At 43.8% G+C, this 121,896-nt stretch overlaps 1 protein-coding gene and 2 non-coding genes across 3 annotated transcripts; 1 reads left to right on the top strand and 2 right to left on the bottom strand.

Moving 5' to 3' along the window:
- The first annotated feature begins 7,831 nt into the window (after positions 1-7,831).
- EVA1A (eva-1 homolog A, regulator of programmed cell death) lies at positions 7,832-61,800 on the top strand. Its single transcript, XM_036436130.2, has 5 exons — positions 7,832-7,850; positions 9,398-9,667; positions 37,983-38,101; positions 44,976-45,147; positions 60,440-61,800. The coding sequence occupies exons 1-5, from the start codon at positions 7,832-7,834 to the stop codon at positions 60,814-60,816; spliced, it is 957 nt and encodes a 318-aa protein (XP_036292023.1). The 3' UTR covers positions 60,817-61,800.
- On the bottom strand, positions 58,647-58,836 carry LOC118717881. Its single transcript, XR_004987636.1, has one exon. It is a non-coding gene; the product is annotated as a U2 spliceosomal RNA (small nuclear RNA).
- Positions 61,801-64,141: 2,341 nt separating the features above from the next.
- On the bottom strand, positions 64,142-64,244 carry LOC118717891. Its single transcript, XR_004987639.1, has one exon. It is a non-coding gene; the product is annotated as a U6 spliceosomal RNA (small nuclear RNA).
- Between the last annotated feature and the right edge of the window lie 57,652 nt (positions 64,245-121,896).

Below are 121,896 nucleotides of genomic sequence, written 5' to 3'. Positions count from 1 at the left end.
TTGGTTGCAGGCACATCCCCAGTGGGGGGTGTGCAAGAGGTAGCTGGTCGATGTTTCTCTCTCTTTGACGTTTCTCTCTCTCCCTCTCCCTTCCTTTCTGTAAAAAAATCAATAAAATATATATATTTTTTAAAAAGTTATGTGAATGTTGTCTCTCTCAAAAGATCTAATTGCACTTACTAGTAGGGACCTTTTTATTGAAGGAAGTCCTTAAGGCTTCTCTTTTGCATATCTGAATTGCCAGCATCGCTGCTCTTGCACTTTGGGGCTATTGTTAAGTAAAATAAGGGTCACTTGAACCCAAGCTCTGTGATAGTGAGACAGTCAACTGGAAAACCTAGATGGCTACAGAGTGGCTAATGGGCAGGTAAGCATAAACAGCCTGGTTATTCCAGGCAAGCACATCCGGGGTGAGCAGCAGTGGGGCTGGGCGAGATTTCAGCGTGCTACTCAGTACAGCACACAGTTTAAAACTGATACAGTGTTTATTTCTGGGATTTTCCACTTTATATTTTAGAATGAGGTTGGCCATGGGTAAATAAAACCTTGAGGTGAAGCTGCAGATAAGGGGAGACTACTGCAAAGTAAACCCTCTGCTTCTGAGAAGTATAGTAAACGGTTAAAAACAAACCAAAAGCATCATATTATAAATATTTTAATAGCTAATTTAAAGGATTCCCAGTGTGGACTTATTGGTGAAGCAAATGAATCAGGCTTTCATTTATGACATCCTCTGATTAAGACCATAATCTTAGACTCCTTGTTCACATCCAGAGTATATGCCCCCTGTCCTTTCCCTCCTCCCCCTCACCTCTCCTCGTCAACCTCCCCCCCCCCCCCCCCCAAAGAAAGCAGCCTGGCTGGTGGCTCAGTTGGTTAGAACATCATCCCTCTCACCAAAAGGTTGTGTGTTCTATTCCTCATCAGGGCACATACCTAGGTTGTGGGTTTGATCCCTAGACAGGGGCATGTGCGGGAGGCAACTGATCCATGTTTCTCACATCAATGTTCTCTCTCTTTCTCTCTCAATCAATAAAAACATTATCTTCAGGTGAGTTTTAAACACACACACACACACACACACACACACACACGCACGCACACACAATCAACAAAGCAGATCCCAAGCTCCATTGCTGTGTCCAGACACAGAGGGCTGAGTGGTTGCTGGTGGCAAATGGTGGAAATCACTGCAATTCGGGCGCCGGGGTAATGAACAGAGGGCCGTGCCCTTGGCTTGATTAGGTCTAGCACACCTGTGCATAAGGACATGGTGTTCCAGAACGTGCTACCAGAAATGTATAAGTCTGAAAAGTGGGTGCTCTGTGGGGTTTTCAGAAGTCCCACCGCCTGCCACAACCATCTGTTCCCGTCAGTGCACACCCTACAAGGAAATGAATAGTCTGGTGTATTTTGTCTTTGTTCTGTGTTTGCCGTTTATCTTTTGGGACAAACCGCTCAATTGATTTCTCAAGCTCACACCTTCCACAGTTACAGGAAAGAAGTCTCTGAGGAATCTGGAAGGGCTGCAGGCAGCGTTGGGAGGGGGCTCGGTTATGCTGTTAAGTGGAGCGGTTTCCATTCAACGTTCATACTTAATCATGAACCCTAGAGTTCCTCATTCCTCTAAAAATGTGACTGTTAATAGTTTGCTACCTATGACGTATAGTTTTTAATGGGTCATGGGCGTCTCCATTTTATGAGAATCAATAGTACCCTGTTTCCCCGAAAATAAGACAGTGTCTTGTATTAATTTTTGCTCCCAAAGATGCGCTAGGTCTTATTTTCAGGGGATGTCTTATTTTTTTTTAAATAAATCTTTATTGTTCAGATTATTACAAATGTGATCCTCTTCCCCCCCTCAATTGCTCCCTTTCACCAGGTTCCCACCCCACCCTCTGTCCTTTCCCCATCCCCCATTGTCCTCATCCATAAGTGCACAGTTTTTGTTCAGTCTCTTCCCGCACCCCCACTCCCCTTTTCCCTGAGAATCGTCAGTCCACTCCCCTTCCATACCTCTGATTCTATTATATTCACCAGTTAATATTGTTCATCAGATTTTTAAATTCCCTTGGTTTTTAGATTCACTTGTTGATAGCTACGTATTTGTTGATCATAATTTTTATCTTTATCTTCTTCCTCTTCCTAAATAACCTCCTTCAGCAATTCATATAATTCTGGTTTGGTGGTGATGAACTCTTTTAGCTTTTTTTTATTTGGGAAGCTCTTTATCTGTCCTTTGATTCTGAGTGATAGCTTTGCTGGGTAGATTATTTTTGGCTGTAGGTTCTTGTTATTCATCACCTTGAATATTTCTTGCCATTCCCGTCTGGCCTGCATGGTTTCTGTTGAGAAATCAGCTGACAATCTTATGGGTGCTCCTTTATAGGTCACTACCTGCTTTTCTCTTGCTGCTTTTAATATTCTCTCTTTGTCTTTTGCTCTTGGAATTTTAATTATGATATGTCTTGGTGTGGTCCTCCTTGGATTCCTTTTGTTTGGGGTTCTGTGGGCTTCCTGGACTTGTAAGTCTATTTCTTTCCCCAGGTGGGGGAAGTTTTCTGTCACTATTTCTTCTAGTACTCTTTCGGTATCTTGCTCTCTCTCTTCTGGAATCCCCATAATTCTGATGTTGGTTCGCTTGAAATTGTCCCAGAGGTTTCTTACACTATCTTCAACTTTCTGGATTCTCTTATCTTCTCCCTTCTGCAGAGGAGTGTCCTCTGACTCTTTGTGTTCTAAATCTTTGTCTTGATTCTTGTGATCTTCCAGTCTGTTTTTAGGACTTTGTATAATATTTTTTATTTCAGACAATGTTTTCTTCATTTCTTGTTGATCCCTTATTATTTCTAGTTGCTCCCTTTTCATATCCTCATAGGTCTCATTTATTTTATCGGCCTTTTTTAGGATATTGTTGAATAACCTTATAACTGTAGTTTTGAACTCAATGTCCAATCTTTTCTTTTCCTCCATCTCCTTCCTTTGTGTCCTTCTTCTTGTCTGCATTTTAGTTGTTTCCCTGACTTGATGGAATAGCTTTGTGTGCTAGGTGTTCTGGTAGAGCCCAGTAGCACAGCCTTCCCAGTTACCTGCAGTGGACAGTCTTGGTGTAGCCCTTTGTGGGCTGTGTGTGCAGTCTTGTTGTTAAGCCTTGCTTATTGTTGGTATCACTGGGAAGCGTTGATCTCCAAGCCAATTGGCTGTGAGGATCAGCAGTGTCTCAGCTAGGAGGGTTTCCGTACTCTGCTTGAATAGGGCGGGGTCTCGGGGTGGCGCAGACAATCTTTGGTTCCCTGTCAGTCTCGCCTTAGAAAAGTCCTGTTCGTGGAGAGTTTTGGAAGATTGGTTGCAGGCACGCGCGCACCTCTTTGGTAAAGGCGCAGACAAGCTTTGGATTCCTGCAAGTCCCTCCTTAGAGAAAGCCAGCCTCTGGGAGAGCTTCTGTGCTCAGCCACAGGTAGGGCGGAGTCTCAGGTTGGTGCAGACAAACTTTGTTTTCCCTTCGGCTCCTCCCCAAGTTCCGCAGTAATGGCCTCTGGCTTCACACACCTCCAAGAGATCTCTGCCCACTGCCTGACAGTCTGGCCTCTCCCTGTCTGGGGCCGTTTATCAGAGCAATAGGGTGATTCTGTTTTCCTCTCGGACAAGAAAGCCAGCCGCGTTAGCTGTTCGCCCTCTCCGCGCCAGGAGTAAGCCAGTAGCGAACTCAGCCCAGCCCGCCCTCTCTGCGTGCAGGGAGTAAGCCAGCAGCAATCTCGGTCCAGCCCTTCCTCTCTGCACCGGGATTAAGCCAGCGCCTTTTCACGCACACAGTTCTCCGTACCTTCACAGTTCCTGAGGTTCAGCGTGCCTTCTCTCTCCTTCCCAGATGGCAGAGCCTCCTCTCAGCCAGCCATCTGGCGCTTCAGGGCAATGCCTCCCCTGTTTTTCAGTTCTAAATTCAAATTTGTTGTGGTAGGCTGCATTCGGGTGTCTACCCTACGCCGCCATCTTGGTTTCTTGGGATGTCTTATTTTTCCATGAAGAAGAATATGGTACACATTTATTGTTAAATGAAAATAAAGGAAATTTATTACCTGTATATGGTATGGTAGTACTGTAGTTGTCAATACAAACCAGACAAACTGTGGATCCTACAATATCAAGAATTTACTCATTTATTCAATGACAATCATGTCATCATCTTCTGAAACATCATCATAAAAATCCAATTCCGGAATTTCCTGGTGAATTTCTTGTGACTCCATTTCTTTCAGAATCAGTGGACCAAATCTTTCATGTTTAGCCTAGGGGGGGCCTTATTTTTGGAGGGATGCCTTATATTTCACTCAGAAGGAAACATGTAAGTAGGTCTTATTTTGGGAGGATGTCTTATTTTCGGGGAAACACGGTATTTTCAATATAAAAGGAGACACGTTTAACTAACAGACAGCGATTTAGGGTCATATGTGTGTTGGTAGGGATCTAATATGCTTTTTCTTAAAAATCAACTATTCGCCGTTTCACTGGGCATGTTTTATTGTTCCAGTGCCTCATTTATTTATTTATTTATTTATTTTTTATGATTGAAACCTCTCGTTTTTTACAGTGGCTTCCTGTTAGTTATAACGGAGTGTTTTGTGTGGATGATTTATTGAAGTGACGTTTCTGCTTATTTAACCTTGTTGGCCAAGATGAAAAAGTAGAGGAGGTGTCAGCCAGGGCATGGAAATCTCCCTATGGAACATGGAGGGGGGGGAAAGAAGCAAAATTTACACTCAGCTCTGTTTACAGTTTAACTGGGGAGTGTGTTTTGATTTAAAACCTGTCATTAATCAGAGGTAACGTTGTACTGGGCAGCAGCCACTGGCTAGGGAAATATTTTGATTTCTACTCTATTACCCCTGAGCAAGATAAAGTGGTTTAGCCAAGAGTAGTTAGGTCTCTGGTCTGCTGATGGGGGCCAGGAGGAAATAACCCCATGAAAGATAAGTTTCTACTTCCAAGTAGACTGAAGACGGGCTTAATGGATGCTTGTTCCTCGTTATCTCATCCCTTCTGGGCACATAACATTTTAAGACAGGTGGGGGAGGTGATTGGAACGCAGTGGGGACTCTGCTGTGCACTTATATTCTCTGGGATTTTTATTCCTATTAAAACGTCATTGGAACAACCGACATGGTGTTCCCAGCACCCCCTCATATACCTCAGTACAGGAAAGACGTCGCTCCCCGAAAGGGAACAGAAGGCCTGGTGAACATGGACTTTATAATTTAGTTGTCTACATCTTGAGACTAGAACTTCAAGAGGGCACGACCATCCGCATTGATTTATTTGGTGACTAAAGGCGTCCATTAGGCCTTGTAAAATGTTGGACTGTACATGGGCGGTGCTGTCTTCTTTGACCTTTGGTGTCTAGGAGGTGTTAGTGGCTAAGACTATCACATGACCAGTTCCATTTCAGCAGGCTGTTATGGAATGAATGAATTTAAATGCTGCCTGGTTAACGTCTATCCATGGACCTTAACAGAAATCCCATTACTTGGCCGAGGAATGAAATGGGAAAAGTGAAACAGTGGGTTAAAGTGAGAGGAAGGAAGGAAGGAAGGAAGGAAGGAAGGAAGGAAGGAAGGAAGGAAGGAAGGAGGAAAGGGAGAGAAAGAGGGAGAGAGGGAGGGAGGGAGGGAGGGAGGGAAGGAAGGAAAGAAGGAAGGGAGGAGGAAAGAGAGAGAGAGGGAGAGAGGGAAGGAGGGAAGGAAGGAGGGAGGAAGGGAAAGAAGGGAAAGAAGGAGGGATGGAAGAAAGGGAAGGAAGGAAGGGAAGAAAGGAAGGAAGGGAAGGAGAGAGAAATGGTCCTGCTTCTCTAATATTTTAAACAAGTACCCGTTTTCTTTTCAAGCTTACTTTTGCGAAGGTGAACAAATATGGAATGACCGTAGGGCAAAACATGTAAGTCCTGGCCTCCTGACTGACCTGAGTGACATAACTAACGGTGACATCTTGGTCTCTGTCTGCACATCCATTAGCCTCTAGCTGGGCCGTGCGGGACTTTCCTCGGTCTCTCATTACTCGGTTCACGTGGCTGCCTTGCTCCTGGAGATCACTGGCCACTTCTGGAGTTCATAAGCACTGAGTGTTGGAAGGCTTCTTGTAAACAGCAGTGCCATAGGAGAAGGGGCAAGGGTTCTGGTTTCAATCATTTGTACTTTCTGGAGATGGAACGAGAATTCCTACCTTTGGCCATGCGGGGATGACCTCACTCACTCAAGGTTGAGATAAGTCCAAGAAGTTTCCTCAGCCTGGCATTGTCTTAGGCTGCTTTGGGCCAGGGAGTGATTTTGAGGTTTTTCTTTTCCTGGTGACTTATGGAGATCACTACTGGAATGAGCTCCTTGGCTCTGCCTCTGCATTTCCTATAGAAGCAGTACTCAAACCTCACTGCATGTGATAATTACCTGCAGAGGGGAAAAAAATAAAATAAATAAATTTAAAAAGCCCCACCCCTGGAGATTCTGATTCAACGGGTCTGGTCTGGAGCCCAACATGTTATTTCAAAACACTCCTCCCCAGGTGAGGATTAAGTGTAATGTGCAGGTTGCCTATGGTGTCTCGGACACACAAAACTGGGGTTGCAACAACAAACAGATCTTCATCTCATGATGTCCCAGTTCATTTATAAAGTAAGAAAACCAGGGTGCCTAACCTGTCAGGATGCTGTGAGGATGAAAAGAAACATATCTGAAAAGGACTGAGGTTTGGCACCTAAGAGGCCCTGGCTAAAAGGCAGTATGTGCATGCTCATGTAGCCACACACACACACACACACACACACACACACACACGTGCACCCATGAAGTGGGTAGCTTTGAGGAGTCCCTTTCCAAGGCTTCGCTGTGACCCATGGGCTCCCAGGTAACTCTGGGAGCACCTGTTTCTGAAGGGCCCTGCAATAGTCATTCTACAACCCTTCCTTTGAGGATGCATGCTCCAGAGAATAGTGTAAGACACTCCAGTGGGGCTCTCTGGCCACCTGTCCAGCTGCACAAGAGGCAGAGGCTGCTCTAGATGGCAGTTCACATCCTCCATCTCTGTGGTTCTTAAACCAGCTGGAATGCAAGGATTCAATAATACCTTCATCATTATAATGGAACTAGAGGCCTGGTGCATGAAAGTCATGCCTGGGTGTGGCCCTGAGGCCTGGCCGGCAATTGAAATGTGAGTGTCTGGTGTGAAAGGGCAGGTCCCAGCTGACCTCTGGGCCCTGGGCAGCACCTGGGCCCCCAGACCCCCACCCACTCCCCTCTGCCTGAGTCATCGGCCCCCAACACCTGGGAGCCGGGTGGCAGTCCCGCTCCCCTTCTCCCTCCCCATCACAGCCACTGGGGCTGGAAGCACCTCCACTGCCTCCTGCTGCCAGCGTCACATGGCCAATACCTGCCTTGTTCCAGGCCACCCCATGGTGGTCAGCACACGTCATAGTGAGTGGTCAAACTCTTGGTAAGGAGGACAATTTGCATATTAGGCTTTTATTATATAGAATGAGTACATACAAATTAGTACATACAATGACTGGTATGTGCTAAGCATTCAACAAGTGTTAGCAGTTCATAATGCAGTAGTTTTAAATCCAAGGCTAGATTTGTGGGTCAAACTGCTTCCAAATATCCTTCCTCTGGCTTCGGAGGCAAATGCATAGGCTCTGGATTGGGGCCAGTTCACAGAAAGTCTATGCCACCTCCTGGCACTTGTGCCCTATTTATTTATTTATTCTTTTAGTACACATTTATTGAACACCAATTATGTGTGTGGCCCTGTGCTTGGCACACAATCCTTTGATCTCTGGTGTTCGTGCATGGCTGTGTACATGGCAGGTACACACAATACTACACCAGGAAAACCGTCCTCTCAACACCATCGTTTCCTTGGTTACTGATAAAGCTGGTGAGTCAGGGAAGCTCTGATGGCACCTTGCACCCCAGGTGGTAGAGTGCAAAGTTAGTCAGATGTGTATTTTACAGATAAGGAAACTGAGGCCTGATAAGGGAGTATTGATCCAAGTTCAGACAGTAATTTAGTGGCCATCTGAAGCTAGAATCTGGTTCCCTAAGCAGAGGCCCTTTCCAGGTGACCGTTGCTTCTGTATTAGGGCTACAACTTGTCATTGTAGTTTCACCCAAGTCCAGAACAGTGGTTCTCCACTCTGACTATATTAGGTCATCTGGAAAGCATTTAAAAAACACTGATGTTGCAGCCCCATCCCAGACCAATTACAGACGCATTTGTGGGGGTGGAGCAGAGGCCTCATATTGGTTTTTAAATCTCTCCAGGTGTTTCTAATATGCAGTCACTAATATACAGTCAGTGATTCCAAAATGCTAATGAGCTTTTGAATCCTTGGGGATTTGTTACAATGCAGTTTCTGACTCAGAAAACCCAATGGAGCTGGAGAGTCCCCATATCTAACACTCCCAGTTGATGGCAACATTACCAGTCCCAGGACCATACCTGAAGTAGCAGCTCCAGAGATGCTCTGGGCTTCTGGTCACCCACTGTCACCATGGGCCTCTAGGCTCTTGGTCACAAGGTCTTATCAATGCTACCCCACTGCTTCGTGCTGCTCTATGCTCTTTTGATGGACTGGTTCAACATCCTCTCCCCTCTTTGCCCACCATCCCTTCCCAGCTGGGTACTCTGCAGGACTGCCTCCCCATGGGGCTTTCTCGTGCCTTCTTGCCTCTGCCCAGGCTGTCTTTACTCCACAGAAAGCTCTTCCACTTCTCGGCCTAACTCTGTCTGCACTAATCACCTATGACGATTTTAGGAACAATATTCCCTTCTGGGTCCTTTCTGCCTATTAGGCTTTCAATACTCATTCAATACTCAAAACCCCACTCGAATGAGCAAGGCCAAAGACCTCAGCTGCTCTCCTTCCAAACAAAATGAACACTCCTTCGAGATTATACATCAGGTTTTACACTCCCCACCCGGGGTGAAAAAAAGTTGATCAGATTGAACAAAGTGAGTATTTATTTCCTGTCTGGGCAGAGTGGTTTAATACAGGCTCAGAGGAGGCGGCGGCACGGGAATGAGAGGAAGGATGCTGGCGGGCGCCGAGAGCTCTGCTTTTCAATCCGGGCTCATCCCAGCGGGAAAAGGCCAGGGCACCCAGGCAGGGGGCACTGCCGACCGACCGGGAACATTCGGGGCCCCGGGGACTGTCGGAAGCGCGGGGAGGCGGGCAGGAGGCCGGGAGTCTGAACCAACTCGGCGCGGAGGGAGGCGCCGCGCGCTGCCGCCGCTCAGGTTCCGCGTCTTCCCAGCGCCCACACGGCCGCCGGCGAGGGGAAGGGGGCGGGGGAGCGGGAGGGCAGGTCCGGAGCCGAGGGGGCGGAGGAGTGGGGAGACCGAAGGAAATGAGACAACCTTTTCCTCCCACTGACTCCGGCTCCTCCGGCGTCTGCGGGACGCGGCGCGATCGCCGGCGAGCGCCCAGGCCGGGACCCCGCTCTCCGCGCCGCGCCGCCCCCGGGGCTCCTCCGCTGGGGCTTCTCTCCCGGGCGCCCGCGCCGGCCCGAGCCCCAGCGCCGGGGAGCCCCGCTCCTCCCGGGGGACCCGCGGCAGGTCCCCGGCCCGGCCCCGCGCCCCCCGCCACAGCCCCCGGAAGTGCGTGCGGGCGGCCCCGGCGAAGGTAAGCGGCGCCCGAGAGCGCGCCCGGGGCGCGGGGCTCCCCGCATCCCCCCTAACCCCCGCCCCGCGGCTCCCCAGCGCCCCTCTGCGGAGGCGCCCCGAGTCCTTCTGCCTTGAAGCCGCAGCTTTGTCCCCATCCCTGCCCAGGTGTTGGAGGCTGGGTACCCCCCCTAGACCCCCCGACCCGCGAACTCTGCTTCCCAGCGCTTTCTTTTTGCCTCCTCTTCCTCCGACTTTCCTGTTGCTTCCCCCGCCCCCTGCTTTTTTTCTTTTTTTCTTTTTCTTTCTTTCGGACCCAGTAACTCTCAGCTCGCCGCCTGTGCAGCCTGGCCGCGGGGTAGGTGCTCTCCAGGTCTCGGCGCCCCGCTGCGCTGGGTCCCGGGGGCAGCGCCGGGGCGGCCGGGGGTGCGGACCTGCCCGAAGTGCCCGCGGCTCACGTGGAACTCAGTCATCCGGCTCCTATGGGAGGCACCCAGCTCTCCGCGCGCTTTCAACGACCTACTCCCCGAACCCCGCGTTCAGAGCAGATTGGGGAGCGAACAGGCTGCGAGTGCCGCCTAACGCCCTGGGGGGACGCTCTGCTGGTGGGGAACGGTGCAGTGATTGGGTTGGGGCGGCTGGGGGTGGGGTGGGGGTGAGATGGGGGTGTTAGGGGTGAGGTGGGGGTGAGGTGGGGGTGGGGGGTGGAGAGGAGTACTGGATACCAGCGTTCACCTTGCTCACCGGGCCGTGGAGGTAATGAGCATGGTCCCCTAAGGCGATGGGGGTGGGGGGTAACCACATCGTGCGAAGCTTGGCATTTTGCTTTTAAGTCCCTGAGTTCTCACATGGAGTCCAAGAGTAGGAACTTGCATTCCTGTTTTGCAAAGGGCAAAGCGAGACGCTGGGAGGTTAACGAAGGAGCCCAGGGCCAGGGCCACACAGCTGGGAAGGGGCCCAGCCAGGATTTGGGGACCAGCTGGTTTGTAGAACAGATTCACTCACACTCAGTCTTACAGAGCAGGAACCCGCCACCACCTCTTGCTGGCTTACATCAGGAAGGGGTCGAGGGATAGGGGGACACGACCAAGATTTTTCTTTTTTAAGCCAGTACATCTTGATTCTATTCAAATCTTAAAAACGTATCAGTACCTACTATTCTCCCAGCTCAGTGGCCAGCAAGCACTGAGGTTTCACCTTTGAACCTCACGCTTCCACCCTCTTCTCCTCAGCTAGTCTGCCACCACATCTGTAATTCCGCGTCAGAAGGCTGCCTTGGTTTCTCTCTGCCTGACAGGCAGTCAGGCTCGGTGGCTGAGAGTGCGGGCCCTGGAGCCAGACCACCAGCGTTTAAGTCCTGGCTGCGGCCTTGCTGTGGCTGAGTTGCCTCATCTGTAACATAGGAATGGGAGGGCTTAAAGCAGTGGTTCCCAACGGGGGTTTTGCTTTCGCATCCCCAGTGACATCTGGCAGTGTCTGGAGACATTTTTGGCCGTCTGCGTGTGAGTGGGGGAGGATGGTCTTCATCTGGTGGGCAGAGGCCAGGGATGCTGCTGAAGTTCCTGGGATGCTCGGAACCGCCTCTGCCCCCCTCCCGCCCCCACACCCCCCGCGCACAGAGAGTGATCAGTCCCAAATGTTAATAGTGCTGAGGCTGAGAAACCCTGATATCATGTAGCCGTTCATGAAGAGCGCTATTATTTCCAGCTCTCATCCTCTTATCTGCTCCAGTTTGGACAACTATACGAGCTTCTGTCCCCAGTCTCCCTTCATTCCTGGGCGAGAATTCTGTTGTTAAAACCCCAGCGGGCCTTGCTACTACAGTCCCGTAAGACCCTCCCCGTCGGGAGCTAACAGCAGGGGTGGGAATCTACACCAGTTTTATGAAGGTAGATCCTGTCCCTAATAAAGTTGACGAATCACTGTCTCACAGATAAAATCTAACCTCTGATGTTGGCACACATGGCTGTTCATGACTGGCCTCCACTTACCTTCCCAGCCTAACGGTATGCCGTGTGTACCCGTCCTACCATACCACCCAACTCACTATTCTTTAAAAAATATATATATATTTTTTAATTGATTTCAGAGAGGAAGGGAGAGGGAGAGAGAGAGAGAGAAACATCAACGATGAGAGAGAATCATTGATTGACTGCCTCCTGCAAGCCCCCTCCTGGGGATTGAGCCCACAACCCAGGCATGTGTCCTTGGCCGGAATCGAACCTAGGACCCTTCAGTCCGTAGGCTGACAAGCTATTCACTGAGCCAAACCAGCCGGGGCCCAACTCACTATTCTTCTGCTATTCTAGGCCCTGTGTTTTTGGAATTCCCTTCCTCGTTGGCTGGCAAATTTCTCATCGTTCTTGGGGCTAGAACTCAAGTCCCCTTGTGGGTGGAGCATTCTTCAGGTCCTGCAGACTGTTGCTCCGCGTTACTGGAGCCCCAGTCCTCCTGCTCCCCCCCGCCCTTTTTTTTTCAATCTCTCGTGTAGTGTGGACTGCACTGCAAAGGGGTCCCTAGTTCATCTCCCACGGCTCCTTATGTCCCTAGAACCTAGCACAGTGCCACGCTCACAGTGGTGCTTAAGATTGTGGGCTTTGGAGTCAGGCTGCCAGGGTTCAGGCCCCAGCTCTGCCACTTATTAACTCTGCGGCCTTGAGCAAGTTGACTCAGTCTCTCAAAGCCTTATTGGTAAAACGAGCAGAAACAGCCCTGCCTTCTCTGCAAAGCAGTGTGACTACCGAAAGGGCTAATAATTGTTCACTTTAGTGCTGAGTGCTTATTCTGTGCCAGGACATGGTTCAGGTTTAGCAGTTGATGCTTTTTACTCATTGCGTCTTCAGAACAACGCTCTAAAGTTAGTACTGTTATTTACTCTGTTTTGCAGACAAAGAAACAGAGGCACAGAGACTATACAGTTTAGCCAAAGTCACATAGTGAAGGAGGGGGAGGGCCGGGATTCACACAGTGCAGGTAAAGGGCATAACCTAATGCTCTGCCTACAGTAAGTGCTCAGTGAATGTAAGCTGAGCTTTATGCGCCTGACTAAGCTGAAACCCACTGGGCTTTCCACCTAGGTACACCGAACTTGGGACCTAACACTGTGGCATTATTTTTTTACAATCCCTAGTCCTCTCCTCTCCTCCTTACCCTGCCTTCAGCCACAGAGGAGCAGGACATTGCGGTCAGTCCCCTGTCACAGTGCCAGGTCAGCACCAATGACCTTGGTGCTAAATGGAGCCTTAAGTTTGCCTGGTGGGGCCAGAAGAGCATTAACCCTTTGGAGCTGGGGTGTCGAGCCAGCATAGCTGTGTGGAGGAGAGAGAGGTGCAGGGTTGGGCAGGAACCACCTGACTCCTTCCCAAGCAGGTACCTCCTGCAGTGTGCACCCAGCACATAAATATTGGTGACATCAATCAGTGAATGTGGAGCAGCTGGGCCTCCTGACTTATACTCGATCAGGTGCAGAGTACGCCTTCTCTCCAAGTATTATGAGGAACTATGTATATTTTAAAGGGAAACCTTGTTACCAAGATTTAATGACCCATAAGGGGTTTGAACCAGTCCCTGACCCGCTGTGTGACACCGAATACTAGGTTATGGCCGATCACTTCATCACTTTGGAATCTTTTCTTTCACTGACGGCGGCCCTGGGCCTGCAGAGAGGAGTGCCTGGTTGCTGGTGCCGTGGCCACTTGCTCGGGAGGCCAGTCGGCCTTGCCAAACTACCTGCACCTCTGAGCACTCTGGCTTCCTGTGCAGCTGCTCTGCACAGCTGTGATCCCCCGAATTTGCTTTTTTTTGGGCAGATTATCCCCCAAACTTCAGTGGGAGGAAGGTCCATGGTGGATGCATGGCCTCGTGGTTTTGTTTGAGGTTGCAGAAACACTCTAGCAAGGCTGCTTGCGAGGGTGGACAGAGTCAGACTTCCCTGCCCATCCGCACGTCAGAAAACTTTCAGACCCTCCCTCTCCCCCCTCCCCCCTCCCCTTCCCATGCCTTTTCCCTTCAGATGGAGATCAGATGGAGACTCACTGCCTGCTGGCATTATCATGGTCTTCGTAGTTGTCAGCTGCCGGGGTGCTAATTGCATTTTCAGGGAGGCTTTTATAGCCTGGTCCCGAAGGTAAACTAGCCCAGCAGGGCACGTGGGGCCTGGTGCCAGGCTGCCAGGCCTCTGACGTCACACTCTGTTGGCTGCCGTCTTGGGAAGCACCACTTCTCGGACCAGGCTCTCAGTAAAGCTGGTTTCTGCTTGTGTTTCTGGTTCCAGGGGAGATACTGCACCCGGTTCGGTCTTGGGCTATTCCCTGTGAAACGGACCTTCATGGTTTGACTCTGTGTGAAATCCTGTTTGGTGCGGTAAGGGGCGTTTGGTCTAGGCCAGGTTAGACCAGTGTGGTGATGGGATCTGGAGGTGTTCGGGTGTGTTTGGGGGATGGGCAGCTCTGTGTTGGACGCCAGAGACACAAACATGAGGAGGGCCTGGTCCTTATCATCATGGTCACGGTCCATGGCATGTGATGGACACACAAACAGGTCAGCAGGGTGTGTTAAGCAGAACAGGAGAGACCTGGGAGCTCAAAGGAACCAGCCATAGTCTCCGCTGGAGGAGTCAGCAAAGGCATTAGAGCAGAGGTTGACAGACTTTCGGACCTCACGGACCACCGGTTGGCTGCTTTAGAGGGAAGAGGGTGTTTGAGCTGGGTCATGCTGTAGGAGCTTGTTGGGTTTGGTGGGACTGGCAATCCTGGCTGTTCCAGATAGGAATCTGCATGTACAATCCCAGAGCCAAGGAAGGGCCTGGCAGACGTGGAGGTGATGGTGGGACTGGGGCGCTGGAGCTGGGCCTGAGGAGGTGGCTTTGACTTTTCAGCGGCCCAGGCGTCTGTTCCTGCCATTGGGAAACAGGGAGTGACATTTAAAGCTCAGGGGTGCTGAGCTCTTTGAATGGTGGCCCTGCCTCCTGTCTCCGCTGGCCTGCTTCCCCCTAGGGCAGTGGGACCGGAGCCCAGGGGCCAGGGGAGGGACACTGTCTCCTGTAAGCAAAGAAGCCACGGTCACAGACAAAGCTGTGCTCCACGGCTGTTTTGTTTTCTTTTCAGAGCCCTGACTGATGAACTGTGATGGCCTCTTCCCAGTGTGGACTTGTGAACATTACTTTGGGAGCATCCAAAAGTCTGGGTGAATTGCTAAGTAGTTGAAAAGTTTTTCAGGACTTAGAGGGAAGGAGGGAGAGAGGGAGTAATGGAAGGAGGAAGAGAGAGAGAGAGAGAGAGAGAGAGAGAGAGAGAGAGAGAGAGAGAGAGAGAGAGAGAGAGAGGGAGTCAGATTAGGGAGAGAGGCACGTACACACACAGAGAGAGATAGAGATCAAATCTGTCTTAAATAAACTCAGCATGTGACTCAGCAGATAACTGTCAGGATGGACACATTTCCTGGGGGTCAAGTTTGCACTTGCAGTTCTTCTCTTTGAACACAAAGCCTTTGCTTATGTTTCACCACAGGGGACAGGTACATATGCTTGGTATTTATTTATTTATTTATTGTTAATTCTCACCTGAAGATATTTTTTCCATTGATTTTTAGGGAAGGAGGAAGAGAGGGAAAGACTCTAGAGACAAACATTGATGTGAGAGAAACACATTAATTGGCTGCCTTCTGCATGAGCTCTGACCAGGGCCCGGGCCAGGGAGGAGCTTGCAACCAAGGCACACACACCCTTGTCCAGAATCGAACCCAGGACCCTTTGGTCTGCAGGCCGACACTCTCATCACTGGACCAAACCGGCTAGGACTACATATGCTTGTTGGTTGGATGCTCTGTATAGGTGTTTCTATAGGCTGTCCCCAGACTTCATTCATTTACTCACCACTTAGTGACCTGCTAGTACATAGTGAGTGACAAATGAGCAAGTGAATGTTCTGGCATGAAAGTCACATTCTCACTCAAGGTGCTCGTGGCCTGAATGGGGAGACAGACAAGAAAACAGACCAGCCCAGTGGAGTGGACCACTGCCAGGTCAGAGGGAGACCCAATGCAGCCAGGAGGAGGCACAGACGCCGAGGGAAAGGTGGTCTCTTCTGAGCATCCTCCCTCCAGGGAATGTGGTCCCGTGGGTGGTTCCTAGTGTTGGTCTATAGTAGGGGTGTCGAACTCAATCAGAGAAGGGGCCAAAATCTAAAATCCAGCCTAAATCGCGGGCCGAATGGTTTACTGAACAGTCATAAACTGTCATTGTGATGGAAACGCAGCGGAGTGCAGTGATGACAGCGCGGTGCGGGCCACATTGCAAGGCCTGGCGGGACGGATTTGGCCCGCGGGCCTTGTGTTTGACACATGTGGTCTATAGTAGTGACAGCTGGGGTAGGTGCCAGGCCCCGTGCTGAGGGCTTTAAGTTTTGCAGAGATCCCCACAGTCACCCTCTGAGGTCGGTATCAGAGGAGAAAAACGGGTCCCACCCATAGCCCCGAGGTGGACCTGGGAGCATATTCAGGCCACTGGACTCCCAGCCCTTCACCATTGGCGAGAGACCCGTGGTTGGCAAACTGCGGCTCAAGAGCCACATGCGGCTCTTTGGTCCCTTGACTGTGGCTCTTCCACAAAATACCACGACGGCCTGGGCGCGTCTATTTTTGAAGAAGTGGCGTTAGACAACTTATCATCAGAGATGCTTTTAGAAAAATCTAGTGTTCAGCAAGGAAAGTCCAGGTGTGTGGGCTGCTGAGGCCAGAGAAGAAGCAGCCATTTCCTCCCACGTTCCCTCCTTCCCCTCGCCCCTGCCTGATGTCTGAGGATGTCTGAGGCCCGCCTGGGGCAGTTGGGAACTCTCTGCTCTGGGGTTCAGCACCTCTCCTTTCCTCCTCCCGCCCCCTCTTTGATCACCTGGGCTGCTTGCACTTTGCCCTCCCCCCCCCCCCCCCAGGAGGCGGGAATGCCACTCAGCAGAGAAGTCCCCATAAACTTGGGAGGAAAAGCAGGCTTTTACCGAGCACCTGCTGTAATTTAAGCCTCTCCACTTTGCCCTGTGCCCTCCCGCCTGTGTCCCTCAGACGGCGGCCCCGGCAGGGAACAGCTTCCAGGGGATCCTGTTTCTGCACAGGGACCCCGATCAAAAGGGCTGCTCGTGGCCGTCTTGCCCCGGGCACGCACACAGACACAGCCGGCTTGTCCTTTCACTCGCTCATCTTGTTAGGACAAGACAGGCCCCAGCTGCCCGTGGGATGGGGCGGGGAGGGCTCTCCCTGGCAGACACATGCGCTTGCCCTGACAGCAGCTCCCTTGGCTGCAGTGAGATGGACAGGGAGCCTGTGGGGGGGGGTCAGCACCGCCACTTTCCTGCCGAGGGGCTTGGGTAAGGTGACCAGACGTCCCGCGATTGGCGGGACAGTCCCGATTTCCTAACCATTTGTCCCGAGTCCTTCGGCCTTTTAAAAAAGTCCCGATTTCTCCAAAAATCGGGACTTTTTAAAAATGCCTCGGGACAAATGGTTAGAAAATCGGACTTTTTTTTAAAAGGCCACAGGACGCGGGACAAATGGTTAGAAATCGGGACTGTCCTGCCAAAAGCGGGCTGTCTGGTCACCTTAGGCTTGGGGCCTTCTTCTCTCAGGAGGTCCGTTCCAGGGGGCAGGGGTGGCTGGCCTGGACGTTCTCCAATGTCAAAGGCTGCTGCATGTCAGAGCAGCAGGGTGCGCTGGGAGGGCCTCGTGAGAATGCAGACAAGGACTTGGACGTGTAGAGTCTGGAAAAGGGCACGTGGAAGAGGCGTGTTACTTTCTGTGGGTGGGCTTGTGTGCTCACAGACGGTTTGGTAGCCTCGCGTGTCTGCTCAGCTCCAGCTGTCCGTGTTTGCTGACACCCTTGGATGTCCAGCGCAGTTCTAGGCCCTGGGGACACAAGGATGAACCGATGCTCTTCCTACTCAAGAGCCTTAGCAGTCCAGCGTGGAGATGGGAATCAGAGGAAGCACCGCAGCCTCGCACTGTCCCTCTCTCTCATGAAAGTGAGTTCCCGTATCGCTGGAGACTAACGGGAACTCTGGCACAAAGGCGGTGCTTGGTCAGTGACTATTGCACCACTTTAAAAGGCTGTGCGCCCGGCTGAGGGATGCCTAGATGAGCTCAGTTTGGACAGCAGGTGGTTCCAAGAAGACGTGCATCTAGGACAGTGGTCACAAACTCGTTAGTCAACAGAACGGCAAACGGTGGCTCAAGAGACGCTGTTTGCTGACCAGTGATCTAGGAGGCTGAACTGGAGGCATCTGGTCTGATGGGAGAAAGGCATCCGTGCGGAGGGACTGGCAAGGAGCATAGGATGGCTGGTTGAGCTCCAGAAAAGGACGGGAGGCAGGCATGGTTGGAGAGCAGGGAGACAGATCCGTCAATGGACGGAGTGACCACATCTGGAACAGCCTTGCTGAGGAATTTGCATTATTCTGCAGGCACTGGGGAGCTACTGCAGGATTTCACACAGAAGAGCGACAGGATCAGAGTGTCCTTGTGAAAATATACCTCTCTGGCAGTAGAGTCGACATCGGAGAGGAATGAGACTGGTGGCAGGAAGACAAGTTAGGACAGTGGTCTGCAAACTGCGGCTCGTGAGCCACAGGCGGCTCTTTGGCCCCTTGAGTGTTTAGCAAAGGCCAGCTTAGGAGGACCCTAATTAAGTTAATAACAACGTACCGATCTGTATAGTTCACGTTTAAAAAATTTGGCTCTCAAAAGAAATTTCAATCGTCGTACTGTTGACTAATGAGTTTGCTGATCACTGAGTAAGGACTCCAGTGAGGTTTGTATAGTGGGGAAAGCTGAGGTGCAGCCGGCCATACATCTCCCAACCCTACCATGTCTCTGTGTCTCTGTGTAACTTAGGCTGTTAATTAAACGTCTCTGAGCCTCTGTGTTCTCATCTGAAAACAGGGACTCTAATTCCTCCCACATGGATGGTATGGACAGTGGACAGGATTGTGTATAATGAAGTATGTGAACTATCTATTACACTGATCAACCCATAATTGGCACATGATAATAGTGGCCAATATTATTTTTAATATTATGGTTACTTACACTAAGTGGCCAGATTATTATGATCTCTAAACACACACACACACACACACACACACACACACACACACATATATATAATTAAAGACCTGGTGCATGAATTCGTTCATGGGTGGGGTCCAGCCAGCCTGGCCAGAGGGAGGGGACATGGGCAGTTGGCCGGCCTGCCTGCTGGTCGAACTCCTAGTCGAGGGGACAATTTGCATATGAGCCTTTTATTATACAGGATATACACTGAGTGGCCAGATTATTATGCATTCAGGGATCATAATAATCTGGCACTCAGTGTATTATCATCCAGGTGAGAAATAATGAGCTTCTATCTAAGACACTGGTAATAGGGGTGGGGAATTGGGAACAGACTCAAGAAATACTTTGGCAATAAAGTCCACATGATTTGGTGACTGATCTAGCGGGGGCGTAGAGTGGGGCAGGAGCCTGTGATGACTTGGGGATGTTGGCCTGGGCAACCAAGAGGCAGGATCGTGTGGCCATTCATTACAAGAGATAACGGAGGAGGAGGAGGAGGAAGGAGCAGCATTGGCAGAAAATGCTGTAGTTTCTGACACATGGAATCAGAAGTACCTCAGGGATGGCCTGAGGGACACATCTCGTGGGCACATGGTTCTGTAGGTTTGACGTTCAGGAGCAAGGTCTTAAAGCAGGTCCGTATGCAAACTTCCAGCAAGAGTAACGAAGTCACAATGTGTCTCAGTTGCTCAAGGAGTGTGTAGGGGAGAGGAATTATAATGGCTAATGCTAATTGAGTGTGTGCTGTGTTAGTGCTTTATGTGTATTAATTATCTCAGTCACCATTGACTATACTTATACCCATTTTTAAATGAGTCAACTGAGGATCAAGGATACTAAGTAACTGCCTAAGGTCATACAGGTAGATAGAGGGATGGACCTGGGACTTTAGCCCAGGCAGTCAGGACCCAGGGCCTGTGCCATCAATGTCTGTGCCATATTGCCTCTGGGGGTTGGGGGCTTGGTCACAACACTGACCTCGAGGGACAGGGAGGAGAGGACCTGGTGGAGGCAGTGGGGAGGGGCTGAGCAGAGAGGTCGGGGGGAAATGGGAGACTGAAATGTGGGAATCAGTAATCTCAAGGGAGGTGGAAATCACCTAGAAAAGAAATGAAATCTCTTTGGATTTGGGAATTAGGGAGCTTTTGGTGATTTAGTGCGTTTGAAAGATGAGATGGGTTGAGGAGCAAATGTAGGGAGATACCAAGCATAGACAGTTCTTTCCAGAAGTTTGGCTCTGAAAGTATCGGAGAGAAGGTGATCGGCAGAGGGAATATTGGAGAGATGGAAAAGGCTTGTTAGATATAAATGGGGAAAGGCAGAGCAGAGAGGTCCCACAAAGGGGCCACAAATGCGCTGTGCACACTGGGAGAAGTATCTCTATGTTGATTTTCTTCTTCCACGCACATCTGAAATGTTTCTCCCCTGTTCTGGACAGCTTCCACAGAGATGGCTAGAAATCACTAAAAAGTCCCTGAGGTGTTCTGGATTGTCAGTTTTATTTGGTGGAACAGAGAGAAGTTCTTGCACGATACCCCACTGTGAACCATTACATGTTAAATCCAGACCATATCAACATCTCTGAATTGTCTTTCAGTCATGCACAGGGGATTGGTGTCTGCTCTGTGGACCTCAGGGTGGTATGGTCATGGGTGGCACAAAGCCTTGAGGAGAGAAAGGGACACAGCACAGTGTGGTGGAGCAGTGGTCGGCAAACTGCAGCTCTTTGGCCCCTTGAGTTTGTAGCAAAGGCCAGCTTAGGAGTACCCTAATTAAGTTAATAACAACGTACCTACCTATATAGTTTAAGTTTAAAAAATTCGACTCTCAAAAGAAATTTTAATCATTGTATTGTTGATATTTGGCTCTGTTGACTAATGAGTTTGCGGACCACTGGGGGGTAGGGGGTGGGTTTGAGGTGGGGAGGGGAAGGGGACACTGGCTTTGAACTGGGCATGAGACACCAGATCCTCTGAGCAGAAGGAAAGGTGATTGGTAGACGGTAAGTCTATAGAAGGAGACAGTTGCTTGGATCTTATAGGAATTGGGAGACACATTATAAGGAGATTTGCGGGGTGACAACCCTATGCTTGGAGTAACCCTCAGTGATTCGGCTGCTGCCACTTAAGTTCTCAATAGTGGAAAATACTGACCTTTCCTTATGAATGCTTTGCTACCAGGCTTAAAGGACACAGTTCAACAGGCTTTGAGAAGATGTTTTTATCTGGAGCCAAAGACAGTCCCTGTGTTTTAATACATAAGATTCTTTTGTTGACCACAGGTAGGGGCCACAGAGGGTTAATGTTCAACTTAAACAGGAAACTCAGGTTTGCCTTAGTTCATGGCGCTGACATCTCTGAGGCCCAGGGCTAGAACTAGGGTTTGGCTGCCAACTTCATGAAGTTGCCTTGGTTGAAAAAGCATCTTTGGTCTTCTTGGGAACTTCTCATGCAATGCACACATCTTTGCAGAGGGCCTTTACGGATGTGCCTCTACCAAAGAGACACTGTCCAGAATCAGAAAGGCCACACCAGAAATGGCCTTGGGAGATGTGTGTGTGTGTATACTATATATAAATATATACACATATATATACACACATATACACATATATACACATATATACACATATATACAGGTTGTCCCAAGAATGTATACACCCTTTGAATAATTATAAAGTCAGTGTTTGTTAAAATACATTTCATTAAAAAATGGAATATATACATTGTGTGCATATATTTTTTGGGACACCATTTTCCATAGGAAGCAAAAACTTAGCTGAATTCCTTGTTTGATCTTGAGCTTTGGGTATCAAGAAAACTGAATAGTACATCTCTCAAGGGTCACATTTCAAGCGTGAAGTTTCCCTGGGTACCAGACACTGTGCGAGGCAAGGGAGGATCATTCCTGCTTCACCCTCTCTCACCCCATCTTGCCAAGGTCTCTCCCCTGGATGTGAGCGTGGAGCGGAGTGCCTTTGGCTGGGTGTGGGTGTGGTGGACAGACAGGACACTCTCCTACAGGACACTCTCCTTAGGGACAGAGGGATGAAGCTGCAGGGATGACCACCTTTCTTCAGTTAATAAGGAATGATGTCCTTTTCCCAGAAGGCATGGCCGGGATATTACATGGTTCCGTGCAAACATGTATGCAGTGATATCATCATACATGGGGCTTTATTCCAGTTCCATGGGGTCTGAATTTGCTCTCCTGGGAAAGGGCTATGTGAACATTTCACACCGATTTCAAGAGTGAGTGACTGAGGCTGTATACATGCTCCAGAGTTATCTGTGGTGCTTATTCCCATCCAACCTTCTGTTGCCAGAGGGTCTCAGAGGCAGAATTAGGCATGCTCAGAAAATAACAGCTTTGATACCTTAGCTTCTTTCATTTGTATTTGATTCATTCATAACTTTTTTTTCATTCATCCACTTGTTTATTGAACACATAAAGCAACGACTGTGTGGCTGGCTCCAGACAGGTGAAAATAATGTGTTGATAAATACAGCAGTCTTAGTGCCTGCCTTCCTGGAGTTCTCTTTGTTAGAGAAAGACATTAAAGAAATAAATACACAAGGAAATGCATGACTATGAACTGTTGTAGGTAGTATGCTGGGAAAGAACAGGGGAGGGAACGGGAGAGAACAGTTAGAGAGAGGAGTCTAGTGAGGAAGACTGTTATGTAGACCCGTTTATTGGTGGGATATTGCCTTCTAATGAGTTAGTGCCTGACCCTTGGATAGGACTGAGGGGACAATTCGGGAAGGCTTAAAAAAGGAAGGGATATTTAAGAAGGATCTTGAAGAATAGGTAGAAATCTTCTATGTGGGAAGGGGTGGCAGTGCCCAAGGTGAAGGGAACCTGGTGTGTTTGGAGGACTCACATTCAAGGAGGATGGAGGTTAAGCTGCAGGGGGAGAGTGGTGAGAGATGAGCCAGGAAAGCGAGGTGAGCGCCCATGAACACGGCTCAGACTTCCTCTTAGGGACAAGTCATTGGAGGGAGGGATGAGCTAGCAAAGCACGTAGTCCAGCAAACTTTTTCTGCCAAGGACCAGATGGTAAACATTTTAAGCTTTGCTGGCTGTGTCGCAACTACTCAGTTCTACCACTACAGGGCAAAAGCAGCCAAGGACAGTATGTAAACGAATGAGCATGGTTCTGTTCCAATAAAACTATGTACAAAAAACAGGCATGGGCTGGATTCAGCTGTGAGCTGTAGTTTACCAGGCCCTGCTCGGGAACAATAATTCTGGTGGCTCAGCGGGGGTTGGATTGCAGGATGGAGAGACAATGGAGGGAGGGGGGACAGTCAGGAGATGCTGCTTTCATTCAGGGAAACTAAGGGAGAGACCATGGGAGAAGTGACCTGTGACATGCTTCAACATTACAGTGACAGGGCTGCCTCTGGCCGGTGTGGCACAGTTGGTTGAGAGACAGCCTTTATACCAAAAGGTCACCAGTTCGATTCCTAGTCAGGACATGTGCTCAGATTGCAGGTTCGGGGAATACAGGAGGCAACAGATCACTGTTTCTCTCTCCCTCCCTCCCTCCCTCCCTCCCTCCCTCCCTCCCTCCCTCCCTCCCTCCCTCCCTCCTTCCCTCCCTCCCTCTCCTTCTCCTTCTCCTTCTCCATCTCCCTCTCCCTCTTCTGTTCTTTCTCTAAAATCAATAAAAATATATTTCAAAAAAAAGATAGGACTATATGACCAGTTTGAAAGGAACATGTCTAGTTGTTTCTTTCTTTCTTTTTTTTTTTTATTAAATATATTTTATTGATTTTTTACAGAGAGGAAGAGAGAGGGATAGAGAGCTAGAAAGATCAATCAGCTGCCTCTTGCACAACCCCACTGGGGATGTGCCCGCAACCAAGGTACATGCCCTTGACCGGAATCGAACCTGGGATCTTTCAGTCCGCAGGCCAACACTCTATCCACTGAGCCAAACCGGTTTCGGCTAGTTGTTTCTTTAATGCTTCGTGGACTGATTCCTCCAGTGAAGAAAAAAGTTGTGGTTCTGGATGTGTGACTCAGAACCAACCATGTGCACATCCTGGGAGATTACCTGCTGGTCACAAGACCGGACACTGGGTGCATCACATGGATGACCTCGTTATCAAGCAGAATTTTTTTTTTTTTTTAATATATTTTATTGATTTTGTACAGAGAGGAAGGGAGAGAGATAGTTAGAAACATCGATGAGAGAGAGTCATCGATCAGCTGCCTCTTGCACACCCCCTACTGGGGATGTGCCTGCAACCATGGTACATGCCCTTGACCGGAATCGAACCCGGACCCTTCAGTCCCCAAGCCGACGCTCTATCCATTGAGCCAAACCGGTCCCAGCTCAAGCAGAATTCTTAAGGCTATTAAGTTGTATTTGCTATTTTCCAAACTGAAGTTTAGAAGTGGTAAGTCGTTTGCCCAAAGTCACATAGCTGGAAAATGGTGGAACTGAGACCAAATCCCGGTCTAGTGTCAACATTCTTAAAACATAGTCTTCTCCCCTCTTTGCTTTGCAGCTCCTTCCTCTCCCTTCTCTGTCCCTATTCAGACCCATCTAGCTTTTCAGGGTTCTTAATAGGTCTCTGACATAGCAAGAAGTGAAGCTGAACCCTGGCTAGTGTGTTCAGTGGTTAGAGTGTCAGTCTGTGGACTGAAGAGTCTCAGGTTCGCTTTCTGGTCAAGGGCACTTCAGTTCCAGGCTTGATCCCTGGCCCCCAGGTCCAGGCGTGTGCGGGAGACAACCAATCATTATGTCTCTCTCACACCAATCAATGTTTCTCTCCCCCTCTCCCTCCCACTCTATAAATCAATGGGAAAAATATCCTCAGGTGAGGATTAACAACAAAACAAATAAAAAAATTCTGAACCTCTGTTTTAGATACAAAAACTGTTAGGTGTGAATTATTGTGTGTTTGATGAAGGACATACCTGGACTTGTAGTTCTAACCTGACCATTTTCCTCATGTTACAATCCGGAGAAAATAGTGTGGTATTAGGTTATGGATCAGAGAATCCCTGAATTTAAGGGCCTACATTAGAACATTGTCCTATTCACTGAGTAATACAGAAGCACAGAAGATATTTGTCAAGTTGAGGCAATAATATCAGAAATGGGAACATTTGTAGGTTTAAACCCTGGAGGTCAGGATTAGCATCTGAAAGGACAAATCTCACAAGTTTCAAGGAAGTCAGTCCATTGTCCATCGGGTTGTCCAGTTACCCCACTGATTATTAGTTTAGTGTCTGTCCAGGTTCAAATAGTGCTGAGCGTTTTTTTTTTTGTTGTTTTTTTGTTTTTTTTTTTGTTAAAATATGTTTTATTGATTTTTCACAGACAGGAAGGGAGAGGGATAGAGAGCTAGAAACATCGATGAGAGAGAAACATCGACCAGCTGCCTCCTGCACACCCCCCACTGGGATGTGCCTGCAACCAATTTACATGCCCTTGACCGGAATCGAACCTGGGACCTTTCAGTCCGCAGACAGACGCTCTATCCACTGAGCCAAACTGGTTTTGGCTATGCTGAACGTTTTAAACGGGACTTTAGAGACACAGAAATATTCAAGAACAACCTAATTATAGCATGGACAGAGGTCCTCCTAGTGAGACCTGTTGGCCAGGATTGGGGCCCATGGAAAACCAATGGCAAGGAGACCCCGTGAGTAATGTGAATCAATTGTGAGACCCACCCCTTGGGCCAGGCAGGATGGACACACTACGGAAGTGGGGCTCGCCCAGCACCGAGTGGGGGGATGCCTGTTGGGGGGATGAATGTCAGTGTCTGCCATGGTTGTTGGTCTGTTTTGACTACCGGCCTGGAGTCATTCCCTATGCCTAAGCACTATTCCAAAGCACTAATGGCTTAGAATAACGGAAATGTGTTGTCTCACAGCCCTGAGGCCAGAAAAGGTATCCGTGGGGCCGTGCTCCCTCTGAAGACACTGGGAAAGGATCTGTCCCCCTGCTCCTCTGGCTTCTGATAGCCTTAGGCATTTTGTCTTCCCCAGGTGGCTCTTAGCATCATCTCCCCTCCGGGTGTGTGTGTCTGTCCCCTTTTACTAAGGACCCCAGTCATACTGGACAAGGGCCCATTCTAATGACCTCATCGTAACTGAGTTAAATCAGAAAAGACCCTATTTCCAAATAAGGCCTCATTCTGAGATCCTGGGATTAGGACTTCCGCGTGTCTTTTTCTGAGGGACATAATTCAACCCACAGCACAGTCCTTTGCCATGAGGAATTCAGACGGCCCCCTCAGACGGGGGTGACTAAGTGGACTCAGTCCGGATCTTACTTCAAAGTGCGTCCGTCTGTAGTCATTTTCTGCCCGCCTCCCCCACATGGTGCTGGGGAGATGGGGGCTCTGTCTCTGTCTCCTCATAATTGATCCTGTTTCAGATGGTCTCCTGTCCTTACTGCAGCCTTGACACTGGCCGGCGTTCTCCAGGTCTCACTGCGTTTGTGCCCCCAGCCTCTCCTTCCCCTGCTTTCCACTTGGCTCACTCGCTTCCTGGTTCACATAACAGTACGTGTTGAGTTCCTTCTGCATTCCAAGCGTGCACTCAGCTCTGAGGATATCAAGGTGGAAAAGACAGTTCAGGCTCTCAGGGAGTTCTTGTGGGAGGCCACACAAGCAAACGGTGTGACACAATGGAAAGCAAAAGATTTCTACTGTGCTGTTCTCAGCATAGCATCTCCCTTGGCTCCCTAGTGCTGACAGAAGAGAGTTCAAGCTAGCGGAATCCATGAGGCTCTGTCAGCAGCTTCATCTCTTGCGATTCCTCCCCCTTCACTTTATGTCATACCCAATGCTAATCCTCTCCCTCATTCCCAATTATACAGTTTTCTATCTCCAATCCTATCCACACGAATGCTCTTTCTGTTGGAATGCGTTCCCTCCTCACTATCCACTATCCTCAGCTATTATCTATGCAATGAACTCCTATTTCTTCTAGAGACTCATCTCTGGGGCTGCCTCTTCCAACACGCTGACGATGCCCCAAACCCCCACACCACAACCTCTCTTAGTTCCTCGATGCTCCCCTCCCCCAAAGAGACACTGAACCAGGGCTTGTTTATCTTCGTAACTCCAGGTACTAACATCAGGCTGTATTGATGGTGCTTAATCAATAAAAAAGGGAATGAATGATTCCCAGCCTGTGCTCTGCTTCTGCCCTCCTGGCTGTACTTTTCCCTTGGCGTCTTCCCCTCAAAATCATGTGCGTGGTTACCGCTTTTTTCTCTGCCACAAATCCAGAGGCCTCACCGCTCATGACATTCTTTCTGTTTTGCTGACACCTCAGCTATGCTGGCTCTAATGGTCAGCGGCCGCATGCGGTTTTCCCCTGCCATCATCGCTTTGGTCCGCCCTGCTTCACACAGAGAAAGGCCTGCGGACCTACTTGTGGGGAAGCAGAACTTCCTCTGCGGCCTTCCCCGTTTCTCCATTTCCCAAAGCCCCCACCCCAACAACAACTCCTTCTCCTCCTCCTCCTCCTTCTCCTCCTCTTTTTCCTTCTCCTTCTCCTTCTCCTTCTCCTCCTTCTCCTTCTCCTTCCCCCCAAGTTTGCATCTGGGGCTAAGTGTGGAGCACACTAACTCACATCTGGTTTCTTCCTTGCTAACCAAAAGATCCAGTTCTTTTATCTTCTCTTGCCTAACATATTGGGTTTCTCTTGTGTATTGAAAAACAAAGTGATTTTCAATTTTTTAAAAATGTATTTTTATTGATTTCAAAGAGGAAGGGAGAGGGAGAGACAGAAACATCAATGCTGAGAGAGAGTCATTGATCTGTTTGCCTCCTACCCTCCTCCTACTGGGGATCAAGCCTGAAACCTGGTCACTTTTGACCAGAATCAAACCTGGAATCCTTCAGTCCGCAGGCCAACGCTCTATCAACTGAGCGAAACTGGCTAGAGCTGATTTTCAACTCTTTAGGCTTAAAACTCTTCAAATGAAATCTTAACATGGATTATCAATGAGGAAAGCAGAAGAAACAAATATTTTTGTATACATTATCATTTTATGTGATAGTTCTAATTGGTAACATACAGTTAACAAGTGAAAACAATGAGATTGTTATGATGAGCTAGGAAATTTGAAATTGAGGGTTTGGGATGATAGTCACAGCCCTGTAGCCTTCTCACTCTTAATGCATCCCTGTATTTTGTGTGCTGGGTGGACAGCCTGCAGAGAATTGTGACAGCTAGATATTGGGAGTGATGATGCTTTTAAGCAGAGTCGGGTTATTCTGATTAAAGTGACCCAAAAACTTGAAAGAGGAATACAGCAAAATTTGGTTTTAAAATGGACTCACTAACACTACGTGACTGTTCGCATGTCTTAATGATAAAGCATCTAAATGAAATAGAGGAACAGGTTCTTCAACCAAGTTAGATCTTTGTTTGACAGAAATGCTTCCCCAAAATATACTTGCCATTACGAGTTGGGTATGATGTTATGTAAATTATTTTCAGAAGCTTCAGTGCCTGCTTCTCTATAGTAATCACTTAAAACCTTTTAACACAATAAAAAAAAAAAGTTAATTTGACATGTTGAGTCAGAACTCACCAGGACATTGGGGTGAGGAGGGATGGTCATGACATGGCCCTGCATTTCCGAGTTGGTCTTGTTTGGATTTTTAAAAAATATATATTTTATTGATTTTTTACAGAAAGGAAGGGAGAGAGATAGAGAGCTAGAAACGTCGAAGAGAGAGAAACATCGGCCAGCTGCCTCTTGCACACCCCCTACCGGGGATGTGCCCGCAACCAATGTACATGCCTCTGATCGGAATCGAACCTGGGACCCTTCAGTCCGCAGACCGACGCTCTACCGCTGAGCCAAACCGGCCTCGGCTTGTTTGGAATTTTAAAAGCCCGCCAAGCACTCTTAAGGATCAAGTAAGCATGAAAGCTACGGACAATACTTAACCACTGTGCCGCATATCACTTATACTATCCAGTGTATTATTACATCTTTACATGAGCCTAGGGACCCCGGGCCTTGACTGCATTTAGCTGAGTGTGAGCCCAGGAGGTGGAAACATGCTTGATCGGACAGTTTCACAGCACGAGGTGACTTATGGGTACGAACTGTTAGAAGACATGTTTGGATCTATAGCTTTCCTAATCCATGCCTTGTTCACATGTGTTCAGACATATTCACGGCATTGGCAAGAGAGCCTGCATTTGGAGGTGGGCATGGCTATACTAACCTGTAGTTCGTGGGGTCTGTGATGGTTCACATTTGGCATGTCACACACTTGAGTGTGTCTGTTTGCAGTTTTAAAAATGACTTTTAAAGTGGTACTTAAATCAAGCCTTTGTAGGACCCTAGAAACAAGTCTGTGGAGCTCCATTGTGGGGGGAGGTGTAAGACCGTTGTGGTTTCAGGGGAGCTGCCGAGCTGGCTTGATGGGGCCTCCCTGTGGGACTCAGAAAGGTGTCTGCCCAGCTCCGGGCTGTCACATCCCAGGTGCTCAGCACCTTGTCTGCATTGAATTGAGTTGGCGCAGAGCCGGGCCTGCGTGGCTGTGGGACTAGCTCCCCCTGGTGAGGAGCCAGCAGGAGTCTCAGGTGGAAGGATCCACTCAGTTCCTGCAGGAAGGCTGGTATCCGCTACCTAGGATTTCCTTCTTCTCCTGCTCTGTGAGAGGTTGCTGGGCTTCCAGACTCTCTATAGTCAGGGTTTTTTTAATTTTTTTTTATTTTATTGATTTTGGAGAAGGAGGGAGAGGGAGAGGGAGAGAGAGAGAAACATCAATGATAAGATAACATTAATGATTGGCTGCCTCCTGTATACCCCTCCACTTTGGACCAAGCCCACAACTCAGGCATGTTCTCTGATCGGGAATTGTACTGTGACTTCCTGGTTCATAGGTCAACACTTAACCACTGAGCCATGTCAGCTGGGCATATAGTCAGGGCTTTTGATCCATCTCTCTGACTTCATCAGGGTCCCTGTGCTTATGCTCTGGTTTTTATAATTGTAATACGCTTAGAAGTCAGCTTGGGACTAGAAGGCCAAAACAGAAAAGCATCAGAGCCCGGAATGCTCCTTGTTCCCCTTTGCAGGGTCCTGGTGGGCATTATTTCTCCATCCACATTTTCAGAGACCTCTGATATGCTGGACTTGGGAGACCTCCCTGCTGGGAGACTGAATGAAGCCTTTGCTTAAATACTGGTTAGGAATCAAATGGCAAGTGAGTCGCCTCTTTAATGGCCTGGGATAAGGATCCACAAGCCTGCCCACATGTCCTGCCCTACGTGCAAGGCTAGAGAGAAAGCCACACGGGATTGGTCATAATTATTGAAGCACATGTGGTGGGGCTGACCCATGGGGCTGAAATTCTTTTCATGCCCAGTGTGGCCTGAAGGCTGTGATTCTGTCTGACCACTTCCTGCCCGTCTCCAAGGCGCGTTCTTCCTTCTCCGGGGTTCAGTCCTGGCCTTTGTCAGGGTTACCTCATCTATTTTCATGCTTCAGATAATGGCTTTGAAATGGCTTTAGTGACCACTCCAGGATCTCAGGATGACTCCAAGCTTCCTTTCCAAAGCTTTCCCCCAAAACTTCTTTATCTTTCTTACAAGCTGGCCAAACTTGGTGTTCCTGGATCTGCTTGTGCCTCCTCCATGAAGTAGACTCTGATATAAGGCCCCTTTTCTCAAGTAGTGTGTAGCCTAATGCAAATAGATAAAAAGCATGGACTCTTACTGCCTGCAAAAGATTGGCACACAGGATTATGAGAGTCCAAAGTTGGGAGCAAGTATATATGTAGGGGAGGATCAGAAAAATGCTCTTGCAGGAGGGGACGTGACATGGATCTTGAAGGATGGGAAGGATCCAGAAATGCAATCATGTAGAGAAGTACATGTGGCAGAGCACAAACTAGAGGTGGAACCAGGTGGGAAGTGTACGGAGAAGAGAATGACTCCGTTGGCCTCTGCACTGGGCTGTGTTGGAAGGGCCGGGAAGAAGCCAGGAAGAGCCTTGGGCTCCCATTTGAATTTTACTCCGCAGGTGACAATCTTAGAACAGAACAGTGGCATTATTAGACCACCTGTTTCAGAAGGTAGAGCTCTGACACCAGTCTATGATATTGGGGTAAGGAGAGAAGAAAGGGAAGGAATTCCCGAGTTGGGTGAGTGGTAGTGAGGATGGAGAGTTAGAATGGACATGAGATAGAATTTTCAGGCCAAGAGAGCAGAAAACCCCCAAGTTTGAGCCTGAGTGATTGGGAAGCTCAGGATATTATGAACACTGTAGAGAGCAGAGAAAGTGGGTTGGTGGGGGCAATGAATTTAGGACACTTTGGGCTGGAAAGATCTCTGGGAAATCCAGGTCGAGTTTTCCATTTTCCCCTTGTCCAACCTCAACATTCTGGACTTCCCTTTCAGGTCAGGATGGTATGGCTCCCTGCCCTCCTCCTCCCAGCTCGAACCAGACCATCTTCTTACCTGAGTTTATCTGACTTGAAACAGTAAACCTTTGAGACCTGACCCTCTGGGCGTAGGTATCAGGGCATCGGAGCCGGCGGGCCAACCCAAAGCTCTAAGGCTAGTCCTGAGAACCTTCCTGCCCACCTCCAGCCACGTGCTTGCCTCCCAGGACCAGCTTTCGCTGTCTCTTTTCCAAACTCATGTCCATTTCTAATTTCTCCTTCATAGAGGCTTCCTGACACCTATGGACAGAACCTAGAGGCCAAAAGCTAGTTTATAACTTCCTGGTTTTTTTGTCTGTTCCGACAACCTAGAGGACACCTCATGGCTTCTACTCATTGATCGGTTGTTTGTTTGTTTTTTAAATATATTTTATTGATTTTTTTTACAGAGAGGAAGAGAGAGGGATAGAGAGTTAGAAACATCGATGAGAGAGAATCATCAATCAGTTGCCTCTTGCACACACCCTACTGGGTATAGGCCTGCAACTAAGGTACATGCCCTTGACCAGAATCGAGCCTGGGACCTTTCAGTCCGCAGGCCGACGCTCTATCCATTGAGCCAAACTGGTTTCAGCTCATTGATCAGTTTTAAGACCCGTAGTGTTAGCTCAACTCTTACCTTCAAGGACCTGTCTCCGGTGCCTACATCACCCTCAGGGATGGGCCCTGGCCTTTTCCTTACTCCCAGGTGCTACTTCAGCCCAGAAACTCCAAGGAAATGGTAGGCATTCTGCGGATGCACAGCAAACACTGACCTCTGATGAAACCATCTTGCATCCTGCCTCCCAGGTTTTGAAAATTCCTCTGGAGTCTCACCCCTCCTTCTGTCCCTACCTTGGAGGTTCTTCCACCCTGGGCACCTGACCTCCACACTGCACGGGAGGTCTTTGGACTGCTGACGCTGATGTTTTCCGTCTGGGTTGTTTTTCTGCTGGTTCTGACAGAGCCATCCTCCAGCTCCACGGGGGCTTCCTTTGTGTTTAAGGTTTGGGGGCTGCAGAAATACACCAAGCTGGGGGGAGAGCTGGGAGCACCCAGAGCCTTTGTGACGTAGTCAAACATCTTCAACACTTTGTTCTCATTCCGAAGGCTCCACATAATTAAAACCGTTCCTGGCCAGCGCTAAATACATTTTGCACATGCTGCTTGAATTACTGTGTAGTCTTCCCCTAGTGTGGCTTTCTCAGAGATTAATATTTCACTGAAACGATTCCTCTGGGTAGACTGCAGCCAGCAGCTGTGAAAACTCAACATTTGCTTTATACAATGAAACTTTAGGACAGGCCTGCTTTTCACGTTTCTCAGATATGCTGCTCATTTGGGGGGGTGGTTGGGGAGAAGCATTCTTGGCAGAGTGCTTGTGGCATGAGCCAAATATCCCTGCTTGGGCTTCTATGCATTCAGATACAAAGTAATGCGAAAATGTGGTTCAAAATGCCCATTATAAAAATCTGGCCCATACACATTATAATTACCATTTATTTATTGAGCACCTACTATGTGCTAGGCATCTTAGTACATATTCTGCGTCCTCACAAACCTCCTGTGATTGTGCCAGCCCTGGGTCTGTTTGCCTCTGACCCCTGCTCTGCCCTGGAGAGCAGGGGCTGGCCTGGAGGCTGCCCCTCTCAGGCTCAGGGATGCTCTGGCTTCCTGTTGGGTTTGGCCATGGAGGCCCCAGTAGCAGGTTGGTTTAGAGCACATGTGTCAAACACAAGGCCCGCGGGCCAAATCTGTCCCACCAGGCCTTGCAATGTGGCCCGCACTGCGCTGTCATCACTGCACTCCGCTGCGTTTCCATCACAATGACAGTTTATGACTGTTCAGTAAACCATTCGGCCCGCGATTTAGGCTGGATTTTAGATTTTGGCCCCTTCTCTAATTGAGTTCGACACCCCTAGTTTAGAGGGAGGGAGGAAGGTAGAGCACATCCTCCCTCTTTCTCTTCATGGAGCATCTCCTCCCATTATCGACTGCCTCTCCATGGCTCCAGCTCCCACTGTTTGAGTCTCCATCTTACCTGATGACCCCGGCTCCTGGGTAACACCACCCCCTCCCTTTGTTCCTTCAGCCGCCTGCTGCTTGTTATTGCTAATCTGTGGATTACCTCAAGGTCCTATCCTGTGCAACCTTACTCCAACGAATCTGTCTTTTTAAAGCCATCCCAGTTGGAGATCTTTAAACTCTTGGTTTTGCCATCGTCGCAGAAATCTGCAAATCTCAGCTTCTCTATCACCTTCCACATGTACTTCTATCTTTATCACTGCAATCAGTTCCCCGCACCACATTCCTTCTTTTGCAACTACTTGGCACAGTTTCTGTTTCCCTGCTTTAGCCGCTGATTGATGGATTGAGATAGAAATCACAAGCCTGGTGTTCTGACAAGAAAACAGAGGGCCAGTGTTAACTGGCTTGCCCAGGCTTAACATAGGAAATAGCGGCACTTGGGGTTAAGCTCAGGCCTGATCACTCCTGAAGCGTGTGCCCTTTCCCCTACATCAGCCTCTCCGTCTCCCGGTGCCGCACAAACCAAGCGGACCCCCTCCTGTTTAATCCCGGCAGGTGCTGGAAAAGGAAAACTTTCATCATCTCCAAGATTTCCCAAGATGAAATGTTCTCTTCCCTTCAACTGCTCCTCCTGAACATGAATTTTGAGTTTCCCCTGACATCCTGGTTGAGTATTCTAGATGAATGCTTTTTAAAAAAAAAAAATATATATATATATATATATTATTGATTTTTTACAGAGAGGAAGAGAGAAGGATAGAGAGTTAGAAACATCGATGAGAGAATCATCAATCAGCTGCCTCTTGCATACCCCTACTGGGGATGTGCCTGCAACCAAGGTACATGCCCTTGAATGGAATCGAACACAGGACCTTTCAGTCCACAGCCTGATGCTCTATCCACTGAGCCAAACCGGTTTCGGCTAGATGAATGCTTTTTAAACTTTAATGCGAAGGTAATGATTCTGAATGACTCTGGAGATCAAGCACACGTGTTTTTAATTAGACTTTTTTTGGTGGGGGAGATAATTTCAGAGATACATGCATTTACAAGAGTCAATATAAAGATCCTATGTTCCATTTAACCAGTTTCCCTAATAGTAACAACTTGAAAAATTATAGTACAATATTACAACTGTAATTTGACCTTGATAGAGTCAACAGTTCCTTCATCACAAAGATCTCTCTGTTGCCTTTTTATAGCTACCCTACCTCCCCTTCTAATCCCACTCTTTCCTTAACTCCTCATTTGTTACCACGTTAGAAACCACTCATTTGTTCCCATTTCTATAATTTTGACATTTCAAGACTGTTGTATAAACGAACTCATACAATATGCGACCTTCCGGGATTAAATCTTTTCACTCAGCATAATTTTTTTAGAGATTCATTCATGCTGTTGCATGTGTGAAATGTATGTTCCCTTTTTTCTTGCTGAGTAGTGTACCATGGTGTGGATATACCACAGTTTATTTGAATATTCACCCATTGAAGGAACTTTGAGTTGTTTCCAGTTTGGGGCTATTCCAAATAAAACTGCTATAAATATCTGTGGGTTTTATGCAGACAAATCTTCATTTCTCTGGGACAAATCCCCAAAACGCAATTGCTAGGTTGCATGATAATCTCATGTCTAATTTTTTGTTTTTTGTTTTTTTTAAATGCCAGACTTTTCCAGAATAGCTGTGTTTTTTTTTGTGTGTTTTTTTTGTTTGTTTGTTTTTTACATTCCCACCAGCGATGTATGGATGATACGGTTTCTCCACATCCTTGTCAATATTTCGAGGTGTTAGTTTCTAGTTTAGCCATTTTGATAGGTATGTAGTAGTATCTCAGTATGGTTATAATTTGCATTTTCCTAGTGACTAATGATGTTGCATATATTGTCATGTGCTTATTTGCTACATGTATATCTTCTGTGAACTGTTTATTCACGACTTTGTCCCTATTCTAAATGGGTTGTTTACTCTTTTCATGTTGAGTTTCGAAGGCTCTTTATATATTTTGGATACTTTTCCCTTTAGTAGGTATGATTTGCAAGTAGAAGTGGGCAAAAGTGGACAGTCATTCGTATGGAAAAAGACATGCAGGTTATGATGCTCAGAATAGTTTTATTAACTCTGTCTTTCGTGTACTCACAATTATAAACCTACATTTGCCCACCCCTGTATTTCCCCCCACTCTATAGCTTGTCTTTTTCATCCTCTTAACACAGGTGAAATGTTTTTAATTTTTATGAAGTCCAAATTATCAATTTTTCCTGTTTTGGATTGTGATTTTGGTGTCAAGTCTATGAATTCTTTGTCCAGCTCTAGGTCCCAAACGTTTTCTCCTATTCCCCGCCCCCCCCACAAAGTTACATAGTTTTACATTACACATTTTGGTCCATTCTGAGTTAATTTTATATAAGGTGTGAGACTTAGATTGAGGCTTACTTTTTTTTGCCTATGGATGCTCCAGCACCATTTGTGGAAAGGGCTGTCTTTCCTCTATTGAATTGCTTTTGCACCTTTGTCCAATATCAGTTGGGCATAGTTTTGTGGGCCTGTGTCTGGGTTCTCTGCTCTGTTCCATTAGTTCCTAGTAACACAAGGCCCTCACTGAGGATATAAGCCAAACGTTTGCAATGATGCTAGTAAGAATGATCTTTTTTTTTTTTTTTTTTCAGAAATACTCAGCCTGTGGGCAGTAAAGTGGGCAATGAGGGCTGGAGGGGTCCTGTGCTTAGGCTGGGGGGTCGGGGGAAGGCAGCAGAAAGGTCCGGGTAAGAGTGAGTGTGGTGTAGTTACAGTAGGCAGGCTGTGCAGAGAAAAGTGATTGTAGAATGAGACTTTATCCTGGGTGAGCTGGAGAGTATAAGGAGCCCGAGATCTCAGACAGGTTGGGAGTGTGTTTACTTTGATTCCAGGAGTGAAAAGCAGAAGGATGGGAGGTTCTGGTTGGAGAATGGGATTTCTAAGCGTAAGTCATTCATTCATCAACAGTCACTCAACACCAGCTCTGGGCACTTACTGTGGGGGAATCTGAGAACACAGAGATGAACAAAAACACAGTCTCTGTCCCGAAGGAGTTCACAACCCCAACTCCAGAGTCAGCACTTTGCAGGTGACGACATGGTCCAGGATATGCCCCTGGAAATGGTTTGCTGCAATGGGCTGGGGGGGGGGGGGTGGAGGTTGGCCGAGCCAAGGGAGCTGAGCAGCTGGCGGGCCAGCACGTTGGATGTGTCATCCACAGGTGTTTGTCAGACCCGTGGAGAAAATCGGGTTTCCCTCTGCTCAGTTGGGGGCCACGTGCATCCTCTTTCCATCCTGTGCTGTGGGAGCCATTTTCCACGGAAGCCCTTGCATCTCAGACTCCGTGTGGCCACGCTGGGGTCAGTCCTTAGGGCGGTTTTTCTTCGGGTGGAGTGGAGGGTGAGCACGGCTCGGAGAGCTGCTGCCACACGTTTGGTGCACACGTCTCCAAAGAATGACCAGGGCTGTGCTGCCAGTTTCCTTCATTTTTTTTTTTATTAATTTTTATTATTATTTTTTAAAATTTCTTTATTGATTAAGGTATCACATATTTGTCCTCACCCCCCATTCCAATCCCCCCCTCCCCCTCATGCCCCCACCCCCCTATAGTCCTTGACCACTGGTTAGGCTCACACGTATGCACATAAGTCCTTTGGTTGATCTCTCCCTTTTATCCCCACCCTGCCTTTGAGGTCCAACAGTCTGACCCATGCCTCCTTGTCTCTGGGTCTGTTCTTGTTCATCAGTCTATGTTGTTCACCATTTCCCCTAGATGAGTGAGATCATGTCCTACTGGCAATATACTTATAAGAGTCAAAAATGAGACAAGCAATAATCGTTACGCTGAAAGGCATATGCATCAGTCTGTAGTGAGCTTCTTTCTGGGCCACCAGTTCTTTTGAGACCCAATTTCAGTGTCAAACAGTTCCTTATGTGTACATGTCAGCAATGATATTTCAGTTCTGGACGGTGGGCAAATGGTGGGAATGCAGGTCCAACTCTCTCTGGTTGCTGGTGTCGTGGTATCATGCAAGATTCCCTTCCTTCATTTCTTCACCGGTGCCATGGAGATAGGAAGGTGCCACAGGTCCTTGTGAGGCAGAGGCAGCGGGGTTAAATACCTACAAAGACGCAAACAAGCCATCAGCGGTCGGATGCTGAGGGAGTCAGCAGGAAGCAGTGATGACAAATGAACGAGTGTGTCTGGGTGGGACCCAGGCCTCCCACAGGCCCCTCTGGCTTCCCTTGCTGGGTGAGCAGAGGCCTTGAGACTTCTGGATGAGAGGCACAGGCTGCGGGAATCCACACGTCGGCGTTTCCAGGTTTCTCCTGCCCACACAGACTTCATGAGACTTCGTTTCACGGCCCATCTGGGCATTGCTCTCTGGGAACTGAGTGCCCTCCCTTCCTGTTTCAGAGAGGCCGGCCTCAGGCTTCACTGACGAGGGCCCATGTGGACGCATCCCACGCTAGCGGTTTTGTGGGTTTTGGCTGACAGGAGGGAAAAGGAAGCATGTGTCTTTGATCTTCTACCCTGTTGCTTTCCTCTCTGCGATGGCCTTGGGAGGTCGGTTTCTCTGGCTGTCTGGTTCAGATTTCAGATTTAATTGGCAGTGGGCTTTGCCCTCTCATTCCATCTCTAGAGGGATCCAGACAAACATCACCAAGGCACTCTGCTCAGTGGTTCACAATGACACCAGGTCTGACACGTGCTGTGACCTCCTGGGCGTGTGATGTCCTCTGATGGTTGTGCCTTTTCTGTTTCCTTTCAGAGCCTGAGAAACCAACTGGGGCCAACCACGTTTCGGAACCTGTACTGCTGGATACTAATGTCACCAGAGATGAACTGTTCTTACCACAGATTCTTCTGTTCCTGACAGCACACCTCTCCCCAGGGAACTAGGGGGTAATGAGATTTTTTACCAGCCTCTATACACCATGATGTCATAAGATAGCCCCCTGCATGGGGGCTTACATACCAGGGGTGCTCACTGTTAATACCGCAACTTAAGATGAACTGTTTCATTACGAGGTACATTTCATTTTATACATTCAGTGATTACACTCGATGTAAATGGGATGCAGAGAAGATGGATTTGCAGCACTGGAAATGAGGTTATCTTTAACAGGAAAGCCAGTGAGAGATAGCATAAAATGCATGCAATTAGCCATTCAGTCTAGAAGGCAGCACCCATAGGATGGGTTGTTATTTTCATCAAGGAGACCAGCATGTGTTCAGGAAGGCAAAATTCTGAGATGTGAGTCATGGACAGCAGCCATCTTTTTTCAATCATGTTGCAGTTTGTTATTATAATTGGGTGAAGGAGCTTTGGGTCACAGATGAAAGGAATCTGTCAGAAGAGAAGATTTATAAGAATTGGTAGGTTCTGTCCAATGAGAGCTTGCTTCGATGCTGTTTGACTCTCCCTAGAGTTTTCTCTAGACCTGATTTTCCCCTAGAATAGTGTAAGATTAACCAAGGGGCCGTCACGAGAAGAAGAAAGCCCCAGCTTTGGAAATCTACAGCTCCTTAGTCCTAATTTTGCCCTCACCAAGATAATCCCCAGGGTCACATTGCGTGCAGAAGGACCTGATCTAAATCTTGAGGCAGGTGGCTCTCCAGTTACCCTATAGAATAAAAGGCTGAAGTGCAAATTGTCCCCTCGGACCGGGAGTTCAACCAGCGGGCTTGGCTGGCCAGCCAACCTCCCAAAGCTCCTCCCCCAGCTGGCCCCGCCCCAACTGGCTCCAATTGGGACAGGCTGGCCGGACCCTACCTGTGCGCAAATTCATGCATTGGGCCTCTAGTGAATGAATAAGCTGGTACTGGTTGATGTTCTGTTCTCTTGAGGGCTTGGTTAATGTTGGTTGTTTTCCCAGAGCCTGTTCATTCTGGTCACTGGGAACATTGAATTGCTGGCCCAGGGCTTGGATTTGTGATGCCCTGATCAAGGCTGCTGGGAGCTGCCATGCAGCCCGTCTCTCTGACACATTTCTGATTATATTGGTGTTGTGCATGAGGCTCGCAAACACTCCAAGGCACTTAGACTGGTCGGTGACGTAATGATGTTTGTTCTAGAACAGGGTTTCTTAACCTCAGTATACTAATATCTTGGGCCAGACAGTTCTTTGTTGGGAGTGGGGGAGCTATCATGCATTGTAGGATGTTTAGAAGTCTCCTTGCTCCCTACCCACTAGATGCCACATCAACCATCACTGCAATTGCGGCAACCAAAAATGTCTCCAGACATTGTCAGATGTCCCCTGGGGGGAAAAATGCCCAAAGTTGTGAATCGCTGTTTTAGGAGCTATAGCCAGTGACAAGGAGCTTCCTTGAGGAATAGAACACTAAACTGCACTTTGGGGTGGAGCAGTGCTCCATGTCCCTTACCTTTATATTGGCAGATGTATTGATTAGGGTTCTCCAGAGAAACAGAACCAATGGGATGGAGATTTTGTATATGTATATTTTATAGTGATTTTTTTAATCCTCACTCGAAGATATTTTTCCATTGATTTTTTGAGAGAATGGGAGAGAGGGAAAGACAGAGAGAAACATCAAAGTGAGAGAGATATTATACATCGACTGATTGCCTCCTGCATGTGCCCTTGATAAGAATTGAAGCCGGGACCTTTTGGCCTGCAGGCTGACGCTCTATCCACTGAGCCAAACTGGCTAGGGCTATCTGTAGATTTATTATGAGGAAGTGGCTCATGTAATCACAGAGGCTGACAAGTCCAAGTCCACAGGCCTGGGAGCCAGGGGAGCTGATGGCCTGAAGCCTAATCTGAGGGCCAGAGAAGATGAGATGAGATGGGATGTCTCAGCCCAAATAGTGAGGCAGGAAACAAGGAGCAAATCCCCTCTTCCTCCACCTTTGGATCTATGCCGGCTCTTAGCAGATTGGATGATGCCCACCACGCTGGCGAGGGTCATCTACTTTCGTGAGTTCATCGATTCAAATCCTAATCTCATCTGGAAACACCCTCACAGACACACCCAGAAATAATGTTCGATCTGGACGCCCTATGGCCAGTCAAGTTAACTCATAAAATTAACCATCACAGTAGGAGATGTGATAATGTTTTGTTGTTGTTGTTCGTTTGTTTTTTAAGAAATATTCTATTGATTTTAGAGAGGAATGGAGAAGGAGATAGAGAGAGAAACATCAAAGATGAGAGAGAATCATTGATTGGCTGCCTCCTGCACGTCCCCCACTGGAAATCCAGCCCAGAACCCAGGCATGTGCCCTTGGCTAGAATCGAACCTGGGACCCTTCAGTCCGCAGGCCAAGGCTCTATCCATTGAGCCAAACAGGCCAGGGCTTAAATAGAGGGAAAACCGCCAGAGCTACCTGGAGCTGTCCAACCACTCCTAAGGGAGGTCTCAGGGAGAAGGGCTGAGGCACAGAGTTTGGGGTTCTTCACTTCTCTGACTCCACAGACCTGTCTCATTGGCAGCTCTCCCAAACAGGATCTCCTCTCTCCAGACCTGCCCTGGGTCTTGATGTCTTCACTAAGGTGCTCAGAGCCACTTGGAGAACGGACTGTATGGCAGGGCCAGCAAGGAGTGCTCTCCTGCCCTCGATCAGATTTATTACGGAGGCACTCAGCGAAACTCCTGCTGGGCCTGTGCTGTTGCAGCATTTTAGTGCTCAGGCTGAAGTGGATCACAGACCCACTGGGCAAGCTCTGCTGGGCATCTTGTAAAATGAGACTTTGACTCCGAGGGTCTTGGGTGGTGTCTAGGATTGTGCAGATCTAACAAGCTCTCCTGTGGCGTCAATGCTGCTGATCCTTGAACCGTATTTGAGGAGTAAGAACTAGGCCGGAGGTCTGGAAACTATGATCCGTGGACCAAATTGGGTCCACTTCTTTTCAAACATAAGTTTTTATTAGAACACAGCAGTACTTTTTCATTTACATATTGTCTACGGTGGCTTTTTTTTTTTTTTACCACAATGACAAGGTGGAGTAGCTGAGACAGATTCCATGGCCCTCAAAGCTTGAAATACTCTCTGGCCCTACAGTAACAGTGTTCTGACCCCTCTCTTGACTGACTTGTGCCAACCGTGTCCTGATTGTCTTTAGGGTGGAACTCCTAGAGGTTGTTTTTCTTCAGCCTCAGCCTGCTTTCTTTTCCCTCTTCCTCTTGCCTCTGGCTCTTGCAGGCCTCTCAGTTAGCACCTGGGGCATAAGGAGAGGCAGGAAGAATTTCTGTGACACTTAAAGCTTCCGTCTTGCACCCCGCTCAGAGCCAGTGGGTATCCTTTTAGAGTTCAAGGCGGCCCACCCTCAGACCTGCTCAGAAATATGCTCTGAGACCTAAGCATACACAGCTCGGGCCTAATTTTTCTTTCTGTTTTTCAGCCAGCACGTCAGCCAGAATTTACTTAGAACCTCCTTTCATAGCACTGAGTTGGTGCGTGGGTAACAAGGATTTATATGATGCTTCTTCAGTCGTGGGGACAGACATATACACTGATCATTCTAATTAGTATGCCATAGGTGCAGTATTAGAAGAGTATTTGAATACTTTGATAGGAAAAAAAAAAAAAGAGTCACGAGGATTTGGAACTTCACTGCAATAGACTTTTTTTTTTAATTATGAAAATTTATTACATTTTATACAAACACATTTTTAAATTTATTGATTCAATTTGTTTTTTATCTATTAATCTATAAATGTGATAGATTTTAATTGCTTACTATCCAATTTTTGATATATGAGATATCTTTTTCTAAAAATTAAGCTATATTCATAGTCTGATATAAATTAGAATGTTATTGTCTTCAACTGTCATATCATTACAAAATAATTCCGCTACCATTCCTATTAACACCAAAATTTGATGTCAGGATTCATTATATGAATTAACGTTCAAAATTTCCTGTTGTGCATCATCAACACTTTTTTAAATTTTATTAATTTTAACATTTGTGGAAAATACATGTAACATAAAATTACCATCTTAACCATTTTTAAGTGTATAGTTCAGTGACATTAAGTACGTTTATATTGTTGTGCAACCACCATCCATCTCCAGAAGACTTTCCTTCTTACAAAACTGAAACTTTGTACTCTGTACCCATTAAACAATAATCCCCATCCCCTCTGACCCTAACCACAGACAACCACCATTTTACTTCTGTCTCTATGAATCTGATTATTCTAGTTACTATTTCATATAAGTGGAATCATACAGTACTTATTCCTTATGATTGGTTTATTTCACTTAGCACAATGTCCCCAGGGTTCATCCATGGTGTAGCCTGTGTCAGAATTTCCTTCCCTTTTAAGGCTATGAGTAATATTTCATTGTCTGTATATACAACATTTGGTTTATTCATTCATCTGTGGCTGGACCCTTTGATTGATTCTACCTTTAGGCTACTTTGAATAATGCTTCATAATAATTGGTACGCAAATATCTGATATCCTGTTTTCTGTTCTTTTGGATATATGCCCTGAAGTGGAATTTTCTGGATCACGTGGTGATTCTACTTTTTTTGTTTGAGAAATTGCCATACTGTTTTCTATAGCACCTCCACAACTTACTCTTTCCCCAACTAATACAAGGGGTCCCATTTCTTCACATCCTCTCCAGCACTTGTTATTTTCTGTTTCTTTGTGTGTGTTTTTGTTGTTGTTGTTGTTTGTTTGATGGTAGCCATTCTAATGGGTGTGAGATGGTTTTGATTTGGATTTTTATAGTGATTAGTGATGTTAAGCATCTTTTCATGTGCTTAGTGATCATTTGTATATCTCCTTTGAAGAAATGTCTATTCAAGTTCTTTGCCCATTTTTAAATTAGGTTGTCTTCATTGTTATTGAGTTGTAATTCTTTACATAATCTGGATGATAACTCCTTATCAGATATAGGGTGTGCAAATATTTTCTCTCATTCGACGGGCAGCCTTTGCACTCTGTAAATTGTGTCCTTTGAGGTACAGAAATTTTGTTCTGACATAGTCCAATTTATCTACTTTTACTTTTGTTGCCTTGCATATCTTAAGATATTTTTACCAAATTCAGTGTCATGTAGTTTTTCCCCGATGGTTTTTGTTTTTGTTTTAATTTTATTGATTTCAGAGAGGAAGGGTAAGGTTAGAGAGATAGAAATATCAATGATAAGAAAGAATCCTCGGTTAGCTGTCTCCTGCACACCCCAAACTGGGGATCGAGCCTGCAAACGAGGGCATGAGTCCTGACTGGAAATTGAACTGTGACCTCTTGGTTCATACGCTGATGCTCAACCACTGAGCCACGCTGGCTGGGCTATTTTCTTCTAAGAGTTTTATAGTTTTAGTTCTTACGTTTAGGTTCTTGATACATTTTTAGTTAATTTTTAAGTAAGGTAAGATTCAACTTTATTCTTTTGCATGTGGATACCCAATTTTCTCAACACCGTTTGTTGAAAATACTTTTTTCTTTATTGAATGGTCTTGGCACATTGTTGAAAGTCCCTTGACCACATATGTAAGGGTTTATTTCGGGGCTTTTTATTCTATTCCATTGAACCATATGTCTGTCTATACCAGTACTACACTGTTTTGATTACTATAGCTTTGAAGTAAGTTTTGATCAGGAAGTGTGAGACTTATATAACTTAGTTCTTTTTCAATATCATTTTTCTATTTGGGATTCCTTGAGACTCCATGTGAATTTTAGTATAGACTTTTCTATTTCTGCAAAAGAAGTCATTGGTATTTGGGGACTGCCACAGAACTTTTGAATTCTCTCTTAAAGGAAACATTTGCCAGACAGGGGAGGTGGGCATTTTAGGCCAAAGGAAGAGCACAATCAAATGCTTAAAAAAAATAAGAGGGCTTGATGTATTTGGGGCACTAAAAAACATGATATTTTTGAAGCATTAGGCATGCTTGTGTCTCTGAATATATGTGTGTAGCTGTAGACTCTGGTTAGGAGATGAATTGGGAGCTGAGGTAAGGATCAGATTTTGTGTGGAAGTGGGTGTGTGCTGTATTAAGTGTAACGGGGATTCCTTAAAGGGTTGGGCTATGGAGCGAAGTGGTCAGATTTACACAGTATCAAGAATGACCCTGTTGGTGAGAGTGGGTGCTAGTTTGAGTAGGAAGTAGGTGTTGGCCAAAGGGAGGAGATGGGTGCACAACTCTCAGAAATGAAATGATGAGATTTGTTCTACGGAGAATGAATGAGGAGGGAAAGGATCTGAAATAGCCTCGTCCCACTACAGGTGGAATCATGAACACGTGGGCGGGCCCTAGCTCCCAACTTCTTGGTGCATTTTAGAACGGGAACCACTTCAGCAGGCCTGGAGCAGCCAGCTCAGACTCAGTGCCAAGGACACTCACTTGGTGATCTGTGGGATGAGGCAAGCGGGTCAAAGTACACAGGTGCCGGGGGTGCGGGGAAGCAGAGTCAGGCGGAGGGCCAGCTGGGCATAGGGTGACAGGGCAGTGATTAAAGTGACCGTGGGCAAAGGCAAACAGGGAGAATACAGTAAAAAGTACCCGAAAGGGTGAGGGAGGAGTGCGGACATGTAACGTTGGGAAGATACAGGGAAGAGAAAGGAGAGAGGCCAGGAAAAACAGAGGTGGAAGGAGGCGTTCCTTCCTGGAAAACGAAGAAGCTCTCCAGAGCAAAGAGGACAGGGCCTAGATGCCTGGTGGGAGGCTGGCTGGCATTGAGGAGGCTAGCTCTTTGTGTGGGGCCCAGGCTACCTGGAGCACAGCCTCAAGAAAGCGGAGCGTGCTCTCACCACTCACTTTGTGTTCCCAAACAGAAGAGAAGAGAGGGAGGGACCACACTGATCCAGCCGAAGCCTCCCTGGGAGGCGCCTCTGGATGCCACGTGGAGGCCGCCCGTCCTCCGCAGCACGGAGCCTCTGACCGCCCAGCGCATGGACATGGCTCTGCTCAGCAGCATCCTGGCCACCTTCTCCTTCGTCTCAGGTAGCTCTCCGGGCTCAGCGGGGCTGGAGCTGAGGCCTGGGGCTGGGGCCAGGGCGCGTGCAGGAGAGAAAGGCTGTGCCATGGGAGCAGAGGGCCTCTACTGCACTGAGTTTTGAGATGCAAGGTCTTCCGGTTTGAGAATGAAGTGTGGCGTTCTCTAATTGGGCAGCTGGGGAGGTGGAGAAGAGCTTCTCTTGCTGTAAATGTTTGGTTTCCTTTTGGGCTTAAAAGAGTGAATGAAGGTGCTTGGGGCTATTGTGTGCATCCTTTGCATTTAACTCTGATGGGAAAGACCCGGATGAAGTATCCTCAGCCTGGCCATTTCTGTGCAGTGGTTCTCAACCCCACCCAGTGTGCATGTGCATGTGCATATGCATGTGCATGTGCGTATGTGTGTGTGTGTGTGTGTGTGTGCACATGTGTCCTGCATTCCAGGGCTGTGGGAGGTGTTTCGTAACCTGGGAGACACGGAGACAGAAGGTGTGTGGATCTGGGAGAGCCTGCCATCTGTCCCATCTCCAGGTCAAAGTTGTGCTCTTTTCGGAGGATGGCTGACTTTCTCCTCAAGACCATTTCTTGGGAACAGATGCTCTTCATCTGGAGTCATTTAAAAATACGGTGAAATATACCCAAATCAAGCTGAAATTTAGGAAAAAAAAATACATGAAAATGCTTACTGGTTTGAATGATCAAACGGATTTTCTACTGCTTGAGTACGTTTTTTTAATTGTTTGCTGGTTTGTTTTTACTTCGTTTTGCTTCACCTGCAGTCTCTGGATGTTGTACAGAAGGAAAGGGACTGGACTCCTATAACTGGTATCCTCCAGGCAAGGACCGGTTTTGCTTTCTAGTTCTCTAACCAAGGTTGATATGTGGGGACTTCAGAGTTCAGACACAAAGCCTGACATTTCTACTTACAATGGAAACTGGGAGCAGGGTTGAGGATAAGGGAAGCTTGTGGTTTCTCTTTGTGAGATGATCTTGGATGACGTGCAACCTGGTTTTAGAAAGGAGGGCTTCTCGGGGCTTACCGGGCTGGCCCCTTTCTGTTTCACAAGATGCAACAAGTAGCCTGCATGTGCCTCGAGTTTAGGCTTCTCCCTAAAGATCAGCAAAGACCTGGGCCCTCAATCAGCTCCTTGCTTCCCTCGGGAAGGAAGCTCAGTGCCTGGGGCCTCCCTTCCCTGGCACCCACCACAAGAGGAATCCCAGCTTTGCTCTTGCTTCCAGGTTATTTTGGGAAAGAGGACACTGGGGCTGGAAAAGCGATGTTTGAAACTCTGGTATGATGTTTTAACAAACACTTGCATATGGTTCCTCAACTCTATAGTGAAGACTCCCCCGAAATGAAGTGTTTGTCAGAGAGGGTCTGGAGTTTTCAAAGCCTCAAAGGACACTTGCAAATCAGAAAATACCTCCGGTGAGAGCAAGCAGGGTGCTGGACTTTGGAACTCCTCTCGGCACAGGAGGTTCCTGGCAGCCTTCCATGTTGGCCAGCATGACCCTGAGCTGTGACCACCGAGCGTGGTAACTCATTGAATGGCTTGGTGTTTACCGGGTGTCTTGTGATCTTATTAAGGCTGAAAGGATGCTCAGCCCTGTTTTGCTCTCTTTCAACTTTTCTCCTTCCCACCCTATATTCTGGAATTAAATATTGCTTGCGAGGCAGGAAGACAATGCTTCTATTAAGTAAGTATGGGCTAAGATAAAAAGAGGATGCAGGGCCATGGAACATTGATTGACTGAAATAAAATGTGCTCAGTCCAATCAATAGATGCGATGGGTGAACATCGATTCTGATTTTGATGGGGAACACTGCCTGACTGTGAAGGAAATGAATAAAGAAACTGTAAAATGTGATGGTAAATGTGATGGATACAAATACATGGTTGTTTTAAAAGAAGAAAGAGAATAAATGGAGCAGAAGCAATAGGAAAAGTTTGCTGGAAAGAAATTGTAGAACATTTCCTACCTTGTAGCTTTCTCAGGATCTCATTCTGCTGTGTCTGGCTTTCAACTACAGGGCAGCCCTGACCCTTCCCAGCACTTCTGTTATCTCTTATCTTGCCCCATGTGATCCATTATTTCAGCAACAAACTTGCTCATACGCATAATTCCCTCATTCCTTAGTGCAGGGTCTGATTAAATCAAGCAAATACAAACTTTGCGTGAATCTTACTTTCTCCCTCTGCACTCAGATAACCAAACGCTGGTCCAGCTTTGCAGACTGACCTCATTAAAAATGCATGATGTCCAACCTCAGCTGAGCCTTTCAAATCGGCTTCAGTCTCTCTGTTGCTTTTGGATACATCCTGTTCCCATTCTTCACAATAGCCAATTCAAAACCATGAACATTCCAATACTTTCAAGTATCTGCTGATGAAAACAAACCCTCAAATTAAATGCAAATGCAAACTAAGAAAGGTAGCATTGACAAAGGGTTAAAGTTTCTAGCATATAAAGAGCTCTTACAAATCAATAAGAGGTAAATATACCAAAAGGAAAGGGGACAAAGGACAAGAAACAGCAGTCTACCAAAGAAAAAATACAAATGGCCAATAAAACACCAACAGCTCAAATTCTAGCACTTAAACAAATGCAGAAGGAAAACATCAATCAGATTAACATTTTATTTTACAAATTTTTCAAAGATTTGAGTGATTAAGTATTTAACTTCTTTTTTGGGGAAAAGTGTGGGGAGATGAGTACTCGTATGTAGTGCTGATGGGATTGTAAATTGCTATAACCTGTCTAGAGAATGGCTTAGGAGAATCTGTCAAAAGAAAGCCTTAAAAACACGTATACCATAGAGCAAGCAATTCCACATCTCAGAACTTATCCTGAGGAAATAATTAGGAATATGGGTAAAAATTTTATCATGAGGACAGTTGATCTCAGAACTGTTTATAGTATTAAAAACATCAGAAAATTGAGTGAATATTAACGGAAGTAGAAAGATGTTTATGATACGTTGTTAACTGAATAAAGCCTGTTATTCAGCATTTGAGGTATAATACCATTTATGTGTGTGTGTTTACATGTATATGTAACCACATTTTACTGTAAATTATACCTGGATGCTGGGTTTGTGTGAGTATCTGTCTGTGTATTTTTCATTTTCTTTTCTGAGCTATATTTTAAGTATCCTATACTTCATTGATACTACTTAAGTCCTAAGTGATATTACTTTATTGGCACTTAAATTTTTGAGTTCTATCATACACATATTTTTAAAATTACTGCTATCTTTCTCTTTCCTGACTTTCAAATTGTGTATCTAAATGCCATTTACATTACCAGTTGGATGTGCCATAAGCGTTTGAAATTCAAACTAGCTAGAATGGAATATTGTTCTTCTCTTTAAACATGTTCCTTCTTTTGTGTACCATCTAGGGCATTACCTAACAACAAATATAATTTTTAGCCTTTGATACGTCTTCTTCACTGCCTATCTATGTCCAATTGCTTAGGGTTGGTCTATTTTGCCGCTTAATGTTTCTGGAATGTATCCTCTCCACTTTATTCTCACCACTGCTGAGATGGTTCAGTCCCCATCGTGTTTTTGTCTGCCTGGCCAGAATGGCATTTCCTAGGTCACCTGCCTCCAATCTTGCTTCATAATTGTATTTTGTAGCGAAATGATCTTTTCAAGATGTAGGTGTGATGACCCAATTCTTTCTATTATTTAGAAACCTTTAGTGGATCCTCACTATATCTGCGATAAAACCCAAAAACTTTTGTGTGATTTCACAATTATAGAATTGTTTTCAGCTGCATATAATAGAAAACCTTAACTTGGGGGCCTAAACGCACAGGCGTTATCTTACCCACAAAACAAGAAGTCTGGAGGTAGGTGCTTGCTAGCATTCGTCCACGGACTCAACTATGTAGGGATGAACTTCAGTGTGATTTTCACGGTCTTTCTTTTATGTGTGTCATCTCGTGGCTGCAAAGTGGCTGCTGCTGCTGCTGCTGTTGTCTTCATTCAAGAGCAAAAGAAGGCAGTAAAAGCAAGTATGTTCCAGTCGATCTGCTCTCATATTTCATTGGCAGGAACTGTGTCACATGGCCATCTCTAGCTGCAAGAGAGGCAGGAAAAATGAGAACTTTCACTTTTTTAACCTCTGAACCCGTGGTTCACAACCAGGGGTGATTTTGCCCTCTGGTGGGATTCTAGGTTGTCACAACTGGAGCGGGGAGGGATGGCTGCCACTGATATCTAGCAGGTATCGAAACACTTAACAACCCCCTACACCAAAGCATTAACTGGTTAAAGGTATCAATAGTGCTGGAGCTGAAAGAACATGCTCTCGAGTGGAGGCAAGCCGGGGAGAAAAGGCTTGGGGGTGGCCTGAGGCACTCCCATCTGAGCGGTTTGTTTTGTGCCTTCCCAGAGCTTTTCGTTTCTGACCTTGACATTTCCATGCCCTTATTTAGTTATAGCCCTCCCTGACCAAGGCTTCACTCTAGTCTCTTTAAACCATTTGCCAGAGCCTTCCTCGCCTCTTTGCTTTGCACAATCATTTTCTTTTCCAAGAATTCTTCCCGGCAGGCTAACTGGCTCCCAGTCTTCAGAACTCTCTCAGAGTCATGTTCTCCCTTCACTCCCCACTTTGGCGCAGGGCCCATCGGTGTTCTCCGTACACAACTTCTTGTTTCCTTCTATCTTAGCACATGGATTGGAGGAGTCAGCATTTCTTGTTTCAACAATTTGCAAGCTACCCCTTGGGATCGTACTATAATAACTTCTAATGAAAGTGCTCATTTCGTTAATAATAATAATAACCGCGATAACTTCTAATAAGGTTGTTGGAAAATTTAAATGGAATGACTGCTTTTTAAAATTTAATTTAAATTAAAAAAAAGCAATGGAAAAAATATACTCCAGTGAAGATGAACTAGAATAAATAAAAGTTTTAAAAAGATAAATATTACCAAATTGCCATTTAAAGAGTTTTATCAGTTTACTCTTTATAAGAAGTATGAGAAGGTCCTGCAATCGTAGTTTCAGACTGATGAATTTTCAACAGTCTGATGGAAGAAAAATAACATTCAAATGTCATTTAATTTCTCTTTTTCTAGGTCACGGGTCAGCAAGCTTTTTCTGTAAAGGAGTCAGATCGTAAAGACTTTCGGCTTTGCAGGCTGTAGGGTCCTTGTTCTAACTGTTCAGCTCCGCAGTGTAGCTAAGGCAGGCCCAGAGAAAACATCAGTGAATGCCCATGGCTCAGTGCCAGTAACGCCACTGGCTGGCCAGGCTTGGTTTGCCAGCTGTAGTGTGCCATCCCCTGCTGTAGTGAGCGCCTTTTCATATGTTTAAGGACCATTTGTATTTATTATTCTGTGAACTATTCGTGTCTTCTGTCCATTTTCTTTATTGGTTGTTGGTCTTCTTGATGCTCTCCCTAAGTGCTCTTATATATCAGTTCTTTGCCTCTGTTACATATTTCAAATATTTTTCCTATTTGGCACTTATCTTTTGACTTTTCTTATGGTAATTTTTTTCAATTCAGAAGTTTTGGGGGATAATTTTTTAAATTTAATTTAACCAAAATTCTTTGCTAGTGCAGCAGTGCGGGCATGTAGCAGTTAGCCAGAAAATAAATCACTTTTCATATGAGCCTGTCATGAAGAAGGCGGTCTCCTCTCAGCAGGGGACCCTAACTCACCACAACTCAATCAATGGTCTCAAACGTGGGGATTTCAGAAAGTACTGTAGTTTCTGGTTTACATTATTTCCCTTTATACTGGGAATCTTGTGAGGGCTGAAAATCTTTATGGCTCTTGCCCCACAGGCATTACAGACCCACAGTAAATTTTTGTGGGATAAATAAAGGAACCATTTATTGACCTATAAAGTCTTGGGGGTAAATTTTAGCAGTGGGCTATCCCCTTCTGGAGAGGGTTTGGTGGAAGGGGTACTTTCATACACAACTAATGGTAAGACAAATGAATGTATCGCCTATGAAAAGCTACTTGGCAATGTGTGTCAAAAAGCATAAAAGTATGTATCCCGTTTGATACAGAGATTCCTTTTCAAGAATCCACTACAAGGCGGTAACTAAAAGAAACGAGCAAAATTAGAAGTGTGTGAAGCACAAAAATATTTCTTCCATCGTTACTTTTAGTTTTAAAAAAGTAGCCACCCTAGATAACCAAAGATAAAAAAATGCCTTTAGTAACTCGGGGTGGGTTCATGGGGTAGAATGCTGTGTAGCCATTGTTATGCCTCTTGAGGGGAAGGTGATGGGCCAGTAAAGAAAGTTGGACACTGCGGGAGATGTATATCCTGGAGGGAGGGAGGAATAGGTGGACCCGGGAGATTTTTAGGGCAGTGAACACACTCTAGTGACGTGAAAACATGCCACCATATTAGTACATTTGTCCAAACCCATAGATTGTACACCAGCCAGAGGAAACCTTAGTGTAAGCTCTGAGCTTTGGGTGATAATGATGTATCATATAGGTTCATCAATTGCAACAAATATACCACTCTGGCAGGGGAATACTGATAATGGGAGAGGCTAGACATGCGTGGGGCTGGGATTATATGGGAAATCTCTGTACTATAATCAAGGAGATATAAATAAATATCTACAAATTTATACGAGGGGAAATAGAAGAGAAGGAAATTCAATTTACTACCTACCCGGTTTGTGAGATTATAGTGAGTTTATAAATGTTTTCCATCCTCTACTCTTCTCATGTTACACTATTATATATACTATATACATGCACGTGCATAAAAACACTTACATACGTCTATATACATATTTACCCACATTTAATAACACTATTCACTGGACTTTTAGAACTCGTGTATTATTCATGTTTTAATTCAGTAATTAAAGAGATATAGGCCCTAAGCAAGGCACTGTGCTGGATGCTCTGGAAATCCAATGTGACTCGTGGATTTTGCCTTCAAATGTCTCACTGTTTATGTGGGGAAAATAGTGGTTACGTAACTAATTGTCATACAGCTACATGAAGTGCCGCCTCGTTTGGAGGGGCTAATTAGTCACAATCTTCCTCCCTTTCAGACTCAAAGGAGCAGGAAAAGCATCAGACGGAATACAGTATCCCTGTCAGCAGCGGGTAGGCCAGATCAGAGAGTGAATGGGTCAGGGCTTCTGTCCAGTTCCCCTGAGTCTGAGGGCTGCAGGGCTGCCCCACTGCAGGGGAAGAAAAGTGAGTGGTGCCGAAACTGGTTTGGCTCAGTGGATAGAGCATCGGTCTGCGGATTGAAAGGTCCCGGGTTTGATTCCGGTCAAACGAGGCGGCACTTCATGTAGCTGTATGACAATTAGTTACGTAACCACTATTTTCCCCACATAAACAGTGAGACATTTGAAGGCAAAATCCACGAGTCACATTGGATTTCCAGAGCATCCAGCACAGTGCCCTGCTCGTGGCCTATATCTCTTTAATTACTGAATTAAAACATGTGTATAATACCTTGGTTGTGGGCACATCCCCAGTAGGAGGTGTGCAAGAGGCAACTGACCTATGATTCTCTCATCGATGTTTCTAACTCTCTATCTCTCTCCCTTCCTCTCTGTAAAAAAAACAATAAAATATATATTTTTTAAAAAAGAAAAGAAAAGAAAAGTGAGTGGTTGGGTCAGGAGGGTGGCCGGGCAGTGGACAGGCCTTTTCTAGGGTGCTTTTTGCTGGAGTATGATGGGTGGAGAAAGAGGGAAGGGGGTGGGGGAGTGAAAGAGGTGGAAGCAAAGGAGCATACACCAAGCTCGCCTATGGGGACAGTGACTCCCCAGCACGCCTTCTTCCTGGGAAACAGCAGGCCAGGGATGGGAGGAGAAGGAAGAAGCTTCTCCAGCAATCCGGGAGGGCAGCAGGGTGAGTGGGAGTCTTCACTCTTCAATGCGGAGGGGCAGAACCCCAGTAAGAGACATCCTGTAATGCCTTACAAGTTCAGAGAGGGGATTATGCTGAATACTCCCTGATTCCACACAGGCTCCCATTATGATCGTGAAGGCCTATTTTTAACACTTTTTTTTTCTTTCCACGGAAGGGATTACAAGCCTTGGGGCCATACAAGAAAGTTCAGGGAGGGAAATACATGTTCCACCTGCAGGGCCACCCGCAGACCCGGCCCGGGCCTGGTGCTGATTTCCGGCCCCGAGAGTCTGCAGGGCATGGTCTGGTCTGACCCTGGGGGTGCAAATGATATTAGCCCCAGGACCTCCACCGAGAGCCTCTTCCTGCCCAGGAAAACAATGACCCTGCAGGAAGCAAGATATAGCAATACATTTATTTTTATTTATGGAGGGAAGACAACGACAATAGCCCTCCCCACACAGCTTCCTGGGCCATTAACAGCTGTCTGGATCCGCTCAAGACCAGGGTAGGTCACTGCCAAGAGGAAGTGACCTGGAGCGGAGAAGGGAAAAACACCACACGACAGAGCTACAGTTTTGATGTTGGCAGAAGAATGACGAAGGAAGACAAAACAGTTTATATTAGCTCTGAACCTGAGCCCTGAGTCACCTCGCAGACCCGGGGAGGCCCGTAGACTCCCTGGTCCTCTGAGGTTGCTTTTCTCGGGCTTCTCTGGGAGTCCACGTCTGAGATTGCTGGAGGCAAAAGAGGATGTTTTCTGATCCCCTAGCACACGTGTCAAACACAAGGCCCTCGGGCCAAATCCGTCCCGCCAGGCCTTGCAATGTGGCCCGCACCGCGCTGTCATCACTGCACTCCGCTGCGTTTCCATCACAATGACAGTTTACGACTGTTCAGTAAACCATTCGGCCTGCGATTTAGGCTGGATTTTAGATTTTGGCCCCTTCTCTGATTGAGTTCGACACTCCTACCCTAGCAGGATAGGATGGACTAGTTAAGCTAGAGGGAGGACAGTGGCTTCCAAGGTTCAGTTTAGGATATGAAAGAAGACAGAGACAGACACCCAGGGATGAGAGGGTGGGATGAGAAAAGGAAGGAAGGAAAGTAGAGAGGGAAAGAGGGAGGAAAACAGGTAGATTAGATAGATGGGTGGATGGGAGAGAGGAAGATAGAGATGATAGGTAGATGGAAGATAGATAGATAGATAGATAGATAGATAGATAGATAGATAGATAGATATAGGATGGAAGGAAGGGAGGGAGGGAGGGAGAGAGGAAGGGAGGAAGGGAGGGAGGGAGGAAAGAAAGAAAGCAGCCCTAGCTGGTTTGGCTCAGTAGATAGAGAATCAGCCTGCAGACTGAAGGATCCCAGGTTCAATTCCCAGTCAGGGCACATGCCTGTATTTGTGGGCTCCATCCCCAGTCGGAGGAGTGCAGGAGGCAGCTGATCATTAATTCTCTCTCATCATTGATGCTTCTATCTCTTCTTCTCCCTCTCTGAAATAAATAAAAAAATATTTTTAAAAAAGAAAGAAAACAGTGAGTTTTTTACTTAATGCCTCTCTTTGCCAGGATCTCGAATAATCCCTTTATGCTGGTCACCGGTTGTACCTTTAACCTTTACCACAATTCAGCAGGCTAGGCAGGTAGTGTTATTTTTGTTTGAAAGATGAGGCTGAGCTGAGGCTTCAAATGCAGGTCTGCCTGGTGGGTTTCCACTCTGGTAAAAGCATCGGTTTGCAAATCTTTTCTAGAAAGCCCTCTCAGATCTCCATATCTTAGTTTCATTTTTTTAAAATATATATATTTTTATTGATTTTTTACAGAGAGGAAGGGAGAGGGATAGAAAGTCAGAGATATCGATGAGAGAGAAACATCGATCAGCCGCCTCTTGCACACCCCCTACCAGGGATGTGCCCGCAACCAAGGTACATGCCCTTGACCAGAATGAAACCCAGGACCCTTGAGTCCACAGCTCTATCCACTGAGCCAAACCGGTTTTGGCTCAACTTTACTTTTTTACTCACTTTTGTGTTTTCAGAGATCCTTTGGTACTGGCACCAACGGGTCAGCTTCCCTGCTGGAATGTTAAGCTCCTCGAGGCAAGAGCTTTCTCAATCTTCCCAGTGCTTGCTGAATATCAACTGGGCAGAGCCAGTTTCAGCCTCCTTCATTGCATTCATTAATTTATTTTTATTGAAGTAGAATTGATATATAATATCGTGTAGATCAACAGTCACAAGGTGTTGATTTGATACATTTATACATTGCAATACGAGTCCCATCATCACATTAGCTAACACCTCTAGCCTGTCACACAGTTATTATCACTGTTTAATGCTAGAACAATTAAGGTCTGCTCTTAGGCAACTTTAAAGTCTGTAATACAGTGTTGTTAGTTATAATCACTACACTATGCATTAGATCTCCATAACTTATTTCCTAATTGCAGATTTGTACCCTTAAATAACATCTTCCAATTCCGCTGCGCCACGGCCCCTGGAAATCAGCATTCTACCCTGTTTTTATGAGTTTAACGTTTAATCCACATATCAGTGATATGATACAGTGTTTGATTTGCTAATTTATCTCAATTTTAGCATAATGCTCCCCAAATCCATTCATGTTGTTGCAAATGGCAGAATTTTTTCCTTTTTATGGCTGAATTTTCTTTATTTATTCTTCTGCTGACCGACACTTAGGCTGTTTCTATTGTTGGTTGTTGTGAATGCTGCTGCCGTGAATATGGGAATGCAGGTGTCTCTATGAGATAGTGATTTCCTCTCCTTCTTTGTCCTTGATCATCTTAATAGACGTAGAAAAATCATTTCACAAACTACCGCATCTTTTGATGGTAAAATCCTTAACAAATAAGGTATAAAAGGAACACACCACAATATAATCCTATATAATAAAGAGCTAATATGCTAATTAGATGGAACAGCAGGACAGACAATCTTCTAGACGAAGTCAGGACTGCAAGGGGCTGCCAGGGCTGAGCCCCTTGCATGAATTTCATTCATGGGACCTTTAGTAAAATCATAAATGCCAAGCCCTCAGCTAACATCATCTGCATTGGTAAAAGCTTTGAATTGCATTCAAAAGTTCTACCCTTTTACTTCCCTCTTTATACTTTTGCTGTCACAATTTACCTCTTTTTTTATATTGTATATTTATTAACAGATGATAGTAATTGAGTTATTTTTATTACTCTTTTCCTTTAACTTTTATCTTACAGTTAAGTGGCTAACACACTGAACTAGAATTTTCTAAGTCTCACTCTATATTTACCTTTACCTGTGTGTTATATACTTTCATATGTTTTTATGTCACTAATTAGCATTTTAAAATTTCAGCTTGAAGAACTTTCAGCATTTCTTGTGATGAAGTCCCTCAGCTTTTGTTTCTCGGGAAAAAGTATTTCTCTTTCAGGTCTGGATAGTTTTTCCAGATAGAGTATTCTTGGCTGACAACTATTTCCTTTTAACACTCTGAATATATCATTCTACTTTCTTAGCTTGTAGGGTTTCTGCTGAGAAATCTGTGGAAAGTCTAATGGGGGTTCCTTTGGAGGTTACAATATTTTCTCAGCTGCTTTCAGGATCCTTTCTTTTTCTTTGATTTTTGACAGTTTCATTATAATGTATCTTGGAGATCTTTTTGTGTTGAGGTAGAAGGTGATCTATTAGTTTTGGGAACTTGGATGTCTGAGGCTCTCCCCAGGTTTGGGAAGTTCTCAGCTACTACTTCTTTAAATAAACTTCTTGACTGCTTCATCCTCTTTTTTCTTTCTGGAACATAAATCATGTTAATATTTATAAGATTGAATCCCATAGGCTTTCTTTACTGTTTTGCATCCTCCCCCTCCCCATCCCGCATTCACCTCTAATTTGGTTATTTCAAGGTTTCTATCATCTAGGTTGCTTATTCTGTCTTCCATTTGATTTACTCTGCTGCAGATTCCCTGTATTGATTTTTTTCCAATCATTGAATTTTTCAGCTCCAGAATTTCTGTTTGGTTCTTTTCTATAGTTTCTATTTCTTTGATAAACTTTCCATTTTGTTTATGTATTTTCTTTTCCTGATTTTGTTTAATTGTCTTTTGTGTTTGACTCTTGCTGTTTCATCAAAACAGCTATTAAATTTTTTTTTTATCCACTAGACTGCAAGATTCTGTTTTGAGCTCAGTTATTTGGAAGATTATTATCTTTTGGTGATGATGTGTTTTATTTATTTTTCATGTTCCTTAGTTTTGCATTGCTGATTTTGCCTTTGATGTAGTGGACACCTCCTCAAATCTTTACAAGTTGTCTTCACATGGGGTACACTGTTGATTCTGTTATATCCGGGATACTCTCTGACCTTGTATTTATATACCTGTTCTGCACTTCTTGCTTCTTGTAACAAAATTCTTTTTTAATCTCTTATATATATATAATTGATTTTTTACAGAGAGGAAGGGAGAGAGATAGTCAGAAACATTGATGAGAGAGTCATCGATCAGCTGCCTCTTGCACGCCCCCTACTGGGGATGTGCCCACAACCAAGGTACATGCCCTTGACTGGAATTGAACCCTGGGACCCTTCAGTCCGCAGGCTGACGCTCTATCCACTGAGCCAAACCGGTTTCGGCTTGTAACAAAATTCTTAAGTTTTTATGTCATTTCTGCTTTTTACAACTCACCTGGCTGGTTTCTGGAAACCTTTCTTTTATTTTCCAGAAGGTGGTGCTATAGATCAAGTTTCTCTATTGACTATGTTTTCTACGTTATTATCTACTCTTCTCTTTGATTTTTATTTATTCTATTTACATTCCTATCATTTGGTGGGGATTTCAGAGAGAAGGGATAATAAACACGTATGTTTAATATGCTGTGTTTAGATTGATAGAATCTTTTTGGGTACAGTTTAAAAAGCATAAAACTTTGAAATGCTTATGTGCTTTGATGCAACTATTTCTAGATAACTAACCTGTAGAATAATAATTCTTGAACATAAGGAAATGTATACAAAGATGCTGACTCTAGCATTGATCATAACAGTGAAAAATCTGAAACAATAAGAAAATGATTGCATAAACAACATTATTGCAACAAGGAAAAAGAATGCTGCCTTGGTGGGGTAGCACAGTTGGTTTGAGAGTTGTCCCATACACCAAAGGTTCGATCCCTGGCAGGGCATGTACTGGAGGCAACCCATTGATATTTCTTTCTCACATTGATTTCTCTCTTCCATCCTCTCCCTCTAAAATCAATACACATATCCTCGGGCGAGGATGAAAAATAAAGTTTAAAAAAATGTTGTTTATTTGTCTGGGAATCTCTATAAGAAACATTCTTAAATTTAGAAAACAATGTATATTTTAACTCATAATTACCAGTGAATATAGATTATGGAAAACTTATTTACTGGTGTCAGTTGTAGGTTTTGTCAGATTGACCAAGGCCTCTGACTCGAGGCCAGGCATGTCCCATGTTCTCATACTTACTTACAAAGGGAAAGCTGTTCACCCAAAGGCTCTCATTAGGTTGAGCACATCATATAGGGATCATCACTGGACACACTAAGCCTATTGCTTATCTATAGGATGATTATTTATTTATTTATTTATTTATTTATTTATTTTTAATTTATCCCCGAAGGGGGTGCATCATCCCGGAGGTACTGCAATACCCGGTCGAGGCATGGAGTGGACAGAGCAAACTCCTATTCCATCTCCCAGCTTCAAAAATCCATTTAATATATTGTCCTTGGATAGAGGATGTATCGGATATTAAACTGATAAGAACAGATACTACACTTGATCTTAGCCAAAAGGCCGAGAAGCGATATAGGATGATTATTTTCTTCTCTCACCAAGGAAGGACTCAAATTCCTCCTCTGCAAATTAACCTGTTGAGGTCATTCCAAAGTGACTACACTGGCTTTCAATACATGATTATATAAATGATCTATTACTGCATGGAAAATGACCTCAAAACTTAATGACTTAAAGCAACATACATTTACTATCTCTCAGTGTCTGTGGGTCAGGGATCTGGGTTTGGTTTAGCGGATTCTCTGGTTCAAGGTCTCCCACCAGGTTGCTTTCAAGGCCAAGGCTGCGGCCACCTCAAGACTCCATCAGGGGATTCATTTCTAAGCTCACTGACATGGCTGTTGACATGATTCGGTTCATCACAGACTGTTGGCCAGGGTCTAAGCTTAGTTCCTTGCTTTGTGGGCTTTTGTGGGGCAGCTTGCAACATGGCAATTGGCTTCATCAGAGTGACCAACTAAGAAAAGCCAGAGAAAGAGAGAAAGAGCACAAGCAAATTGGAAGTTAGTCTATGTCACCTAATCTTAGACTCATCCATCATGTTTGCTATGTTCTATTTATTAGAAGTAAGACCCTGGGTCTAGCCCACTAGGTCCAGCCCTCAAAGGGAGGTACTTGCATAAGAGTGTAAGACCAACAGGTAGGGGGTGTCTTGGAAGCTGCCTACACTTGTTGACAAAGCCTGTGATACTATATTTAGAATAAACAAGATAGTTTGGCCTTGCCTTTATTTATAAACTAGAGGCCTGGCGCACAAAATTTGTGCGAGGGGTGTGTGTGTGTGTGTGTGTGTGTCCCTCAGCCCAGCCTGCACCTTCTCCAATGTGGAACCCCTCTGGGGATGTCTGACTGCCGGTGGGATTGGGCCTAAACCAGCAGTCAGATATCCCTCTCACAATCCAGGACTACTGGCTCCTAACCTCTTCACTGCCTGCCTGCCTGATTGCCCCTAACCACTTCTACCTGCCAACCTTATTGCCCACTAACTGCTCCCCTGCCAGCCTGACTGACACCTAACTGTTCCCCTGCTGGCCAGTTCGCCCCCAACTGCCCTCCCCTGCCAGCCATCTTGTGGCAGCCATCTTGTGACACAGTGGGGTGGCAATCTTGTGATGACATGAGGGCCACCTAGGCTTTTATTAGTATAGATTTGTCATCATAAAGGAGGAGGAGGAGGGGGTGGGGGGAGGAAGAGTGGAAGGATGAAGGAGGGGGAGAAGAAAGAAGAAAGAAGCCCCCAAAATGTGATTAATAGGTTATTCAGGAAGTTGTAGGAGTAAATTCAAAGGCAAACATTTTTCTAGTATAGGCCAAAATAAACTTTAAAGTAGTACAGCTCTTCATGAAATGATATCTTGGTGTTCAATATTTTTATTTCCTTCAACCTTTTGAAATAATTTCAACTTTAAAGTTGCAGGAACAGGAAAAGAATCTCATACACTCTTTACCCAGATTCATCCTTGGGGGGATAATTATATTTTGAATGCGTTGTGCATTTGGTCACGTGGGAAGGCAAGCTTTGTACCTCTACAGGCTTTGGCACCTGGTGAGAGGTGTCCAAGGCGGGCTGGAGCTGCCATTGCTCCAATGCGCTCTCTCCTCTCTCCTCCCGCAGAAAACCCTGAGCGAGCGGCCCTGTACTTCGTGTCGGGCGTGTGCATCGGGCTGGTCCTCACCCTGGCTGCCCTGGTGGTGAGGCTGTCCTGCCGCGCGGACTGCCAGCGGCGGCCCCGTGCCCGGAAGAAGTTCCTGCCGGACCAAGAGAGCAGCAGTGACAGCAGCGACAGCAGCGACAGCGAGGCCGGCAGCTCGGACATCTCGGTGCGGAGGCACCGCCGCTTCGAGAGGACTTTGAACAAGAACGTCTTCACGTCGGCGGAGGAGCTGGAGCGCGCCCAGCGGCTGGAGGAGCGGGAGCGCATCATCAGGGAGATCTGGATGAACGGGCAGCCCGAGGTGCCGGGGACCCGCAGCCTGAACCGCTACTACTAGGGTCCGTGCAGGCCCCGCACCGCTGGGAGCAGGACCCCGCACCGCAGGGAGGAGGGGAGCGGGGCTGCAGGGAGGGTGGGCGCAGCGCTGAACGCGGTTGTGCTAAGGGTCCCGCGGACCCCGGAGACAAGCAGGGCACCCCCACTTTCGAGCCAGGAGGACCGCTTCCTCTTTTTGACTAAAATGTATGGCGAAGTAGAAAACCCAAGTCGATCCCTCCAGGTCTCCGGATCTTGGAATGGTGCTGAAAATCCCTCCCCAACAACGTGGACGGAGGTTAGAGAACCAGGACTGTGGTTTCTTCTTGATGCCGGAGGATCCCACAAGTTCCTGCAGACTTCATTGCCGCGTGTTCTTCCTTCACGAAAGGAAAGCTGTGCCTAGCGCCAGGGCTAGGGGCTGCAGGGTGACGGTGGCCCGGCCAGTAGACGCATTTTTTTCTAAGTGACTCCAGGCCGTGGAGGGATTCTGATGCCCATAGCATGAGCCATGCTCGTTATTTAAGGCTGATTTTTAAAAAAAAAATCCTGTGTTGCAATTGCAACCTCGTCCATTTTAACTGGCACCTCAGGGATTAAAATCCTATATTTTAGTATAGTTTCCACTTCATTCATGAAAATGAATAGAATTAATGTATTATGTGGGGGATGTGTCAGTGAACTAGACAAATGTCAGTAACCTCAAAGGATGAAGGGTTCTATTTTACATAGTTTATTAAAAATATATATTAACATGGGTATTTTGAAAATGCTGCATAAGAATAAAAGCTGTCCTCCCCCCCCCCCCCTTTTTGGAGAGCGGAAAATTTTGTTACCGACTTTAGATAATCATGATTTTAAACATGTTGTTATAAAAAACAAAACAAACAAACAAAAACAAAACACCCCACAAGTTTGGATTTCCAAGAAAAGAATTGAAATGGCAGGTGAGGAATAAAGCCAAAATTAGGATGGGAGAAAAAAAATAAATGTTACATAAAATCTTCTTTGGTTTCATGCCTGTCTCTGTGGTTACCTTCACTGGCATCCCTTTTGTCAGATAACTGGAGGATTGCTGGAAATGGAGAAACTGGAACATGGAGCAATGGCCCCTGGGTGACTAGGGGCTTTTCATTTTTGTTGGTTATGTGTTAAAGTTACAGTCCCGTTGACTCATTGTGAGGCAGACAGAGAACTAGGAGAATTACCTAATGGTGATCCCATATGGAGAGAAGTTGTCAGGGAAGGAAGAGAAAGCACCTCCACCAGACTGATAGAATCGTGCATTCTGTCCCCTGCTCCCTTCTCTTGAAGCATCCAGACAGACAGTGGGTCCCACAGTCTGGATGCTTCAGAGCCTTCCTACTCTCCGTTGGCTTCATCACCATGCCTGAGAGGATGGACTGGAGACTTCCTCTGCTGAGAGAAATGGAGAAACTGGAAAATGGAGCAATGGCCCTTGCTGAACGAGGTGTCTCTGAGGTCTCTACTACTTTAGCAACTGCTCTCTAAGACGGGCTTGAAGGCTTGGAGGGCTGTCTTGGAAATGAACAATCACAGTTCTCTATTTGACAAGGGGGCTATACAGTGTGCTTGAAGTCCTCAGTGGCTGGCCCAATTATTTCATTGGGGGAAGGGGGCTCCATTGGCTAGTAACAATTACCAAAATTAGCATCTCTGAATCTGGGCCCCAACCTTGTGGTTTCAGTCCCTGGACAGCAGCGCAGGAATCACACCACTCCCCTAGGCTTCAGGTGAACAGATCGATCTTCGCCTCTGGCTCTTAGGAAAATGGAACAATGGGGAGCTGCTGCCATCCCCTGGATGTACCCAAAGCTGGTAATGGCTTGGGATACGGCCCTTGTAAAGCAGCGGCTACTGGGATGGCCGTGGTGGAGGTGTATGGGGAGACTCTGGGGCACCTGGCCTCCCCAGTTCTCCAATATCCCGATGCCTTTCTACCAAGGTCATAAGGTTTCCGTTTTTAGGGTGTTGGGGGCTTTGACTGGGAGAAATGCACTATGTAGCAGTTCCACTGCTTTACTTCTAGATGCCAGGATTCCAGCTTTTCAGCCAAAGACAAGGAAACCTCCACTGTTACCTTCCCTGTCTTGACAGAAGCAGTTTTATAATGTAGATCTGTCATTCACCCCTGGTTTCAGTTTCTATATTAGGACACTTTAATTTGCAAAAAAAAAAAGGATACCTAACAGCATTTGTTGATTTACATAACCAGGAAGGGATCTGGCTTCAGGGATGATTTGGTCTTAAGGCTCAAATGCTATCAAAAAGGTTAGTCTTTCTCAGCTCTCAGCTCTGCTTCTCTCGGTTGCTGGTCTCATTTTCTTCCACTTCAGGTGAAACTATAACGTGTGTACCAGTATACTGTGTTGGATTGTTTGCTACGGAGCAAGCTCCACACAGCTCACATAGTGTGTGTGTGTGTGTGTGTGTGTGTGTGTGTGTGTGAGAGAGAGAGAGAGAGAGAGAGAGAGAGAGAGAGAGGAGAGATTCACCATTTACTTAGTTGAGAAGTCAGCACGAAAGGGATGTTTTCAGTGCAGCTTCCCTGATTGTCTTCCATGATTCCACAGAGAAGCACTAGCTGACAGTTGAGCATCTGAGAAGACATGAGGAATTATAGGTGCCTTAGAAAGCTCCCACCAGCTTCCCTTAAGAGCCTCTTCTTGTGCTGTAAGGCGCAAGTGGTAATTATCAGCTCATGGCACGTGGAAACCCACCCAGCTGAACCTTCGCCATTGGCAGGGAGCATACCATAGGCACTTGTGGGTTTATTAACATCATTCCAATACAAGGAAATAAAAGAAAGAAACATCGTGCTTCAAGATTCAAAGTTAAAATCACAGGGAAGGACTACTTGGCCTATCTTTTGTAGTGTGGCCATCCGTGGACCAACCACTGTGGCCCAGCAAATGCGTCTGTCTAAGGAGAGAGTAGAGATAAGGTGTTGGGCAGACATTAGCAATAGCCATTGCACCACCCTTTCCTTTCTTTCTTGGCTCTCCTACTATCTCTCTTGATTTTTAAAAAATCTTTCTTTTAATGCTTTATTCTTTGAAGTATTACACATAGTATTACATAAGTCTCCTCCCCCCCCCCCCCCCCGCCCCCGCCAGTGACCTCTCTTCGGCCACCCCTTCTCCTGCACATGCCCTCCCCCAGTGTCTGTGTCCATTGGTTATGTTTATATGCATGCATACAAGTCTTTTTACCACTACCACTACCACTCCCTCCTCCCCCCCCCCCCCCCCCCCCCCCCCCGGCTTTCCCTCTGAGGTTTGACAGTCTGTTTCATGCTTCTTGTCTCTGGATCTATTTATATTCACAAAAAGATGGAACACTTCTCGAATTTGTGTGTCATCCTTTCGCAGGGGCCATGCTAATCTTCTCTGTATTGTTCCAATTTTAGTATATGTACTGCTAAAGTGATCATTTTTTAAAATCTTTCTTACTGTTATCCCTTTTTCTTACCCTCTTCAATATGGGTCTGTACTTCTAGCCTTGACCCTCTAATTTTCTCATTCCAAATATCCCAAGACATCTCATAGATTGCAGTGGCTCTCACAACCTCCTACATGCTGATGATTTGCAAAGTCCTTCCCCAGTCCTGGCTAAGTTTCAGGCACATATAGCCCACTGGTCCTCAAATGGCTATAATAGGAGATAGTTGTCCTTCAAATATTGGCAATGCCAGATATTTTGGTTGTTACAAGTGCGTTGGTGGGTTGGATGCACTTGTTATCTTGTAGGTAGAGGGCAAGGATGCTGCTAACCATCCTATAATGCTGAACTCAGCCTTCCAACCATTCCATCAAAGCCCCAGCCTGTGAGCGAAAAAATCTCCTTATGATTCCAGCCATATGTTTCTTCTAAACTAAAGCCCCAGATGTGGTAGAGTAGACATAAAGCATTTCTGCTGAGCCCCATCCAATATCTTGGCCTGCAGAATACATGAGCATAATAAGTCGGTGGTGGTTTTATGCCACTAAGTTTCGAAGTAGTTTGCCATGCAATATATGACTGGACAATTCTCCAAACTGCACTCACCTTCTCCAAAACCTACTGCTCTGTCTATATTTTTATAGGTTTATGTTTCTATCATATGTCAGTTATGACAAGACAAGTTGTAGAGTTACCCAAGTCAGAAGTCTGGGACTGATTCCAGTCTCTTCTATTTTAACCTTCACATATAACCAATTAGCAAATTTCCCCAATTTTAAGTTATTTGTATTTCTTGCATCAATTATTTCTTTACAGTCTAATTCAACCCCTTATTATTTCCTGCCTGGACACTTGTAAAAACTTCTAAACTGTTCTCTGAGTCTTGCCTCCTTCCATATCACCCTGAATATAGATACCAAAGTGATCTCTATTAAATGTGTCGCTGCCCATGTGCCCATCCCTTCCCCACCCAACTTTCTTCCTGTTGTTTATTGAAACTCTTCAAATGCCTCTAAATAGCATGCCAGGTCCCCATGTTTCATCTCCTGCTCCTCCTTCCTGCCCATTCTTTTCACTTTAATCATATTGAATTGCTTATTCCTGTCCATTTCTTTCACTCTAATAATACTGAATTGCTTATAGCAACTCCAATAATATTGAATTGCTTCTTCCACACAGAATGATCTACTCTGATCATTGTTTTGCCTAAAACATCTTCCCCCAATCTATTTCTCCCACTCTTCTACCCATCCTCAAGATTCAGCATGAGTCTCATCTAACAGGGAGACACATCCACGCCTTCTCCAAGCAGAGCTAGTCTCATCCTCTAAGTTTCCATGTATTGTGCTTGTTATGATCATTGCTCTTACCACCTTATTGTGAAATTATCCCTCTGTGCTTCAAAGGCAGGGACTCTGTCTTATTCTTTTGGGTCCCAGTAGGATACACAGAGCCTGCCACATCATATGCTTTCAGCAATTACTTATTGAACTGTAGTAAAGCCTTGATGTATTCGCCAAACACTATTTCCTCTGCCTCCTGGCCACATCGATGGGCTGCATTTCCCAGTCTCTTTTGTAGTTAGCTGTGCCCATGTGACCAGTTCTGCCCAATGGATTACAGCAATCTTCCCTAAGTGACATTTACTGCTTTCTCTATAGTTAATCATTCATTCCCTTGTGTCTTTCAACTTTAGATTCTCCCATCAATTCTTCTACATCAATTCGTATGTGACCAGGTGGTATGTCTATCATTGTACTTTTCAAGTTCAGTTCAGCATTGAGAGCTGTACAAAGTTCTTACAGGTTCATAAGGGTTGGATGTTCCTTCTTGAAGTTACAAAGGCTGTTCTTAACCTTATTGATGATCAATTTTCTAGTTCCTCTGGCTTGAAGTAAAGGGAATGTTTTAAAGCTTAACCATTGGGAGTGTGCCTCTTGTTCTTCCAAAGTAGTCACATCATTTATCCTTTTTATTCCTACTTTCAAGATCGTCTTACTTTCACTTGATCTGAGGCACTTGACCCTCAGATGCATTTAAAATCTCCTTTGTACTGGAAAAAAAACATCATTCAATCAGTGCAAGAGGGACCTGCCAGATGCAAATCTCTTTTCCTGGCCATCTTTCCTTCTTGTTTTCTTTCCTTCAGCAGTAGGAAGAGAACTGGGACTAACAGTGACAAAAATAAAATAAAAAGTGACTTGCACTTCCAACTCCCATTTAAGAAACACAAGGAACGGAGAGGCACTAAGAAGAAAGATTTATCTGGGCCTAAAGCCAGGCCCCCTACTGGGAAGTCCATTCATACTCAGAATTGCACAACCAGCTCCACATAGTCAAAAAGATGTGGTGATGAGCTAAAGATTTTCCTTTGTATTCCTGTTAATGTACATTTTTTTTCATAGTTTCTGGTCTTTTTATGCAGAGTATCTGATATCTTATACCATGTTATGACACCAAGCCTTATGTATGTCTTTGGAATGGAAAAACTGTTTCCACTCCATGCAATAGCTGTATATTTGTGAGTGAATTCCTTGAATGGGAAGAATGCATTTCTGAATGAGGAACTTTGGATAAAAAGGAGAGATGCATGAACAGAAATTTATTTTCTCTTTATGATGCTACAGTTACTTTGCAGAATTAGATTTTTGCATATTCAGGACTCAAGAGGCAGTTCCTGTTGTTTGAGATATTTCTCCAAGTGAGTAATTCATCAATATGTATGGCCATCTCCAGCAGTTTAAAGTAAAGGAGATTTGAATGACATGGGCTTCTAAGAAAATATTTTATAAGAGACTAGAATTTGGCAAACTATTCTATGGGCCAAATCCAGCCCACTACCTGTTTAGATGCCACGTGCAAGCTAAGAATTGTTTTTATATCTTAGAATAATTACATTTCAAAGGGTTATACAAGTACCTACATAATAGCTTCGATTTTGCCTCAGGGCCCACAAAGCCTAAAATTTTTACTGTCTGTCCCTTTAGGGGAAAACTTTATTGATACCTGTTATAGAGTAATGGCCTGGAAATATCAACAGAGAACAGGATTAGTGCAGAATTCTATCCTCCCCCTGCCCCCCAACTGTGGTTGGCTGAATGATGACCATAAAAATTGAAACCTGTGAACAGAGTACCTTACATGGCAAAAGAAACTTTACAGATGTGATTAAATTAAGGAGATATATATATATATATATATATATATATATATATATATATTTGAAAATATGTTTTTATTGATTTCAGAAAAAGAGAGTTAGAAACTCAATGATGAGAGTGAATCATCCATGGGCTATCTCCTTTATGCCTCTACTGGGGATCAAGCCTGCAACCTGGGCATGTGCCCCAACCTCCTGGTTTAATGCTCAACCACTGAGCCACACTGGATGAGATAAATTAAGAATCCTGAGATGTGAGGTTATTTTGGATTATCTGGGTGAGCCCAATGTAAACACAAGGGTCCTTAGAAGAGGGAAGCAGAAGGGTCAGAATCAAACAGGATATATGATGACAGAAGAAGAGGTTTCAGTGATGCAGCCATAAGGCAAGGAAGTCTAGTAGCCTCTAGAAGTTGGAAGAAGCAAGGAAACAAAGTGTCCCCTGGAATCTCCAGAGGGAAGCAGCTCTGTCGACACCTTGCTGTTAGTCGCATAAAATTCATTTTGGACTTCTGAACTCCAGAACTATAAGATAGTAAATCTGTGTTGTTTTAAGCCACTAAGTGTGTATTAATTTGTTATAGCAGCCATAGGAAACCTATACATTTATCAGCCCTGCGCTCCTTGGCTTGTAGAAGAATCAGACTTCACCTTAAAGTATCCCAAAATATAGTGAGTTCCTATAGGCAAGCTGGGTAAGAGGAAGAGGTCAAGTTGTGAGAGAAAGTTTAGAGTGTAGGATATTAGGACATGTAGCCAAGCTAACTGAGACGGATGTGTTAGAAAGCATTTGGAAAAGGCACCCAAGGACTAGTTGTAATCCCTTAGGGAAGGAAGAACTGCCCCAGGAATGTGGCTGAAAGTCAACAGGGGGAGGGGTGAGGAGGGAAGAGGAAGGGCTAGATGACTGAGGAGTTGGAGGATGAGACATAGTTGCAGTAACTAGAGTTAGGTTTCAAATGGACTCCACCCAGGTGTCTATCTGAACTTAGTGATATCTCCAGTGGAAAAAGAAGAGAGGAAGAAAGCCTTTATAGTAGTTATAAGGGTGTGCTTTTGCCAGCCATATAAAACCAGTGAATTCTCTTCCAATCAGAATATTTATTTCCACCTGCCTCTTACATTCAGATGAATTTTCATCCCTCCTACTAAGAATCCATCTGTTCATTGTATTTTTTGTCATTTGCATACTGTGGTATCCTTGGCAACCATTTGTTTGTTGTAGATACAACCCTTAGAGTTCAAATTTATGACCTTATTCCAGAAACTATTCACCAAACAGAACAATATCTCTTAAGAACATTTCTCAGATTATGTCCTGCAGATCCCTAATTACCATTCCCTGTGATCAGGCCTCCACAGAACACAGTTGGGGAAGTACCTTCTTAAATCATTAAATCATGCAAAACACAGATTGAAACTGAAATTTGGAGTGAGTTCCTGCTTGTGTTCCAGACCTTGAAATTCCTGAAGCTTTTTCAGAAATTGTGGTCTGCAACAGATCCTGCAATTCAAATTATTTATGAACATGTGAATTTAAAAGCATGAAAATACCAAGATACTTTTGAAGGTTCTCTCTAAATATCTGAGTCAGTTTCAAACTTTCTGAACCAACTCGCATGTGGGTACAAGGATCCACAATGTCCCTTTTCCCAAGATGCCTGCAGGCCACAACCACCAGTTCCTTTTAGGTGGTGGGACCATAGGCAAGACTTCTCTAGGGACCAGGAAGGCAGCAGGTGCTGCAACATTGCCCCTTTGTCTAACTCTGAAAGTGTGAAGGATTGTAAGAATGCCAGTGTTTCCTGATTGGATATGAAATAGAATCCCATGAATCAACCTTGACACTCAAGTAGAAAGATAGGCAATTTGTCAATTGAGTTTAACTGCTTTCTGTCCCTGGTACATAAGGGGTATTTGACAGGTAATTTCTTATTTAACTGTCTGCCTCCTCCAGTAGATTATAAATTCTATGATGTCAATAAATTAGCAAAGTCCTTTATAGATATATAAGATGTTCTCAGATATGAGAGACTCTGGCTTAAAAGGGTAGGGTTTAGGCAGAAGATTTTTGCTATAGTTTTGTTACAGAATCTAGAAGATCTGACAACTGATTAAATTTTGATGGATGGGAGACAATGGAAAGAAAGAGGAAGTCAAAGAGAAATGAAGTTGTTGAAGTCTAAATTATTTAAACTTGTGATATCATTAAAATATTAGCAAGATTAATAACATTTGAGGATAGTTTCATTTACATAATGTTTTTACATACATGATGTTGTTTAACAGACACTAGTAAATCACTGGGGAAAATTTATTTGGGGGGGTTGTAATTAATATCTGTTGCTTTTGTCTATTCAATATATTTTCTCAATTTTTCTATATTGGACTAAAGATTATGTGATTGAAGCTAATCCGTAGCTTCAAAGGTTCAATAATTAGCCAATTTTGATTCCAGTAGTTGTGATGCTAAAGGTGGTCACTGAGATTAAGAAGGTTTTTGGGTCCAGCCAACATAGCTCAGTGGTTGAGCATTGAGCTATGAACCAGGTCACCGTTTGATTCTGGTCATGGCAAATGCCAGGGTATGGGGCCTACAGGAGGTAGCCAATCAATGATTCTCTCTCATCATTTATTTCTCTATCTTCCTCTCCTTACCCTTCCACTCTGAAATCAATAAAAATATTTTTAAAAATATTTTTCAAAGCCCTCAGAAACTACTGATTGGTAATAATACACTTTTTGATTTATTAAAAAACATTTAGCATTTCCACACTTTAGTTATGTGATTGGGTACAGGATGGCCAGTCCCAAGTTAGCCCAATGAAATTCAACTATAAGTTTACTAAGGTAGTGAAAGTAGAGCCTGACTTAGAAAAAAGAAGTCAACATGCACACACACACACACACACACACACACACACACACAAACAAGGTAGAGGATGTGGGTGAAAAGGGTTGAGGAGAGAGAAAAGAAGGAGAAGAGTGGGAGGTAAAGAAGAGATTCAATTTTATACAACACCATTTGAGTTTCTAGATTGAGCTCAGGGCTCTTGTGGTTACAGAGGCAAATATTCCTCATTGCCCACTTAAGCTACTTTAAGTTAGATTTTTCACTTGCAATACAAAAGATTAGGTAAATACAGTGGTGGTGTGTTTGACTTTAAACATATAGAATCTCAGTTTCCAGAATGATATTTTGGTAAACTGTAACTAAGGAGAGAAGTTATAACCAAGGATAAATATTTGAGATCCATTTGCATGAAAATGGTATTAAATCTCTGTTAGAGACTGAGGTCCACAAGAGGAAGGATGTGGAGAATAAAGAGCAGGATAATGCTTAGTCATAGGAACTGGCAGAGGCCACTGGAGAGAAGAAAAAAATGGTCCTCGGGGTTAAGTAGATGTCAAATAGAATGAAGATTGACACTGGGTGGCAACTGGAAGTCACTGGCTGTCACGGAGGCAGTGATTTGTAGTCATGGTCTTAAGATTATTATTATAAAAGAATAAGATTTGAATCTCTCCTTCTATAGCACTTAATTGTCCATTGGCATTTGTATAAGACTTAAATAAGACATTATATTCTTATCAATCTTTAAAGCTTTATATCTGACATCCAGTAGGTCTTCCATAAATGAATTAATAAAATGTAGCTGTATGCACAGAATGTTTTACTTGTGAAAATGGATTTTGTCAGGGAAAACATGCTACTTACAATGTGCTTCGGGTTGAGATCTGAGAATATGCCTCTGGCATAACAACATCTATGAGTTAAGACCAGTAGTCAGGATTAATCAGCCAAGGTAACTGGTGTGAACAGGTCAAAAAACACTTGAGAGTTGAATTATAAACTCAGAGATACAAAATAAGCATTGTGAAGGAATGGGTATATTTTGTATTTATGACAAAAGAAGGGAGAAGACAATCAGTCCTGCATCTTTAAGCTCTGAACAAGGATGAGTAACTGTAAAAGCTGGTACCTAAATCATTCTCTAGTTTACACTTTTCTCCTTGCTTTACAAAGGAAGGCATTTTTGGAACAGGATGGAAAATAGTTTTAATTCTACATCTTGACACCAGCCAAATGGCAGTGTTGACCTGGAGTGCTGTGAGAATTGTATGAATCCATGGAAAAGAATTGATGGCTGTGATTGATTATTGATGTCTGCCATGAAGAAGGATTCCTAATTTCATTCAGATCTTTGCTCAAATAACACCTTCTTAGAGGGGTCTTTCTTGATTATTTTCTTTAAAATTATTTTATTTTTCTTTAGAACACTCAGTGTGAGCTAATATTATCTCGTGCCTGCGTGTTTTATTGTCTGTCTTCTCTTCAATGGAATATAAGATCCACAAAGAATTCGCAGGTATATTCCCAGGTCATAAAACAGAGCCTCTTCAACAAACACTTGTTGAATGAATGAGTGATTTTCATGCTCTGTGTTAGCCAAATTGGGCCAAGACAAAATCTACCTTTGCAACAAGAGAACTCACAGTCAGTATAGTAGATGGACAATTGCACCCTTTAAAAATTTTTAAAATTATTCTTTAGTGAAAGGGAAAGAGAGTACAATCCCTATAACTCATGTGGACAAGTAGGGACACCCACTGAAAATTAAGTTTCAGGAAAGGATAAACAAGCATAACTCCCTCCCCATCTCAGAGGCTGTGTTTGGAGCACAAGGCTGGACCACCCACAGAGCCCCAGGGGTGGGGGTGGGGGTGGGGGAGGTTCGCTGACACATATTGTGTGTGTTGTGTGCTGGCCTTCCACCTTAATGGAAGAGCTGCTTAAAAACAACCACCAGAATCTTGAGAGAGTGAGAGCAATGAATCACACCATTGTAGTGACACTAATTTAAGATTCAAAGAGTTTGGGAGGCACAACTGTCAAACAGCAGGATGAGCGATGCTGGGCTTGAAAGCCTCCATTATAAATGAGTGAGCACACATTTACCAAGCAGCAGGACAGACATACACAGAGGGAGGCCTCCGTTGAGTTATTTCATTGCTTGGGGTTGGGAGCCAGGGGGTAAGAATCCCAGAACTAAGTCCCACTTAGGTCTCCCCTGACTAAATGCTTGGTTTCCCTGGAGGAATCCTTTGTGGACAGAAAGGTGACTCTGATCCCATTCAAGTGGGACAGGTGTTGTGGTGGCCATGATCTGGGAGGCAGAGCGAGGCATCAGAGCCAGGCAGAATGCTGAAGACTAAACTTAGGGGCCAGGGCTGAGGTGGGAGCCATAGTAAAGCCAGCGAGTGGGAAGCAAGGAGAAAATGAAGGGAATGAGAGGTTCCAAGAGCTTGTTGGTGCCTACAGTGAAGAGTGACAAAGGGTTATTATGGAGACTGGGGGAAGGCCCAAGGAAGAGGCAGTGTTTACATGGCAGTGTGACTGCAGTCGCAGGAGAGTTAAGGCGTTGGCAGTTGGGAGAAAAATGGAAGCATGTGTTCTATTTATTCATAATTTATATCTGCATAAAACTTCCAAAAATGTAAGGCTGCCTTCAAGAATAGAAACAGTTGCAGTACAGCTGTTAAAATAGACATTTTTAAAAAATGTTTTAAAACAAGAAGAAGAAACAGGAAACAAAATACGTAGGAAAATCTGATTATTTTAACTGGACATTGACCTTAGCTATTGATTTCAAGGAAAGGGGAGCATGGGAGAGGACAATTTTCATAGCTGGCAGTCAAAGGAAAGGGAGCAAAAGGCTTACATACCAGGCGTTGTTGTTTTTTAATTAAAAATTCAGAGAGGGGCCAAAACCAATTTGGCTCATTGGTAGAGCGTTGGTCTGCTGACTGAGAAATCCCAGGTTTGATTTCGGTCAAGGGCATGTACATTGGTTGCAGGCACATCCCTGGTAAGGGGTGTGCAAAAGGCAGCTGGTCGATGTTTCTCTCTCATCGAAATTTCTAGCTCTCTATCTCTCTCCCTTCCTCCTCTCTGTAAAATATCAATAAAATATATTTTTAAAAAATTCAGAGAAGGGAACCTGCCTTCAGGAAGAGGTGGAGTACCAAGAGGAACAGCAAAGGGAAACTGAGGGATGAAGTGGACAGGACCACACCACATAGATGTGTCTTTCTCCCTGTGACACTGGCTCCACACTCATGCTCACTCCTGGCCATAAACGTTCTAGCTGCTGGCTGCACCATGGGAACGCCGACTTCTTACGACCCCCTTTCTGCTGTGCTCCCAGCAAGCCCACCTCGGTGTTGACTTTCTGGCTTTTATTGCCTGTTACTCTGAGTGAGGCTCTGAATGCCACAGAGACTGGGAAAGTGGCCCTCCTCCAGCTGACCTTGACATGGAAATGGTCCTGGACTTTCGTCCTCATCTCCTCATGCTGTGGATGGCGTGCAGCTCTCTATACCCTTTGTATCGCTCTGTTATTCTCATGGTGGGGAGGGGGGCGGTCCAGTCTGCCTCCCACCTCCCTGTCCTGAGTCTTCTTCAGTCTGACAGTGTGTGAGTGCCCATGTATCTGTACCAGTGCAAGGTGGGGGGAGATCTGCACCTGAATGATAAATATGGGAGAGTCAATCGGTAACACAATTTCCATGCACAATATTGGCAAGAGCCCAGTAGCCTTCAGATTCACAACCACAAACCTTAGTATTATTCTCACCACCCTTTTTCATCATACTCTTTACGCTTTATACTAATTGCTGGTTTAGTCTGCCAAGTCTGTTGTCCCCTACTAAGCTCCCTCAAATACCCAAGGCCACGAACCCATTGGGCCAGCCTGGTTTGTGGGGTATCCCCAGCGCTTAGGCCAGTGGCTGGCACAAAGTAAGCATTCAAAAAGCATTTTATTTAACCGGTATTTATTGTCCTAGCCAGCATGACTCAGTGGATAGAATGTTGGCTCAAGAACTGAAGGATCTCAGGTTAGATTCTGATCAAGGGCGTGTACCTTGGTTTCAGGCTCCATCCCCCATCCCAGGTCAGGATGTGTGTGAGAGGCAACCAATCCATGTGTCTCTCTCACATTGAAGTTTCTCTCTCTGTCTCCCTGCTTCCCTCCCATTCTCTCTAAAAAACAATGGGAAAATATCCTCCGGCAAGGATTAACAACAACAACAAAAAAACTTACAAAACAAAATCCAAAAATCAAATATTTATTAAGCAATTACTATGTGAGTACTCTTCTAAGAATCTGGATCTATCAGTGAGTAAAACAGACATATCTGCTTTTTTTTTTTTTTTTTTTTTGTAGATCCTCCATTCTCATGGCTCCTATAAGTGAATGACTGAAGGTCATGGAGGAAATAAGGAGCACCTATTAAGGAGAAAGGACAGCACGAGGGCATTCCAACAGCGTGCTGTCTAACAGTGCAGAGAGCACAGGGGGGCTTGATAAACATTCCAGCCGCGAGGCTGGGAGCAGGGGCTCTCTCTCGTGGGTGGTCCTAGGACCACACTTGGAGGAATCTTGGCTGGTGGGGGAAGCTGGAGAGAAGGCTATTGATGAATGGGGTCAGGCTTCCCTTTCGGGCTAAAATTGATGTTCTTAACAGCATACTGAGCTGTAAGATGGCTTAAAAACTATGATGAAATCAGGTGAGGCTGCCTTTGGTCACAAGTGAAAGGACTCTGGCTGGCTTCTGCCCTGAATCACATCTGGATCTCGGCACAGAGCGCTAAGCCACATCCTGGCCACTGGGCTCTGGGAGGATATGGACAAAGGCTGCACCGTACTTTATGGAGAGGCCCAGGCTCCTACCAGCTTCTGGCTCAACACTCCTGCTTTCTGCTCTCATGTACCTGACAGTGGGTAGAGAGCAGATCATTTTTTCGATGTCCACTTTCTTAAGAACTTGAGGCACGTGGGTGAACCACCCAGAGGCACCATTCCTCCCTCCACACACACCCCTTCCCCCTATGCTTTCTCTGTCCTAAACAACTTTCCTGTCTCACCATCAGTCCTTTCTGTGATTCACACACACATTGGAAATGAGAGGATAGTCCCTCCATTCCCCTTCTCCCTCCCCACTTCCCCCTTCCCACTGAGCCTTAGTCAGCCCAGACCTCAGCAACTGAGGACCAGATGCCAGCACTCTGGAAACCCAGCCTAAACTGGCCAGGACTCACTCTGGGGGATCTGTAGGGCAGGTACCTCCCCCTCTCCCACCAAATGCCTCCAATGCCTGTAATGAAGCCCTCAGATCCCATACAGTCCTTGCTGGCTTTCTTCTCTCCTTTCCAAACCTTTCTCCCATGCCCGATGGAAGCCCCATTATGAGGTAAAAACAATTTACCCCAGATCATCAACCTCTTTCTCGAGGGTTTCCTGCACATATTGTTGGACAGGACATCTAATTTCTCTCTCTGGAGCGCCTCTTCTCGCTGCTGCCCTGGGTGGGGGCTGCCTAGCTTCCTAGGTACAGAAAGCACAGGATCCAGGTCCGGAGATGTGGGCCTTCTCAAGCTCCTCCTGCTGCTTTAAAACCATCCCCTGTTCGTGTGTTCAAAGCTCCATCTCCTCACTGACTTCAGTAGATATTACTCAATTTCCCTCTAAAATGACTGCTTTCACTCCTAGCATTTGCATTGAATAGTTCCCTATTTTTCCCCGCCCTTGACAACACAAGATATTATCAGCTCTATTCGTGTCACCACTGTGGTGTATGAAATGCTGCCTTAGTGTTTTAAATTGCTAGTGATTTTGAACATCTTTTCACATATTTATTAGCCATCTAGAGCTCCTGTGCTGTGAATCACCCATTCATATTCTTTGCCCTTTTCCCCTTCTGGGTTATTTTGCTCTTTTTGATTTGTGGTAGTTCTTTACAAATTCTGGACGCAACCCTTTGTCGGTTGTATGCTTTGTAAATCTCTTCGTCTGTGGCTTGAATTTAAATTTGTTTGTGTGTTCCTGTTGAATATACATTTTTATTTTAATGGGCTCGGATTTATCAGTCTTTTTCTTACAGTCCATACTTTTTTGTGTCTTGTTTAAGAAATCTTTCCCTACCTTAAGACCAAAATAATATTCTCTTATACTGTCTTCTAAAAGTTTAAAAATGCTATTCTTCATACCTTACTTATCTTAGAGTGAATTTCATTGCTAAAGCAAAGAAGAAATCTAACTTCATTTTTTCCCCTAGAGATAACCAGCTGTCTTAGTTTATCGTTTATTGACTATTCTATCCTTTCTCCCAGGATTCTGCAGGGCAACCACACTGGCAGGGATTACCCCTTTTTCTTCCTCCTCCTCCTCCTCCTCCTCCTCCTCCTCCTCCTCCTCCTCCTCCTCTTCTTCCTCCTCCTCCTCCTCCTCCTCCTCCTCCTTCTTCTTCTCCTTCTTCTTCTTCTTCTTCTTCTTCTTCTTCTTCTTCTTCTTCTTCTTCTTCTTCTTCTTCTTCTTCTTCTTCTTCTTCTTCTTCAGAATTGTCTCATTGGTTCTTGGTCCTGCCTCTTCTTAATGCAAGGAGAGTAAACCAAGGAGCCAGGTCTTCCTCTGTCCATGTCTTCATGTTGTAGAATTTCCACTTTTTTCTCAGGAAACTTCATGCATTGCTTGTGACGCATGACCACTGATGCACAGACCAAGTGAGGGAGCCATCATCATGTGATAAGTACTTATAAAGCTTACACGTCTTCTTTCTTTTCTAAATAAAAATAATATAGAAAGCAGTTAGACTATTTCCTCCCCGCAGCTTAGTGGATATTTACACCTCCAAAGAGTGCAAACCTCATTTGAAAACCTCGTGTCAAGATTAATGTGGCCTCTTCGACTTTAGCAGAGATAGCTAAATTTCTCTCTAAAATGTCTAGGCCAGGTTATATTCTCAACATCTGCAAAGAAAAATTTCCCTTTCTCCTCACCCTTGCCAACACATGGTATTATCAGCTACATTAATGTTATCACTCTGGCATATGAAATTGTGCCTTGTTATTTTAAGATGCATTTTCCCAATTACTAGGGATTTTGAATATCTTATCACATATTTATTAGCTGTCTAGGTCTCTCTACTGTGAATTGTCCACTCATATTCTTTTAAAATAATAGATTTCCAATCCCATCATCTGACTAAATCAGAATTTCTGGAGATGAAGCCTGGCTGGTTTGGTTCAGTGGATAGAGCACTCGCCTGCAGACTGAGGGTCCTAGGTTTGATTCTTGTGGGGGGGCACATGCCCAGGTTGCAGGCTAGATCCCCAGTAAGGGGTGTGCAGGAGGCAGCTGATCAGTAATTCTCCCTCATCATTGATGTTTCTATCTCTCTCGTCCTCTCCCTTTCTCTCTAAAGTCAATAAAATATATATTTAAAGATAAAACAAAAACAAAGAACAGTGTCCTGTATAACTAATTCTGTTGTACTTCCAGGTTTGAGAATCACAGAACTAACTCAGCTTGAGCAAAATGCATCATTGTTCTATGAGTGACATTAGATTTTCTGGGCTCTAGGTGGCGCTCAAGCCCTCACCATCTACCACTTCACCGCTCAGATTTCCAAGTAGGACTTGCAACACTCCATACCCCAGGGCCAGCTCCTACTGTCCTGCCTTTATGGATTGAGAACAGCTAATGGCTTTTAAATGAACTTTAGATGGTTGAAACAAATCAAAAGAAGAAAATATTTTGTAACACATGAAAATTATAAGAAATTCAAATTTCGGTGTCCTTATTGGAACACAGCCATGCCCATTATCTGTGTATCATTATCTGTGTATGTATTATTATCTGTGGTAGCAGTTGCACTACAATGGCAGAGCTGAGTGGAGTAATGCCCCTTATCCACGATTTTGCTTTCTGCAATTTCAGGTCAATCATGATTCAAAACTGTGAATGCTACCCGCCTGTGAGTCTCTTAGTACCGCCTCAGTTATCATGTCCACTGTCACAGTATTGCAGTGCTTGTGTTAAAGCAACCCTTATTTTACTTTAAAAAGCCCCCAAAGTGATACTGGCAATCTGGATATGACAAAGAAAAGCAATAAATACTCTCTTTAAATGAAAAGGTGAAACTTCCCAACTTAATAAAAAAAGAAAAAAAAAGATTATATGCTAAGGGAAAATGAATCTTCCATCTGATTCAGTACTACCTGTGGCTTAGGCATTCACTCGAGGTCTCAGAAGGTACCCCCTCATGTACCCCCCCCCACACACACACACAGAGATAGGGTGATTAGTGTACTTGCAACAGAACCTATATGGCCCACAAAGCTTAATATTTACTATCTGGCCCTTTGCTGAAATAGTTTGCCACCCTTAATCTAGGGCAGTGGTCAGCAAACTCATTAGTCCACAGAGCCAAATATCAATAGTACAATGATTGAAATTTCTTTTGAGAGCCAAATTTTTAAAACTTTAACTTCTTCTAATGCCACTTCTTCAAAATAGATTCGCCCAGGCCGTGGTAGATATTTTGTGGAAGAGCCACACTCAAGGGGCCAAAGAGCCACCTGTGGCTTGTGAGCAGCAGTTTGCTGACCACGGGTCTAGGGTGATTGCCAAGGCTGTTATTGGGCCACGGGAAGGATGGCACCTTCACGGAGGTCCTCCGAGTCTGAGCAGTGACTCCCCCCTGTGACTTTGTGCCTCTTTCTTCTCAAGGTCTCTAATAAGCACCCGGGGCTTTAAAAGCCTCCGGCTAGAACCATTTTAAAACCTTTGCAGTCCCAGTCCCTCCTACTCTACCACATCAGACTTTACTAAAATGTAGTTTATATGTGACTTCAGAGTTGCATGGGAGTGCAGTTTTTCCTAAGTGACAGAACACAAATCACATTCTGTAGACATTTTAATTAAAAATACACTATTTAGCCAAAACCGGTTTGGCTCAGTGGATAGAGTGTCAGCCTGCGGACTGAAAGGTCCCAGGTTCAATTCCGGTCAAGGGCATGTACCTTGGTTGTGGGCACATCCCCAGTGGAGGGTGTACAAGAGGCACCTGATTGATGATTCTCTCTCATCAATGTTTCTAACTATCTCTCTCTCCCTTCCTCTCTGTAAAAAAAAAAAAAAAAAAAAAAAAAAAAAAAAAAAAATCAATAAAATATCTTAAATAAAAAACTAAAAATACACTATTTAGAGGAGTGTTCTGGCTTACATACAGAGTCCAGGACTCAGAAACCAGAAGTTTGCATTCAAATCTGGCCCTACCACTTTATTGGCAGAGTGACCGACCACGATGTGCCTCAGTTCCCCCACCTGTGGCATGGAGATAGAAGTAACAGGACGAGAGGGATGCTGAGGAGCAAATGAGTTAGCCAGAGAGAAGCTCTCAGAACAGAGCCTGGGGCATAGCAAGTACATAGAGAGTTGTTTGCCAACATTTCAATTTCATTTTGTAGTTTTCTCTTCATATTTCAGAGCCTTAGAATTTTCAAGTTCGTTCTCACACACTTTTTTAATTTAAAAAATATATATCTTATTGATTTTTTTACAGAGAGGAAGGGCCTCCCTTGAGATAGAGAGTTAGAAACATCAATGAGAGAGAAACATTGTACACCTCCTACTGGGGAGGTGCCTGCAACCAAGGTATATGTCCTTGACCAGAATCGAACCTGGGACCCTTCGGTCCGCAGACCAACGCTCTATTCACTGAGCCAAACCAATTAGGGCTTGCACACTTTTTATAATAGGCCCTTGAAGAGTCCATTGGACCACATGTGCTGTGTCTGTAGCATCGAATGGTTTAGCTGTGCCCATCTTCAGGGAGCAGTGATCTCCCTGTTATTCTGGGTGTGTGCTTTCCTTGGGTTTCCTTCTTGTTTGGTTCACCTTTATTCACCATCAGAGAAACAAGACTGAAATTATGGTTATGCTCTTTGGAGAAAAGGTCCAGGAAAGACACTAGACCTGTGTTTGTCCTAAGCCTTGGCTTAGGACTCCATGAAGTCAGATTACTTCGCCAGGAGTCAGTGTTGAAGCAGTCAGATGATTAGGATGTGCTGTCCTATAGGGTGTGTAGGTTTAAAGGCCTGGGTGCTGGTCAAGACATTAATATTCAAAATGTTTCTTCACAGAATATATTCTATAGTGAAATAATGCTTTTGACCACCTTCATCTCTGACTGTGGGAATCTTCTAGATTTAATTAGCTTGTACTTCTTAGGCTGGAGACCTAGCACTCCGATGGGGCAAGATGCTACAATCTTTCTGCAGCCGAGGCACTCTCTCTGCACGAAAGAGAACTTTGCAAGGACCTCCGGGAGCTTCATTGCTATGGTGCTCCGTTTCCCTTTTCTGTCTGTTATATTTAGGTAGACTTCAGGCCAACAATAACCCTAGTTGACATAATTTTATACTAAACCATTTTTCAAGTGCTTCTTCTCCCCCTCGTAAATCTGAGGGTTACTGTGTAATGAATAGTATCTTTGCAAGCAAGTGAGAGATCTCCCTCTACTGGGCAAATATGCAACTGCTGCCCATATTTAGAATGAGGAATACCGGTACTTGTTTTTATGTTCTATATTGAAAAGGAAAGTAATTTACGTCTCTGGAAAAAAACACAAAGCTTAACAAGACAGTTGGTCTTGCTCTAGGATGAATTGTCACCAGGTCCCTGCTCCTCCGCTTTCCTTTTTTCTTTGCCCAAAGCACTGCATGAATTTTTGCACTGGCCACTATGGTAGTAACCAAACAACACCAGGCTGTTGTCAGCTTTCTCGGTGCAATGATATGAAGAACTGATGCAGACTGAGCAGGCAGGGACAAAGTGCCCTTAACTTGGTCATAAGGAAGGAATTTATTCTACAGCCGATTTGATTGTCAGGCTGTGCACTGGTTCAGATGGGTGCTGAGTTCCCTGGATTCCTAATGCAGGCAGTGTTTGTAATGCCGTGTCCAGGGAGAAATTCTGTAGTTTTCTTTACAGCTGGTTCTTGTGACTTCCCTCTCCTCCCACAACTCTTTTTCCTCATTTGTAGCAAACAGATATTGGCTGGTAGATAGAACAGCATATTCATGGTTGAGAGGTAGGAACAAGTTGGGTATATTGTGGCCGTCCTCCCTGAGCTCAGACTAACTAGAATACTGGATGCAGAAGAGAGTGCTGGCTAGATGAGCTGGGTACAGGCTGAGCATGGCTTTTAGGTTGACTTTACACTTCATCCTGTGACAAAGGTCACAGCCTTAAAAGCCCACATGAAACAGGTAGATTTGAAAGTGACCCAAACAGCTGAGTGGAGGTGGAAGAGAAATGGACCCATTCAAAGGTCACAACAATAATATTATCAGCCAATGCAAGTAATTTTTTCAAACAAATCTTTATGTATTTATTTAATTTAAGCAATGAATAAAATACCTCACAGTTTAGGCTACCTTGTAAGAAAAGTCAGTAAACTATCGGGACAGACAGTGACAAGGTCTAGATTAGGGTTTGGTCAGTGAAAACGAACCCATTTCTGTTGTTTTGTTCCTAGAGTCACCACTACCTGGTTAGTTCCTTTTATGGCATATTTTTGAGAATGGCAAGGGTTGAGTTCCTAGCCTGGCAGAAACTGCTCAGCTTCTCGTTAGTATGCCTTGTCTAACCAATGCCAGAAGCCAGATCCAGCATGTCAGCAGAGCTGAATCATCTGGGAATGGCTAAAGGGATTTCCCCAAACCTGAAAAGGATACATGGATTGATTGTTGCTACCAGACAGATCAGGAATCTTAATCTACATGTTATTGCCTCCTCCTAACCAAACATCTGAACATCTAGAGGAAACTCTTCCAATCTAACAATGAATTCTGTACCTTACCTTACCCTTTGAAGTGTATATCTCCACCTTGCCTTAGGACAAATTGTGTTAATAAAAAGCAAGGGGTGCTGAGACAAGGAGAACTTAGTTCCTTTAGCTAAGTCTTCTCTGACTCCCTATAATGCCTTCTAAAATTATGTTTCATCTCTGGACTCTTGATTAATTTATGCACAGTCCCTTCTCCAGATTGCTGAACCTTTCTACATGCTAGATCAAAGAACACTGGTATTAAATCATAGAAGTAAGTCTAGTGTTATGACAAATATCTTTTTGTCTGACTGTGGACCAGGGACTATGCACACAGTGGGTGCTCAGTTCACACTGAATACATAGATTAATGCAAGAATGCTTCACTTTTTCTGATGGAAAATACAATCCTTTGGATTATTCCTGTGCCTTCCAATATTACGACATTGCTATAAAATAAAAATTTGTATTTCCAGTTCATGGTGGACTCAATTATAATACCAAAAGAGGGTGATGAAACTTCTTCTTTTTATGTGGGAGGAAGGGTAGATGGTAAGAAGAAATTTCAGGATAGGCTGCCTTTGCAGGCTCTTGGGAATAGTCTTCATACCAGAGTGCATTCCAGAGCAACAGTGAAGTAACACTCAAGGAAGTGAGGAAGATTGTCTTCCTGGAAAGGAGATTCTGTTGTTATTAATAGATGGCACTGGGACACTTTCTTTTGCACACTCATCCAACGTGCAAAGAAAGCACTCTTGTCAAATGCCAGGAGTGGGCAGCTGCCCTGGCCCTTATAAGCCAGATAGTCATAACACAGAGCGATGGGCGATGGAAGGAAAGATGCAGCAGGGTATTTGGGGAATTCTTATGAGGGTGGGATGGGAGTGCTGAAGGTGTTTTGTGAACAACTGAATGTAATTCAAGAGAAGATGATTTTGGAGGATTGACGGGGTAGGTAGGGGAAGTGTAACAAGAATAAGGAAGAGCCCAATCAGTGTTGCTCAGTGGTTGATCATTAATCTAAGAATCAGAAAGTCATGGTTTGATTCCCCGACAGAGCACATGCCCTGGCTGTGGGCTCGATCCCCAGTGTGGGGCATGCAAGAGGCAACTCATCAATGATTCCCTCTCATCATTGATGTTTCTATCTCTACCCTCTCCCTTCCTCTCTGAAATTAATAAGAATATACTTTGAAAAAAAGAGAGAGAATAAGGAAGAGTTTACTCAAAATCCAAAAGGTAAGAGCAAGCTTAGTCTGTCCCTGGAAGGGAAAGAAGTTAATTCTAGCTAGAGGGTAGAGTGTAAAAGGGAAGTTGTAATTTCTGAGACTAGAGTCATAATTAGACTATAGATCCTGCAGGACCTTGTGACCACGTTAAGGAATTTGAACTTTATCATAAGAACAAAGAGACATCACAGAATTTTCATCAAGAAACACATCCAGGGATTCACACAGTAATGCTTCCATTGTAGAAAGGTCACTTTCTGGGAAGGCGCATGACTGAATTGGAACAAACTTGAAGCAGAGGGATCAGTTAGGAGAGGATAGCTGACAGTGCCTGGGGTAGGACAGTGGCAGTGGAGTTAGAGAGAACTAAATAGATGTGAAGGGAGTTCTTGTTGTTGAGTGTCATTTCGGAATATTGGTCTGGCTCCTGTGTGAAGATAGTTATTGGGAAATCTGTTCCCCCCTTCCCCCCCATGGCTGTGATCTCCTTGACCACTGAATCACTCATCTTGGTTTCCTAGTAAAGGGCTGACTTTACTGAAGGACACAACAATTTATTAATGGTTGGTGTAGAAATTAATAAGCCTGTAAATGAATACCCTGTTTTATCCCTTGTACTAGCAATGAAAAGTGCAGTCCAGAAAACAGGATATGGTCACTGCATCTGGTCCTAGTGGAATTAAAGTTGAGATAGAATAGATTTCCATGAGGAATAACATAAGCTGGTAGGATGCCCCAGATATTTATCACTTCGGGAGTTAGAAAAGAAGAGCGAGTGGTCTCTATGCAGACTGGACTTTCCTCACCCTGGAAGGACACTCTGCTGGCAGGCTACTAATGCGGGGCTTTTCCTGGCAGGCTTTGTGGAAACTATCCTCATATGGTCTGCTAGGCTGTGTGTAATCATAAATGCCACTTAAAACATTTCTTAGATTTAATGAGCTCCCACAGCGTTATATGGCAACCTTAGGGAGAGAGACTTTTTGGCAAGGGTTAGGGCTTAGCGGCTCAGCAATCTGGAGTGTGGGTTTTATTATCCATGTGGCAAAACCTCTGAATGCCAAGGTGGCATTGTCTATGAAGCAGCTCTTTATTCCCTCTCCTGTAGAGAGGAAAACTACCCTTCAACCCTAAATCGAACCAGCGAATTCTCACTAAGTCGGTTAAGACTCTGGCATGCTAATGAGATGGCCAGGCTAGACTAGCTTAAATGTTGAAGGGGACATTCTTGCAAGAGTGTCAGACTGTCTCATGGAACCCAAGAATGAGGATGATCCAGTGATTGGAATGACCATGTCCAATAGGGCTCTGGTTCACCAGTTGTCCCTTCCTGCTTCTCAGCAGTTTTAATCTTCTCTACTTTGTACCTTTTGTGGATCAGCCATCTCTCCTAGTATGTGAGCAAGTTTATTTTTAAAAGTATTATACCACAACTTTTTTCATACTGGTATATACAATGGAATACTACTCAGCCATAAGAAAAAATGAAATGCTGATATTTGTGACATGAATGGATCTTGAGAATATTATGCTAAACAAAATAAGTCAAACAGAAGAAGTCAAGAACCATATTTCACTCATATGTGGAAAATAACTGAAAGCAACAAGTAACCCAAAACACCAATCAGAAAGAATGCATGTACCCTTATGTTCGTGGTAGGGCAATTTACAAGAGCTAAGATCTAGAATCAGCCCATCAGTAGATGAGTGGCTAAAAAAGCTGTGGTACATTTATGCCACGGAATACTATACAGCAGTAAAAAAGAAGGATCCATTACCCTTTGAGAGAGTACGGAGGGACCTGGAGAATATTATGCTAAGAGAAATAATCCAGTCAGAGAAAGACAAGTAACACATGATCTTATTCATATGTGGATTCTAACAAGCAAAATAAATTGCTGAACAAAATAGATCCAGAGGCATAGAGGCATAGAACAGACTGTGGTATCTCAGAGGAAAGGTGGGGAGGGTGGATGGGTGGAAAATGATCAACCAATATATGCATAACCCAAGGTCACAGACAATAGGATGGTGAAGAGTCAGGGGGGCTAGAAGGAGTCAATGGGGAAAGAGGGGGACATATGTAATCCTTTCAACAATAAAGATTTTTTTTAAAGAAGCAACAAATGAACAAACGGACAAGCAAATAAACAAAAGCTTATAAATATAGACAACAGGATGGTTGGTTACCAGAAAGAAAAAGGGAAAGGGGAGGGGTGGGTAAAGGTGGCAAAAGGAAATCTGACTTTGAGTGGTAAACACAGTGCAATATACAGATGACATATCATGGAATTTTACACTTGAAACCTATATAATTTTATTAACCAATGTCACCCCAATACATTCAATTTAAAAAGTATCATACAGTAAAATTTTCTTGTGAAGAATATTTAGGAATTTTGTGAATTTAAATACAAGCATAAATTTGTGTAACCACCATAATCAGGACACAAAACAGTTTCTTAATCCCCTAACTGTATTTTGCTATCTCACCCATAAATGCCACCTAAAACATTTCTTAGATTTAATGAGCTCCCACAGCGTTATATGGCAACCTTAGGGAGAGAGACTGGCAACCACTGTCTTCATCACTATAGCTTGCCTTTTTTTGAGGATGTCATATAAATAGAATTATACAGTATGTAACTTCTAGGGACTGGCTTCCCTCAGCCACCATAGTGTCTTTGAAATGAACTCAAGTTGATATGTGTATCAATAGTGTCTTCCTTTTCCAGCTGTATAGTATTCCACTGTGTGGATGCACCAGAGGAATACCTCATCCATGTATCTACTGAATGATGAGATAACGTTTTAAAGCTTATCTCTTTCATTGCCTGAACTCAGAAACCCCTGGGAGTTTCTCATAGGATCCACATGGATTAGATTGCAATCCATGGATAGATATACTATGATTGTGTTTAAAATGTTAGGATTGGTCCAACTTGGGCCCATACTCAGCCCTGGTGTATCACTCTGCACCAGGAGTGCGGAGTCATGCCCGAACAGAGCAGCTGCCGCAGAAACCATGAGGAGGGAGAGGGAGAGATGGAACTATAATGCATTCTTAACCTAATCTCCCATGAACTTGTTCTTCATCAAACCCCTTTCCAGATAAATCAGTCTAAAAGGTATGGCTCTCCATCCTTAATTCAGAAGCCAGAGAGCTGTGCTGCAAACTCAGTTTGGCAGAAACAATTGGCATTCCTTCATTGTCTGAGCAGTAACAGACACAGGTAGTGATTGCCCCTGTGGCCCAGCCCATTCACCTTGGCTGGACTGCTCTTGATCTCTTAGCACCACTTGAGGAAATGTCCTTAGCAATGACAGGTGTCAAACAAAAGATCAAAGAAACACCTAGTTTAAGCCCAACCTGGGGTGGGCACTTTGCTTGCAACTCATGTTTTCATTCTCTCACTTGTCTTTCTTTTCTTTGAAAGATGAAAGGTTTCTTTTTCCTGTTATCCCAGCTAAGACATCTATTTAATCAGTGCTGCACTGCCTTCAAAACAGCCATTGTTCTAGTCAGTGCACGATAAAGGCTGTGAGGGACTGAAGGTTGAAGCCAGGCTTTCACTCAGCTTTGTCTGTCACCCATATATCCCAGGCATCAAACAGAGCTGCCTCTGCTCAACTCCCTAAAGCCAAACAAACAAAACAGAAGAGAAAAAGCCTAGCCCTTGTTGAGCTCATTCTTAAAAGTGCAATCTCCTCTTGGGGTGAGATAGAGGAGGATCCCTCAGGCATAAATGGAGCAAGTGGGGTTCAGGGCCTCCTATCTCTTCAACCAGAGCCGTGCTTCTGTGACCTCTGTTATACACAGGGCTTCTGTGTAGATTTTATTGGAAGAATAAATTACAATGCTGAAAACAAAAATCTGGAGAGCACTGCCCTAGCCAATTACAGAGACACAGAGATTCCTATGGCTTATACATGCTGACAGCTGGTCTTTCTCCTGTGTCACCTATTTTGCTCTTCTTTCGAGTACTCTTCTTATTGAGTAGCTGTTTCTCCAGGATGTGCTGGTACACAGTCTCATTGTCCCTTTTTGGTATATTTTAAGAAGAACTTCCTTTTTTTTAGTTTTTAAGATTTTAAAGGAATTGTTTAAATAATCAGTGTTCATTGCAAAAAAAATTATAAAATGTATTCAAGAAAAAAAGAGGTGACTAAAATTTATCCTCCCATTCCACTAGCCATCATCAGCTATTTTTAACACTCAGACTGACATTAAATCCTATCATTGGTACAGTCAACATATTTGGTAAATCCATCCATTTTATTTCATTTCTACTGTCAGCACCCTCGTCCCACTCTCTTACCTGGTTTCCTAGTTGGTTAAAATAGAAATCCAACATATCAGTCCCCTGGTTAAAACCTTTCAATGGCCTCCATGAACAAGCAAAACACCCTTCCTATGAGCCAGAAGGGGTGGCATACTTGGCCCTGGGAACTTCTTTAACCATGTTTTACTGTCTCCACTATGTTCAGAACTGTCATAATTTAAATGTCTATTGTTTAAACCACCTGAACTATGTTATTTTGTGATGGTAGCTTGAGTTACCTTAGACACTGGTTCAGTTGTTACCCTCAATCATTGAGACTCTCATCCAACACATTTCCATCCCAGGTGTCTTGAAGAAAAAGAAGGCTTCAGAGACCCACCTTGTCATGGACTATCAGTCACATCAATGAAGCCTACATTCCCTCCCCACAAAAGAAAAAGAATGAAATAAAGCAAAACAACAACAAAAATAAAAAAGAGACAGTACAGAGTATCCCAAATAGTTCAAACCAGAAAACAGAACATAACAAAAGAAGAAAAAAGTAGAGGAGGAGAAGGAGGAGGAGGAGGAGGAGGAGGAGGAGGAGGAGGAGGAGGAGAGAGAGAGAGAGAGAGAGAGAGAGAGAGAGAGAGAGAGAGAGAGAGAGAGAGAGGAGAAAATAAGAGAAAAGGAAGGTAAATGCTTAGCAGCATAAATTCCCTGGCTAAAATCTCTCACTTGGAAGCAACTGAGATTTTCTGAGCAGAATCAGTGTCTATGGCTTGGGATCTCCAATGGAAGACTTTTATGATGGAGAAAGCACCAAACATTAGACTTGAAGCTTCTTGCTTTTCTGACAAACAGATAGAGGCAACTTCTGCTTTTAGAAGTGCATGGTTCTAAAGTAGCTGACAGGAATAAATTAGCCTTCCTAAATGACCCGTCTTGGGACCAATCTTCCCTCACACTTCATACATCATTCTATTTTTGTTTGAATGTGTATGTAGCAATCTAAATATCTGTGTAGCAATATATAGTTACAAATAATTTTCATATACATTATCTAATTCCAGATCCTATATTCAGATACAAATTAGTCACATCTCAGGAACCTCCAGTCTCAGGCCTCTAATTCCAATAGTTTCAATAATTTACATTAAATAGGTGGGTCACCTTTGAGCATCCTACCTTCCCTTCCTATGCTCCAAGGCTCCATTCTCCCCTCTACTGCCCTTTTCTGACAAAATGCTCAGCAGGTGCTCAGTATGTATTTGTAGAATGAATAAGTGAATGAGTAAACCCATGATTAGATTTACATTTAAATTAAAAGGAAAAAAGAGAGAGAGAACTCATGGTCATAGACAACAGTGTGGTGATTGTGGGGTGAGGGGGAGAAAGGTGGGTAGAGGTGGAAGAGGGCATAGAGAGGATAAATGGTGATTGGAAAAAAATAAAATATTAAAAAAATAGCTTAATGCATTTTTTTTCTTCTTGTCTGAGCACTTTATAGTTAATGCTCCATAGTTGCATCCCCTTTGTCCACTTCTCTTTGTTATCCTGCTTGCCTATGTTGAGAGCACAGCAGGCACTAAATTGCCCACTGAATGTGCCAAGTACTTTTCCTCTAAGCACCTGCATGCAAGTTTTTCTCTCTGTCCCAAATGCCTTTCTCTCCCACACCCTGTCCACGGGATGAACTCCACTCATCCATCACTGACAGTCTGAGCAACACGTCTCACCTGTGGATTTCCCACTCCATCCTCCAGGTCCGTATTAATTGCTTTCCCCCATTGCTCTTTATAGGTGCTTCTATTGGACAATTTACAACACTGAATTTTAACAACTTATTTTATAGATGACTTTGTTTCTTTCCTAGATTGGTGAATTCTAACTCAGACTGCATAGCAAAACCATGGGGAGAATGTCTATTGAATCAATTCTCTGGGATGAAGCCTGGGGAAGTTTATGTTTATTTAACAAGGACCTCAGTGGCAATCTTTTGCATTCCTTGGGTTGGCTTTCAAAATTGTTGCTTAGACTATGGAGTCCTTTAATCAAGCAATGCAACTCAGCTTTATATCCTAAGTCTAGCATAGTATTGGTCTACAAGAGGCAGTCAATACATGTTGATTGACCCAAACTGAACAGATGATAATTTCCTGCCTACAGCTTTCAAGTTCTTGAATTTAGCAGAGGAAAAGGGCAGGATATAAAGGGGGAGGAACACTAATTGTGGAATTTCCAGCAGCAGTTCAGTAGATGTTAGAGCCAAAGCAGTCTTCCTAATGACTGTCAATCTGAACCATAAATATGGCCTTTGCATAAAGGAAGGAATCTCTCTCCTAAAACTTACTAGAGGCTTGCCTCCTGACTTTGATTACGGATTGTATGAACTGGTTATGGTAGTCATCCCAATCATGTTTGTGCATTTATGGCTTTCTCTCATTCTGTCCTGTGGTTACTAGGATAGAGAGGCTCAGCAAGTGTTCCTTTACCATTAATCGGTGGGATAGCTTATCTGATCAAGTTATAAAAAGCATCAAACATCAGAAAATGAATTCTCTCCTGCCGCACTTCAGAGAATTGGAATTAAGAGCTTTCAGTAGTTCTTTGCTGTCTTCTTCTCTATTTAAGAGCAGCAAAGTTTCCCAACCAATAGCAGAGAATCTGCTGTGCCAATAAAATGAAACAATGAAAGAAAGCTTGAGAGTCCTGGTAACCCTGAGATCCCTTTATCAGAGTAGCTCAAAAGCACTGGGAGCATATTAGCCATCAAGACTATTAATAAGTCAAATCTTCACATATAATCAGATTATTTAATTGCTTCTCTGGGGCAATATTGACTTTGTGCTTCATCACACATTGTAAAATTATAAATTCCTTGAAGGTAGGGTATATGTCTCATTCCCTTTTGTATTTATCTTATGGCTTTGCCCAATGTAGTGACCATGTTTAAACTTATTAATATACTATCTTCACTGTTATTTTATTGTTTTAATTATAAAGGTAATATAAACTTCTAAAGCAATCCCCTTCAAACATATATGACTATACCAAGTAAAATGTTGAAGTTCATAGAGATGGAGGTGGGCTAGAATGACCCTGTGATGTCATTGAAAAGGGATTTGTGTAGTCATGAACTTTCGCCTTGATTAGCATGCCATTTGGAGCTACATTCAGTATTAACTACCAGTACAAGATAAAAACAAAAACAGAAAAACCACACACACACACACACACACACACACACACCACACACACACACACACACACACACACACACACACACACACAAAATTGCTTTCAATTTAGAATAAGCTATTCAGGCTTTTTCTGTCCTAGTTCTTTTCCTTCCTCTCCCCTCAGTTAGTCTTTCTTTTCTATGTCTCTATTGTCCAAAGTCTGAGTTTTGGGAAAGAGGTACATCTCACCTTCAATACTGACTGGTCAATTTGAACATAAGATGGTCAGAGGAATGTAAATAGGAATTTCAGGGATGGAGCTGATGTCAATGGGAGGCTTGGAGGATGAAGTGAGGGTTGAGTACAGAGCAGGCAGGCAGAGATGGCAGGAGATGGAGGCAAGACTGAGTGTCCAGGCACTAATCTAACCCTAGATTCCAAGAGTGGTGGCTTTTAAGTAAAGGCAGTTGGACTCTTAACTGCCTCCCCCGCACCCCATAGGACCCTCCCTCATAAACAAAAAGTCTTCTAATGTTCCCATCACAGCATTTATAAGAATGTTCTATTTACTGGCTCTCTGCTTCTGCATTTTATTTATCTTTGAGTCCCTATTGCTTGAATAGTATCTAGAATGTAGAAAAAAAGCATAACAATAGGTTTTGGCTGAATGAGGGACTGGATGAATAGTGATTGGGATGGGTAAAATGTGTGGAGGTGATCATAATCTTTACCCATTTAAGAATTATTTTCTTCTTCTCTACAAGTTTATAACTTCAGTGCAGTTATTTTCTTCAATTTCCAGAGGAAGAAACAGAATCGGGTAATGTGTCCAAGATCACAGAGCTTGTGATGGGTAGAAACTTGGATAAACCCAGCCTTTCCTCTCATCCACCTTCATGTGGATCTCCCTGTCCCACACCAGGATACTCTGCTTCCTCGGGCTGCATCATTTTGGGGCAGACACTGCCGAGGTCTATTCATCCCAAGGCCTTATACTAGCTGCTAATACCCACTTGGGTCTGGATGCTACTCACCTCTTGAGCTGGATTGAGTTTCAGTCCCCAGGTCTTACAGTTTTCCTGGTCCAACTGAGATAACAAGATGGATCCGAAACAGGATGCCCTCTCTACTTTATAAATTACATCTTCTCTTGGATCCTCTCTCTACCCCTGCAGAATGTGTGCGCTTTTCAAAACTGACTCCCTGCCCTTTATTTTTACCTTGTATGTTTGATGCTTCCTACAACTGTATACCGTCACACAGAGGTGGAACCATGTCATGCTTTTTTGTTTTGTTCTGTTCAAATGCACCCCTTTACAACAGAACTGTGATTCGGGGGCCACATGAACCTGGGATCTCTACCTTCTGACTTCATGATTTTGGAGCATGGTTCTTAACTTCTCTGTGCCTCAGGAATTACATTTACATAATGATAATAAGACCAACTTCATAAGGTTGTCGTGATGGAAAATGAGATAATGCACCTGTAAAATGCTGTGCCTAGTCAGTAATCAATACATCACAGCGACAACTACTTGTGGTAGCATTTTGCCTGCCAGCACCAGCACCACCTCACTGAGGTGGGCATCGGTAAGGCCATACATGCCAGCCTGCCCTGACCTGTAATGAAGGCCGGCTGACAGCTTGAATGGATGGTGAGGTTGAAATGTGTTTTCTGCCCCAGCGACTTCCGCCTCAGGCTGTGTTTGGAACTGTGGCTTTTGTTCTGACCTCAGCCCCTCTTAAGAGAGTCAGGCAGAGCATTTCAGTTGCTCAAGTGTTTGGGCTTGTGTTTTTCATGTTAAAAGGACCCCTTCAGATTGGAAGTTCGCTGGTGAGCGGTACTAACATTTAATACAAAGTTGTTGATTATGCTGCAGCCGATTGAGGGATGGCACCTCAATCAGAAGCTATTGTCCCACACAAGCCCCCATTGAAATTGCACCTGTGCACTTCTTGCTGGCAGCGTTGGGAGGATGTCAGACTACAAAGTTGTGGGCGAGGGCACTGTGGGGGGATTGATGCCAGCCGGCTTGGAGGCATTCATAGCCCTGTACCTGAAGCATCTCTATGTGTGAAAGCAAGGCGCCGCTCACAAAGCCCCTCCTTGTCAGGATCTGGAGGACCATGAATAGCTGAGTGATTGCATTCTCCAGGAGCTTCTGTGAGGTGGTTTCAGAGGATCAGACAGGGAGGCTGAGAAATACATGAGGATAAAGCTGAAAAGTTCAATTCAGATGGGACTACAGTAACAGAGACTTGAGGCATGCCCCTGGGAAGGGACCTTAGGCCACCTACTTCTAATGTTGAAGATGAAGTGACTTAATCTGCTCAAGGTCATGTTGGGGGTGGGTGTGGGGGTGGGGAAGATGGACCCTGCATTTCTCAGGTTCTTCCCAGGTAGCTTCCTTTGGGCTGAAACATACCTGGCACAGTTTGCCTTCATGGCCATTGATGTGGTACCTGGACAATAATGAGGTAAGTGAAATGCAAGTGGCTGAGGAGTAAGAAAGGAGTGGTCAGTGGTTCTCAGACACGGGCACGGGTAAGAATAACTAAGGGAGCATGTTGCAAAAACACACTCTTCTACCTGACCCCAGGCCTGCTGAATCAAAATTGTTTGGGGTGGGGATGTGTGCCTGAAAATCTTAATTTTAAACTTGAATGTAATACTGAGGATAATATAAGCAACCAACTCTTTTTTTAATTTTTAAAAATTATTTCAGAGAGGAAGGGAGAAGGAGAGAGAGAGATAGAAACGTCAATGATGAGAGAGAATCATTGATTGCCTGCCTCCTACACGCCCCCTACTGGGGATTGAGCCTGCAACCCGGCATGTGCCCTTGGTTGAAATCAAACCAGGGACCCCTCAGTCTACAAGCCAATGCTCTATCGGCACAGCCAAACCAGCTAGGGCAGTGGTAGGCAAACTCATTAGTCAACAAACAGGGCCAAATTTCAACAGTACAATGATTGAAATGTCTTTTAAGAGCTACATTTTTTTAAACTTAAATTCTTCTAATGCCACTTCTTCAAAACAGACTCTCCCAGGCCGTGGTATTTCGTGGAAGAGCCACCCTCAAGAGGCCAAAGAGCCGCATGTGGCTCGAGAACAGCAGTTTGCTGAACACAGAGGTAGGGCAACAACTGACTCTTAATATCAACACTAGATGGCAAGCACTGTCCAAAGTGTTCATAGTCATTGATTTATCTAATATTCACAACAGACCTGTGAGGAGGGTGCCTTTTTTTCACACTAATTGACAGATGAAGAAACTGTAGGTAAGTAGGTCACATAGCTAGTAAATGACCCAGGTGAGCAAGGCCTGGACTAGGGTGAGGGCCCCAGACACAGTATTTAAGGAAGTATTCTCTCTCAGAATTACACAAGTGACTCTCAGAGAGTCAGGGCCTCCTTACATTTTTTCTGCCCAAGGGTTTCACTTTTCTCACTGGAATCCTGGCCTTGTAGCTGGGATATAAAGCCATGGAGTCTCCAGAGCACAGACTCATGCTTGTGGTGCCTGCAAATACCACAGAGAAGGATCTAACACATGGAGACACTTTCCCCTTGACCTCTGTTGTGACAGACTCGGATCTACCTTCTAAAGAACCTGGTGTCAGAAGCTTAGTTAGTAGACAGTATCCAAAGTTGCATTCAGAATCTGCCATCTCTTTTATGCCAAGATTACGTCCTCCCAGGTTTGGGGATAATTTTTGCTGGATCATTTTCACCCAACACAGGGCTGCTTTAGAAGACAAAATTTTCTCTGCCATCCCCATCAGCCTAGCCAGCACTATCTGTTTTGTGGGTTTTTTTTTTAAATATATTTTATTGAGTTTTTACAGAAAGGAAGAGAGAGGATTAGAGAGTTAGAAACATCGATGAGAGAGAATCATCAATCAACTGCTTCTTGCACACCCCCTACTGGGGATGTGCCCACAACTAAAGTACATGCCCTTGGCCAGAATCAAACCTGGGACCTTTCAGTCCGCAGGCTGACGCTCTATCCACTAAGCCAAACCTGTTCAGCCAGGACTACCTGTTTTAAGCTGCACTATGGACTGAAGCTCTTTCTGCCCAAACCACCTTCCTGCCCTCTGTCCTTTTGGGATGCCAGACTGGCATCTCAGCCTGAACCCTGCCTTCTCCTGCTCCCTCCCTTTCTCCTGCACAGTTATTTCCACCAATAAATCTCCCGTATGTTTAATTCTGTCTTGACATCTACTTCTTGGAGAAAGTGAAGTAAAATACTGCATCTCTTTCTTTTATACATCAGTGGCTTTGAAATATTTCTTAACTAAGACTCACAGTAAAGAAAGTAGTATATTGGGAATAAGGGGGAGAGATCAACTAAAGGACTTATATGCATGCATGGGCACAGACACCAGGGGGAGTGAGGGCATGAGTGGGGGAGATTGGGGGGAGGCAATGAGCCGCATGTGGCTCGAGAACAGCAGTTTGCTGAACACAGAGGTAGGGCAACAACTGACTCTTAATATCAACACTAGATGGCAAGCACTGTCCAAAGTGTTCATAGTCATTGACTTATCTAATATTCACAACAGACCTGTGAGGAGGGTGCCTTTTTTTCATACTGTCTACTAACTAAGCTTCTGACACGAGGTTCTCTGGAAGGTAGATCCGAGTCTGTCACAACGGAGGCAAGGACACATATGTAATACCTTAATCAATAAAGAAAATTTTAAAAAAAGAAAGTATGTTTCATCTTGTCACACTGTGTGTAGTGTGTGTGTATGTGTGTGTGTGTATGTACATGTGCACATGCTTTTGCATGTAATTCTGGTTGTAACCCACAAAATTACATTCAAGACCAAACACATGCCAGAAACGCCATTTGCTTTCACTCCCTGGCAGCATTTGCTGATCACATGTCAGTAGCGTGGACATTTGATTGCTCCATCGTCAGTCAGTGCAGGAGGCAACTTGCCTTGTGTTGACTTTCCCTATGAGTTATTTCTTATGTTTGGCTTCTTCCCTGTGAAATGTAGCCCAGCTTGGATTAGTGTATTCCATGACCTTAAGGAATAGCTAGATGCCAAATAAAAATATTTATATGTATAACTTCCAATCGATTCCAATGTCAGGAGCACCTGCAAGTCAGAATATCTTAGATTTGAAAAGTTTAAGGCCATGGTTTACCTGTGTATGTGTATGTTTACTTATTTAAAGAAAATATTTCTATGTCCCCCATGAATACCAGCCTCTTAATTGTTCATTTGATCCTAGCGAGGGCTCTTTATTAGCAAACAGAGGCAGGTTCTGAAGACTAATATTTATTGGAAGAAAATTAAAATCGAGGAATTCTACCCAATTTTTGATTGATTAGGAAAAGATTGAGTTTTTAAAAAAAATAAACTTTTAACTTGGGAAAGTCTTGTTTCTAAAGGTGTGCTGTGGGAAGTAGTGAGTCACAGACTGGACACGGTGTTCCCTGCCTGTGTGATCCACCCTCAACCTCTGCTCATGCATTTTAAAGACATTTCAGTTCTGTTTGGTTTGCTAATTCTGTTTTGGGATGTCTATCCTAGAGAAACCATTAGAGCTACAGGAAATGATTGATGCACAAGGATGGCCATCATGACATTATTTATAATGGTATAAAATTGGAAACAACCTTAATTTCCAACACTGGGAAATGGCTCCATAAACCATGACATATCCATAACAATAAGTGATTTGTTCCCAATATGCTGTCAGTGAATGAAAGCAGGAGCCTGAACAGAGCACAAACTTTAAAATCTACATTATAAAAACATAAAGACTGGTGATAAATGGCCGAAGTGTTAACAGTGATATTTACCATATTCTAGAGCAGTGGTTCTCAATTGGATCAATTTTGAGCGCCTCTCCCCTCCGACCCACCGCCCCCAGGATATTTGGCAATTTCTGGAGGCATTTTTGGATGTTGGGACTGGAATGGCATCCAGTGGGAAGAGGCTCCGGATGCTGCTTAACATCCTACAGTGTACAAGACAATCCCCTGAGGACAACAGAGAATTAATTAGCCCCAAATGTCAGCAGTGCTGAGATGGAGAAACCCTGCTCGAGGAGCATGAGCCATTTTGATTTTCTTTATCATACATTTTTCAGCATTTTCCAAGTGACAGACACATATTACTTTGTTAGAAAACACATGAATGATACATATTTTTAAAAACTGTGGAACCCAATTGAAACTGGACAACCAATTGGTCTAGGCTGCCTGTCGCAACTTGAGCCAATTAAGCAGAGACAGGGTTGAATCATACATGAGCGTTTATTCCATGTATGGAATTTAATACTGCTGGCAGTATGGGAGGGCAGCAGGCCACCCACAAAAACCTACTCTCCCTATCCCCCATAAGCCAATTGCTATATTGTGTAGGACTAGGATTACATGGAGAAGTAGGCAAAAGAAACAAGAATAGGTATGCAAAATGGGTATTACGGGCATTGTGGGCTGGGATGGGACTCCATTATTTGGGCATCAAGGTTGTTAATCTTTCCATTATAATGGACTGCATTCCATATTGACTCCCAGGTCCAAGGTTGACTTCAGGTCCTGGGGGCACACAATACCCAGCCAGGTTAAAATATGCTTTCTTTAATTAGAACAAAACAATCAAGGTGTAACAGAAATATTAACCAATATAATTATATTGGTTAATATTTCTTATAACTATAGCTAGTCTCCAATATTCTATTTCTGCCCCTACCACAATGAATAAAATAAACTATCAAAACAGACTCGTGGGTACAGAGAACAGACTGACAGCTGTCAGAAGGGAGGGAGTGGGGAGGAGAGCCCTTGATGAGAAAGGTGAAGAAATTAAGGGGAAAAAGGCTCATTATTGGACACAGACAACAGTATGGTGATTGCCAGAGGGAAGGAAGTAAGGGGAGATAGAAGAGTGTGAAGTGGATAAATGGTGATGAAAGGAAACTTGACTTGGGGGGTAAACACACAATACAATATACAGATGAAGTATTGTAGAATAGTACACCTGAAAACTATATAATTTTATTAACCAACTAGTGGCCTGCTGCACAAATTTGTATACATTGAAAGGAAATTAATTAGAAGAAATATTTTAATATCACTCTTCACCCTTTCTCTATAATATAATATAAGTGTCAACTAAATTCACAATCAACAATGAGAGATCAAAACACACTTGTGCAATTGGCACCAGCTAGAGCTTTATATGTATCGCACATGTGTGAGTCAATTTAGCCTTTTATAGATACAGAATAAACTTGTTTAATTAGACCCCCTTTTTTATTTAGCAAAACTTTTTCAGCCTAGTGAAACACCCCACCTTCTCTTTCAGGTAATTGTCAGCAACACGGCAGTATATATCAACATGAAGCAAATTATTATTATAGATCACACAGGGAGAACAAAGGGTAAAATATATAACTGCAGCAGTGTTTGACTATATTCTGCACAATAAGAAAACCTGAACTCATTTTCAAGGTCCACTATTTTTTGCTTCTTTTCAGTCAGGTCAAGTTTCTAAGCTTTCCAAATTTTCCGGCTAATGAAAAGAAAATAGGATTCCACTGAGTCTCCTCTCTACCTACTCCAGGACTTCTATGATGATCAAATAATATGAGGCATGGGATAACTCTTCACAAACATTTGGTTAAAGTGTAAAATGTTTTCACCTGTGTTCCTGGGCTGAAGAAGCTGCAAGGATGCTAGTTGCCAGGGAGAGGAAGCCAGGCATTGCTACATGATGTTATTACCCAGGCCCATGGTGACACTTTCTGGGCTCTGGGTTGTGAGCCTCATTTTGTGCCATGGGGTCTTGGCAGCATTGGCTGCAATTTGGTGGGATATTACTCCTGGATGGTGGCAGGGCCTGTGTCCCACTTGGGGGAAGCCAAGTGTTGCTTTGTCCGCCCCAGGTCTGTGGTACCGGCCAGTACTCATCATGGCAGCTCCTGTGTTGAGTGTCTGCCCCTGGTGATCAGTGCATGTCATAGCAACTGGTAACTGGTTGGACGGTCAGACACTTAGCATATTATATATATGGCCCCCCAATAAATTCAATTAAAAAACCGTCTAAACAACAAGTCTAAAGAGCTCATATTATGTTTTTCCTTCTTCTTTTGTAATTGGTGCTCTTCTTATCTCTCTATCCAACATTTTTCAGACTGTTGTAGGCAGTTAGACAGATATGAACAGAGCAAGAATGATGAGCTCGGTACAGACTCTCACCAAGAAGGAAAACAATGGACAATAAATTGTAGGGTGGAACCTTGTCTCCAGAGTGACTTCTCTCCCCTAGCATATTGTTGGTCTTGTGGTTTGGATTCTCTGAACTTTCCTCCCTATAAGTAACATCTATACCTCAAATTGTATTTCAGCTTCAAGCCCAGATAAGCAACAAAACCAGCCTCAGGGCCAGCTACACTGAATAATTCCCCGTTGTTCTTAATCAGTGGAGTCCACAACCCCCAATGGATACTCTTGGAAAGCTACTAAATGTTCTATTAAGATCTTTCCCTGTGGCCTCCCCTAAAATCTCTGCCTTTAAAACAATAAGGAAGCAGCTCAGGAGTTACGTTAGTAACCAGTCCAAGGGAATAGTGACCAATCAGAGGGGATACCAAGGCACAAAGATCTACAGCCTTTAGAAGCTGTAGGAGAAGGAACTTAGTGGGACTCTTTCCCCCTCCCCATGTGGGAGTCTGTGCTGTGAAATCCCTTCCTCTCCCCCATGTGGGAATCTGTACTTGTTTCTTCAAGAAATCTCCACCTTTTCTATACCGTCTTCCTCCCGAGGATTCATTCTTTGACTCCGATGGACAAAGTGCCCGGGAACATCGTGTGTTCCAGTCCAAAAATGCCATTTCAATTTGCTGCAACAGGTTGAATTAACTTCAACCTTCCCCTTAATTCTCATTTCCTTCTCTTTGCTCCGTTCTTTGTACACCATATAGTCTCTTCACCCCAAGTTACTCATCCTTCCCCAGGTCCCCATGCTCTTCAAGCCTTCATGCTTTTGTGTCATTATTTTTGTCTAAAATTCCTTTCTTTCCTCTTTGTCAAGCCTCCAGAAGATAAGAAGGGAATGCCTTTCTTGATATCAGTAACTAATAAAAGAATTTCTACCACCTGTAGTATAGACAAGTTGAGATAGATGAAAGACACCAAGGACCATCCCTCAAGTTTTCTACTTGAGAAAGTAGAGCACGATATAGATATAGATATAGATATAGATATAGATATAGATATAGATAGATAGATATAGATATATAACTTTGGGTCTCATGTCAATGACAGCAGTGACATTGCATATTTTATTTAAACAATATCTTGATTGATGATACAGCTTTTTGAAGGTCTGATTATAAGTTCTGTTTTTTATTTTTATTTTTATTTTTTATATATATTATATTGATTTTTTTACAGAGAGGAAGAGAGAGGGATAGAGAGGTAGAAACATCAATGAGAGAGAATCATTGATCAGCTGCCTCTTGCACACCCCCTACTGGGGATGTGCCCTCAACCAAGGTACATGCCCTTGACCGGAATCGAACCTGGGACCTTTCAATCTGCAGACCGATGCTCTATCCACTGAGCCAAACCTGTATTAGCACTAGATCACTTTTGAGAATAGAGCCCCATCAATATACCTCATTTGGAAGGAGTAGAGGTGGAGGAGGAAACATATTGCAGAGCAGGTGGAGAGTTCTTGGCATGGAAGTCCTTTGGGCATTGTAGAGCAGCAGCCCTGGGAAACCAGCCTCATGGAACAGTGGTTCCTAGACTTTCTAATGCTGCGACCCTTCAATACAGCTCCCCATGTTGTGGCGACCCTCAATCATTAAATTATTTTCCTTGCTACTTCATAACTGTAATTTCGCTACTGTTAATGAATTGTAATGTAAATATCTGTGTTTTCTGATGGTCTTAGGCTCTACAGTCGCGACCTACAGGTTGAGAACTGCTGCTATAGAGCTTAAGACCATCGGAAAACACAGATGTTTACATTACGATTCATTAACAGTAGCAAAATTACAGTTATGCAGTAGCAACAAAAATAATGTAATGGTTGGGAGTCACCCCAACATGAGGAACCGTATTAAAGGGTCGAGACATTAGAAAGGTTGAGAACCACTGTCATGGGAGGTGTGAGTATGAGCTGGAAGATGGGAAGATGGCCAATGGTGGGGCTTCCCAGAGACACAGCTTCTCAGTGCCTTTTTGTGCTTCCAAGTTTGAGTATTTAGCATTTGTGGTTAAAATATAGTTAACTTAAAAAAGAGTTGGAATTGCAGTCAGCCCATTTCTGTTTTACTTGCAATCCTGATGTGCTCAACAGGAGGTGTCTGTCCACTGTGGGGCAGACAGAAGTGTTCCACATGGCATCATTCACATCTCCATTGACTTCAGGAAGACAGGGACACCTCCTCCACCTGCCTGTGTGAGTGGATGGCTCTTGGGCTGGTGGCACCATTTGGTCAGCGTCTTGGCTGGGCTCACTGCCAAGTCTGCTGACTGCTTTGTTTTCCAAGCTCAACAGTGTCACCAATATGACCTATCAACATTGCTGAGGCCCCTGAAACATTTAGCCAGAGGCTCCAGGTAAGGCAGGGAGCCTGTCTCTAGGAGGACACAAATCAAGCCTTGTGTGTGATTCCCAGCATTTTGCCAAAATTGCCTCTTTTGGGAGATGTTTTCAATTTCAGATCTGGGGCTCTCCATTTAAGGTGCCCGATTGCTCTAGAACAGCAATTTGCAACCTTTTTCATCTCATGGCACACATAAACTAATTACTAAAATTCTGCGGCACATTTAGACTGTTGTTTTCAGGGAATCGTGGACTCTAAAGACTCTGTTTAGGGATTGGTGGGGTTGTGGGGAGGAATACAGCATTCCAGGAGCCTCAAAAACCAGCCCAGCTCTGCAGAGGTAAAGCAATTTAGGTTTTCTGATACTCACCTGGAGCTTTCCAATAAAGACACAGGCAGTGGCGAGAGAGGCCACAGCCCCCTCCCCACGACTTTTCTCTGTTGCCAGCAGGTTTGCTCTATTTCTGATAAAGCTTTCGTGGGCTGCCCCATCAAACTCTATCCCTCTAAAATCTTTGGGATAGATTGATTTTCAATCCAAGTGGATGAGATTTTTTCTCCCACCGGTGTCCTCATAGGCGTTGTTTAAGTGGAAAGTTGAAAAGGGCTGTATTTGGGCCTGCTAGCGATCCGTATCGCTTGCTAAATTGAAATTTCATAGCTTTCAAAACCCTGTTTTGTTGTCTTTGATTCCCTCTCCCCCAATGTTTGTCTATTCAGGCAAACCCATTTTATGGATTGTAGAAGAGAGCTAAATGGAAGTGATTATTATAGAGAATGAGGAGCTTCATCCAGTAATTATCTTTCTTCTTAAGAAAAAAAAAATCTGATTTGAAAGGAAAGCTCAGAAACCTTTAGCTTTTTACAATTGTGTACTTGCTGGAATTTGGGTGCCAATTTTTATTTCCTTTGGATGAGAGACAGGTAATTTTTAGGTGATTGTGCCTTCATAATGCAGCGCCTGGTGTCTCTGTTAACAACAAAAACCCTAAATTGCATCATATGCCAGCTAGTGACATGTCCTCGCCCATAGTGTATGGTGGTTCTTGAATACTGAAAAATTATTTTAAAATTTGAGGACTTTTCTTTGAAAATCTAGCTGCTACTCTATTTCCCTACTCCCCTTTCAGTCTTGGTCTTGGAAAGAAAAACCTGCACCTGCTGTCACATTCCCACACCCAGTCACCCCTTTGCTCACTGGATCCTGTGTCACCATCACCTCAGAGATCACTGTAGAATTCCTAATGGCTGAATTAATCCCCACACGTTCAGCCCTCTGCTCTCACATCTTATTTCAGAGGGAATTATATATGAACCAACTTGACTTTTCTCAATTTACTATCCTAAAATCATCCATTCTTTCTTCGCTGTGGATTGAGCCCATCTTTTGTTCAAAGTTCCATACTTGATACCATCCCTTCCCATGTCCCCATTTTCTCTGGAATCTCATTCCATCAAAAGCTCTTCTCTTTCGTCTTCCTCTGTCTATTGCTCCTTCAAAAATCAACCTATAAACATGTTCAAGGGCATCCCATTTTTTAAAATGCACACACACACACACACACATACACACACACACACACACTCTCTCTCTCTCACACACACACACACACACACACACACACACACACCCCACACACTGTTTCTTCTAAATCCTGTGTTCTCCTTTAATTATTAAACCATCTATCTTTCAAATTGGTTGACAAGACAGTTTTCACTTGCCATTTCCAAATTTTCACCTACCGTATTTTCTGGCGTATAAGATGACCCCCTAATTTTACAGTTAAAACATAGGTTTAGGCCTATATTCGCTGTATAAGACTACCCCCCACTTCCGAGGCAACACCAGTTCTTTTTTTAATAGACCGCCTCTCTGACTCTGGCCAATCTGAGCAGGCTTTTTACTAGAACACAGTGTAGCTTCTTATACGCCGGAAAATATGGTATTCTTTCTCCTGAATGTTTCAAATTGTTTTTTGTTTGTTTGTTTGTTTTTGTTTTTTTGGCATCAAATGAGATGATTATATGTTTATTTTCTCATCTGATCCTTGGAACTATTTTTAAAATTTTAACTTGCTAATGTTTTATTTGACATTTGGATGCTAGAACAATTGAACCTTAGGTTTTCTTCTAAGAGTTTTATAGTTGTTTTTTTTTTAAACGATGTGTTTTTATTGATTTCAGAGAGAGGAAAGGAGAGGGAAAGAGAGAAACATTGATGATGAGAGAGAATCACCTATATCTGCCCCCCACTGGGGCTCAAGCCCAAAACCATGACCTGGAATTGAACCATGACCTCCTGGCTCATAGGTTGATCAGATGGGCTAGAGTTTTATACAATAGTTTTAACTCTGTAAAATTTTATCTTTTCTTCCATCTGCATCCTCATAGATGTTTAAGTGGAAAGTTGAAAAAGGTTGTATTTGGGCCTGCTAGCTATGCATATCATGTCTTATTGAATTACCCATAAACTTCAATAGAAAATTTTTCCTCATATTGGTGATGAGATGGGTAATTTCCTTGTTCCTAATTTTAATAAACATATATCTTAGATATAACCACTGGTAGAATTTTTAGGAGTCGTATTGAAAAATTACACATTCATTCCTACTTTTCTAACATGTTTTTCCCCTAAAAAATGTAGAATAAAAGTTACCAGATGCTTTTCAGTATCTCTTGAGATTTTCAAATCAATTTTTATATTTGTGCCATATTTTATGTTTTAGGATATTCTCATAGCAAAGTACTTTGCATTATTGCAGTAAAATACTAGATGATGGTGCATACGCATTTAAATGTATTTGAATTTAAGTTGCTAATGTTTTATTGAAAGTGAGATTGTGTTCTTAATTTGATTCTAACATTTTTCAGGTTGTGTGTGTGTGTGTATGCGTTTGTGTGTGTATGTGTGTGTGTGTTTGTGTGTGTGTGTGTTTAGGTTCTGCAATTGTTTATGTATGATTTTTTTTAACAATCTAAACCAAAGAAAAGGAAAGAAACTAGGCCATTTCACATACTACCTTAGTCATAAGGCAGGAGTAGGACCTGAACCCTACTCTTACAAAACCAATTCATTTTATTTATACATTTCGTGAGGATGTTAAATATTATCTAGTTGAAACATAGTCCTCTAGCTTTTAAAAACCCCCACATCCTTAGAAGTTAATCTGGCTGGCTTTTGCTCAGTAACTTTGAGTGGAGTTCTAAATCCTAGCAATGACAACTCCTTAGAATGAGAAAGGTGGAGAAACGCCACTAGGGAGAAAGGTATGCTTCCCATAGCAACATGACCCCACTTTTGGTGCCAATTTTTATTTCCTTTTATTTCCCTTCTAATTAAAATTATTGTTTACATGTAGATAACTCCCACTAGGCTATAGCATGTATAGTTTTCTATTTTAATTTTTATTATATCAAGAAATGAACAGGACCAAAGAGGGCATTTCACAATCTAAAAGCCAATTCTTACTGTTCGATGTCCCAGTAAAAGACTTAAATAAGAGTGTTTATAGGCACATGGAGATGGTTTAAAAGCAAGGGTTAAGGAGAACATGCAAATATCAAAGCCTTTCACTGATGGATGGAAGTAAAATGTACTCAATTCTTCTGCTAAGGGTCCTCATCAATAAGAAAGGCAACCTGCTAGTGTGGTTCAGCAGCTAAGCATTGATCTATGAACCAAGAGGTCACAGTTTGATTCCCTGTCAGGCCACATACCAGGGATATGAGCTCCATCTCCAGTAGCTGGTGATGGAGGGGGAATGTGTGTGTGTGTGTGTGTGTGTGTGTGTGTGTGTGTGTGTGTATGTGGGTGTATGTGTGTGTATGTGTGTGTGCAGGAGGCAGCCTATCAATGATTTTCTCATCATTGATGTTTCTATCTCTCTCTCCCTCTCCTTTCCTCCCTGAAATCACTAAAAATATAAATTTTTCAAAAAAGAAGGCAGCTTGTGTATATAGAGTTGTCACTAAGCTCACAGAGAACTGTCCACACTATATGTTCTCATGTTGCCCACACCTTGGTGTGAGCTCAAGCCAGCTGGGGTTTAGATTCCAAGGCTCTCTGTCTTCCTAGCAGTAACACAGGGAGGTGATTACGTCTTTTTGAGAGTCTCTTCTATACCTCGCATCTTTTGATTCCAAGATGAGTGAAAAACAAGCAGATGGTTTTTATGAAAGGTTTATTTCAAAATAAAAATAATAAGATTAAATAGATTGATAGTAATAAAAGTGAATTGTGGCTTGCCAAGTCACTGACCAGCTTTTAGCATCCCCATGAGCAGGAAATCTCTCCTAACAGAACCAGAAACTCGATTCAGTGCCAAAACATCAAAGCTTCTTCATCCTTGTCAGGAGAAGAAATGATTGTTTGCTCTTAGTAACGTGGGACAATTATCAAGTCGAGCAAGTTGAATAGGTTTCCCTTCCCAGTATTTGAGGACTGGAACTTGCTTTCTTATTTCTGCTGAGAGTGTTTGAATTGGTTAATGTTCAGCAAAGGGGGAATGGGAGAGAGATTGCAAATTGCAGCCACTTTTCTTCCATAGCCGTCGGCTGTGATGCCAAGAAGCAATGATGGAAGATGTCAGCTCTGCTATCTCTAACCTCGTGCTTTGCCATTTTCCTGGGGCCCCGTGCACTCTTATAGCTTCTTAAACAAGAAATAGGCTGACAGCAATGGAAGTGCACTTTGCACTGGTTCTACCCCAGGCTCACACAGTCCTAAACAGAAGGCTTCACAGAAAATTCTCACTTTGTGTGTGTGTGTGTGTGTGTGTGTTTGGCCAAAGAACAGTGGCTCCTTCAAAAATGTTGACCTTGGTCCTAGCCGGTTTGGCTCAGTGGATAGAGCATTGACCTGCAGACTAAAGGGTCCTAGGTTTCATTCTGGTCAAGGGCACATGCCCAGGCTGCAGGCACGATCCTCAGTGGGGAGCATGCAGGAGGCAGCCAATCAATGATTCTCTCTCATTATTGATGTTTCTGTGTCTCTCTCCTTCTTCCTTCCTCTCTAAAGTTAATAAAAATTTATTTTAGCTGAAACTGGTTTGGCTCAGTGGATAGAGCAAGGATGGAAGCAAAGATTCTTTCCAAAAATCGGGACTTTTTTAAAACGCCACGGGATGCAGGATAAATTGTTAAAAATCGGGACTGTCTCACCAAAAGCGGGATGTCTGGTCACCTTACCATGGGAGGACCTGCAGGGAGGAAAAGGAGAGGTCAGAAGGTTTAATAAGAAATTTTGCCACACCTGTGCCTACTACAGAGTGTTTGGGGTTTTGTACAAACTGTGTGTTCTCATTGGATCCAGAGCTGCCTGCTCTGAGCATTTCGTGGTACAAATTGTGGGACTTTGACGAATGCCTGCAAAGTTCTTTAATATCTTCCGAGGAAAGGCGCACACACGAATTTTGTTATTACACAGATCAATCATTAGAAGCAGCTTACATGACATTATTTATGCAGTTAACCTGAAATAAGTATGGTAATAGTTAACAAAAAAACAAGCAAGCATTACCCTCATATACTTGGAGATTAAATTAAATCTTTTCGTTAAACTCATTTGTTGGAAAAATTATTGATACTCCTAGTAATAATGTGGTTCTGTGAACTGAATTTTATGTTATTTAGGGACTTCAGAGTAAAATTATTCCAAGACTTGTTTCTCTTGGATGAGGGGCTGTGAAATCTCATTTAGGATGTAGAATATTATAATTGCATAAATTACTCAGGGCTTATGATATGAGATTTTAAGACAAACAAATAGATGTTTTGCTTTTTAAAAATTCAGGGAGTTTGTGGTTCCCTGATGAGATCAGTTTCTTCTCAACCTCAAATGGGCTTTATTTCTTGGCTCTCTCACAAACTCTGTGCTACAACTATTTCTAAGGGGGATTGTGTCATATGCTTTTCAATTCGGCCGAGAATAAGTGCTCCACTGTTCAGCGTTGCATTGATGTCATTCTGACAGTTTCTGTAATGGAACATGGCTAAGGGAAGAGGCCAATGCTCAGTTCTTACTAACAGTGTGTGGTTTTAAAATATATATTTTTTATTGATTTCAGAGAGGACGAGAGAGGGAGAGAAAGACAGAAACATCAGTGATGAGTGAGAATCATAGATCAGCTGCCTTCTGTACGTTCCACACTGGGGATCAAGACTGCAACCTGGGCATGTGCCCTGACCAGGAATCGAACCATAGGCTTCTGATTATAGGTTGAAGCTCAACCACTGAGCCACACAGGCTGGGTGTGTGTATTTATTTATTTATTTATTTATTTATTATTTTAAAATTTTTATTGTTGGAAATATATATATATATATATATATATATATATATATATATATATATATCCCCTTTTCCTCCCATTAACCTCTCCTAGCTCACCCCTCCCCCCTGTCCCAGGCCTTCACCACACTACTGTCAGTGTCCATGGGTTATGCATACATGTATATAAGTTTTTTGTGAGCATGTGTTTTTAAATGTCAATTCTACAGTTGAATCGGCCTTATAAGCAGAATAAGCAGCTAAATTAATATTTGGAAAGTCTTTATTTTTAAAAGGGGTAAAGTATCTCCATTATTCTAAGTAGAGGTTGACTTAGATTTCTCCAATACGTCCAATCTAAGAAAAGATCTTGTATGCAGATGGTTTATGTGGGGAAATTATCCCAAGGCGAGAAGTAAAAGTGAGGGAGGAAGAAAAAGCAATCCAAGGGTGTGTTATCAAAGTTCTCACGGTTATGAACGGTTGGGGGTTTATTCACATAGGAGCGTCTGAGGAACTATTTAGAATTCATCTTAATGATTATTCACTCCAGGAATTAAGAGGCAAAATTTATCAAGCAGCTTCTATCCCCCATTGGTCAAGGCCCAGTGGGAAGCCAACCCTTTTGCTTCATTGCTCATTCACAGATTGGGATGCTGGAATGCCCGCAGGCATCCAGGAGGTGGTGTTGAAGTTTCCATTTCTTCATTTGTGCTTTGTTCTCCTGACCTTTGTAAACATATTTATCATCCCTACTTTGAAGTCTCTATCAGGTAAATCACTATGCTCACTTTATTAAGATCTGTTTCTGGAGTTTTGTTTTTTTGGTTTGGGAAATACTCCCATGTCTTCTTTTTTTCTTCACTCTCTGTGTGGGTTTCTATGCATTGGATAATGGAGCCACCTTCCCAAGTCTTGGCATTACAGTCGCATGTGAGAGGTGAACTTTGCTGATCCGCTAGGCCTGAGCTCCTAGCAGTCCCTCAGACCCGTTGTGATGGTCCCAGCCTCCTCCTCTGTTCTGAAAGGGAAGTTCCACGATTCAGCAATGCCCCAAAGGGGAGGATGGCAGTCAGCACCTAGGGGCAGGCTGATAAGAATCTGGACCCTCAAACAGCTGCTGGGAAAAGTCCCGTTAATTCCTCTGAGGGAGAAACTGGTGTTACAGAGTTCCCAAACAATCAAACAATTCAGGAGGAGAGTTTGGAGAGACTCACTTTATTCAGCATGGGATGGGCTTAGAGGAAATGAATTCAAATTCTAAGAAAGGATATAAGAAGAACTTCCCTTTTTATTAAAGAGCCAGCCCCATGTGCACTTAGTAGTTATCTCGATGCTGGCCTTGAAAATAATACAGTTCTATCCAATTAAAAAATGCACCTGGCATGGCATTGAGATTATGAGCATATCTAGTCTCTGGCCTACAAGGTCATACAGCTAAGTTTATCTTCATCATTATTCAAATAGGCTAAAGCAGACTAGAAAGCAACATTTTAGGATAAGAGGCCATCTGAGAGCAGAAAATTCCAAACAGCAGTTTGTTACAAATAGGGGTTTTCCTTCTCACTGGAAGACGGTAATTTTGCTTGCTGCCTCTGTGCTGGGCTAAGGTGCTGGCTGCACGGGGGCTGCTGCCCCTGCTAACACCTACTTCTTTGTTTGCTAGGACACCATGAGTGAAAATCCCACTGTCTCTTACACCAGGCGATCTGTGAACTTCAAAAGCTCTAACCTACTTTTACAGGCACCTTCCATTAAGGTCAGGAAGACCCAAACGTTTTCAGTCATTCGTTTCCATTTGTAGCTGACAGAAGGAGGTTTGTTGCTAAATAACATGCTTATGTAATTTTAGAAAATTCAGGGAGGCATATACATCTGTACCTTGTCTAGGCTTTAATAGTAAAAACAAAACCTTTAACAAACTTTGAAATTTACTCTCTAATTTTTCTTAGAAATATGTAGAAAATTCATTTTGAAAGAGCTCCTTCTGTACATTTAAAAAAATGATCAAAATAAAATCTTTTAAAGAAAATATATTTTATTGATTTTTCACAGAGAGGAAGGGAGAGGGATAGAGAGCTAGAAACGATGAGAGAGAATCATCGACCAGCTGCCTCCTGCACACCCCCTACTGGGGATGTGCCCGCAACCAAGGTACATGCCCTTGACTGGAATCGAACCTGAGACCTTTCAGTCCGCAGACTAACGCTCTATCCACTGAGCCACAGCAGTTTCGGCCAAAATAAAATCTTTATTTTTAAGTACCGTTAGATATAGCGGGAAATTTCCGTTTCCTATAAAGTCAATGAAAGAAAGGAAACCAGAAGAGGGCGTGAGGCATCGCAGTGTGTGTCAGAGCACCGCCCGTGGGGAGGGTGTCTCTGCGCACGGAGACACGGAGTGGAGGTTCCTCGCCCCCCATCAGTGTAAGGAACCATGTCACTGCCCTCATTCTCATAATGTGAATTTTTCTTTGGGGTTCAAACCTACAGCCTTTCAATGTTCAAGACGAAGCTCCAACCAACAGAACCACCTGGCCAGGGAAGTTATTTTTGGCTTTTATTTTATTTTACTTTATTTTTACTTTTTACTCTTTTCATTAAATCTTCATTGTTGAAAGGTTTACATAGGTCCCCTTTCCCCCCATTAACCTTTTACAGCCTCCTCTCCCTCCCCCCCAGGCCCTCACCACCCCATTGTCTGTGTCCAGGGGTGATGCATATATGCATCAGGCCATTGGTTGATCTCTTTCCATCCACCCACCCTCCCCCACCTTCCCTCTGAGGTTCCACAATCTGTTCATGGGTCTGTGTCTCTGGGTCTATTTTTGTTCATCAGTGTATTTGGCTCATTAGGTGTTAAAAGTGCTCTAGTTGTGATCACTTGAGTTTTCTAAAGACGCAGTCATACGTACAAATCTTTTTTCTTTTTCTAAATGTACTTGTGGACACATGGGGAATATAGACACCAGAAATAGAAGCCTGTGAATGAGCTGGGAATAGGATGCTTTTTCTTTCGTTATGTTGTGTACATGATCCTGTGTCCCGCTGCGTTGAGTGAGAACACCAAATACTGTGGCTGCAGAGAGGCTCTCATTGGCAACTCAGCCACACAGAGCCATGGCCTCCTTCTCCATCAGCCATGGCTCCCAGGACAGATGCATGCGCCCCTCAGCAGAAGGGGGTGGGGAGCACTTGGCCATCTCCTGCAGGCTTGCCCTCTGTCATCACCCGGTGGGGCCCGCCTTCCGCACATCACCCTCTTGTTCCTACTCCCAGGCCCTTCCATGCACTTCCTCTCACCCAGCCCCCTCTCTCCTCCCACCTTGGGAGGTTGGATAGGATGCATCCAGAGGGATTAACTGGCAGCGCAGAGCATAAGATCTGAAGTCAACAGACACTTGTTTTTGTTTTTTGTTTTTTAACCCGGACAGAGTTAGCAAAACATGGCTGTTTTATCTTAACACATGGAAGGGCTATGCCTGTGGGAGGAGGTGCAGGGATCCGGGGCTTCCCCCTTGCTCCTGCCCTGGCCTCTCTTCCTCCATCCCTGCACTGGCCCAGCCACCACCGCCGAACTGCTCAGCTCAGGCTCTGGCCCTGCCCATCTCACTGGGGCAGGAGTATGCTCATTTTTTTGCAGACACAGAAGCAGCTGTGGAGTAGAGAGGTGTGGTTCCCCCTGCCTCAGCCCCCTCCCTACTGGCAAAGCACTGAAGTCCTTGTTGAAGTCTTAGCTCCAAAGCCTCTCAAAGAGGTGAGTCTGTATCTGGAGAGGCTGTGCAGTGGAGCCACCACGTGCCTTTCAGAAGCATGCCGGCTGGGGGGAGGGACCAGGAGGTCTGCTGTGTGCCTGTTGGCCAATCCCCAGTCTCGCATCGCTGCCACTCAGCCCAGTTCCCCCTGGCTCTCTGTTGGCCCAGCCTGATGGGAGCCTGCAGGCTGTGGGCAGGGAGGGGTGTTGGGGAGGAACTGAGAGGTGCTCCATACACTTTCTGGTTACCGGTCGTTCCGTTCCGTCTGGTCATGATGACCCTAGGCTATTATTAGTACAGATGATAAAGACAAGAGACTCCGCAGGAAAGGGTAATGAAAGACCTTAATTAAGCTCCTGTTAAAGTATTTCATTTTGACCTGGGTTTACAATAGACACAAAATCTGAAAGGCAAACCCCAGCTTTTCCGGGCCAAGGTGATATTCTCCTTCTGCAGATCTCCATGTGTTTAACGTTTTCATAGGATAAAATGTGTTTATGAGTTTTCATAGGAGCCCAAAACACACAAGTCAGAGACATATGGTAATTAGCAGGAATATTCTAACATAATTATCTAGAAAAAGTGCAAAACATAAAAGGAAAAAGCTACACACAGACAAGTATTCCAATTATTTTGCCTGAAGGTGGTATTAAAATCCTTGGTAATAAATGGTGGATGAGTGGGTAGAATTCTAATATTTTTCTGTGTGTTTGTATAGTTTATTACATTTTATTTTAATGACAATCCTCTATAATTACACTATATGTTGACAATAACATCTGGAAACCTCAGGACAGAGCAGAATGCCGAATAAAAATAATTTAAATCAGGACAAAGGGAGATTTTTTGGAAAGAACAAAAATCTGATAAAGCTTGTAATATACACGTATTCTAGAGAAAGGTTCATGACACACATAAGAAGAGAGAAGAGTATGTCTTAGCCTAGGAAAAGGAGAAGAGATTTATACTTCAAATGAGAGAGAGACAAAGAGAGGCAGACAGAGAGAGAGAGAGAGAGAGGAGAGACTCATGATGGATGAAAGCTCTTTAGCTGTCTAGTAAAGTAAATTGTGTTATAAATGTGACAGTAGGAAGCTTCTAACAAATTATGTTTGATGCCTTAATAATAGTCTTACCCAAGGTTTGCATGGGTCACACAACCTCCCCCTAATTAGAAATGATTTTCACCTTTTTTTTTTTTTTTTTTTGCATTTCTCTATTTATATGAATATTTTGAATGGATTGCTTATTATTCATAGTTTTAAGACTTTCAACACCATTAGTCAGCAAAGCTAACATAGATAAAAATAGACTTGAGAATGTCAGTGATTCATTCCCATGAATTGCTTTACTAGGCATGATGAAGGCATTTTCTGTATTTTTTAAATTAAGATATGAATAAAAAAAATTACCAGGGTGGGGCAGAGCAAGGAAGCTATATCCCAAATCTGCAATAGTAAATATATATATATATATATATATATATATATATATATATATATATATATATATTTAAAGTATGCAGGAAATTCTATTCTACCACATAGCTGGATTTGTTTAGTAAACAAAATGAAAGCATTGTTTAAAATACTTTTCAAGCTGAAAAATAGTACAGATATATGTAAATATCAACATGATTCCAAATGATTTGGCTATTTAATTTCAAGTAAGTTTATATATGAACAAACACTGGGCTGTGTAATGTGAGCATGTGATTTGCAAAGCAATAAGAATGGAACTGCTAAGGTAATAATCTATGCCTAAATGTAACTCCAGAGCTTTAGCTCTGCTTTATTGGAAGTCTTCCAGTTGTTCTTCAACCAGTACAATAAAATATTTATTTTTTAAATTTATCTTTATTTTTGAGAGTATTACAGATGTCTCCCCTGACTCCTAATTTGAAGCGATTTTTCTGCCTTCAGCTGTACTGCTTAGTCAGCGATAGGAAATCCTTTTAATAATGAAAAGTTGGCTTGGGTGGCATGACTCAGTGGTTGAGTGTCAACCTATGAACCAGGAGTTTGTGGTTCAATTCCCAGTCAGGGCTCAATCCCCAGTGGGGGGTGTGGAGGAGATAGCTGATTAGTGATTCTCTCTGATCATTGATGTTTCTCTTTCTCCCTCTCCCTTCCTCTCTGAAATGTATTAAAAAAAAAAAAATATATATATATATATATTTAACTAGAGGCCCAGTGCATTAAAATTCATGCACTGGAGGGGGTCCCTTACCCAAGCCTGCCCTCTTTCACAGTTTGGGAACCCTCGGGGTGGGAGGAGACCTGCAATCAGGGGAAGGCGACACCCCATTACACCTCTGCTGCTGCCACTGCCAGCAGCACAAGCCTTGGCTGGTCCTGGTTACCTGAACCTCCAGTGGCCCTGGGAAGTTGAGCAGCTGCCATCCAACACTTGCCTGCACCTCGGGCCAGCCATCATCTTGTGGCTGTGAGTGCCCTCATCCTTGAGGGTGGGGCAGTCAATTAGCATGTTCCCTCATTATTGGCTGTGGGTACCACCATCTTTGAGGGTATGACAGTCAATTAGCATGTTCCCTCATTATTGGCTGAGGGTGCAGCTATCTTTGTGACAGTGTGAGGGTCAATTAGCATATTCCCTCTTTATTAGATGGGATACTAAAACATCATTATTTCACATTTCAATAGCTCTGCTTCATTGGAAGTCTTCCAATCATTTTTCAACCAGTACAATATAATATTTATTTTTTAAATTTATCTTTGTTGTTGAGAGTATTACATTACCCCTATTTTGAAACATTTTTTTCTGCCTTCAGCTGTACTACTTAGTCAGTGATAGGCAGACTAAGTTCTGGATAGCATCCTTTTTAGGCCTTATAAAAAATTGTTGCCTTGTAAGAAAATAAGAAACTGCAGTTTTCTTTACAATAATGAATATTTGCCTTCCTGATATCAAACTTATGCCCTGATACACTGTTTATGTACTTTTCTGTGGACTTAAGCCATTGTTTCAGTGCCAAGTCAGAGGGTGTGCTTTTTGAGGACATTCTACATGTTAATTCAATGCATTGCATAGAACACCAGGAGTGAGCATAATTCCACAGAAATGATGACACTGTGAGCAACTATGTCCAAGTTGATGCTTGCCCAGCTAATGACAACCATGCCACAGTAACAATAGCAATTGCAAGACTCTATTAATTAGAAGATATAGTCTAATTTTATATGTATTGTTTTATTATGTGAATGAAACCATTGGACTATAGTAGTATGATATATGAAATACACTTCCACAACCTATTTTATTATATCCTTTTATGTGCTCAGATAGCCATAAGGAATTTGGGAAATTTATTCCACTAGGTGGAAATGCACAATGTACAGAGAAAGTTGCTGCAGTTTTAAGGAAGAACCAGTAGAGGGCAGAATTCTCCACAGTCAAGACCACACTCAGCAGGAAGCAGCAACACACTGTCATTTAGACCTAGGCAGTGATCCGAAATCTCATTAGTTATCAGAGCCAAGTATCAAGAGTACAATGATAGAAATTACTTTTGAGAGCCAAATTCTTTAAACTTCAACTTCTTCTAACGCCTCTTCTTCAAAATACTCACTCAGGTCGTGGTATTTTGTGGAAGAGCCACACTCAAGGGGCCAAAGAGCTGCATGTGGCTCTTGAGCCGCAATTTGCGGACCACGGATTTAAGAAGTCAAGTTGTGAGGCCTCGCTATGGGACAGCTTCCATAGGAGAGAATACAGGGTTGACCGTGGAGACATAAATATATGTCATATATACCAACTGTTAGGCAGCATGGAGCAAAAATGGAATTGTAAGGCTTTGCAGCTGCTAATTTCTACTAAGTAAGGAAAACAAAAGCTAAATACACAACCCCAAACTGACTGCCACATAAAATTGATTGCAGGACAATTAAACCAAAACACTGACTTAGTTGTCTCCCACATGAACCTCCTAACAGATATTCCAGGAAGATATCACCACCTGAGCAATAATAATAGCAAGCCAGTATCAGAGCTACACAAAAATATTATAAAATAGTAGGAGAGGAAAAGGGGTGGGCAGGTAGAAGAGCATATAGGGGGGTTAATTGATGATGAAAGGAGACTTGTCTTGGGGTAGTAAACTTACAATATAACATAAAATTGATGTATTATTGCATTGTACATCTAAAAGCTGTCTCATTTTATTAACCAATGTTACCTTAATAAATTAAATTAAAAAAAATAGGAGTGTGACAACAACAACAAAAGATAGATGAAGAACACACATGAGAAAAAATCCCCATGTTGTAAATTAAATTATGACCAAAAGCATAAAAATATTAAGAAAATATTACCTTTCTAAAACAAGACTAAAAGCAGAAATAAAAGAGCTTAAGAAAGAAATAAAGAGACAACCAAATAAGATTAAGAATGAGGGCAGAGCTCAGAGCAAATTAGAAAAGACAAAAGACAAAGAATCGGAAAGGGCAGTGTAATGGGTTGAACTGTCTCTCCCCAAAATTTGTATGTTGAAGTCCTAACCCCTGGGTACCTAAGGATGCCCCACAGTACACAGGACAAATTGTTAAAAATCAGGACTGTCCCACCAAAAGCGGGACGTCTGGTCACCTTAACCTAATTGGAAAAGGGTTTTTTTGCAATTCAATAAAATTAGATATTAATTACAAAACAAAAAACATCACACTACTTGGAAAGTGGGAAAAACTCTCTTAATGAACTCTGGGGTCAAAGAGTAAATAAAACATTGCAATGGACCCTGACTGGTTTGGCTCAGTGGATAGAGTGTCAGCCTTCAGACGGAAAGATCCCAGGTTCGATTCCGGTCAAGGGCATGTACCTTGGTTTTGGGCACATTCCCAATAGGAGATGTGCAGAAGGCAGCTGATGGATAATTCCCTCTCATCGATGTTTCTGGCTTTCTGACTCTCTGCTTCTCTGTAAAAAAAAAAAAATCAATAAAATATATTTTTAAAAATTGAAATGGAAAAATACAAATTTACAACAATAAAATAAAACATCAAAATCAATGAGATATTGCTAATGCTATTCTCACAGTAAATTTCATAAACTTAAATCTTCACATTAATAACGAAGAGGGCATAAAAATAAATGGCAAGGTGACCAAATGAAGTTAGAAAAATAATAACGCTAAAATAATTATGACAATGCAGAATTGCAGATTTAATAAGTTTAATAAGAGAAGAGGAAAGCAGATACATTCAAAATAAAAGGGGAGTAAGAGATGTAGAGAAAAAACTATGAGACTACTTAATGCAACTTTGTTCAAATAAACCCCACATTTGTAGGTGATATTGATGAGAAAAATATAAAAACTGGCCACAAAGAAATTACAAAGTTAAAAAGACTGATTAACATAGAAGACTCCAAGAGCTGCAGAGGGATTTTTTTAAAAGTATATTTTTATTGATTTCAGAGAGGAAGGGAGAGAGAGATAGAAACACCAATGATGAGAGAGAAGCATCAATCTGCTGACTCCTGCACACCCCCTCCTGGGGATTGAGCCTGAACCCAGGCATGTGCCTTTGACCAAAATTGAACCCGGGATCCTTCAGTCAGGCAGACGCTCTAGCCACTGAGCCAAACCCCAATTTGTTTGTCCTCCTAAGTAGAGATCCATTATAACTGCTAGGGCTGCAGAGGGATTTTTTTTAGTATGATATTAGATACTAAAATGTGACAAAAATAGCCCAAAAAGAAAATGCAAGTCTAAGGGATTTATTTTTTTATTTTTCTTAAATTTATTGGGGTGATACTGATTACCAAAATTATACAGGTTCCAGGTGCACAATTTCACAACACATCGTCTATATCCTGTACTGTGTGCTCACCACTGAGTCAAATCTCTGCCCATAACTATTTATCTCCCCTTACCCTCCTCCACCTCCTACCACCCCTTCTCACCTATGTTTCTGTAAATTGGCTTATGAGTTATAAGAGCCCAGTAATATACCAATAGGGGTTTCTTAAAATAGAGGGACTGATTCTAAAGTTTTGGGGGAAACCAAATGTACAAATATGACTAGGAATAGTTATGAGTAATATATAATGAGGAATACTAAGCACTGTAGCATGTTTTTAAACATTTTTTTAGTCAACAAATATTTTAGTGCCTTTTAAATATCAGGCATTGTTACAGGCATGCAGCAGTTATATTTCTTGCACTAGTGGATCTCTAGTTAGGAAGATAGATACTAAATGTTTATGCATTGCAAGCATAATAACAATTAAATACATATTATAGAGTATAATATATAACATTATACTATATGTGCTAAAAATAAAACTTGAGTAAGCTGTACTTAAAACAGGATGGCACTGGCACACAGGTATATTCAAAGATCAATGGACCCATATTCATATAGAAATATAGTATTTGATAAAGGTGGCATTTCCCATTAGTGGAGAAAAGGTTTGTGACTTGTCAAATGGTGCTGGGATAAAGATAGGCATCTATCTCACTTCTTATCCTCAAAATATATTAGTAAGGATCATTTAGATGTTAAATAGTAAGAGAAAGAGAGAGAGAGAGAGAGAGAGAGAGAGAGAGAGAGAGAGAGAGAGAGAGAGATTATGAAACTACCAGAAGAAACTAAGAGAAATAAACAATTTTGGATTTGACAAAGCCTTTAGAAACAACACAAAAGTAAAAAAATAAAAAGTCTCTTCCAAGAATGGGACAGGGAATCTGGGAATCTTCTTGCTCCCTAAGTTAATTATAAAAACTGATTTTTTGCTTTAACCTGTTTTCTTCCTTCTCACTTCCAGGGCGACCTTGTACCACACATTTCTGAGTCTTTTGGAGGATCTTGTGGTTAAAAAAATTAGTGATTCTTAAATTTCCCTGATTCTGGTTTGAGATTCAGTATAATGTTCTATACTGCTCGCTTTTCAGCTTCCAGACGTTTGCATCTTGCCCATTATTCTTATCCTTGTGGATTTATGCCTTCTAAAATTTTCATTTATTGGGGGTGTAAGGGAAATAAAAGTAAATGTGTATGTTCAATCCACTGTCTTTACCTGGAAGTTTCCTTGGAAAGATTTCTAAAAGGATTTGACTCATTTTATATACCAGTTATCATTATAACAAAATGAACTACATCACAACTTAGTGGCTTAAAACAACACCATTTATTTAGCTCATGTTTCTGTAGGACAGCAATGTAGGCTGAGCTCAGCTGAGCAGTTCTGGTAGGTTGCACTTTTTTATGTAGTTACTAGAGGCCTGGTGCACAAATTTGTAAATGGGTGGGTCCCTCAGCCAGGCTAGTGATCACGGCGATCCGGACCAGCCGGTGTGGGGGTGGGGGTGAGGGTGAGGGTGCAGAAGGTTGGCAGGCTGTGGGAGGTTGGCTGTAGGAGCGCACTGACCATCAGGGGTAGCTCCTGAGTTGAGCATCTGCCCCCTGGTGGTCAGTGCACATCATAGCTTATATATATATATTGCATATATATATATGTATGTATATGTTAGGGCCAATTAGATGAGTCTGCTTTGGGAGGTTGGCTGGCTTTGGCTGAGGCATGGGATCTCGTCTTCCAGCAGGCTGGCCTGGAGTGTTCATAAGGCCATGGAAGCACAAAGAATGCCTGAGGCTTACACTGGGAACTGGCACGTCACCAGTTCTGCTGTATTCTGTTGTCTGAAGCAAATCACAAGACCAGGTTAGATTCAAGAGTCCACCTTTTAATGAGAGGATTTACAAACTCTTAGAATATTATAAAGATATGGATTTAGAAAGAGGTAAATAATTGGGGTCCCTTTATGCAATCAATCTACCATAGTTGGCATGTACTTTTCAGTCCCCTGTCTTTCAATTTTCTTCCATTTTCTGATTAAAATGAGGATTTTATTTCTGAATATAATCATAATATAACCTTAAGGACAAAAGCTTCATGATAAGAAGGGTAGAGAGAGCCCTAGCTGGTTTTGCTCAGTGGATAGGGTGTTGGCCTGTGGACTGAAGGGTCTGGGGTTCGATTCTAGTCAAAGGCACATGCCCAGGATGTGGGCTTCACTCTCAGTAGGGGGGGTGCAGGAGGCAGCAGATCAATGATTCTCTCTCATCATTGATGTTTCTATCCTTTCTCCCTCTCCCTTCCTCTCTGAAATAAATAAATAAATAAATAAATAAATAAATAAATAAATAAATATTTTAAAAAGGTAGAGGGAAATTGTGATAATCTGGAATTGCATTCTCCCTGACTTATTTTAAAATTTATTTATTTATTTATTTATTTATTTATTTATTTCAGAGAGGAAAGGAGAAGAAGAGATAGAAACATCAATGATGAGAGAAAATTATGGATCAGCTGCCTCCTGCATGCCCCTAGGGGGATCAAGCCTGCAACCCAGACTTGTGTCCTCACTGGTAATCCTCTGGGTCATAGGTCAGTCCTCAACCACTGAGCCATGCTGGCCAGACTCTCATAGACTTCTTGTTGCATGAGATCAACTAAGTCTCTATCTATTTAAGCCATTGTAGTAGATTTTATTATCATTTGCAGTCAAATGTAAATACCATAAGCATTTCCCTAACTCTTTGGGCAAGACATTTCAAATGTCCTTATGCCTCTTATGCCATTTCTTCCCTTTTCTGAGAGCTTCAATATGTCTGTCTTTTAAATATAGGAGCAAAGTATTTTGTCCTCATTCCACAAGTCTTCTTACTACCAGTACTACCTTGTACAACCTGCATGACTCTATGTTGTGGTCCTACCCCCTACATGCCTTTCTTTGTGATTTAACCTATAGTTATGGATGGAGCCTATAGTTGTATCAACACACTATTCTTACATCAGCAGATCAAGCCCAGGCTTCTATTTTGCATTCAGATGCATTTTCCCAGATATTTGTTGGGAATTTATATCTACATGTACCATAGATACCTTAGTCTCAATTAGATTCAAAAGACTTTATCATCTTTTAACCCTCTGCTGATAGATTCCATTTCAGTTGATTATTTCCGATAGCCATTTGGGGAAACTGGCTATTTCCCCATAATCTTTACTGTCTCACTTTCAGACATCTAGTCTTGGTTATTTTCCCCTTTGCTAATCTCTTAAATGTGCCTCCTCGTTCCTATCCAGGTGAACATTGCTCTGTTGAGGACTTCATCCTTTCTCGTGTGGACTACGGAAAGAACCTGCTCACAGTTCTAGCTATTTCCAATTATATCTCAGTCAAATCCATTCTCCACACAGCTGCCAGTGCGATCTATTTAAAATGCAAATGAGACCATGTCAGCCCCCTGCTGAAAACATTTAGTGGCGTTCGATCAGCTGTGGGATATAGTTCAAGCTCCTTAATATAACATGGAAGTTCCTACATTATCTGTCTCCTGCTGACCACTGAAGCTTAAACTTTAGTGACTCTCTACTTTGAAATGCATGTCCCACCCACACCCAAATGCTTGCCATTCATCTTACCTAGCATCATTTTCTGCCTTGTATCTCCTATTTTTATTCTGTAAATGTAACATTTTCAGTCACAATTCAGGCTGTGTTCTACTTTCTCTGGGATACTTCTCCAAATCCCTTTTTGATCAGTCAGGGTTTGAGGTGCAATAAATGGCAATAAAATGTGGCTCATTTAAGAAGAAAGTTTATTTAATGAATGTTTGGTATCTTATGGAATCTCCAGGATTCTGAGAATCAGATTCAGAGCTACATGCTCAAGAACAATAGAGAGGGGAGGGGGGGAAGGAAATAAATAGTGGTTCAGTGATGAAAACACTGTTGCTGAAACATCTTCACCTGCTCAGTTTTTCATCAAAATACCAGCGATTTGGTGATTGAAACAGACATTTATTCTCACAGATCTGGAGACTGGGAAGTCAAGATAAAGGTTCTGCTGATTTGATTTCTACTGAGAACTCTTTTTCTGAATGCAGATGGCTATGTTCTCACTGTGTCCTCACATGGTGAAAAGAGAGAGCAAGCTCTCTGGTGTCTTTTCTTCTAAGACCCCATCATGACAGCCCCCTCCACTCACAAATTTGTCTAATCTTAATTATTTATAAAGGATCAATTTCAAAATGCCATCTCACTGGGTTAGGGCTTCAACATATGAAATCTGGCTAGACACAATTCAGTTTATAGCATGTGGTAATGGTCCACATGTTGGAGATGACACTACCAAATTCTCTTCTGCTGTACACAGGATCCAGATTAACACCTTTGCTACTACTGGCAATGGGACTTGACATTTCTGCACTTACTGCTTACTGCCCCTAGCTGCAAAGCAGGCTGGGAAAAATAGTATATAACTGAAGGACTTTCATATGTATAAGCTAGGAGAATTTCCCAAACAAAAGAAAGGGTCCAAGTGGTGAGTGGTCAAAAAGATATTTTTTTTAAATTCCACTGCATTTCATTTGTCTGACTTCCAACAACAACTTATACTTTTATTCTTATTCTTCACATTTAAAAAATGCTACCACCTAGCTTAATGCAACAATTCCCCATAACATTGAAAAATTGCCTGGCTGGAGTGACTCAGTGGTT

The sequence above is a fragment of the Pipistrellus kuhlii genome, unplaced genomic scaffold (genome assembly GCF_014108245.1).
Source record: "Pipistrellus kuhlii isolate mPipKuh1 unplaced genomic scaffold, mPipKuh1.p scaffold_m20_p_13, whole genome shotgun sequence".
NCBI classification, from domain to species: Eukaryota; Metazoa; Chordata; class Mammalia; order Chiroptera; family Vespertilionidae; genus Pipistrellus; species Pipistrellus kuhlii.
This window is presented reverse-complemented; position numbering and strand designations above follow the sequence as displayed.

Bases quoted from the DNA above. Each gene is read 5' to 3' on its own strand.
- EVA1A (XM_036436130.2), top strand. The intron at 9,668-37,982 runs GTAAGCGGCGCC...GTTTCCTTTCAG, and splicing joins TGCGGGCGGCCCCGGCGAAG to AGCCTGAGAAACCAACTGGG. The intron at 45,148-60,439 runs GTAGCTCTCCGG...CTCCTCCCGCAG, and splicing joins CACCTTCTCCTTCGTCTCAG to AAAACCCTGAGCGAGCGGCC.